Source organism: Alnus glutinosa, chromosome 9, assembly GCF_958979055.1.
Source record: "Alnus glutinosa chromosome 9, dhAlnGlut1.1, whole genome shotgun sequence".
Taxonomy (NCBI): Eukaryota; Viridiplantae; Streptophyta; class Magnoliopsida; order Fagales; family Betulaceae; genus Alnus; species Alnus glutinosa.
Window position 1 is genome coordinate 4,852,131 of NC_084894.1, and position 137,993 is coordinate 4,990,123.

Genomic DNA, 137,993 nt, shown 5'->3' on the forward strand with positions numbered 1-137,993 from the left:
AAAAAAAAAAAAAATCAAGAAGATGGAAGAATAAGAAGAAGAATTATTGGAGACATAACATGTACATGTGTACTGATCTTTTCAGCCGAAGTGTCGAAGCATTCTTAGGTAGAAAACAAACTAATTAACAAAGCTGCAGATTGTTGGGCACCAATGCCCTAAGCAAGATAACTGCCCAAAAGAACAGACATGATCTAGGATGCCCAGGAAAACATGGAAAAAATGTGAAACACCCCTACAATGAGTTACACATTATAGTGGAAGCCTAATGGCTTATTGTCAAAGGGCCCATGTTGTCATATATATATATATATATATATATATATATATATATATATGCTACATAAATTTCTCTTTTACATTTTTCACGTGCTTATTCTTTAATATGTAGTTACAGAAAGAGAGTAAGAAAATAGAATTCAAAAATATCGTAGTGAAAAGCAGGTGCGGCAATTGTTACGTTATAAAGTAAGCACTTGGAAGTATAAAAGAGGAGATTCATGCTGCATATTTTTTTTTAAAATAAATTTCAAGCAAACTGCCAAATTGGTTTATAAGAAATTTGTGAAGTCTCACATCGCCTGAGTATAAGAATGAGGATGCGCTTATATGAATATTCGTATTCTTTTTAAAACAACGCGTTTTAAAGCCATGTGATGACCATGAATCTATCATAATTTCACAGTTAAGCATGCTTATAAGAGAGTAATATCAAAATGAGTGACTTCTTAGGAAACCTGGTTCAGATGAGTCAAAAACGGACAATATTATGTCGTTGAAGGTGAGTACGTAGCTACAAATTTTTTTACAAATCAACCTCTAAAAATGACATGTATGTATCTTTTAACATGTGTGAACCACATATATTTTTTAATAGCATAAATAAGAAGAATATGTTTCTCAATCACATACTTAAACGACACATTATTTTTAGAGATCGATTTATAAAATAATAAAAACTTTGTCTATTTTTTTGCCTTCCAAAAATTCAACCCTCTCGAAGCAAGCGAAGAACCATGTGCATGGGAAAGAACCAAAAAGAGTGATGATTTTATCAATCATCATCAAATCCCATTACAAATTCGGCTGCCAGGAAATCTCCCTCGATCTAGTCGGTGCCGTCCATGCTTGCATATTCACCCTTCTTTTTTTTTTTTTCTTCAGGATATCCAGTTTTACTTATTAGCTAAACAGTACTATATCAGATTAGCCCATAAGAAGTAGTAATACTGAGCATAAAGACTCAGCCAGGATCCACCAGATCACTAACCCTCAGCCACTACCGCAATTCACTTAAAATATTGAGCATTGAATTGCAGACTTCACCCAAGTGACTAGTCTCAATATGAGGTAGCACGGTCAAATTTTGAACCTAGAATCAGTTGGGTAATACACCCTACTGTCTCATGTGTTCTACCATGAGGCCACCCCTTAGGGTTATATTTAGCTTCAGCTTCTTTTTTTATCTTTAGATAGATCATAGATTTGTATATCAGTGGGGTTTTTATTTTTTTATTTTTTTATTTTTTTATTTTTTATTTTTCCATCAAGATTATTAGACTTTTTCATCTACCCCATATATATATATATATATACACTTGAAAATACATGCATATATTGTTGTTAAACTAATATGTGTTTAAAATGTAAGTGATAATCGCACACTCAATTAAAAATACATATAATAATCATATTAAACATGTCAATTTAATAAAATTAAAATGAGATAATTTATTCCAACCAAGATTAAACTTTCACTTACGTCTTTCTCTTGTCTTTTGATTGTTGACCTTTACCGACAATTGAAAATAAATAAATAAATAAGAGATTTATCCACTATTCTGAAATATGAATTAGATATTGGAGGTTGGGGACAGGACCTAACTACAGCCACCCACAACCAATTGGTTACAATTTGACTCGAAAACGCAACTCGTGTCAACTGTGAAATGAATGTATGAATAAGATTATATTCCTTGACCAAGATTAATTAGGGGACAAAACATGATTCAAACATATTTAAGAAGGAGGAATGCTAGAGCATCTCTTTATGTTCTCCTGGAATGTCATAGATGTAATTAAAAAAATTATAACTATACCATAGTAGGAGAACACTAAGAAAACACCCGAAAATGTTCTAGCATTTCTCTTTAAGAAGATGATAGAAATTGAAAAAACAATCCTTAGTTGGTTTCGTGTTGTTGGACCTAATTAAGTAGGTAAACTTAGTTGAACGAATTTAATTATTGAGTTGAAATCCAAATTCAACCCATCAACAATTTGTTGACTCCATTCATCATCCATATTTTAGGCTGCATATTATTATCCTCATAAATATGAATTAAATGACTTTATTATTTATTATTTCATCATTTTTGTTGACTCCATCATTACAAAGACCACATTTTTTTTTCTTTTTTTTTTTTTTTATCTTCAAAAATGTTATGGGTGTTATTTCTTATCAACTTAAGTTTTTAATATAATTGATGATTTAACATAGTATTATAAAAAAAAAAAAAAATCAACTTAAACCACTAAACATTTAATTTGGAGCTAGAATTTTAAGGATATAATTTACATGAGTATTTCTTTATATATTATTAGAGTAGCCCAAGAAGACAACAATCACAAAAATATATTACATTTAAAATTTATGTTTAAAATGGATAATGGATTACAAGCATTTAAAACATTTTAGGAATTAAGCTTCACCCTAACACCCTTCCTTCCTCTTCATTTTCAAATTATTTTGAAAACAAATATAAAAAATTTATTCAGAAATTATATCATATTAAATCACAATTTGTCTCAAAAGATTAAATTAATAAGAGCTGATAAATTTAATTATTTAATTAATATTTTAGCACTCTCCTCACGTGTAGGTTCAAACTCCTTCGATAAGTAAAGTCGAACACGTGTAAAATTCAATTGAAATTATAATTTAATGATAAAAATAAGGTTTGAACTCAACATTTCTGTAATAATACTATGTTAGATGATCACTTATATGAAAAATTAAAGCTCTAGGTTTAGGTAGGATTAACAATTTTGACACGACTCGTGAACCGAACACGAATACGACACGAAATTACAAGATTAAGGTTTATGTTACACCTTTTTTTTTTTGAAAAAAATAAAATAAAAAATGGAAGGGTGGCATGGGGGTGGCGCGCGACCACCCCTAGTGGCCGGGTGTGGCCAGGCCACCCTTCCATTTTTTGTTTCTTTTTTAAAAATAAGTTTATTTATTTAACAGAATTTAACTTCAAGGACAGATTTGTATTTATTATTTATCACAATAACTTTCTATAAACTTTTTAAATTATAAAAAGTAAAAAATAATTATCACATATTATAGAAGCAAACAATACAATTATCTCTTAATAATAATTTGACAAAGTTGAAGTTTGCATCAATCATTCATGACGTTGCCTCAAAAGCCTATATAAAGGCTAGACTAGGTATGACTGCCTTGGAAGTTGGAACCAGATATTGAAAAGAAATAAAACGAAAGCAAAGCAACAGGCACGTGCAAATCACGCGTGTGGACATGCGCCGAACCCCATTGCCATTGGCCAATGGCCATAGCATAAAAAGCTCGCCCTGATTGGTGGATCACCACTCTAGTGTTTAGCAGTTAACACCGTCCAATGCAAAGTCACTCATTTCAGGTCGGCTTTATGTCTCCTCTACGAGCTTTGACTCCAGCTTACCACCCACGCGCTTCACTTGTGAGTTGTGGCTGGGCAGTGTTTTCCACGCGTTATCTCGTTGCGTCATTCGCCTGAATCGGGCTGTGTCCGAGGGGGTTTCGCTCCTGTGTAGTCGGCAGCATTGCAGTCACTGCAACTGTTTTGTGCAGTAAAGAGAATTGGATGCTCTCTCCCTTGCATTAGATCCTCTCCGTTGATTTCCAATTAAGGAGGAGTCGGTCCATTATATACGATAAAATAAAATTAAAAATTTACTTATGGCTTAAATGTTGATTGTTCAGATTTGAAGTTTATATGAGCATTTGCAATTAATGTCATGATCTATATTAATTTAACCTAATATTCGTTTTTAGGCCTTCTATGAAGTTGACTACATAAAAACAATTAATGATGAAGATTGAAAAAATTGGCAACATAATATTTATATGAAAATATTGAAGGATGGATTTATCATATGGGATGGGAATCGATAAAAGAATGGCAAAAATATAGTTATTTTAATTTGTTGAAAGATTCATTAAAAAAAAAAAGAGAGAAAGAATATACCGTAGAGAATAGGAAACCTCTTGAGTAGGTAGAATCTCTCGACAGATAAGGACAACGAGAACATCATGAAGATGCATGCAGTTCTCGCATATAACTTATGTAATGGTTAAAGGTGCATATCATAAAGAATGAAGAAAATGACAATTGCATAGCATACGGAAGGAAGGGTATGAGGGAAGGTATAGGAAGGATGAAGATGTGTGGTAGCAGTCTAGCAGACGAGTCATGAGATGAGTAGTGCAAGAAAGCTATGGTCAAGGAGCAGTCCACCTATGCGTGGGAAATTGATTACAATCGGCTCCAGCTGGAAGAGCTTGAAGATGTGAATGGGTTATGCGTCTTGTTAATTAATATTATGTCGTTTTATGTAAAAATAATATATATATATAAATATAGACGGTTAGCGGTTATAATTGCTAACGTCTTTGTAAAAACCGCTAATCGCCCCAATAAGGCGGTTTGCGGTTAATTGTTTTTAAAGCTATTTTAACAGTTAGCGGACGGTTATTAAATGACGATTATTTCACCCGTAAGTGGTATAATGTTATAGTGAAAGAAAAAATCTAACTCAAATGGAGCGTATATATAATATTCATGTATTTTTACTAAGTGGCTATAAAATTTGCATCCATCCAAATAAAGAATGAATATTTAAGAAGTCACATCTCAAATATTTTAGAATGATATGGAGTTTGACAAAAGATAGGCCACCAGTATTTTTCTCTTGGAGTAAGTAGTTGAGTTTTAGCTTTTGTTCAAAAATAAAAAGAAGGGAAGAAAGCGACAAGATTTTTAGAGATTGAGAGATTGGTAAGAAAGATGCCACGTGGTACTATTTGGTGGTGATTACCCTTTGATTATAAGTAGTTGACAACACAGCAGAACATCTCTCAAAGCAATTATCCACCATTGATATCTCCCGATTCCTTTTGCCATACGTTGTCTACTATGGATTTTCTAGTGAGTTAAAAAATAGTTTTTTTTGATGACCACACAATTATACCCTCCAAAAATATGTTTAACTATTACCGCCCAATCAGTGTCATAAATGTTGGTTTCTTTTTCCCTCTCTCAATCTCGCTTGTCTACCACCTGTTTGGTATTTGGCCTCAGAGAGAGAGAGAGAGAGAGAGAGAGAGAGAGAGATTGAAAGGTCTGTGGGTGGAGGAGGATTTGGTGACCGTGGGGAAGAATCTGTTGGACTGAGGTGGGAGGGACCCAACACCTCACGTCCGTCATCATCTTCTTGATCAATCTCTTTATCTTCTCTTCCTCCTCACCACCATCACCAACCCTTCACAAGGTGCTTTTGTCTTGGTCTTCTGGAGTCTTTTGCATTAGTTTATAGAGATCTTGAGGGGTTGGGTACACCTAATTGTGCTTCAACCCCAACTACCCAGATCTATTCTCTACCTTATTTTTTACAAAAAGATTTGTTTGTTCAGTAGGAATTCAAAGATTTTGGAGATATGGGTCTTTGTATCTAGACTTATCTTGATCATTTTCTTGGGATTCGAAGTTTTCCAGTTGTCAGACAAAAGCCATATCGGATCTGAGTGCCCCACCTTCATTGGCTTCCTGGGTTCATCCAATACAACCCTTCCTTTTTTTTCTTGTTAACTATCTGGTACAAACCCATTTACTCTTCTCCCTCTCTTTGTATGACAGCTGTTGAGCTTGTCTGTACGGTTGGGTTCTTTACTTTGGGGGGGCCATTTTTTTTAAGAAAAAAGAAGAGGGAGAAGAAGCTCTTCTTAGCTTCCTCTGCTTTCTAGATTGGATTGGCTGAGGTGACTTCCCACCAAAGTTCGTTCCTTTGAGGTGTCTATAGTCTCCTCTTTTATTCTGATTAAACTTTGAGGAGGAGGCCCACTGTTTGGTTTGGTGGGCTTTCGTCGAGCCAATAAAAACCCATATTTGAAAGTTGTTTGAAGATCCTCTTTGCTTGTTTATTTTTAGGTGGTTGAGAAAGGAGTGAAACAAAATTCTGTTTCCTCTTTATTTTGCCATTTGCTTGTAACATAATTGTTTCCTCCATTGACATCGCCATATTTCACATAGATGAGCAAGCCTCTTTTGACCCTTAAATAGTAGTCCCCTTTTCTAATGCTACTTTACTTCTTGATCACTTGCTTCTCCTTCATCCTCTTTATAAAGCCTCTCAAACCGCTCCCACCATGGGCTAATGAGATGAGATTGTTGTCCCTCTGGTTCTGGAAAGACTTATCATTCTTTTCCATACCCGAGTTGATAAAGAATTCTCTCTCAAGTAGTTATCTCTCTCTACTTCCGTTCAAAATGTCTTTGATAAAGAAGAGTCTAAGTTCCAAAGTAGAGAACTTTGAGGAGACAGGAGAGATGTCGGTGTTGGACTTGCCTGAGTTGGCCTTGGAATGCATTCTTGAGAGGCTACCCCCGGCTGCACTTTGTAGCACGGCTGGTGTTTGTAGCTCTTTGAGGGAGAGATGTAAGAGCGACCACCTTTGGGAGAAGCACATGAATCAGAAATGGGATAGAATCATCGGTCCTGCTGCTTACAGAGAGTGGCAAAATTATCTTGCTTTGAAAACAGATTCTAACTATGTAAAGCATGGCAAGCAAAAGGGGCTGATGAGGCTTCTAGCTCTTACTTGGCCCTTTTCATGGTTTAAGCCGAAGGTCGATGATACCAGCAGGCGGAGAAATTCTTTACCGGTCGATTCCATCATGTCTTGGTATCTTGCTCTCGAGACTGGCAAAGTCTGGTTCCCTGCTCAGGTCTATAACCGTGAGGTATTGATTGCAGTTATATGTACTCGGCTATGATAAGCTTCTTTCAGCTTCAAGTTTATACTTTGGTCATTAGTTTTTTTAACCGATTGCGGCTTTTTTTTTTTTTTTTTTGGTAGAATGGCCATGTTGGGTTTATGTTGTCATGCTATGATGCTGAAGTTAGCTATGATTCCCGCACTGACACCTTCCAAGCCAGGTAATTGGACAAATAGCCTTCTTCGGACATGATTTTGGGTAATTCTATTGTTTTTATTGATTTTTCAATGTGTAATTCTGGATAGTCTAATTAGTAGCTTTTGCTCCAAAAATAAGGAGATTATTGGATCTGGGTGGTTTAACTTCAGATTATCTTGTCTATTGCAGGTATCCACCTCATGGAAGGAGACCAATTGCTATTGAGAATGGTGTGCCGTGGGAAAGGCTAAGAGCACCACCTGTTGATACTCCTCCACACGATCTTCATATCTCCGACTGTTTAAGTGAGTTACGACCTGGTGATCACATTGAGATTCAGTGGAGAAGAAACAAAGAGTTCCCTTATGGTTTGTTCCTCACAAAAATTTCCTTGCAGTGAATATTTATCTGCTTACTTTCTAACAATTTTATCTAGCTCAGTATTGGGTAGCTACTTGTTTTGATTTTCTAGGTTCTCTTTCTTTGTTCCATTATTTCTATTGTTATATAATTTGGGTTGGTGGGAGATGGATAGAAGCCAAAGAAGTCCTTGTAAGAAACTTAAAAGGAAGATTAAACCTCCTTCCTATAAAAATACTTTTTCAAGCTAAATCCCATTATTAATTTTTTTTTTCCAGAGGCGGTTCACGCCCAATGATCATACAAAATCAAACTTTGTCCGAATAAGAGCCTGAACACTGATAATTAAATATTATATTTAAATTATTAATTACTTTGGAATAGTTCAGTTCTTGATGAGATGTGCCTTATATTGTAGGTTGGTGGTATGGTATCGTAGGTCACATGGAATCATGTGATGGGAATGAAAATTACTGCCGTTGTCATGATAGCGGTGAGTTGGATCTCATCTTTTTTTCTTTCATCGGTATTTCCAAGCTTTCTGTATTTCTGTATGCTAGTTCGACAGAGTATTTTAAGGTATAGTAATTCCCTTCTATTTATGACAGTCTTGAGAGGAAACAAAGTGGAAGAGAGAGAAAGATGGGTAGGGACTAGGGGGTTAAAATGTGTAAAAGATTTTATAGTAGAATTTATTACTCTTGCAAGAAGCCAATGACATCTCTAAAATGTGGATGGCATTAATGTGAAGTATTCTTTCACAGACCACACCAGTTTAGGCAAGGTCCCTTTCTTGAATCCCATTTTTCAATATGTGGACCGCCATTTATGCTATTTGGTTGGTCCACAAGACATATCCCTGTCAGCATGTCATGGTTTCCACCAGCATTATGATAACTTCTGTCTCAGTGGAGTATTTATGACCAACCACACCGCAAGAATTCAATATTTCCTGTGTCTTTTGCCCAGTTAGAAATCTTTTCCCTGCTATGTGGGCTATAATGTCATTGTAAGCCGCCTTTTTTTTTTTTTTTTTTTTGTTAATTAGCTTCCAATCGGTGCTCTCTAATCAAGTTTCACCTCAGAAGTAACTTCCATCTGCCACTCATTTCACAAGAAATTTCTGTTTTTTTTTCCCCTGACCACAACAAATCAATACAGAATTTTTTTTTTTTTTGATAAGTAATTGCAATTTATAAAAATTAGCGCAGAGGGGCGTAACCCTTATACACGAGAAGTATATAAGAAAACAAATCAATACAGAAATATGATCAACAAAATATAAAATAGTAACAAAATTGTTTCTGCTCGCAACTTGCCACTTGAAAAAGTGGTGTAGCTTTTTGTGTTAAAGCAAATAAGTTCACTTCAAGCAGGTGAAACTCTTTTAGGGTGAGTGAGCAAGTAAACATGGATTTTTTTACCATTTTGTACCTGGCTTCTAACGTGAGCTGAATTTTTATAAATAATAGATCTCAAATTCAATTATTGTAACCTTGAAAAAAATATGATTAGGGATGATTTGGTTCCCTGCTTTTACTTTCTGATTTCGTTGCTGTGTTCAAATAGCCATTAAAGTTGTCTGGAAATTGCAGAGTTAGGGAAATTCCATGTGTCCTTGTCTCCTTCACTTCAAAATTTTTGAGTCAAGTGCCTTAGTTTTAGTTTAGGGTGATGTTTTAACGATTTACTGGGAATAAATTAGAGTTTAACAGGGTCAAAGCTTTCTTCATGGCCAAGTGGCATTTCAGCTTGGTGCTTCATGATATTCACAAGAAGAATATGTTATTGTAGTAGTAAATTCAGAATAAATAGTGTATGGAAGGAAATAAAAAAGGCAAAAGAAACAATATCAGCAGTAAAATGCCGTGGGGTTTACTGGATGCTAATTTAAGTTGTAACCTTCAATTTGTGCAAACAGACACTGTGGTGCTGGAGTTCAATCAGTACACCCCCGGTTCACAGTGGAGACGTGCAACCGTCGACCGGAAAGACCACAGGGAAGAGGGAAACGAGGCAGATGGGTTTTATGGAGGAATCAGAAAGCTTAAGGACGAGGTTGAGATTTCCACATGGAAGCGGCTTTGGCCAACAGAAGTCTTGGAATAGTATTACCCTTTGTATTGAAAGAGGGTTATTTACTTACTGCATCACCACGCATTGAACATAGAGGCCCATTCTTCTGTATCAAATGAATTTCAGAAACAAAAAATCAGCTTCTTATTCAGTTGCATGGATGTGGAGGCCATGCTCCCTTTGTTTTCCCTTTTTAGGTGTACATTTCTCTCCTGGGAGATTTCAGGATGCTTCATGAAAATGGCCTCCCGTTCATGCCAAATTGATGTACAATATTTACCCCCACCATATATATATATATATATTGTATTTTTAGTTGATTTTCCCTTCCTTTTTTGTTGGGATAACAACAGAAGAATGATATCTTTGAAATCATATAGCATCCATCTCTCTCTCTCTCTCTCCCCAAATATAAATACTCAGAAATCGATCTAAAAAAGAATCACCCAGAAATCAAGAAGCTTTTTATGCCCTGATTGCTGCAAAACCTCAACTTTTTTGAGTCCATTTTTCTGTTACAAGTTGTGAACAGATGGAGTGGCTAATGGAGGGCGATGAAGATGAAAGAATAGAGGCTGAATAGTATTGAAAATGCCACCGTTATGGCTTCCCCAATTGATGTCGTTGGATTTGTATACTGACTTGGACTGACGAGGACTCCATTTTCATTTTTCCCAGTGTGTCTAGATACTCTGCTTTCTATTGAATCCCAACTTTTTGCCCTATTTCTTTTTAGAGGAAAAGAACAGCCTCTCAACCTTTTGAGCCCTTCCTAAACTTTTCGTAGGCCAATCGGCAAAATGAATCCATACCCTTCCCTGCGTCCTTACGATATCTCTCTTATATTGCTTGGCTATGATCTAATGTTAGTGCATGGATAGGATCTTATATTGTTTATGCTTTCACTTTTATTATATGATGTGGCTAAGATTGAGGATGCAACCAAATTTTCTTTCTTTTTTGAGTTAGAATATTGAGAAATGCTGGGGTGCCACCCCACCCTTATATATGTGTGTTTATCTATTTTATTTATTGTTTTATTTGTTCAAAAAATAAAAACACATGTAAGGGTGGGATAAGAGGCGTAGATGAGTGTCCACCCCAGCATTTCTTTAGAATATTAAATGATTGAAGGTTTTTCAAAAAAATTGGAGGTTTTTAAAAGCAAATCTGAAAAGACAAAACATTCGGAAATAGTAAATAAGGGATATTATTAGAATATAGGATATTTTTATATTGTGTCAATGTCATTTTCCTTGTTAGTATTTACCCCCCTTTTTTGGTAGAACGGCCATGTTGGGTTTATGTTGTCATGCTATGATGCCGAAGTTGAGCCCACACGTGAGGAAGAATTTAAGCTCACACGTGAGTAAGAGTATTAAAATATTAATTAAATTATTAAGGGCTCGTTCAGTACGTGGAATGATCGTTCCATTAAAAAACTGAATAGCTATTACTGGGAATAAAAGTGAAATGGAATAGATGTTCTTAGGTCTCGTTTAGTTCGCAGCATAAATTCTTGAAATGGAATGACTATTCCTATCTATTGCTTGGAATAATTATTCCCTTATAAAGATGAATGCATATTCCTCTAAAAAATGAGAGGAATAGACTACATTTTTCAAAAAAAAACCACTTATAATTTTCTATTTTCTTTTGGGGTGGCCCGGAGACCACTTCAGGGGTGGTTTTGGCTGCCCACTAGTTTTTTTTTTTTAATATATAATTTTTTTAAAAAAAAAATGGGATTTTATATATATATATACATTTTATAGTAATTTTGATTGGATTCTAATTAAAGTATATGAGTTATTACTAAACTAAAGATTAGGAATAGCCATTCCATTGCGCTATCTTTTATTACCGGTAATAATTATTCAATTTCCTAATGGAATACTCATTCCGCAAATCAAATGAGATCTTATTTCTTAGCTCGGTGACAATACATATGTTATTATTGGAATTGCAGCAAATTACTAAAATACCCAAAATATATATGAAGAATAAAATAATAATAATATGGTTCCTTGCAACGACAAAAATAATAATAATAATAATAATAATAATAATAATAATAATAATAATAATACTAAAAACCACATCATATTTGGTTATAATAGTAGTTTATCCCATAGCTAATGGTGATTTTAAAAGCCATATCAATTTTAAGAAGATAAAAAGAAAGACAAACAAATAGTTCCTACCGTTACTCACTAACAAGCATATGCTTCTATTGAAAGCTAACATGGATGAGATTTCAAGGAACTAAAAGCCAGGAAGATGGATCTAAACTGGACAGGGAGCATGAGACAGATATCAACCTAAACTATTCCAAAAAAAAAAAAACATGTAAATAAGAACCAATGATAGCATAGTAGCTAGCCAAATGCATTGAAATGTGTTTTCTTTTCTCTGGATTTCATCCCTCATTGACTAACTGTTTCAGGTAAAGAGTTTCCTCAAAGACAAGCAAAGTGGTTCCTTAGGTAAAACTTTCTGGAATGTGCTTTTTGTTTTTTGGTTGTAATGTGACATAAAGGTGATGATCATTTTGAGTGTTTTGGGTCGTTTATTAATGCTTTCGTTTTTTTTTGCTAAAAAGCAAAAATCTACCCTAAAAAAGGTTATCAAACGAGACCTATTGTGAAAAAACAATAAGGAGACAAGGGGAATGCATATCTTACAGATAAGTTTCTACATTGATGAATTTATCAGATTCTCACTTCTACATGACAAACTGAAAAGAACATGTCAAGATAACTGAAACAGTTAAATGGAACTTGAACACCAGTAATATCCAAGTGTCTGTAGACAGGCAGTGAGCCTGTCGGTAAAGATAAGATAATTCCAAACTCAAACTTTCAGCATAATGATGAGATATCATACCTGATTATGCTTAGTTTGCAGAATAATTAAGTTACAGCAGAGTGGCCTAAGTTAACAGAGGAGCCTGACATTTTTTAAGATGCCAAGAATTTCTTGAAATCCTTGCTTCATTCAACTTAAAGCAAGCTATTCCTTTGATATGAAATGCACACAGGACACGAAAAATTTTGTTCATAAGAAAAACGTATTCTTAAAATCTGAAGAAACCATTCATGTACATCCAAAAAACTACTTGTGCTACTATCAAAGCAGAGATATAAACAAACAGGTATGTGACTCTTTAATGTAAGACGGATTCCTTAACTAATAATGCATCACAAATAGGATTAGTTAACAACTTTTTACACGACCTACAAATTCAGCACAAAATTAGCAGGTTAGGGTTGTGACAATTTTTAACACGACTTGTGAATTCGACAAGTTTAATTTAAAAAATTGGTTTAGGATTGACATTTATAATTATTGGGGTTGTCCCACATCGGTTGTGGAAGGGGTTGGTGGTCAGTTTATAAGTGTGAGGGAAAGCCTCATCTCATAAGCTAGCTTTTGGGGTTGAGAGAGGCCCAAGACCACCTAACACTGGTATCAGAGCCCAAGTTTACCAGCAAGTCTCTGGTCCTATAATATGCGGGAGAAATAGGTTGTCACTGCTCTGACCCAAGGCCCGATGTGTGAGGGGGAGATTGTTGGGGTTGTCCCACATCGATTGTGGAAGGGATTGGTGGTCAGTCCACCTAACAATAATCTTATACACGTGCATCAATAATACCCAAATTTGACACACAAACAAGAATCACTATCTCTAATCAGGAACAAAGCAGAATGTGGCATGTAGGCTCTTTGCTAAATACCAAAACAAAAACAAAACTTGTTACTTGTTAGGAGTGCCAATAACATTACATATATATTTGAGTTTTCCTGCAAAACCATTAAAAATCTACCACTGCATTTTCGTCAAACGCTCTATAGACATTATGCCCACTAATTATTAATTCCTACCATTAGCTAGTAAATATACCCAACCAATGCCTACAACCTCACTATTTATTGTTAGTAACTCACCTTTCATGCAGTCCATTGCTCAATTGTGTGCTGTCCTTCTCCTCTTGATGGGCTCAAACACCGGCAATCTTCTAGAAGAGATGACAAAGCAAAGGTTGCCTGTTACATTATGGCGGAACATCCACACAGTTACAAAATCTTGATGCTTAGACAGATGATGATCATGGGAAAACCTTTTCCACCCAGCAGTGAGAATGTAAATTTTGGACGCCCACTGCTTGAACACCATTGGGTATGCCTTGCCTTGCAAGTCATACACCGTGACAGGAATTCCCACATGAAGATTTTCCTCCCCATCCAACAAAGGCAAGAGAAAGTTCTCGACGTCCTGTTTGTTCATGGACAGCCTGCTTTGATCGTCCCTGACATCACTGTCCGTCAACTGCTTCTCAAAAGGCTTAGAGCACGTTCCAATGAGGTTGCCAAGGCTCTGTACCGGTGGGATTTCCGGCGGGTTGTAGACTTCCACGGAAAGGCTTGATTCCGGCTTGGTTGCTGCATTATACTTTCTTTTCAGAGCCTCCAAAGCTGTGGCAGTTTTCTTGTCCAATGTCGTGTTCCTTATAGTATAGAAAAGCAAAGCTGCTCTACCTAACTCTTTGAGTTCTTCAGGGTAATTTTTGTCAATTAAATCACCGAACTTGCTTGGCTCTGAGCCTTTCCCCATTTTTCGTTTTGCCTCCAGAGTTGTTGCAAAGAAGGAAAAACCTGGAATGGGATGAAGCTCTTTCCTAGGGTTTCTGAAAAAGGAAGTTCCTTGTGGAACACGAAATTTGCTTGATGTTTGAGAGACGGCTGATATGGAAAACATAGGACACTACGCTTGGGCTCAGGAGGGAGTAGCTGTGCTGTTCTTTTTTAATTATTATTGTTTTTTTTTTTTAAATAAAAATAAAAAACATCAATATGGTTTTTTTTTTTAGAAAATTGCACCGTTGGTCCCTGTGGTATGCCATAATTATTTTTCACTCCCTATGGTTTAAAAAGTTCATGAGAGATCCCTGTGGTATGTAATAATTACAAATCGATCTCTGACGTCAAATTCTATTAAAATTTTTAACAGATTTCGTAAAATGCCACGTCAGCACCACGTGTCGTCACCTTATTGGTGACACATGGCGCTGACATGTCCAATCTTAATAAAAAAAAAAGAATTTATTAAAAAATAAATAAAAATACTTATTTTTTAAAAAAAATTCAAATTCAAATTCAAAAACAAAAAAAACAAAAAAAAAAAAAAAAAAAAAAAAAAAAAATGGGAAAGGGGGTGGCCCAGCCAGCCACTTTCCCATTTTTGTTTTTTGTTTTTTGTTTTTAATTTTATTTATTTTTTAATAAATTTTTATTTTTTTTATTAAGATGGACACGTGTCGCCAATAAGATGGCGACACGTGTCACTGACGTGTAGGACTAACAAATTTCGTCAAAATTGTGGACGGAAAATCGACCCAGGGAGTAAAACGTAATTTTTGCATACCACAGGGATCTCTTATGAACTTTTTAAACCATAGGGAGTGAAAAATAATTATGACATACCACAGGGACCAACGGTGCAATTTTCCCTTTCTTTTTTTTTTTTCCTATTGTTTCTTTGTTGATTAAAAGAAAAAGAAAAAGGAAAAAAAAAAAAAAAAAAAAAAATCCAAACTCAAAACTTTGCTCTGTACGTACATTAATCTAGTCATTGGCAGTTGCCCAGAATGTGTGACCGACTCCCTGTTCAAGTAAAGGATATATCAACGCAGAGGCATCATTCTGTTGGCTGGGTTTTATTTAGTAGCAACTGTCTGTATTGTATTGAGATGTCTGTACACCTTTAGGGTGCCTATGTTTCACCCTTGTGGTGTCTGTTGTTGTAATGCTATTTGATCTCAATGAAAGGCTTTCTTTCCCTAAAAAAAAAATGAAAAAAGAAAAAAAATAGAGGTCCATGAGATATGGACTTTTATCTGTTATCAATTTGATGTTTTTGACAACCTTCTGTAAACAAATTTTTACACCCAATCTGAAAATGACATGTGTTTTGTTTAATAGAAATATAAAAATAAACAAACAAATTTTTTTGGAGTAGTCGGACCACCCTAGATTCGATCAATCCCCCTGGCCAATTTGGTGACGGCCTTCGAAAATTTTTTTTTTTTTTTTTTTTTTTTTTGTTTATATATATATATATATATATATATATTAAACCAGACAATTGTCATCTTATGACAACATTGTTAAAAATTTAACAGAAGGTGGATGGAATAATCTGTTTGATAACAATTTTAATTTTAGAGAGTAAATTAGTAACTTTTAACTTAAGAAACGATTTGATAAAAGTATATACCTCAAAAACCATTGGAACATTTTTTCGTGCATGTATTAAGTGATTTCTTTTCATTTTTAATTTTGTATCAAGTGTGTATATTGTTATGGGCTTAATTTCTCAAGTACATAATGATGAGCGCAAAATATTGCATATTTACACCCTTTAATTTACATTAATTAATTCTTTAGCTATATTTTAATATAATGTTTTGTGTTAAATTTGTGTTTTTAGTGTTTTGTACATTGCTAAAAAAAAACAGCAGCTTTAAGGTAAAAAATGCAAACTTTGAAAGAAAACATACTTTGAGAAGACTTAAATAATGTGATTATGTTTAACAAAATCAATGAAAAGATTAAATCGAAATTTTTCTAATTGGAGTCAAAATCGAATTGGATTAAATTTTAAATTCTGCACATGTCATAGTATTTTGGCCATAACTTTCCGCTCAAGTATACGATTAAGGTGAAACCAGTGGTGTTGGAAATCTAATTCAAAATACTACAAATCATTGTGAAATACAATTTTCCTAATTCGGACGTCTGCTATGCCAAAAGTGTCCCGCAATATAAGAGCCCAAATCTGGATGAATCTTTTTTCGATTTGTATTAGGATTGCTTCTAAATTTGACTAGGAGATTGAAATACGATTTTTTTGGGATTTCTAGGGCTTCTAGGGTTTGTTTTCTCCCTATAAATAGATTGCTAAGCCTCAAGAAAATAAGGAGAGGAGGAGATGGAGACCAAAAATATTTTCTCTTTTTAGTTTAGTTTTTCTTTAGGTGTATGTTTTATTTTTTGTAATCACGTGTAGCTAATTTCTCAACTAAGGTTGAGGATTAAGCATCATCGATGAAGAACAACAATACTTCCATGTAAGGCTTAGCAATCTATAAATAGATTGCTAAGCCTCAAGAAAATAAGGAGAGGAGGAGATGGAGATATCTTTTGTGATTCAATGATACATTTGATGATTTAAGATAATTTCACATAATTGATTGCTTGGTTTTTATTTATAAAATAATTGGACATCCCTTGTGATTTATTCTACGAATACAATTGATGTTTTGATTTAAATCGGATATCTTGCTGTGATTTACAGATACACTTGATGATTTGATTTAAATTAGATTTCTTTCTTGATTTGTATAAAGAATTGATACATGAGATGATTTTTAATTAACTGTTTGAAGCATAATAAAACATACATAAGATTTTAATTGTGAGAACTTCGGATTAATATTGATGAACATAGAGTATGTTGTTATAATTTGGTGGGTGTAGATTCAAAAACCTTAATACATTTTCTTTTGTTTTATTTTCCTTTATTTAATTTATGTTTTCTTTTATTCACAAAAACAATCTCGCAAATTTTTTGGAACTAGGTTAGATTTAATTAGTTTAGACATAAATTTTGTTCTAAAAAATACAATTTCCTGTGGGATCGACCTCGCACTTACAATCCATTAATTGCAAATGATTCGCGCATTAGCGAGTACAATTAAAATCCACATCACATAACAGATAGAATAAGGGTAGTTCAAAGAATCCTAACACCTCCCAAATCAATTATAGAGCTGAATAATATTAATCTTTGCTTTCTTTTATTAATGAACTTATAGTGTCTTTAAATAAACATCCACAATGCAAAGTATAAGTAAAAGAATAATTAGAATAAACCACTTCTAATGTTATCAATAATGATAACATATTACCTTTAACATTTAAATCCTAATTTAATTTTAATTCTAATGTTACCAATAAAAATAATTTATTATGTTTAAGTTATTCTAATCTTAAACTCATAATAAAATTATACATTTTAATTCTAAATTAAGAGAGTCGTGCCATATGATGTAAACACGTAACACTCATTTTCCCTTAAAATGACCTTGTCCTCAATGTCCAAATTTATTTATTTATTTTTTCTTGCTTCCTAAACCAATCAAAGAGGGCAAAAGTCTTTTTCTTCCTTTTCATGAACCGTGGCAGTGCTGGCGAGATTTGCATAGGCACGACTGGGGTTGTGCAACTGAGATGCTGGGTGCGGTGGGGTCTTTAAAATCAACTCTAAAATTGAATAATATTAATATTTGCTTTCTTTTATTAATAAACTTATGGTGTCTTTAAATAGACACTTACAATGCAAAGTATAAGTATAATACTAACTAGAATAAACCACTTTTAATGTTATCAATAAATATTTAAATTTCAATCTAATCCTAATTCTAATGTTATCAATAAAAATAACTTATTATCTCTAAGTTATTCTAATCTTAAACTCTTAATGAAATTGTACATTCTTATACTAAATTAAGAGAGTTTTGCCACTACAAGACTTCTTCTGCCATAGGATATAGATCCGTATCATATACCTAGTGCCATATTAACCTATAATTGTAAGCTCAAATTTCGTAGTTTTTTCTTCTTGATTTTAAATTTATCCTATCTTAATTACGAGGAAACACATTTTTCATGTTTGACTTATTACTATACTATTCGGCCAAAAAAATAAAAAATTATGATGTTGAACATCTATCCTCGTCGATGATCAAAGTGTTTGTTTGATTTAACAGTTTCAAAACCCGAGTTTGGAAGAAAAAAAAATAGTAATTTCAAAACGTAATTCATAAATGTGATTTTTAAAGACACGATTAAACAATTGGAAAACTCATGAGTTGGTCTTTAAAATCGTTCATTTTTAAAAATGAACCTTGATAATTGCTTAAATGTGCACAATTTTTTTAATTAAAGTAAGCGTTATCTTATCTTATTTTGTAAAAATTCTTGCATTTTATATTGAATTGTGAAATATTGTTTTAATCACTAGTCTTGAGTTTAAATGATATACTAATGCAATCAATTATCTTTTGTAGAATTAGGGGAAAAAAAAAGAAAAGAAAAAAGGAATACAAAAATCTGCATTGCCACGTGAAGTGAAGGGAAGTGAAAGGCTAGTGTGAAAAACAGAGCAACGTTTTTTAACCTGCGGCAAATAAGGAAGTGAAATAAATAAAGGATTAAATATTATTTAACCCCTTAAACTAACAATCACTTTTTATTATATAGCCTCTTCTTTGTCTTGACCATTATGTTGGATGAAAATTCAAAATTGACCAAAATATTTCGAAATTATCATTATTTTGACTATTGAAAAACAAAAATTATCATTTCTATTTATTAATTAGTCAAAAAAGATAAAGGGTAATTTTGGTTTTCATTAATCAAAATAAAAATATTTTTGGAAAAAGAGAAGACAAAACCCAAACTAGCTGGCCGAAATGCAGCAAAGGGGGAGAAGTTGGACTCTTTAAGCGTTGGTGCCATTGAGAGTGGCTGGACGTGAATGAGGGATTTTTTTTTTTGTGTTTAATGCTAAACACTTTGATCATGAAATTTATTTTAATAACCGTTATGAGTATGTGGCTAATATTTTAGCTAAGGCTAGAGGTGAAGCTTCGTATGTTTATTATGTGTTCTTGAGAGTATTTTGAATGTTCGATCTTCATAGATTAATGATCGATTGAACTGGTGGATCCTAGTTGGACTTCTACGCCGGGCTAGAGGTGAAATTAGAAAACCCTGATAATAATAATAATAAAAAAAAAAAAATTGAATGTTGGGGATTATTTTAAATTTGAGAAAAATTTTATGTTGACAAGTTCATTTTGATTCATTATAATTTTTGTTTATATCAAATGCTTACTTTGTTTGATTGGTTATGATTCCAATTTAAAGTGAATGCTTAATCACTCTTAACATGTCATTCAAATCAAATTTTTAATCAAACTCATGCTCAATCGACTTTATTTTTAATTAGTATTAAATTGTTTTATCTTCTAATTAGAAGAGTTAATTCTCTACCTAGTTGAGTAAAAAATGTCTAAGAGAATACGTAATATAATACTAGGTGGATCCGTAAGGCTCTAGTGCTTTTCCCATCAATTTTTCTTACCTCTATTTTACTTGTTAATTTAATTGCTCCAAGCGGAGCAACAACAATAAACCTTTATTTATTTATTTATTTTTTTTTCCTTGTACGATAATAAAATTTTTACTTGAATGTCTACTATTCTATGTCAATTGACCTCGTTCTTTCCGAGAATTTTATTACTTACGATAGCCTGTATTTAGGTTTTGCAATCTTTTTGACACGGTGCATCCGTGCTTACTGCACGAAAATATGCTTCTTATTTTTTCCTTTTATTGTCAGACTTTTTACAATCTACGACTAAATTGTTTCATATATTTCACATGACACAGTGATACTTATAATTTTATGACCACTTGGATTTTTGGTCAAGTACCTATTGAGGAGTTGGGTAGAGTTGACAAGGATCTTATGCTCAAGTCTTACCAAATAAAAAGAAATTCATGAATATAATTTCCCATGAAAAAGCCCACGTAATTGACACAAGTGCTACCATAAAATCGGAAAAGCACAACATAATATTTGTATGACACAAATGTTCGGAGACTAATTTTTTGAAGGACAAAATTTTCCTTCAAACTGACATGTAAAAATCACATATTTTAATGATACATCAATTTAATAAATTAGATCGGAGAACTTTTTTCCAACCCAATTTAAATAAACACTTTATTCTTCATTCAATTCACATACCTTGCCCCAAAACCCATGCATAGAAGAAGCCTTGGCCGGTAATGAATCATCGCCATTTTGGTCACTTTAGCCACCCTTGTATTCCCATTGTATCGGGCTGATGTCGTAGACTTGAAGCTAAATTTCTTCAGAAAGGTTGCCTTCCAAGACGCTGCATTTTGATCATTTACTTTGTCTCTGTCATTTACTTCTCTCGTCGATGCACTCTTGAATAGAAATTTCTTTATTTTCTGTCTCTTACTTTCCCTTATACAAGGCTCACCACTTTCTCTAGCATTCTCTCTTGCTTCCAAATTGGGCTTGGTGGGCAATTCATGGTCTATTTTCACAAGCCTTACTTGTCTAGCAAATGACAACCCCCTGGGCTCCTCCAACTTCTTTGGGCTTTGGCGTACTTGAGCCGAGCTATTGGGCTCCCTTAGCATAGTTGAGCTCAAACCCACTGAGTCATTGGACACCTGTTTTTGTTTGGTGGTCCGAAATGGCGAAAGCGACCGAGCCCGTCTATGGTTGTTGCCGTCTCGTGTTTTTCCTCTCTTTTCCTCCCTAACATTCTCCAACGCCACCACGAAAGGATCAAAATCATCGTTCCACAAGCTCCGGCGAGAAAACGAGAGCTTAAGAACCGAACTCGGGGACCGAGGGGAAGACGCCGAGGAGCTTCGGTTGCCGCCACTCTTGTTGTTGAGATTCTGAAGACGCGGTGGAAGTTTGAGAGGAGGTGTGAGTGGGAGGACTCTGCCATCACAAAAGAGCTCATCAGCAAATGCCATAGCAGTAGGAAGGGAATCCCCACGCTCTACTTGTTGCTTCTGTTGCTGCTGCTGTTGCTGTCGATGATCAAATGGGTTCTCAAAATTCTGGCTTGTTTCGACATTGAAACGGCGGCTAGTTTCGAACTCAAAGTCATCACCGAAAGAGGAATTTGCATCTTCATATGTTCTTGGTGATGGAGGCTCTGTTTCAAATCCAAACAAAGCACTTAACCCTCTGCCGGTAGGACTAGTTGGCACGCTGTAGAAGTACATGTTGCTCTCTTGGTTCCCCACGTAGGAAAAATCCTTTGGCCTCTCCATTGAGTAGAGAAGAAAATGAAGAAAAAAAAAGTGTGTTTATAATGGGTATACCTTGGAAAAGGGATAGAGTGTAGAGCTTTTTGCTCCGGAAGTAAAGGAAACCTTGTCATATATATGAAGAGCTGGTCTCCATCATCCAAGGTAATCTTCAAAGCATATCATATTATCATGTCCTTTTCTACACTGAAGATATATGGGTGATGATCATTTTTTTATAGCTATCTTACTTTTTTAGGAGTTTATAAAATTATCCCTAATCTTGGTGCTTTTGCCATTCATCCACGACCAAATGTATGTCTTTTTGTGTTTAGCATATATATATCAGTAACTCACTGTTCATGGTGCTTAGCCTTGTAATCTTTTCATTGATTATTCTATTTGTTTTGCCTGTTATGTAATATATATATAGCGTGCAAAACAACAAAGAGAATCAGACATCCAAGCCTTGATTTGCCCAAGATCTTCAGGTGAGCTGATTGAGTCACGGATCGAGCTGCAGGATTGTGGTTGAACCATGAATCCAACCAATCCTATATGTTGGCTCGTGACAGTCCCTCACAAGTCACAGCAAAAGGAACCATGTGATAAAAAAAAAAAAAAAAGAAAGAAAGAAAGAAAGAAAGAAAGAAAAGAAATAGGCAATCAGTCAACATTGAGAGCAACTATTTACACCTCCCATGTGGATATTACAGTCACTAGTTAATTAGTATAATCAAATCTCAAATTACCTTTCTCATCAATAGGTTAACTTTCATATTATATTAAAATTTTAAAATTTGTTTCCTTGGTTAAGTGATATGTAGGTATTCAAATTCTTACCATCACGGAATTGAGATTTTTCATGGAACGACCATAATATGAATGAGAGGTCAAACCTAATTTTTAAGCCTATATATATAAGGGTTAAATACCTTTTTAGTCCCTAAGTTTTAGAAACTTTATTTTTTAGTCCCTGAGTTTCAATTTGCATTACAGTTGATATCTCAGTTTTGTGAAATGACCGAATAAGTACCTCGGTTAACTTCTCCGTCCAAAAACTAACCGGCTGCCACGTGTCAATCTCAGAGTTTGACACGTGGCACTATATAAAAAAATTAAAAATTAAAAATCTTTAAAAATGAATTAAAAAAATAATATTAAAAATTAAATTAAAATTTTTTTTGAAAAAACAAGGGTTGGCTGCCACCCCCCTTGGCAACCATGGGGGTGGCCGGCCACCCCCTTGGCCGGTCTAGGGTGGCCGAACCACCCCACGACAAAACAAAAAAAAAAAAAAAAAAAAAATTGAGATCGGTTTTAATTGGCCCTTGGGGCGGCCACCCCCAATAGGGTGGTTCGGCCACCCCAGACCTGAGCCACCCCTTGTTTTTTTCATGGAAGGACCATAATATGAATGAGAGGTCAAACCTAATTTTTAGGTCTATATATATAAAAGAGAAGGTTTTAAAACTAGCTAGGCAACCGGTGAAAAATAACCCCAATTCTCTATAAAGTTGTACACGTCAATGAAAAATATGTAAAAAATTTCCCAATAAAGTGTGACCCATATGCTAGATGATATTTAGTGTGGGTTTATTAATCACAAATTTAAGACGTTAGGTAATTTATTTCAAATAAGAAATTATTTGTGGAATTGATATCAGAATTAATTTTTATTTAGACTCTTATTCCTGGCCTATAAATAAAGAGCACGTGTTCCATCAATATGGGCTTGAAAGCACAATTAGGCCTAGCCATAGGTTAGAAGATATCTCTCTCTTCTAAAATATTTTCAGATTTATGCTGCCAAGGCTATTGGATCAATTCACTTGAAAGAATATGACTGAAGGTAATTATGAATCCTTGTAACAAAGCAGTAAAGCTCCCAAATCTTCCACAATCCTATGTGGTTTTTTTGGTGGGGGAGGGGTCGCCGGGGGTTCTTTCTCATTCTCTTAGTCTATGTTTTTATTAATAAGGCACTAAACTTCTTCTCGCGTGTGCTAAGTGATTATATTTTCACTTTGCTTAGAACTTTAGAGGATTTTAATCATTAGATTTGTCAATGGAAAACTGTGATCATGTTGTAGAAAATTACAACTTTATGGACTAATAGCAAGCTAAACAATATGAATCTATGAACTTTCAATTTGACTAATTAAAAGGTAAAATGAGAATTTATAAAACTACCAAGCTAGAAAAATAAATTTTGGCAAAATTCAAAATTTAACAAGGCAAGGAAAAACTGTAGATTAGTGTTCTATGACGACAGAAGGGTTTTGGGCCATAAGCAAAAAGGAAGGTTGAAAGCAAATACAATAGAAGATGAAAGAAAACTGACATATATAGTAGAATGCAAAGAGAAGAAAGCTGAGAGAGAAGAGAAGTAGCTAGGGAAGATCGACTGGTGCTGAATGCAGAAAGTTAGAGCATTTGGGAAGAGCTCCACAAGGAAAGCAGTAGTCTGATCCAGTAACTGAACAGATTTCAAGTTCATCAGTCTCTTTTTCCATTCAAGTCTCACCTAACATTATTCTAAAAGAAAGAATTAGCAATCTTCTCTCTCTCTCTCTCTCTCTCTCTCTCTCATTTTCACCTAATTCCCCTACTAGACCTTTGCGGAACAAGTGTGAATTCCCTCTTGCCCATGCTATTATTTTTTTTAAAAAAATAAAATAAAATTGTAAGTACATCAAAGAAGAACAAAAAAAAGAAAGAAAGAAAGAAGAAAGGCCAAACAACTCAATAATAAGCCCCAAAACAACCATAGTAAATAGAAATAATAAAAAAAAAGAACGCATTAAATGAATGACGTGACTCTACAGATTCTTGACACAAACACTAAGAAAAGTAGCCATCATTAGAAGCAATTAGACAAAGCGTGATAGATGCATGACTATCGCAAGACCCTTTAACTATATCCGAACTTAAAGTACAAGAGATGCAGATAGGAGCTTAACCTTCGAAATATCCTTCAATCCTACAAAGCAGATATGGACATGATCCTCAAAATATCCTTCAACCCTACCTTAACACCAGTTAAGTAATAACAATAGCAAAAAAAAAAAAAAAAAAAAAAAAAGCACAAATAAATCATCAAACCCAAAAACCAGCAGCACCAACAACGAAAATGGCAAAGACGAGGATGATGGCTAGGTGAAGGCGCGTGAGGTGGCGATGGGGAGTGGGAGGCAACAGCGGGGACAAAAAGATTTATGTTGTTGTAATAGCGACTAATACTTGTTTTTATAGTTTGGGATATGAGTTGCCTCTTGCCCATTTTGGATCCATCTTACTTTGCATAGTTTTTGTTTTAACGTTTCAATTTTATTTTATTTTATTTTATTTTATTTTTTTGTTTATAATAATTTGCTTTAAAAATCACATTTAAAGAAAAAAAAAATCATATATTTTTTCCTTCGAATGATTTCAAATTCTTGGAGATCCTTTGATAAGATTTAGAGATTTTATTCATTTATTTACATATCCATTCATGTAATTTGCAAAAGGAAATATCTTTTATTTTTTAACATATTTTGGTAAAGTTCACGTACCCCTTTTAAACTACTACTCAATTGACAATGTTCTCTTTAAACTTTTAATTTAGACAATGTTCTTTTCAAACTATTAAAAATTGTCGGTGTTCTCTTAACGATGAAAATACCCTTAATAAATTAAAAAAAATTAAAAAAAATTAAAAAAAATAAAACTATAAAAGATTAGAACAGAAATAACATAAAAATCAAGGATGACCAAATTTACAAATTAAAAGAAAATTTTCAAAAGTTTTTGTATTTTTTTTTTCTTAAATTAAAATTTTTGTTTTTTTTTTTTAAGAAATTAAAAATTTTCATTTAAAAAAAAAATCGTTAAAAAAAAAAAACATGTAAAGTACAATCCTCACTCAACTGACAACTCTGTTATGAAGTCTCTCCCTCTGTCTCTGGGAGTTTTGGGGTTTTTGATGGAATGGAGTCCCTTCAAATCAGAGCACACCAGCAACCAACGCCAGCCTATTTCATGAACTCACTCTCCTCCAAACTCAAACCAACCTTCTACTCCTCCAAACTCAAAGCCTTCTTCTGTACCTCTTCTCTAACTCCACTCACTTCCGACCAACCTCCAATTCTTTCTCCAAGAAAAGCAAAAACTGCTCTTTCACGTAACGGTGTTAGGGACAGGGTTGTTAAGGACACCGCTGCCCAGCTCAAGGAGAACTGGTTGGATTCCCTCACCTGCCCTTGTCCCCATGGGTCCGACCCTTTGAATGGCAATGGGACCAATGCGGCTTTGGATTGGGTTGTGGGCATCGACCCAGATCTTAATGGCGCATTGGCGCTCTTGAAAAGCGTCGAGTCCGGTTCTTCTGCTCAGGTAAGTAAATGGGTTGCCTTCAATTTTCAATTTTTTCTTAAAGGATATTTTTCTTCGAAAAATTTAAGAAATATATTGTTTTGCTCTTCTGGGTGGGTATATATATTGACCAAAGTGTTTAATGTGGGAAGTTGGTGTAGAATAGTTTTGGTCCTTATTGACAATCCATGCTTGCGTTCTAAAAGAGCATTTAGGTAGACCAAGCATGTTGTTATGGCACGCCAAGAGAGTTTACACTTATGATGTCAATTTGGGATTTTGAATTGTGCAGTGCTGAAGATGGATTTTGATGAGAAATGGAGTTGGACATTCTTTTTTTCTTTTCATTCATTTGCGTCTTATGATGGTTATTTTGGTAGCTCTGGAGCTTTCTTATTCATTATGGTTGTTTTTCTCTTGACCCTTGTAGAGGCCTATTATTCCATATCTTTGCTTTGTAGATAATAACTTTGTATTTTGTGAACGATACAGTGTGATTTGGAATACCATTTACTTATGTAGTATATTTTGAATTTTGTGAGAAAGAAATGCTAGACCTTTGAGGGGGTCAAGTTTCATTTATTAAATTAAAGTTTGTTCTTGATATCACTTTTTGGGGCATCGGCGAGATCTAATTGTTATTCTTTCCCTTCTCCTTATAATTATTTTAATCCCTTGAAGATTAGGACTTAGATAGGGTTCCATTGACCCCTTTGTGCTTTTAGAATTGATTTCTCACTTATGAATGAAAAACAAAAGGCGTTTGCTGTGGATTATGATTATAAGGTGGGTTCTCTTACATTATCTGTGTCGGGCTTCCTTGGATTCAAGTTGTAAAGAAGTAGGATTGTATGACTACAGAACTGCTTACCCTTCTTTCGTAAGGTGGTCTTCATGCTACTGATGAAAGTTTGTAAGATAAGTGAGCCAATCTTGAGCAAAGTACTGTTTTGATTTGCTTAGTTATTTGATCTAAATAGTCGTGCTACTCAAAATTAGTTTAGAAAGCTAGCTCAAAGTCAATCATAGATTAGTGACCTGGGCTTGAGCAGCAATCACTACTTGGCTTAACCTGGCTTGTTTACATTCCTGGTAGGGAGTCAGTTCTGGGACTTTTCTGTTTTTACTTTGAATAGAAAGCATAATCGAACAACCATAGAAGTGGTTTTTTAAATCAAGCACCATTGGTTTTTTAATAAAATTCGACTACTTGTATAAAAAAAATTGGGCAACCATAGAAGTAGAAATTAAAAACAGAAACACATTTTAAAATTGAAAGGAATATTGTGTAATCAAGACAGATTGCTTCATCTACTTGTAGGTTTCTTTTTTCTTTATTTCTTTTTTATGTCAGAATCATTAATCTGTATTTCTCAGCATCACTTCTGAAAAAAGCTGTATGTGGAGTGTTTATTATTACTTTTTAAATTAAAGGCATGGTTTTTCTTTTTAGTTCATTTCATCACAAGGGCTTTATGGTCACTAGTACTGTCCCCAATTGGGGAATACTGGGAAATGCCCACAACAATTATAGAGATGGTGGCAACAGTTGCTACAAGATTTGGTGTAAAATACTACCTTGCATCACATGGCCTACGTGGCAAGAGCGCAATCTTTCAATGGTGTGAGCTTAATTTGAATGTTTTTAACTCTTTATTTCTAAAATCATATATGATTGGATGAGTACCTTTAGTAGTATCTCTTATCATTCTTTTTTTAACCTTCTTCCATTTTTACTATGTCACTCCAGTGTACTTGGCTTATTTCTCATTTTCTTCAGTAAAATTTTGATTACTTTCTAAAAATGAAAAGAACATCTAATAAGATCTGGGTGAATGACCTCTCAAATTGTTTTAAATGATAAAAAAGAAAAAAGAAAAACGAAAATCCCATTTTATTAATTTTTCATGCCTTTTATGGCTATAATTTTCTTGTTTGTAGTGGCAGTTCTGCACTTTTCAGTCGTGTTTTTTCATGAGAAGAAATTCAACCTATCATGTTTAGGTGTTTTATTTGCTTTTGGTTTTATTACTTGCTACTTTTTCTGGTGCAATAACACTGTTTACAGGCCCAGTGGACCAGAAGTTTCTCAGGCTCAAATATATACTTCTCTGATTATAATTATTATTATTGGTCTAATGCTACAGGTATTTGACTCTCCACACTTGCAAGTACTGGTTGGGAAAAGAGTTCGACGACGTTTAGATGTCAAGTCTATTGTTCAGTTGCTTCGAAGTCTCGATGCTCCCTTCGGTATCTGTTTTGTTTTTGTTTTTATTTTAGCACTGAGGTTCAGCTCAATGCTTTAGCCTCTTTTCATGTTTCGTGGTGGATCTATATAGCCTTAAAGATTGGAGTATCTGACTGCTCTCTATTCCTGAAATATAGTACTAAATGCAGACTAGTATTAACACGTCAATAATTTATATTGCTTTTCTATCCTTCTTTCTTTTGGTTTTCTGGTTTAATTTACTCTTAGCCAGCTGGCTTAACCAAGAGGAGAGGCATATATTCTCCCTCACTTGCTGTGGGAAGCATTGATTCTTAATTGAGGTGAATGAATCTCACAAGACTTGTTTTGGAAAAATGTTTGTTGTGAGATTGGATAAAATTTCATGTGAGGACGAGGGCTAGAGTGTGATATTTTTTTGTACCCCAATTTGGTGGTCTATCTGCTACTCTCTACTTCTTTGTTCTGAAGGACATTACTAGAGCCTCGTTTTTGTTATATCTGATAAATTCATGAAGATTAGTATCCATGATAACTATGACAATGCTTTAGGATCTTCCTGTGATGTGGAATACCCAGTTGGCAAGATATCTTGTTTTCATTGGTTAGTTATTGAAGCAATCTTCTTAAAATCACGCTTATATGGGTGCTTTATTGCTATAAAAGCTTGAGTATTATTTTTCTAATGAACTGACTGTTTTATTTTCAGGAACTACTGCATATATAGAACAATCAATTCCTTATCCACAGGATGGCAAACAGGTTTCTTTTGGCCCCTCTCAACGGAAGATTATTTTTTTGCTTTACTAGTGCTGTCATATTCTTTTAATCACTTGCTCTTGGTCATTGTTTCTGTTGTTGTTTGTTCTTGAAAGCCTATTAATTTCATGTGTGGTGTTACCTTACTATTCTCTCAAATGATAGTGCTAGAGAATCTTGCTAATCTCCTCCTTTGACCAAAAGAAATGAGCTAATTCCATCATGCTCGCTGGGAGGGGGGAAGACAGAGGGCTCGTTTGGCACCGGTTTTTAGGGTAGCTTTTTGCTTTTTAGCAAAATAGCAAAAGCATTAACAAATAACTCAAAACACAAAACACTCAAAACTTCACCTTTATATCACATCACAACCAAAAAGAAAAAATATCCTCTTAAAAGTTTTGTAAAACGAACCCAGACTCTCTCATTTGATATAATGCACTACTGTGCTAGTGCAATCTAGTTTAAAGATGTTAACTCCACAGCTACTTATCATCCTCTCTTGATACTTTTTGACTTTTCCACTCAAAAAAGTTCCGTTTAGAATTAATTATGTTTAGACTTACCCTAATGCTTAGAAGAGGAATTTGTTAGTGAGTGGAAAGTGTGTCATAGCCATTGTTATTCAAACTGCCTTGTTTTCCAGTCACAACCATTTAAGGTCCAGAAGATTATTTTTTTTCTAGTCACCCATCTCTTCCACCTACTGTTCCATAGGTGATTGGGTTCTTTCTACATGTCTAAACTGCCTTAAGCATAATATTCCTGACTATGTTTCATTATTGCTCTTATATTAACATCTCACTTTTGAAAATGGCAATACTGCTAGACATTTAGTGAGTTTTTCTCATTAAAGTGAATGTTGCTACTCAACCGATATGAAGACTAGAAGTTTGAGATTATTACAAATTTCAAAAGTAATTAATTCAAATACTAAAAAACAAGTCGAGCTGGAGAATCCAATTTCAAATTTGTCTTATTATATTGTATCAAAGTAAATTTAAATGTGCAGTCCTTTTCCTATAAGTAGCTTAACTTATTAGAAATGGCCAAGGCCCACGTACCAAGGACTTGTGCACGTCTGCGCTTTTTCAATGATATGACATTATTTTAAAAAAGAAAAGCATACCAAGGACCTGTACTAGTCAAAGGTGGATAATCTCTCAGTTTTCCATTTTAGAATCAAACTTTTTGAAAAATTTGCATCCAATTGATGGCATCCCTTTTTTTAAATTTTTTTTTTTTTTATAAGTAATTGGCCTCCCATTTTTTGGGAGTAAAAGAAATACATTAGAGGCTTGCCATAGGCCTTACTGATGTGTCCAAGTTGTATACAAGAGAGAGACATTAAGAAAAGGAAACATGATGGGTGTGGCCAGGATTATCCATCCAAGTATACTGTCGGTAGAAGATGTCCTCTTTTTTTTTTTCTTAAATTTTTTTTATAAGTACATCAACAAAGGAATTACAATAAAGAACAACAAAGGGTTGTGCAACCCAACAAAATAACCTCATCAATGCAAAAATAAAAGGGAATGCATCAAATTAATGACGCGATCCTATAAATTCCTGGCACAAATATCAAGAAAATTGGCCGCCAATTAAGGCGATTTGACAAGGCACACCAGGAATGGCACAACCAAGAGGCACAAGAAGGGCCACAGATCTCGAAAGGTCCAATAACCCAAATTGTAACCTAGCAAAGAAACATTTGCAGCAGCACACCCGGAGGCGAACCACCACATCGGAGAAAACACTGATGAAGGTCAAATCGGAGCCAACATAGGGGTACAAAAAAAAAAATACATAATTTTAAGAACAAAAATACGACAACAAAAAAAAAACCCAGAAAAAATAGAAGCAACAAGGCAAGACCGGCATCAAGGCCTTCTTTGATCCCACATGCCAGCACAAGGAGGACGTGCTCCGGCGTGTGGTGGTCACGCTCTGGCATAAAATGGCCGGAAGAGAGAAGACCACTATAGGAGACCCATGGCAATGGCAAAAGACGGCGGCAGGAGGCAACATGTGCAGCGGGGGGCTGTCCACGCGTCGATGCGTGTCTATCATGCGCCAGCGAGTGAGATCTACTCGCTGGCGCGTGCTGGCCAGAAAGAGATGGGGCTAGTGGCGGATGGAAGCGATGAGGCCGGAGAGCAAGGTGGAGTGGCGCGTCTGAGTATGGAACTTTCTGAAGTTGACTGATCTGAGATTGAAAAACCTAAATTCAAAAACTTTAAAGAAGTAGTGGATCTGCGGATGGAAACAGCTGGAAAAGGTGGAGTCTGAGCGGTTGGCAGTGGAAAGGGGGCGGGTAGAGCTGGTGTATTGAGATAAAAATTGCCAAAAGGCGATGGATAAGACCTCAAAAGAGGCAAATAGGGCATCTGAAGAGGCAGTTCGAGCATCAGTAGAGGCGAGAAAGGGAAGGGAGAGGAAGAGGAGGGGAGCAAAGGGAAAAGGGGAGGAGGAGGGAGTGGGTTTCACTTCCTCCTCCTCGACAGCCATGGGGCCATGGGGGACTCTTTAGTTGTCTTTAGGAGAGAGAACATAGCGTTGCTCTCCGTTCCAATAAACTGACATCGGAGAAGATGTCTTTAAGCTCTAAAGAAGATGACCTTAGTTCAATAAAATCTTTAAACAATTGTAAGACTTTGTACAGCTTATAAGTGTACGAAGCAGAAACTGAAATATGCAGAACAATATTCATGTATGATGTAGCTCACATTGGTTGAAATTTCTAAAATATCGAAACTTTGTAACTGATTTTCATTGAGGCCTTGACAGATTACTAGTTGCAAGCAGCTCTTCAAAGTAATACCAATTTTTCATACTTAATGCTTACGATATTTTCCTTTTTTGAGTGAAGGGGTGGTGGAGTGGAGGATTTGGGTACGGACTATGGATTGGGGTCTTAGTTGCCTCGGGATTTTCTGTTGTTCCGGTGCCATCTCGGTCATGGAAAAACGAATTTGAACTCTCTGGAAGGAGTTCTTCAAAGGTTGGTTTGATCCTAGCCTTACACATTAGCATGGGCTTTTCTCATTGTTATCTAATGCAGTTCCATTTATCCTGAAAATGAAGTTGGCTCATTTATCATTGTGTTAATCAGTACAGGCCTCTTGAATCTTCAATTTAACTATTTTGATTTGCTTTCAATATTACTTTCAATCACTTTATGCTGGCTTTGTCTTTTGTTTTAAACTGTTCGGTTATATTTATTTTTACATCAAACGTAACATTATCAGCTTCCTTTTACTCAATATAGATGGTGCATTTTGACTCAACAGGACGATAGCCGGAGAGTTGCATCCACATTATTTCCAACGTTGAGTCCCCTCCTGAAAAGAAAAAAGGACCATGGTAGTCTTACTGTCTCCTTTGTTTAAATGGAAATTTATTCTGTGTATGTTTGAGAGCAGTACCAAAAAGAGGAGATAACACACACAAAAAGCTAATTTGAGCTAGTGCTATAAACTCATCACAGAAAAACAATTTTGATACTGACAGTTCCAGCTGACATGAGTGCATATATATTATTGTCAACAACCCTTTTCTTGAATTCCTTAAAAGGTGTATCCTTCTGCTTAAAAATGTTCTTGTTCCTCCATACATTTTGCAGAACTGTCAAGAACAGTTTGTAAAGATAGTATGATTTTTGCGTCCTTGGAGAACCCAACCAAAAACTACCAAGAAGTGACTCCTTAAGGTATTTAGCATAGCTGAAAGTGACCATTTTGTTCATGATGGCAAAGGGGAACGCTTGCAACTCCTCAGTGACAGCATGTTTAAGAACATAATAAACTCATTCTGCACTTTCATGCATGTCATACTATTGTTTTGTTCAAGGCCTATACAACATGGTTAGGACTTTAACCTACACTTAGTTCACAGAATAAATGTTGCCTTATATGGGACTGGAGAACCAAGTGACTGCACTGTTCTGGAAAGACAAAGTGTTAGAAATTGATTTTCTATTGGTACCTCTTCAAAATACTGAGTAAAAAATGTGTTTTGCTTACTGATCATAGATTGTTTTCCCATATACTTCTGTTTTTGATTGATTTCCTGAAATTTGCAGGTAGGGCTGAGGCTTTACTCATTGCTGCCTATGGCAAGGGCCTGAAGAAGTTAAATTCATCATGTATATTAGAGGAGTTGGTGCCTTAATATTCGCAAATTGCCCAGAAATCTGTCTTTAACTTCATCCATATTTTAATGTCTGAGGTCTCAATTCTCTGAAAGCATGCGGTGGAATTAGTTATTGAATTGGACTGATTAAAAAGCAGCTTAAAAGATTCGTTTTTTTAGAGCTTTGGTGTTTCTCTCAGATTCATGATACCTGGTAAAAGACTGGTATAACCATTTTTTACTAATCATATACTGATTTTGTGGGATTGGGATCCCATCATGTACATCCCATTGTAATTCTGCATATCTGAATCATTAAAGCACTATTAGATATTCCAATGACAAAGTCTTTCCTTTTGAAGTAAGGGCTAACATTCTCGCCATTTAATTGCTCTCTCAATGTCTTTTATGCACTAGATTATGATTTCCAGTTTAGGTAACTAAAACAAAATAATCATAAAGGACATGAGTTTTATTCTAAACTCCAAAATAAGATGAGATTGAATGTGAAAATCTGTTTTCAACTACTTGAATTGACAAACAATTCTTTGATGAGGTGAATGAGATTGCAATAAAAAGCACAAGCCAAATAGAATTGCACTGCAGTGGGTTGCAAGAGGTGAGTATCCTTTTGGACATGATAGCAACTTAGCAAGGGCGGTGTGCCAATCAATGTAAGCTCGAAGATTTTTCTTTTTGCTCTTTCTCTATGATGGTGTTTGAGATATTTATTTTTTCTTTGGATTGCTGCAAATTTTTCTTTGACCTCTCCTTTTTCAACCCAAAACTCTGAATTTTTTATTTTTTTTATTTGTTTCCCCAAAATATGCTTGGTTTTCTGCATTTCATTTTCTGGTTTCTGTCCTCATTTTTCTTTCCTCCTGCTCCTTACATGTGCTTTTTTTCTTTAATTTTTTCATCTCTATTTTCTGAATTGAATTGTTGCAGGAGGAGATCGAGATTACTTTTGGGCATGGTAAGGAAAAGAAGGAAAAGGAGCTTGAATTTGATTTAGTTATTTGTTGATTTATTCACTTCTTCTGAGTTTTCATTGAAGAACCATTGAACTAATGAAGTTGAGGATATGGAGATGAAGAACTTGTTATACAGCTGCTAAAAAGTGAGAGCGATGAAGTTAATTGAAGGGATGATCTGAAGTGGAGTTCATAGTGGACTGAGTGGGAGACTATCATTGGATCTAATCAAGGTGTTGCTGCTGTAAAGCTTTTCTGGGTAATCTGGGAGGAGAGATAAAGCCTGCAGCTTGGGTTAATATTTTCCAAAGCAGTAGTCATAAAGAATTGATATAGGATTGGAATACATATCTTCCTTGGAAGAGAACGAGAAGGGAGTCCTCAATTTCTCAAATAAGCAGGGTAAGAAGTAGGGAAATGGGATAATGCTAAATTGCTAATTGGCTATTTGTTGGACTCCTCACCCCACTTTAAGTTGATGTTCAGTTATGTTGAATCTAGTTGGCAAAGGGTGAATTTGTGTTGTTGGAAGAGAGAAAAGCATCCTTGCTTCTCTACCAATGAAATAATGGTCTGTGGTTGGAACATATCCCTTCCATGGAAAAGAATGGGAAAAGAGTTGTCAATTTTTCAGTGAAAGAGCTTGTGGACGAGGTGAGGGAATTGGATAATGCTAGTTGGCTTTATTGTACTCCTCACCCGCCTTAGTGATGTTTAATCATGTAGAATTCAGTTGAAAAATGTTTGGAACTGCATAAGCGTTTTTGTTGGGATCAAGTGTTTTTTCTTCATAGGTTTGGGGTGCCAACAAGCGAACAAAAGGAGCAACAAAGATTAGGTTAGACAAGAAAGCGAATGAGAGAAGAATGAAGATCAAAATAAAGAGAGAGATAGCATAGTAAGAGGATGAAGGAAGCTGGATTGAATCAGCTGAAGTGGCATGATATGAGGATGAAGGAAGCTGGATCTTGTGAAAAGATTTCAAAACTTTTGGCCAAAAGAAAAACGGCTTTAAAAACTGAAGCAATTACTCAATATAATTTATTCATGAGGATGGTGCAAAAGTATATCATGGAAGTGTTGATATGCTCTCAAATGAGTAATTCTATAAGTTTTTTATGTGTTATTCTTGCGTTTCTCTAAAAATGATGTAGTTTTTAAATTCACAATTTAATCAAAATTCAATAGTGATTAATCATAAGCCTAATAGTGACTTTTAAAAGGCATCTCATTTTTGGAGGGACGCATGAGAGACTTTTAGCATTACTCATCTCAAATAAGGGAAGCTTGTATACTTTTGATAGTTTACATGGCTGTTAAAACGATTGATTAGATTTTGTTGTGTCAAGTTGTTTTACTTTTGAGCTTCCCTTACAAACTAAGAGAGGTTCGTGTTTGTATACTTTCCTGCTGATCATTTAATCAAATTCAATCTACTTAACAAAAAAGAGGAGACGACATGCATCATCAGTTGTGAGGTTTTCAGCTATATGAATCATATGAGATCAACTAGTCACAGCCAGATGATGTGCATCATCGATTGTGGAAGTTTTAGGCTATATGAACCACATGATAAAATGATTCAAAGTTTTCTCCAAATAGGGTAGGAGTAATTTTATCCAACCCAGCCCGTTAAACTGAGAGCAAAATGTATGTGGTTTTCATATGCATCTTTAATAGAACATGTAATTGCATTTTAAACGCATGTCAATTTGGCGGAAATTTTTGAATGCATTGATAAGTTTTGCCGTAATGGCCCTGAGATGTGGTTAGGGAAAAAGGAAAAGACTTCTGGACCTTAATAGAATGCTCCCCAGTGACAGATCTCTTTTCTCTGTCTCTCTAATTATTTGTGTTCTAATTTTCCGGACCCATTGATCAATGGAGCAAAAACAACGGACTTACTAACTGATTTCATAATTAGCTCAAATGGCCATTTAAAGCCAAATTTCATTAAAAATATGAATTCTCTGCTTTTGCCTAGGGTTTACTAATGGCTCATCCAGAATTCCTCTGCCCTCAAAAGCAAGGGTTTCTGTCATTTGCTCCATCTTCACATGGTCACATTGCCTGTGAAAATTGTGTACCAGAATGTTTCTCATGCTCCTCTTGAAGGGTGACCTCAAAGATGACTCCATCATGATTTCTAACAACACATCGAGTCCCAGCTACTTCAGTTATTTGCATCCCAAGCCGAGTACCTTCACTAATAACCAATGAATCCATGCTGCAGACAGAAAAATGAACATGTAAGAAAAAAGAATTTTGAGAAAAGCTTAGCAGGTCAACTTCAAGGGAGAAATCAATAAAAAATAGCTACAGCTGGCAAAAGATTAAATAAATTGATAAAATCGTGAACTTTAAATAGCAACAATGTTTTGATGGCCTTCTACTCTTACACAGGTATCTCTCCCCACCCCCACCCCCCCAACAAAAAAAAGGGGCTCCAATTCAGAAGAACTCATACTTCAATTATTGGGATTAGCATTCAGTAAAGATTACTGAAAGTTCCAACAAATTCACAAGCATGGATGTCGCGGTCCAGAGATACGCTAGTCACATTTGTACGAGACCTAAAAGGACTAGTCACAATTAGAGTTTCCCATAATCGCTTATATGACCTAGTTCGACTTGGACACATACTCAATGCGGGACTCTACACATTCATGCAATGCCTTCATAATCCAATCTGGGTACCACAATTAAACAGTGAACATTCATGGAAGGGCATTTACAATGAGGGATCCCGAGCTTGGATTAAATCCTTGTAAGGGGATGATTAATCAAAGAAAGCGGGTGAGAGGAGTTTCTGTAAATCCTTCTAATGTCCAAAAGTTCTACCACATTCTTATTCCACAGCATTCATAATATAAAAAGGATACCTAATAGGTCAGATCTTCCACGTTTCTGCATAATTTTCGTAATAAAGGTTGGCCAGATTTTAGAAAAGCAGCCAACTAATTTTCATGGGGAGTTTTTCTCAAATTAATCCAGGACCTGCATCAGACCAAAATATGCCTTAGGCCTTGAACTATATAAGTTCTATTCCTAGAGGTTTTCAACAATAACTTATGTCAGTATCATTAGGTGAGTATATAAATGATGGAATCTGCATGGTGCAAGGGGGTTTATAACAAAATATTCAGTGACATTGAAGTCAATATTAGTCTTTCTTCTACAAAATTCGTTGGATGAAGCATCCACAAACCTTGGTTGGACATTGTGAAGAAAATCACAACATGATGAATCACTTACATCTTAAATCGGGATACGTAGGCAAGTATGAATTTGCACTGTCCTTTCCCCCTTATTTGAAGAAGCTGCTTCACTGTGTCAAAAAGCAAAGGAATGCTGGACTGTTGAAAGCTTAAATATTGTCAAGGATTTTTTCACTTTTGTTTTTTCGTTCTCCCTAAACATTTCTTCTCCTAATATTGCCAAAACGGAAATGTAAAGGTGCCAAGGTAAGATGAAATGCAAATGTCTGGTTTCCTAGTCAAGTAACAACACTTAAAGCAGCCAGTACCTTTTAAAGATAACCATCAACGTACACTTAAGGTGGAAAAGTGAGCTAGTATCCTTACGCAATAATAAAGTCATCCGACTTTGATATCCGTTATATGGGCAAGTTATGAAGTTTGGAAAAATTAAAATCACAGTCCTGCTTAAGACAGATATGTAAGTTATGATTGCATGATATAGGTACAGAGATGTTTTACCAGCCAAAGCTTATGATAGTTGGTCAGATATATATTTCTGATATCAAAGGTGCAAAAGCAGAAGCAACAACAAAAGTGATAAGTCTGATAAGAGAGAGAAAAAAAGGACAAATGCAATGAAAGATATAATATTGTTAAGAAGAAAAAGACAGCCTCATACAAGTGCTATGACTAACATAATAGATTAAATTTTACATCCTTTGAGAAGGATATGGATTGCTTTTGTGGTGTTCCAACCAGCCAAGCTCACAGATTTACTTCCATTTTATGTGAACTGCACACCTGACCAATTCCTGGCTTATGTGCACACCTTTTTCAATTTATTTTTTGAAAAAATGAATGAAACAATTAAGGATAAGGATATAAATGTCAGCTCCAAGAACTAAATCAAACCCTCCTGAATGCTTATTTAGAATTTGGTTGATCTGATCAGAATTTCCCCATTCTAGCTTCTCAGCTACTAATCCTGCATACAGGAAATTAGAAACAAAAAAGATATCAGGTAATCTGATCATATATCTTCCATTTTGGGTTTATTTCCCTCACCAGCACAACAATTTGGATTTTCAGGAGATGCATGCAGCTCTATATTTTTCTTCAATATCTGAGACAGGTAGCATAAATAGTCAAGACTAGAGATAACCTACCAAACGTGAAAACACTGAAATTTAACTTCATGATCTTGCCTTTAGCACTTCATCATTATGGTCTGTTAACACAACATCACGACAAAATCTACTGCAAAGTATCCCAGTAATTCCTGTAATTCAATGGCAGAAACCCTGTTATGGCACCAAGGTCTAACTGAACCATAATAAATCTAATTAAAATACCTTACAAGATGTATGGGGAAAGAAATAAATACTGTGTAGACCATAATCCAGTAGACACAAGAAAACAAAGAAAATAAGCCATGAGATCTTAGTTCTGCATACAAATGTCCATGAATCAGACTAGTGCCTTAAGAAAGAATGTCACCCTCGATGTTTTTATGAGAACAACAAGGATGCAAGCGTTTCTACTTTTAACAAAATCAAGTATTTTAGAGATCACATATTTGTTTGAGGATGGGTAATAGATACTCCTGATATTTGCCTAATGTATGTTATTAAACATAACTTACATTTATACATTTCTCTGAAGTAGTGAAATTGAAGTCTTCTCCACTAACACATATCTCATGAAAGAAAATATTTTTCTTTTAAAATAAATAAAAATCAAAGTATGATAGTCAACTAAAACAAAAAACACTCAAATGCATTCCATGAACCAACCCTTCCCCAACACCCCAAAGCAGCAGGTCCTTTTTGCCTCTCTCGTCATCGTCTAACTTTGGTGAATATCATCTAATTAGCTTCTTTTTTCTTTTTCTTTTTCAATATCAAAATGCTCAATCCCTGACCATGAGATGCATTACTAATGGAGTATGTGTCTGATTAAGAACGGACTCCAGACTCTTAAATTACTACTTACCAACACCAGAGCCTAATTCTATAACAGAACATCCTTGTAGCAACTTGGCATTCTTTGAAAGGTAGTCATTCAAAAGCATGGCGCCGGGCCAAACCAACTGTCCGGTCAAATCAAAATCGGCTGTCTCAAGAATAGTTAGTACCATGGCCAAGATTAAACTAAAATAAAATTAAGTAAAGAAAAGAACAGTAGTTAGTTATACAATTCATAATACCATTTGATTTGAAAAATAAGATAATTTTTGAGAAATTTGAAAACATATACTCTGTAAGATAAGCCAGAAGAACCTTAAATCATCACAGAGGAAGTAAGAAAAATTGACTTCAACTCTAGGAGAGCTTGCATCTACAAAAGCTTGACAAAGACACTATGCTGACAATATAAAAGCTTGGAATACTGTGTATTAAGCTATCCACAGGATCAAAGATTAATCAAACTTCCTCCAATAGAGCCAAAAAAATAAAAAAAATTAAGGAACATCACATAAACATGCAAGTGAAATGATTACTCCTTTGGAAAGATCAGTCATCTCATCTTATAATGTGGCAACTCTGGTCAACATTGGTCACATGACAGTTCACAGTAAATTAATTATAAAAATATCATTATCCATCTGTAATCCAATATATCTTTCTCCATTTATCATGGCGTATAATTTATTTTATGCACCTAAATCTTTTTCCTATATGGGAGCTTGAAATTGACGAAGTATTTGTTAATGGAGATCCCTTCTTCTTTCGCAGTCAGTATGCAAAGGGTGATAGATAAACACAACCATTTGATAGTACCTAGAGTTTGACTATGGGCTCATCTAGTTGGGTTGTTTCAAAATCCGCCACCCGCATAATGCAATGTATAAAAGAAAGAAAAATAGGAACAATTAATGCCCTTTGAATAGATATTAGAAAATACAAAATCCCATTCAAAATTGGACTTTATCTCCTCCTATATTGCCCAAAAGATGTATCTTGATGAAGACAACTATGCCATTTACTCTTATAATGAAAACATAACTGCAGGAAAAAAAAACTGTGTTGTTGCTAAATTTTCTGAAAATTGGTTCATTTAACAAAACCCACGACAGTTTCCCAGGTTTTACATAGTAAAAAACTACCTCGCCACATGTTTTTGGAAGTCTTGTGTTTAGTTTCCAGAACAGCAACCATTTTTGCTGCCTATTCTAGATCAACATGCTAAACTTGCCAGTTGAATCATTTGGAAATTAATATGAGAAATGCATCAAACAAAAGGTAAAGAAATAAAATTTATCCAATGGTCACAAGCAAACTAGTCTTCTCTAACGTAATTATGAAGTTGTTCACTTTACCTAAAGCTCAGTTCATTCATTCTTCACTCAAAAAAAAAAAAAAAAAAAAACTTCTAATCGAATTAGATTAAAATTGACATGGGTCTAACTCAAATACGATTGCTGTATGGAATTAAAATACTACAAGAAGAAACTCACTGGAAGCAGAATTGAGACAAAAGAGCTGAATATCTTGAGACCCAAATGTAAATGTAGTCAGCTCGTAACTGCACGTTTGAACACCATATCTACTAAGTATTCTATAGTTTAAAACAATAAAAAAAAAAAAAAAAAGGAGCAACAGAGATTGACTTACTCGTCGTTGATGAAGAAAGATTGATCTAAGCAAACTATCTCTTCTTCGTCTTCTTCTTTTCTTTCCATGTCTTACTACTTTTCTTGTTTCGCTCTGATGCTCTCCCTGTGTTGAACAATTGGTGTGCTTGCTTTCGTTTTGATTTGTGTGTTGAATCAAGGCTTGGGCTTGGGCCTTGGGCTTGGTCTTGGTATTTGGTACCCTATCGAGATTTCTTTGGGCTAATATTGGGGCTTAGGAAGCCCTTTAATGTCAGGAAACGAATCCTCTCCATTTCATTTGAGGAGCCAGTCAGGTTAATAATCAATTAACCACGGGCAAAATTGTTATTTTAAATTTTTAAACAATTTTACCTCTGCTTTTTTCCACTGACCAACTCCTTTTCATTTTGAATGAAATGGAGAGCATCTATTTGCATAATGTCATGTTATAACCTCCTCAGACCAGGATGATGGGTCAGTGTTCATTAATCTAATAAAGTAGATGTAACGACCCACCCCCAATGACACAATATTGTCTGCTTTTGGCTTCTCAAACCAGACTTCTCAGGAGGTCACTCATCCTACGATTGCTCTCGTAGAAGCATGCTTAATTGCGGAGTTCTGATAGGTTCATGACTATCATCGCTTTAAAACGCGTTGTGTCATAAATAGTGCATTTATACATATAAGCACATCCTCATTTCCAAGCGATGTGGAACGTCACAGTAGAAATGCAATATGTATCATGACTCTTTTGCAAAAGATTGAACTTTTGTTTTCGTGTTATCCCCCGCTCCCCGCCTTCCAAGCTACCTCACAGCTTTCCTAGACATTTTCATGCAACCAATTTATTAGACTATTTTAAAAATTGTTATTTTGGGCGACCTCATTTTTGAACAGACACAAAATTCTTACAAATCAATCTTTAAAAGTGACGTGTTTTTTAACGACTACCATATAAGAAACACGTGTTTTTTTTAAAAAAAATAGCATTTATGGTATAAAATATTAATTAAATAATTATATTTTTTTTATTAATTTAAAATTTTGAAATAGTTAATGACTTGATATTTAATAAGTTACATGTTTGGCACATACTTATTTTAATAACTTGTGCACAAGCCACGAGTTCAATACTGTATTACATGTGGTCCGTGTGACTATCATGTTTCATGTATGAACTGATTTGTTTCATCACCTATTTTTTTAATTTTCTGATGATAAATTTGAATTATTAGGTATTTGTTTTCTTTTAGTGGTAACAATTTTGAATTTTTAATCCATTTTATTTTTTTCTTCAATTTTTTTAATTTTATTTTTATATATATATTTTTAGCTTTGTGGCAGTTCGTTCACCTAGCTTTGTGCAAGTGGTAGCTGGAAACACACGTCTTCAACAACAGCGGCCGACGAATCACGCATCTCAGCAAGTCAGCATCTGGAGCGGTTCGCTACATTCTTGGAATCTCCAATATATTGACCTCCATGTCCCAAAAACCACCATTTTGACTATTATTCTTGGTTTGACCAAAAACCAAAAATATTTTCACTTTTTTACTTTTTTATTATATTAAAATTTAATAAAAATTTATTCTAAATTCAATGATAAATTTAAAAATCATGTCATGGTAAAAGTTAGTGTGAAATGATAATATATGCCAGGGTATACATGCAGATGCGATTAACAAAATCTTTACATTAAGTTATTAACCTCATCTGCATACCTTATATATATATATATATATATATATATATATATATATATTTTATAAAAATCATATTTAATAAATTCATCAAAACGATGTCATTTTATATTAGATATAAGATATGTTTACATTGGTTTGGTTAATTATGTTACTTTCTCGTGTGACATTTGGATAAAAATGAAAAAGTAAGGTGAAATCAACATATTTTTGCAAATAGCAAGCAATAACTGCATTCAATAACCGCAATAACTATGCCGATGCAGGTAGTAAAGACATTGCGCGGATACAGATATATAAAAGTCATGATAACCACATCTGCATATACACCACTATATAGTCTATATGTAGCATTACTCATTTTGATTTGGTTATATACTTACTCACTCCTACAATATTTTTGACAAACCCTTAAAGTAAAGCCACGTAAGAGAATTTGTGAAGATTTTTGTAGTGTTACTATTTACATTAATTTATTATACTCATTTTATATCAATGACGTTGAATGTTTTACATGATTTTTCATGTTAGAAAGCAATCCGCTAGCTAAAATGACTTGGTTTCAAGAGGGAGAGCTACATATATCCCTTAACATGATAGAGATTTTCAGTTATTTTGTTGTCTGACAATAAATATGAGAGAGTTCTTATAAAACTCAATTGTCCGAACAAGTCTCCGATAACCTGCTCTCCTATTTGAACATGTAAACTTCTTGGATGTTCTCTCACATTTGTTGCTCAATGAACAACAAATTGCTAGAAATCTCAATACCCAATAACAACCCTCCAAGGGATGACTTCAAATTCAAAATCTTCATTAAGAATCGTATTTACTGACTGCATTAAAACCCTATCCTTCTTCGTCTTCTTCTTTTCTTTCCATGTCTTTACTACTTTTCTTGTTTCGCTCTTATGCTCACCTTGTGTTGAACAAAGGGTTTGCTTGCGTTCGTTTTGATTTGTGTGTTGAATCAAGCCTTGGGCTTGGGCCTTGGGCTTGGTCTTCGGTACCCTATCAAGATTCCTTTGGGCTAATATTGGCGCTTAGGAAGCCTTATAATGTCAAAAAACGGATCCTCTCCATTTCATTTGAGGAGCCGGTCAGTGTAATAATCAATTAACCAAGGGCAAAATTGTTATTTTAAATTTTTGGACAATTTTACTCCTACTTTTTTCCATTGACCAGCTCCTTTTCATTTCAAATGAAATGGAGAGCATCTGTTTGCATAATGTCATGTTATAACCTCCTCAACTTAGGATGATGTGTCAGTGTTCATCAATCTAATAAAATAGAAGTGAATATGTATCTTGACTCTTTTGAGAAAGATTGAACTTTTTGTTTTCGTGTTATCCCCCCCGCCCCTTCCAAGCTCTCTCGCCGTTTTTGGACGGACACAAAATTCTTATAAATCAATCTTTAAAAGTGACGTGTTTTTTAACGACTACCATATAAGAAACACGTTTTTTTTTTTTTTTTTTAAATAGCATCTATGGTATAAAATATTAATTAAATAATTATATATTTTTTTATTAATTTAAAATTTTGAAATAGTTAATGACTTGATATTTAATAAGTTACATGTTTGGCACATACTTATTTTAATAGCTTGTGCACAAGCCACGAGTTCAATACTGTATTACATGTGGTCCGTGTGACTATCATGTTTCATCACCTATTTTTTTAATTTTCTGATGATAAATTTGAATTATTAGGTATTTGTTTTCTTTTAGTGGTAACAATTTTGAATTTTTAATCCATTTTATTTTTTTTCTTGAATTTTTTTATTTTTTATTTTTATATATATATATTTTAGCTTTGTGGCAGTTCGTCGTTCACCTAGCTTTGTGCAAGTGGTAGCTGGAAACACACGTCTTCAACAACAGCGGCCGACAAATCACGCTTCTCAGTTCTCAGCAAGTCAGCATCTGCAGAGGTTCGCGACATTCTTGGAATCTCCAATATATTGACCTCCATGTCCCAAAAACCACCATTTTGACTATTATTCTTGGTTTGACCAAAAACCAAAAATATTTTCAATTTTTTACTTTTTTATTATATTAAAATTTAATAAAACTTTATTATAAATCTAATGATAAATTTAAAAATCATGTCATGGTAAAAGTTAAAGTGTGAAATGATAATATATGCCCGGGTATACAAGTAGATGCGATTAGCAAAATCTTTATATTATTAATTGCATCCGCATACTTTATATATATATATATATATATATATATATATATATATATTTCTTATAAAAATCATATTTAATAAATTCACCAAAACGACGTCATTTTATATTAGATATAAGGTATGTTTACATTAGTTTGGTTAATTATATATGTTGCTTTCTCGTGTGACACTTGGATAAAAATGCAAAAGTAAGGTGAAATTAATATATTTTTGTGGATAGCAAGCAATAACCGCATTCAATAACCACAATAACTACGCGGATGCAGGTAGTAAAAACATTGCGCGGACACAAATATATAAAAGTGATAACTACATCTGCATATACACCACTATATAGTCTATATGTAGCATTATTCATTTTGATTTGGACATGTACTCATTCACTCCTATAATATTTTAGACAAACCCTTAAAGCAAAGCCACATAAGAGAATTTGTGAAGATTTTTGTAGTGATACTATTTACATTCATTTATTATACTCATTTTATATCAATGATGTTGAATGTTTTACGTGATTTTTCATGTTAGAAAGCAATCCGCTAGTTAAAATGACTTGGTTTCAAGAGGGAGAGCTACATATATCCCTTAACATGATAGAGATTCTCAGTTATTTTGTTGTCGAACAGTAAATGTGAGAGAGTTCTTATAAAACTCAATTGTCCGAACAGGTCTCCGATAACCTGCTCTCCTATTTAAACATGTAAACTTCATGGATGTTCTCTCACATTTGTTGCTCAACGAACAACAAATTGCTATAAATCTCAATACCCAATAACAACCCTCCAAGGGATGACTTCAAATTCAAAATCTTCATTAAGAATCGTATTTACTGACTGCATTAAAACCATGTCCTTTTTAGTCTTGAAATATTGCATCAACATGTGCTTCATTTCTTCCAAAAACATTGAAAACTTCGATATTAATACATGGTGCCGGAGGCCTATCAACATCAATTTAGAATGACTAGATTTAGACCTTAACTTGCTGCTTAAGCTTTGTTTGAATGCCATCTACATCTAACTGCTCACTAGACCTTGACTCCTACAACAACAACATCATAAATGGAGGACTACTTCCACCTATAATGAGCTCTTTATAAACACTTGGCATTATCTCGTTGATGCCTTGAGATTTTTGCTTTCAATTCATTCCGATTTTGAAGAGGTTTAGAGGTAGAAGGAAGGTCATGGTTCATGCCTGCCCCTGGACCACATGCAGAATTGACCAGGCACCTTTTTGGAACCACGCGTGTAAAGCTGGCTACCCTTGCTATAGCCTATAACATAAAACAACAAATTTGGATGTACAAAGTCTAAAATTTCAACATTTACAAGGAGGTCGGATTTGATTGGATTGCGTGTTAGGGGTTTGGTGAAAAAAAACATAATATTATAGAAATATAAAATGAGAAGCGGAATAAAGAAAATAAGAACAAAAATTTTACGTAGTTCGGTCTATGGCTTACGTCCGCATGCATGATAAAGCCCAAAAGGTTACATTGTTGTTCTTGTTCATTAATCATTTACAATACAAATGATCTATATTTACAGGGATGAATGTATTTAAATTTGATTTGATTATAATCAATTACAATTAATGAATAAATTAAATCTCATAATATATATCAAATCTCACAATATGAATATTCTAACATTCGGAAGGACTCGAAATAGGAATTGGATCGAGTTATGATGGATCTTGTAATTTGACCCTATTTGAGAAGACCTTGACTAGAAATTGTTAAAATATTAATTTAATATTTTAAGACAACTACTTCCTAGGTAGAATATGTTAACCTTTGATTTTGATCATCCATTTTCACCTTTTTATTTGAAAAAAAAGTAAGATCAAATGTCATGGGACTTTTAAATGGTTATAGCCTACGTGAAAAAGCGTGGCTGATCAAGGATTATGACAACATATTACTTCCTATTAATGGCTAAGGCAAAGCTCATCATAACATAATTAGCATTGATAGTAGACCTGATTATGAAACGAGCTTGGGGCATTTACAATGATTTCATTATGGCTCTAATGCTCTAGAGGAACACTATAGGCCTCGTTTGGTTTGCGGAATGTCTATTCCATTAGGAAAAGGAATAACTATTCCTGGGAATAGATGAAGGTGGAATGGAATAACTATTCCTATTCTTTTGTTTGGTTGTAACGGTGGAATAGAACATTGCATATGTATTTTTTTGTTTGGTACAGTGCAATACATTGGTGAATGGAATCATATTATAATCAAATTTCCTAAAACACCCTTATAATAAAAATATAATTTATATTCTTAAGGACATTTTTTCTTTATTTTAGAAACATAAACAATCATACTATGACCTTTTTTTGTTTTGTTTTGTTTTGTTTTTTTTTTTTTTAATTTCATAGAGTTCATGGCTTTTTTTTTTTTTTTTTTTCATATACAATTACGCTACAAAATGATTTGTAAGGAAAAAAAAAACACACACACACACACACACATAATCATCATATCACCATCATAAAAAAATAAAAAGAAAAAAAAATAGATCATCTGCAAAGCCCTTTTTATTTTATTCTTTTTTATTTGTTTTCCAGCAACAAACATTCATTCTTTGCTTACAAAGTAAAATGATTTATATGAAAAAAAAAAAAAAAAAAAAAAAAAATTCATCTGCAATGCCCTTTTTATTTTATTATTTTTTATTTGTTTTTCAGCAACAAACATTCGATATTAAGAGGTACTCGTTTTGCTACGTTTAAGTGCATTCTGTAGGCTAAATCATAGGAGGAAAAAAAAAAAAAAAAAAAAAAAAAAAAGACTAACCCACAACAAATTAAGTTGGATTGAGAAACAGAGAGAGGGGGATGAGAATATAATTGCAGAGATGGAGAGAGATATTGATGGTGCATTTGAGTAATGAATTTTTGAAATCAGAATTAAATTCTTATTCTGTTTGCGAATTTTGAGATTTGACTTTTTAGAAAAAAAAAAAATAAAAAAAATTGAATAAAATATGATTTGTTTATAAAAAGTTGAATAAAATATGATTTGTTTTTGAAAAAATTGAATAAAATATGATTTATTTTTGAAAAAAGTAGAATTAGAATTATATTTTATTTTCAAAATTTCGTATCGAAATACACCCTGAGTTGAGAAACAGAGAGAGAGAGGGATAAGAGACTTGGATGTTGAGAGAGTTGGAGTTTTTGGGCAAAAGACGAATTTTATTTATTCCCACAGGAAAGGAATAGGTATTCCACTCCTTTTTGAGTGGAATACCTATTCCTCTTCGTAAGGGAATAGCTATTCCGTGGGAATAACTATTCCCTTAAATAATATACAACCAAACAAAGGAATAGCTATTCAGTAGGAATAGTTATTCCTTTCCATGGGTCTAATCCGCAAACCAAACGAGGCCTATATGCATGGCTTTATTTCGTAACATCAATCAAAATGTCAAAATTCTTATGGGTGTATATCAAGAGTAGCATGGGGAAAAAAGCAACTAGGTAACAATAGGTCACATAAGAGTAAACATGTACGGTAAACACATTACACATGTAATTAGATACGAAAGTGGCAATCTGCATTTTAGTGGTTGTCATTGTATGTAACGATCCAGAAAAAACACTAACACATCTACACTATCACCCTAAAATGACTAATCAATTTGGAGTTTTCATACAATCATATATTTATAAAGCTCAGTTTCACTTAATAAGTAAGCAATGTGAGACTTAACGTCCTTGAGTGTTTTTATAAACTATATACTCTTTGTGAGATACTCATCTTCCCAATATGGGATTGGGGTGTTACGGTCACTTCTTTTTAAACTCTTGACGTCCTCGTTATAACTATGTCATGCAGTGCTACAGTACCACATAATGTTACTAAGTGGAGTTGATACCATTTGTAATAACACAGGGAAAGCGCTAGCCATACTTGCAATATCGCTCTAAAATGACTAGTCAATTTAGAACTTCTATAGAATCACTTATAAAAACTCAGTTTCACTTAGTAAGTAAGCAATGTGAAACTACCATTCTGTATGGGCTATTCAACTTCCCAATATAGGACTTATGTATTATATTGTAAATGTCACATGAACTGTCATATCCGTTAATAAAAAAAACTTGTATTAAAAACTATTGTACCCTAAACAACACTTAAATAATGAAAAGTTCGCTTAAAAGAGAGCTTGCTTAAAACTCTCTAATCATTTACGTCTCCAAACTTAATAAACCAAAACTATAACAAATAAATTGATCAAACAAGTTTCTACCATCATGCCATCAAGGACCGAACTCGAATTTCTCATCAAGGCATGCCAAAATTTTTAATAGGGGTCAATCTTAATTTTTAAGCCTAAAACTCTCTCTCTCTCTCTCTCTCTCTCTCTCTCTCTCTATATATATATATATATATATATATAACTTTAAAAGAAAATTTGAAAACTAATTGAGGCCAATATTGGGCCATGGCTTTCCTTGGTCTAGAGATAAAGAAGGTTAAACATACAAATATTTTTTTAAAAAATTTTGTTCCAACCTGAAGTGTCACAATCTCATGAAATCTATCATTTTAAGAAATGTATAACAATGTCAGAGGTTGTAATCAAATTCTTAAAAAAAATGTTGAGATGTTAAACATTTCTCATAGATGCAACTGTCTGAACCACATAAATGGCCCAGCATTAAAAAAATAATAAATGGCCAAGCATGAGGACAATGGCCAACTTCCAACTGAAAACTACCTACCACCTCCTTCCCTCCAAATTCCCCCATGCCCCTTGATGGGGGCGATGCAATTCATGCCAAGAAAATTTTATTCACACGCGAACACAATAAATAACCTAATAAATAAAATAAATAAAATCTTCCATTCCACCAACCAAACGCGGCTTGGGCTTGGGTTTCAAATAACGCCACGTTCGCCTTACCTTCTCTTCAACCCCCACCTAAACCAAATTCTCTAATAGAATATACAAAAAAAGAGAAAAGAATCTCCTAAACTACGAACCCCAAATTTTAATTTTCAAAAATCCAAAATTCTAGGGTCTCTATTCCCCAGCCTTCCCTAGGTTTTTCAGGTCCGTTTATCTGTTCTCTATCTGGGTTTTCTCTGATTCTTGATATGCTCTGTTTGGTTGCCCAGAAAGTGGAGGAAATTAAAGGAAAAAAGGAATCTTGGTTGAGTTGAGGATTTATTTTTCTGTGAAAATTGGGAGTTTTGGGGTTTTCTTTTATTTTGCTCAAACAGAGGGGTTTTGCGTGGTCTTGTTTGAATTTTAATTGAATAGTTTGAATGCCATTGTTTTGGAGCTGAGTTGACGTTTTCCTTTTTGTTGTGAGTTCTTGCTCAGGTTTTCTTCAATGTATTGCTTTCAAAGAGAGAATTTGGTTTCCTTTATTATTATTTTTTTTTGTTCTAATTTTGTAAGTGACAAAATTATAGTAGCCTGAACTGCTCGTATGTTATGTTGTTGAACCCGACGTCACAGAAAGCTAGTTGAATATGTGTTTCTCTGTTCTGATTTCTTTGACATTTTGAAGTTTTGCAAACACCCATTTACAATTTCTGATTTATAACATTTCCCATCATTGACTTAAATCAATATCATATATTTTCAGCCTGTGGCTTCTGCTTACACATTAACCATAGCCTGTGTTACTGAATTTCTTTATGTAGAAATTTTGCTAATGCATTTTCCATAATCAGTAGTTTCGACGCTACTGATTTTCAGTGCTTTTGCTGGTTTGATAATCATCTCCTGGGTTGACATGTCTTCTTGTACTTCTTTCTGCTAAGACATGAGAGTATTGCTTATATTTAGTTTCCACTGTTATTCCGTAGGATGTTTAAATGTTGAATCCTTTTACTTGTGCTTGATGAATCTAAATTGAAATGAATAAATATATGTATTCTTGATAATGTGCTGGAGTTTTCTTAAAGAGGTAGACATGCATTCATGATTGAGTTCATGACTAACAATCATTTTCAATTATTTTTTCTCATACTAGACCAGGATCTTGAATTTTTAGATTAAATTTGAATGATCGTTCGTTAATGTGAGCCAATTGTTCATGGTCTGCTGCTGATCTGTGCTAGCCAGCTGAGGTCTTGTGTCTGTTTTCCTTGCAGAGAACTTGTGTCGTGCATTCATTCCAGTTTTTCTGTTTACTTCTACTTCAATCATGTCGAGTTTGGAGGAACCACTTGGTTTAGACAAGTTGCCAAGCATGAGTACTATTGATAGCATTCAGAGGTTCTCGTCTGGTGCTTGCCGGCCAAGAGTAGATGATATGGGAATGGGGAACTGCTGGATTGATGGAAGGACTTGCAGTTCATCCAACAGTTGCAAGTGAGTAAGATTTCATATATTTTCACTATTTTGTCCTTACAATGGTTAAACCATCTTTGTTGTACAATGTGTGTCATACAATGCCCTTTTCTTATTCATTTCTTTTTTCTTTTTGTTTAAAATTTTGTATGTTTTCTCCTATTCATAGTTGCACGTGTTTGGTGGTATATACCTTTTTTTAAATAATTTTGTTAGCAAAGCCTAGCTAGATCGAGAAATTGTGTTAATCCTCGTGGAATAGGCTTCAGTTTTGTTGGTTTTTATTCAATCTCATCTTTTCTTTAATGTTTTTTGAATTCTTTATCAATGAAAAGATGCAGTTCTTTCTTATAAAATAATTGTAAAGTGAGCCGCTTTCTTTATCATCTACCTTCTGGCTTAAAATAAGTCTTTTATGTAGTTCATGTTCTTCTATTATACACTTCCATATCTAAATGGAAAAGAAGAAGCGCCTGCACTTGCCTTTTTTCTTTTAGTTTTTCTCTTTGGCCGACAACTGAAATGCGCCTTATAAACATTTAAGAAGGAAAAAAGGACAAGATCACAGAACTTTCATTTTCTAGATGTGGATCAAAACAATATTTTTGTGCAATAATTTCTACTAATTGTTTCTTGCCTTTATTGTACCTCCAATACGGAGTCTAATTGTCAGATTCATCAGCTGGCTATTTTATTAATGTAAAAATTACTTTAGTTTAAATTGCCAATTTCAATCTATTAATTTCACACCCTCAATCTCTATCCATTTACAGTGAAGATTATGAAGAGTATTCATGGGAGGCATTCCCATGGAGAAGACATACAAGAGACATATGCCAAGGTGATTCCCTCAAGAGAAGGTCTTTGAGCTTAGGCCGAAGTACCTTGGCCTTTGGAAATGGTTGTGATTCACGGTACATTCCAGACCGTCAATACAGCTCTAAGTGCAATGAACAAGACATATGGGAGGTGACAAATAAGGTGATTTGATTCACGAAATAGAACTTTTTGTGTCTGTAATCTGTCTACAAGTGATTGCTGTAATAATATTTTGTTGGATATGTAGAATTCTCTTTCTTGAAATAATAAATTTGTTATTTTCTCATGGTGTGGTATTTATCCCACGGCTCCATAACTTCAGTTTTTTTTTTTTTTTTTCTCTTCTTGTCGTATTTGTCTTGGTACACAAAAATCCATTTCACAATTTGTTGGCTTGTCTCTAACTCATTTGCACTGTTCTCTCTCTGATATTTAATTGGTTAATGCAGTTTTTAAGAGGTATACCGAAATTTGTAAAGATAGTAGAAGTTGGTCCAAGAGATGGGTTACAGAATGAGAAGAATATTGTACCTACTGCTGTAAAGATTGAATTGATTCATAGATTAGTATCTTCTGGATTGTCCGTTGTTGAGGCTACAAGTTTTGTGTCTCCTAAATGGGTTCCTCAGGTAACATGGCTTACTATTTCAAGTTGACACTGTAACTTTAATTATATTTTATTGTACTAAAGCTTTATAAGTTTGATTTTTGTTGGAACACTAATTGCAACCAATTTCCATAAAATCCCTAATCAATATACCATCACTAGGGATTCTTATAATGATTTTGTTCCCCAAAATATGATTTATGTAAAGCTGCAGAAAATGAAAAGGAAAAACCAACTGGAAATTACATATCATTGGATAATAGCTTTTAGCAGCATTCCCTGAGTACTGATGATGCAAACTACTGGAGATTCAACTTAGAACTATCTTAAAAGAATCATCCCTATTCGATGTGCTGTGTATAATTTTCTACTTGAAACCGTGCTGTATTTTAAGGGTATTTTTTTTGTTCAATTGTTAAAAATATCTTAGGATTCAAACTTTCCAAATTCTAGTGTCTCTAGAGTCGAGTTTTGAGAAGTTCATACCCTGTATTTGTTTATGTAACACTTTCAAGTGATTTATTTATTTATTTTTATGTTTTAGTGAATTTTTCGGCCACTATGCTCTTTAACGTTTTGTGGTGCAGTTCTTCCCCAAGTGTAATGCATATGGGAGACACATGAATCATACTCTGGCTAGATTCTGTATTAATAAGTTAGAAACATCAAAATGAACAAAAGAATAATAATGGATAATTTAGGAGAATCCCCACCACTAATCATGCCAGAACTAAACATGAGAATCATCCCCTACCATCTACTTGAGGAAACCTGAAAATAGATCCCATCCACATCAAATTCCTTTCCACAAGCTCGATCAGTGCAAGCCTCTCTCTAATTTTGTGTTTGAGATTAGCATTTCTTGCTCTGCTCAATAAAACGATTAGCATTTCTTGCTCTGCTCAATAATCTATCTTCTAATGGAAAATTTTCCTATTTCTTTCCCGCTGGAGAATAAGGATGTACAATGAAAGAGTATTGTAAATCCTTTCTAACCAGCTGTATTTTCAAGAATGCCCTGTATTATTTAATTTCAATTGTATGGTCCTGCACTGAATTTTTCTGAAAAACTTTTGGATGCATTCAGTGTTACAAAATAATCAGGATATCCATCTGCTTGGGACTTGATATATGATATCTCGATATATTTGTTTAGATTATATTTCTTGCATCTCAGATTTTTAGTTTGACACAACGGTTGATACTTATGGTTTGCGGACTATTTCTTGTTCTTTTAAGGAATGTTTGTACATGTTCAATGTTTAATTTTTTTGTCAAGCATCTTCCATTTGTAATGAATTTATGACTCTTAGTGACTATTGTTTCTTAAATCTCTCTCTCTCTCTCTCTCTGTGATTCAGTTGATGGCATAGTTATTTTATTATTGAATATAATAAACTTACTCCGGTTGTAATTGAAGGCATCCTATTTTAATATTATTCCATTACCTTTTCAGCTGGCAGATGCAAAGGACGTAATGGAAGCAGTTTGTAATTTGCAGGGTGCTAGATTGCCTGTTCTGACACCTAACTTAAAAGTGGGTAATCTGGTCAAACCACAGGAGTTCCAGTAATGGTATAATATTTTGATGGGGATCCTCTGAACTGCTTCATTTGCTTCTTCCAGGGCTTTGAAGCAGCTGTTGCAGCTGGTACTAAGGAAGTTGCAGTTTTTGCATCAGCTTCTGAGTCATTTTCAAAGTCAAACATCAATTGTAGCATTGAAGAGAGTCTCGCTCGTTATCGTGCTGTTACTCATGCTGCTAAAAAGCTCTCAATTCCTGTGCGAGGGTATGTCTTATTTTCTGTTTCCATTTATCTCTCTGTGTGTGTGCACTCGTGAATATTCTTCACCCGTTGCCTCCCAATCTTTCCATTTATAAGCCACAGCTAGCACGAGTTAGTTATTTATGTTGCCAATGACTGGTACATAGTGCTGAATTACCTTCTGCCAGGATTTGTTTCTGTTCTATGAGAAATCTCCAATTGAGGAGATATTATCATAGAAGCTATTTGTTTATTTCTCTGCAGCTCTTTGATTATCACTACAACTTGTTCCTTTATTAATGTTTTCTTTTCTGTTGTGACTTTCAGTGGTTCTATTACCACATTACAAAATTGTTCTCTTTATACAATTGTTGGGCACATTATTTCACATTCCAGGCCCTTGATGTATATAATGACCTGGAAAAATAAGGCAATGGCTACGATTGCGCAACTAATAGCCCAGAGTGACCTGTTGTGTGTTAACAGGGACCTGTATCAATGGCTCTGATGTGTTCTTTCAACCCATAGGTAGCATCTGATGTACATGGAAACTTGAAAATGTGTAATTTGTGGTGTAACCATGCTGGACACGACATGACAAGAGTGTGTTTGTGATCTGTGTCGAATAAGCCTCTTGGTCAAAGTGCATTGTTCAATGAAAGGAAAAGGATTAATTTCTATTTCAATTTACTGTAGGTTGCTTCATTTACGGTCTTACAATGTTTCCCTTTGAAAGGATCTTTTTATATGATGGATACCCAGTATAACATATATGCATCATTTTGCCTAGGGTAGGGTATGGAAAATTATTGGCTTTAGGAGTTCTCTGTTGGTTTAGTGAATAAAAGAAGACACTACATGGAGGTTTCAAACTATGGTTTCTATATACTATCACAGTTGACATCATTATTCTTTTAGTTGGACTTCACGTGTTAATATGCTTCTATTGAAAATAAACAGTTATGTGGCTCTGAGATGAATGAGTTGGAATTGAACTTTGATAGGTATGTGTCGTGCGTAGTTGGCTGTCCGGTGGAAGGAGCCATTTCTCCTTCAAAAGTCGCATACGTGGCAAAGGAACTGTATGACATGGGTTGCTTTGAAATTTCCCTTGGTGACACAATTGGAGTTGGTACACCAGGTAAATGTTTTGATGGACTTCTCTTCTAAATCAAAAGTGTTTCTACAGAGGTGGTTTGCCCCTGCAGCTTCCTTACATTGGACAGACCTTTTGCATGTCCAGATGTATCAACAATCACTTATCTGATTATAAGAATTTGATAATTTTATTCCCTTGTCAAAATCTTATTTATGCTATATTTTGGGCTTCTTTAACATTTCAAATTTTGTTGCCTATATTTACTTCTTTGAGAAAAGATGGGTTTTTGTCATATCTTGGCCCTTTTTCTTAGGTTGAGTGCCTTTCATTCTGCGGTGCTATGAAGATTTTCAGTTACTTTTAGGCTAATGTTTGGCATGAAGTTTGTCCTATCAGGTTGTTCTTGGTTGATGATAACTGAGATTGTGATGGCAAAATTACCCATAAAATTAATGGCTTTTATCGGCTTGCACATTATGGGTCTGTGTCCATAAGCCGAAACACCATGGTATAATGCTTTTTATCCCACCTAAACATTGAAAACCTTTTTTAATGTTCATCTGACTTGATAATTCTTTTACCAAGAGATTTTTGAAACTTTAACGAATTTTTACAGAAGAGGATTTGTTCTCTAAAGCTAGTGAGTTTCAGTGTGTTCAACATATATTTTCTAAATTTTTTCTAAATTCTGCCTATATTTAGGAAGTCAGTCTGTATGCTTACAGTTATTTGCATTCTTTCGCGATTGTCTACTGTCTGCGGACAATTTAGTTCAATGTAGATTACACAAATTTGGAAGGTCCAACACAAAATCCTGCTTCAAACTCACCCTCCAGGTGGATTTTTGGAGTGGCTGGCCACCACCCCCTCACCTAGGAGGGTGTTAAGGCCACCCACCCTCACCCCACTTAGTTTTTTTTTTTTTTTTTTTTTCCCTTAAAACGTAATAAAAAATTATTTTTTTAACACGTGACGCTTACATGGCCTGGTAAAGTGACAAATTGATTGTGGCATTAACGCGGTTAATACTACATAATCAGTTTTCAACAAGAGTGATTTGAAAAACAGAAAAAACGTAAGTAGTGAATTGTCGGTTTCAAAAATTCAGGGAGTAAATTTAAATCGCACGAAAATCCAGGGAATTCAACCAAAATTTCTCTATTTTTTATCGTGGGATATGTATATGTTCCTAAATTTTGGTCTTGTGGTTATCTGTTGTTAATTCCTCTTTTCTGTTTTCTTTGGTATAGGGACTGTTGTTCCAATGCTGGAAACTGTAATGGCTGTTGTTCCTGTTGAAAGGCTTGCCGTTCACTTCCATGACACTTACGGACAATCTCTTCCAAACATTCTTGTTTCCCTCCAAGTAAGCCATTAAACAAGCAGAACCTAATCATGCTTGATGCATATCTGACAGCGAACCCTTGTTGACAATAACTTGTGCAATGTTACTGACGAAGCAGTTAGAAACCTGTATTAGTCGGATCTTGCATGAGGTTTTGAGCTGAAGAAATGAACCTTTGATCACTTCTTCAGGACAGAATTCCTTTTTTACAACCCTTTTGTAACTATCCCTTGCAGCTGTTCATGTGAGACCAATTGCTGTCAGGGAATGAATTGTCTAAAGTGATTGTGACATAGCATGTTTTAATTGATAAGTAAAAATAAAAAAAGGGGCCTTTTTATGCTCAAAGCCAGGCTCTTATTGTTTCAAATCTGATAATTTATTTAATGAACTTATGATTTGTCTCTCAACAGATGGGGATTAGCACAGTGGATTCATCCGTTGCCGGTTTAGGTGGGTGTCCATATGCTAAAGGAGCTTCAGGGAACGTACCCACTGAGGATGTTGTGTACATGCTTAATGGTCTTGGTGTAAAAACAAATGTGGATTTGGGGAAGCTCATGTTGGCTGGGGATTTCATCAGCAAGCATTTGGGTCGCCCGTCTGGTTCAAAGACTGCGGTCGCATTGGGCCGAGTGACAGCTGATGCCTCTAAGATATAAGAAATTGCTGGTAGATAAATTTAGATATAATATATTTCAAGCAAGGCAAAAAGGAGATCTCAGTCTTGCAGGGCATTACTTCATGTATACTACCCCATATTAGGAATAAACGAAACCCAAATCCATGGATCCAGTAATTATTATTTTGGAAACAAAGAATCTTTATTTTCCAAGATCTGCTAATCTCAAGCAGAAATTACAAACTGTAATGAATAGAAAGTTATATCTATAATCTATACTCTTTTCCCCTCCTTTTCTTGTTGCCACTTAAATCACTTGAAAACAGAGACTATACTACCATAAATTAGGTATTCATATCAGCTTGAGTTATGGTTTGTGTTGAGCATGAGTCTAGCAGGATTTGAATCCCAAGCATTGGGAGAGCATATTTACTAATTTCCTCCTTTTTTGTGTGTTGAATCGTTTGAATTTCTCCATAGAAATGGTATATGAAACCCAAGCCTGAGTCTTGCCTCCTTGTGCTTTTATCCTGCCTTCATAAACTATGTGCTTCTTAGTTACTAAGAGGCCTCAAGGGGTGAGAGAGGGGGGAAAGCAAAATAACTGAGATTAAGGTTGCAGTAGCTGCACTAATCCCCCTTAACCTTTTCAAAGTTTCATCTTAATCTAACCTTTTGTTACATGTGATCGAGGATGTGACCTAGCTAGAAACCAATAATTGAAAAAGCCTGATAAAGCAAATATCAGTAATGCTATTTAGCATACTGTTATACGACTATCATATAACTGGAATAACGTGGCAATGAAAATTTGTCTTTAAATCAGTAAGGGAGTGTAAAAAGAAAAATCAAAGGCTCAAGGTTGCATAGCAGTCGTATAACTTCTACTAAATAGCATTTCTAAAAAAATATATCAAATCAATCCTTGATATCTATTACTTTAAAACCTTGCTCCTAATAATCTATCAAATCAATCCTTGAAATCAATTTTCAAACAATATTAACTCTAATCAAGTGATTTTGAAAACAAGGAACTACAAGTTGAGTAGGATTCAACAAGCCCCATTATTACATGGGGACCAATATGAAGGAAGGTCTTTTAAATGTGTCTCTAATTATATCTAAAACTCACCTAAAAGTTGAAATTAACTCGGTCCTCATGAGTAGGGTAAAAATCTCTCTCAATGGTGTCACAGTTCATGGAAGTAGTTGAGATCCCAATGATGGTAGAGCAGCATGACTTTGACTGGTGAAAAAAGGAAAACAAAAAAGCAAAACAAAAAAGAGAGAGAGAGACTAATTGCTTCTTTTGCTTGCCCACCAATTCATTTTTTCTCAGCCTCAATAATAGCCTTGTGTACTCATAACCACCTTGTCTGAAACTTTTCTTGCTCGTTTTCAGTCAAAGTTAGACATTTTCTCAGAGCTCCATCCTCAAACTTTGAGAGGAGTGGTGGGTGCGCGCAAACACATGATGAAAAGGCAGGCTCCACCCCTTTCATTATGTTATGTAATTGGGTGGCCTTCTTCTCTCACACCCTAAAATCTCTATCATATGCATACGGGCCAAGCAACATGTTCTGTAGGCAGAGAACAGGATTACAACTTACATGCTTATGAGTGCTAAACAACATATTCATGGCCTTTAATTTGAGTAGTCATTATACAAAGAGTTTGTAATCAAAGGAAGATTTCTTTCTGTGCATTGATATTTCCAGTCGGGCAAAGATATATACACATACATGATAATCGAGATCCCATAAGTCATGTGATTACAATGATTACAAATATCTTACATATGGGAATTGTTATTTCCTTTTAAAGGATGTCAAATATGAGCTTCATTCTTTCCTTGTTGATGTGGTCAAATTTGATCTGGATTTTGAGTCTATGTTTGGTGAAGCCTATGGGTTGTACATTTGGATGCGGTTATTTCAAAGCCGGCTCAATAGATTCTGAGGCCTAAAGCGACAAATTTAGGTAGGCCTTTTTCATATTAAAATATTTAATTTTTTCCGTTGCGCTAACGAACAAGCAATGGACGAGCGCGCTAAACTTGCAAAATTCATCTATGTTATGAGACATTTAATTTCAACAGATATCATATTTTGTGTTGAGCTACATATTATTCTTTTTATGTAGAATTTAATTTATTTCATTCTAAAAATTATTTTAATGAACAACTTAGTCTTAGTTTTAAGTTCATGTAAAATTATGAGTTTAGTAATTGTTCTAGGGGTACAATTAATGTAACATTCCATTTTTGTTTCTTTTCCTCCTTAATATTTTGGAATTCAATTCTTTGTATTTATTTTTTTTTACAGTAATTGAAGTCTTAATTGAAGAGCACTGACTAACTTTTTTGTCATAATATTATTTTTTTACTTAAGGACAGAAATTTCCTATAAACCGGTTTGTAAGAAATTTCATACAACTCATATGTAAGATTAACTCACATGTGTCCTTTAGTATGTGAGAAGCACATTCTATTAAATGTGAAAAACACATGTTGGTTTAATAGAATGTGCTTCTCACATACTATTTTAATAGCATTAATAGAAAAAACATGTGCTTCTCACATGTTTAAATGACACATGTTACTCTTATATGTGGATTGTACGAAATTTCCTACAAAGTGGTTTGTAAGAAATTTTTGTCTCTTATTTAATTGGGGGCTAGGCGATTGACTAATTTGCCTAGCCATTCAGCCGTCCTTGGTTATTTGCAATATTCGCGGTCGCATCTGCAAAATAAGGATATCACTTCTAGATATCCACATTCGCATTATGTTTTTACGCGCGGTTATTAAATGTTGTTATTATCCGTTATCCGCATGTTATGTAATGGGTATTTTGGGCCTATTTATTCTTTTAGGCCTTCTTTGAGTCTCTATTAAGGCATATTTTAAACAATTTTAAAAATAATTTAGGCCTACTTTTAGTGTTTTGGGCTTGTTTTAATTTTTTTTAAGTTCTAATTTATTGAAAATATATTGCTTTCTTATTACTTTTGCATTTTTGCTCTAGTGTTACACGAGAAATTAACACAACCAACCAAATCAATGTAAACATAACTTACACTTAATCCAGAATGACAGCGTTTTGGTAAACCTATTAAGTATATATATATATATATTGCTCAAGTGTTACACGAGAAATCAACACAACCTACCAAATCAATGTAAACATAACTTACACTTAATCCAAAATGACAGCGTTTTGGTAAACCTATTAAGTGTGTATATATATATCGATAATAAGCCTCTTCCAAAAGAGAAACATAAGCCTTTTAAGCAAGAGAAACCAATAATCAAGTTTCCAGAACTAAAACAAGAAACTAGTTTAAAGGTTGACAAGAGTAAGCCCTTTGTTGAAAAAATAGAGGAAATACTTAAGGATTTGGTCAAGACCAAACAAGAACAGCTCAGTAATTCCAACACTATGTCTGTTATTAAGATCCCTGAGTCTTCTGAGAATTCATCAGAGACAGAGTCCTCTTCAGAATCTGATTCAGATGAAAACATCAGAAAAGTTAAAAAAGCCCTTTCAGCTCTAGAGCTGAATATGATCCACAAGCCTAAGTTTTCACCAACTAGCTTCACCAAGAATTGGTATCCCAAACCTACCCCTCCGGATATCCAATTTGAGGAAAGAAGTTTCCAAAGTCAATTTGCAGTTTCTGTTGATAAACTATACGAGTGGAATATCGATGATTTAGCAGAGCAGCAAATCCTTGATAAGTTAACGCATATGACCATGGTTTCTAGCAGTTATGTTATGAACCATGATTTAAGCCAACCAGAGGTTGTTGACCTCTTAGTTGCGGGTTTCACAGGAACCCTTCAATCCTGGTGGGAAAAGCATATCACCAATGAGTCAAGAGCTAGCATAAGAAGTGCTGTCAAAACCAATGACGAAGGAATTCTTATATTCAATGAAAAAATTGGATTAGGAGATTCTGATGCTGTCAACACTTTGTTCTATACTATTGTAGAACATTTTATTGGCACGCCAAGTCACCTTGCATCTAGAGTCCATGACCAACTAAGTAACCTTAGATGTCCAACCCTAAGCGACTTTAGATGGTACAAAGATATATTCCTCTCTAGAGTCATGCTAAGAGATGATAGCAACCAACCGTTTTGGAAAGAAAAGTTCATAAACGGTTTGCCGCACCTCTTTGCCCATAAGATCAAAGAAGTTTTAGTTAATGAGAACAATGTGATAGAGTATGATAATCTCACTTACGGGAATATCATAAGTGCTATCCAAAATGAAGGTCTTAAGATGTGTATCGATATGAAAATATCGAACCAAGCCAATAAGGATAAGAAAAAGGCTAAATATGAAATGGGTAATTTCTGTGAGCAGTATGGTCTGCCTTCGGTAGCACCATCTAAGAAACATAAGAAGTCTCGTAAGCATGAAGAATATAGAAAGCATAAAAACGGTTTAAAAGATTCAAGAAAATAAGCTTTGAGCCGAATGATTTCTATAAGAAGGAAAAGAAGAAACCTAAGAAAAGGTTTAAAAGATCTAAGAACAACAAAGATAGTTGTTATAAGTGTGGTAAGCCAAGTTTAGGGTGACTTACTCTTACGGATTATGCCTTTACGTAATAGATCTTCTATTCCGTTTTGGCAAAATTCCGTGACTTCTTGGCTCATCTGAATGAGTCTAGCCTTAGTGGTGATTCTTCCTTCATCAAAGTCTTTGATATAAGGAAGGCTTACGGTGTGCTTCTTCCTATGCCAAAAGGCAGTAGGGACATCAGAACAAACTTCACTTTTGATCCTATCCTCAAAGAGTTGGATTCTTTGTTGAAGGGTCTTTTGACTTAATTGTTCTTCAATTCTTTTAACCTTAATCTCTTCTTGTAAAAACTCTATCTGTTGAGTCTTTGACTTGATTAGGTTAATAGTCTTAGAGATTGAATTGCTTTTGAAAGCATTCAACTGACTTATTCTGGCTTAGCCACAAATTTGAACTTAACCTTTTCATCCATGGGATAGGTAATTAAACCATCTTGGTCTATTGTAAAAGGATACAACAGAGTAATGAAAGGTAGACCTAATATGACTTTGTCAGTCATATTCTTAACCAAGACAAATGATGTTTTGAAGCAAACATTGTCTTGACACACATGGGCTTTACTTATTTCAAAAGTAATTTGCATCTTGCTTCCATTAGCAGAACGCAAAGTTTCTTTTGACTTACTGTAATACTTCGTAGGAACCAGTCTTTCTTGTATAAAGTTCAGATATTCACCTGTATCAATTAATACAACTACAGATAGCTCAAAATCTTGGATCTTAATCCTAACCTTGGAATACCATTTTTTAATATGGATTCGGTTGATTAGACTTAGACTTTTTTCTTCAAATGGAGGCATGTCTTCAAGCTTAGGTTCGGACTCGGCTTCGCTATCATTAGGACTGCTAGCGGCTGACTTAAGCTTGTGCTCGATTTTCAAGAGATTAACATCCTGGTTTAACTCTTGATTTTCTTCCTTAAGTGTTTTAATCTCAGACTTAATTTGATTAACTTCAAGTTGCAAATCTTTTATTGTGATTTGTTCTTTTGGTTTATCAAATCTTTTAAGCGTGTTGCTTAAACTTATCTCAAGATTTTTAGACTTATTTACCTCCCTTTTTGTGAGATGGTGAGCATAGAGGAACATAGTAATGTGCATAATAACTTTCATATCAAAATCTGAATACAAAATAAGAGAGTATTCAAAGATCATGAAGAACTTAAAAGTAATGCTTAGATTCAAAATAACTTGAATGAAAACTTACAAATGAACTTAGGCCAGAATGCAACTAGCGGTTACAAGCTTAGACTTAGAAACACTGGAATGAAACATTACAAGTGTTTGGCTTTTGAGAGGTTCAAGTGAGATTACAAGAGTAATATATATATATATATATAAGGAATGCATATGCGGCTAATAACAGCATACCCTAAAATTGCTATCCACATGCAAATAGCGGATGCAGACGATTAATATTCGCACACATGTATACTCCTATATTGAAACAATCAGCATGGGAGTATGTAGGAGTAGAACAATGTGTAAAATATGAGCTTGATTCTTCTTCCTTTTTCTTTTTCTTTTTCTTTCTTTCTTTCTTCTTCTTCTTTTTTTTTTTTTTTTTTTTTTTTTTTTTTTTTTTTTTTTTTTTTTTTTAAGAGATGTGGTCAAATGTGATATGAATTCTGAGTCTGTGTATGGTGAACAACTAGAAGGGAAATATGAGCTGTTCCTTCTTCCTTCCTCTCCGTCTTTGTGTAAGGAGATCAATGGGATGATGTAGAAATTCTGGTGGGGGCACCAAGACAACATTTTTAAGATTCATTAGATGAGTTGGGAGAGGTTGAGACTATCTAAGAATCAAGGTGGGATAGGTTTTAGAGATTTGGGAGTTTTCAACAAAACTCTTCTATCCAAACAAATTTGGAGACTGTTGACCAACCCAAACTCATTGGTGGTGAGAGTTTACAAAGCTAAATACTACAGGGATTCTGTTATGGAGGCTAGTACAAGGCGAAAGCCTTTGTTTGCATGACGCAGTATGCAGTATGCCAAATAGGTGGTTCATCACGAGCTGGTATGGCGGGTAGGTAATGGGAAAGATATTAAGATATGGGGAAATCGTTGGATGCCAACTCCTTCCACCTACCAAGTCCAATCCACACGAACTTTCCTTCCGAAGGATGCATGTGTTAGTGCTCTTATCGGACCAACTACGAAGCAATGGAACATTTCCTTACTTTTAGAGGATTTTTTGGAGGACGAAGCAAGGACTATTTGCAACATTCTCTTGAGTCCCTTGAGCCAAAGGATCAAATGATATGGAGGTGTACAACAAATGGGATGTTCTCAGTTAGAAGTGCATACTATATGGCAGAAGAGATGTATAATAATGCAAGGGGTGAGAGCTCCATCAAACAAGTTGTCTCAAGTCTATGGAAAACAGTTTGGAATCTCAAGTATCCAACGCAACCAAAATATTCTTGTGGAGAGCTTGCCATAACCTGCTCCCAACAAAAGAGAACCTGTTCTACAAGAAAATAGTGATGGATCCCATATGCCTTATTTGTGCCCAAGAAAAGAATACGGTAGTTCATATTCTTTGGAATTGCATTTCGGCCATAGATGTGTGGGGATGTGGCCCGATTAGTATACAAAAGCTGGTGTTATGAAAAACGATTTCAGTTATTTGTTGGATGTTTTGAAGGGGAGATGCAGCATAGACGAAAATAGAATTGATAGCTGGTGTGGCGCATAATATATGGTTTCGTAGAAATGCGATAGTGTATGGTGGGCAGGGGCGTAGCTAAGTAGAGCTGGGGGGGTCTATGGCCCCCCCAAGCCCCAAGCTTTTTCAAAAAATAATAATAATAATAATAATAAATTTTACCCTTTTTTTTTTTTTTTTTTTTTTTTTTTTTTTTTTTTTTTTTTTTTACAATTTGCCCCCCCAAAGTCTAAATGCTGGCTCCGCCCCTAATGGTGGGGAATTCAAGCACCCCAGTTTAGTCCTACGAGAATCTAAGGTTTCATTAGAGGAGTTTCGAAGGGTCAACACCATAGACGCTGAGGGAATGGAGCCCCATCAGAACAGTCCGACAATCTCTTGGCAAGCACCTCAGTCTGGCACAGTCAAAGTTAATTGGAATGCTGCGATTGATAAAAACCAGGGTTGTATTAGTGATGGGATTATTACTCGGGATAGCAATGGATTTGTTGTGGCTGTGCGAAGTTCCCCTCATTTTCTCTTTGTTGATCCGGTTGTGGCGGAGGCATGGGCAACCCTTCAGGTCGTGTTGTTTTGCAAGGAGATTGGACTTTTTTGATATTGTCTTAGAAGGTGATGCCCTACAAATTGTGAAGGAGATCAATTCCCCCATTCCTTCATTGAGTTGTTTTGGGCACTTCATAGACGGCATAAAGGAAGAACTGTGCTCTCTCCGATCTTACAAGGTGCGTCATGAGAGGTGAGAGGCAAATTCAGCCGCTCATTTTCGAGCAAAAGCAACGGTAACCAATATCATAGATACAATCTGAATGGAAGAAATTCCACCTTGTATTTTTTATATTGTTTGTAAGGAGCAAGATGCTCTTTCTCTTTAAGCACAGGTTTCAACTGAGAATTCTAATAATATTTGAAATTTGTTAAAAAAAAAAAAAAAAGGAGGAGGAGGAAAATATGCGAAAACAGAGCAATCTGTAACATTCATAGGAGATGTATGATCATCAAAGCTAATAGTTATTTAGATAAAGGAAACTAGAAAGAATCTTCTATTAACTTCAAAAGCACATGCTCCTCCCTGGGCACCAAATGCAGCATTAAAGATTTGTGTGGGTATTACTATTAGGAGGACTGCAAATTGATTGGATTTGGCTTAAGTACTGTAAAAAAAAAAATTACTGTAATTTTTTTAATGGTCAAGATTTAACTTTATTTTTTTATCTGTTTTTAATAAAACACTTAAAATTAAATCTTGACCATTTAAAAAGCTACAATGCCTAGCGTCAAATATCAACTAACAGTAGTGATAATACAAAAAGACCATAAGAGTGACCAAATTATTATCATTTTATTATTATTTTGATTTGTTTTAAATATACCAAAAATAAATAAGTAAAAAGAAAGAAAGAAAGAAACATAAGAAGATTACTATGAATTATATATATGTCCTGCCTGCTTCCATGTTTATATGTCCGTGTCGAGAAAAAAACGGAGGCTTCTTTGACTTGCTTGCTTTGTCTTTTCTTAATTTCCACTTTTGGAGCAAACCAAAAATCCCTCTGCCACCATTTTTGCCTTGCTTGCTTCCAAATGGAAATTAAGAAATAATTGTTGGGAAATGACAAAGAATGCCGCATTTTCTATCTTTTATTCATTAAAAAAGAAAAGAAAAAGAAAAAGAAATTCCTCTCCAAGGATTTTTGCCTTGCTTGCTTCCAAATGGAAATTAATAAATAATTGTTGGGAAATGACAAAGAATTCCCCATTTTCTTTTATTCATAAAAAAGAATTGAAAAAAAATTAATAAATAATTGTTGAGAAATGACAAAGGATGCCCCATTTTCTATCTTTTATTCATTAAAAAAAAAAAAAAAAATCCTCTGCCATGATTTTTGCCTTGGTTCCAAATGGAAATTAAGAAATAATTGTTGAGAAAATGATAAAAGAAAGAAAGAATGCCCCGTCACGAAAGTCAATAAAGCATTTCCTCGACACGCGCCCAGAAAACAAGGAAGCAGCCAACACACATTTAATAGTAAAGCTACGCCACCTAAATATATATATATATATAAAGTTACGCCTGTTCGCGTATTTATCAGTCTAACCCAAACTATTTTAGGGCATGTTTGGATAATAATTACTTTTTATTATTTTTTAAAAATATATTTGAATTGTTTTTTAGAATTTAAATTCTAGTAAGATTTAATCTAACTTTTTTAATTTTGTTTTAAGTTTTTTAAATCATCCAAATATAATTTTAAAAAACAAATTATTTCAATATTTACAAATTTGAATATAATATAAAAAAATCGCATACCCAAACGAGCCATTACAGTTGAAATTAAATTTTATAGCATATAATAATAAATAAAGTGTTATATTATTTAAAAATTTAAATGATGTAATAGTATAAGCACCATATACGTTGTTAGATGATCTATTTCACTTGTGATATAGAGAGGATTCTATTCCGAAATGATGAAATAAACATAAAAGTGAATTATGTAGGAAATCAAAATATGGACGATTGTTGAACAAATTAATCTTTTAATTATTAAATTGAGTGGAAAGAAATTATTTTAATTTATTCTATTAAATTGATATTTGTCTTAGAGCATGTAATTCTCTTTTAACGGTTTACTAAAAATACACTTAAAAATTACATATTTTAAAGACATGTTAATTTAATAAATCAAATTCCTTTCGACTTAGAATGTTTGTGTACTGTAAAAAAAAAAACTACAGAAGATCTCGTGTAGTTTTTTCAACGATGGCAAATCATATATGTTTAAGCTTGTGTAATTGGATTCTTAATCATAATTTGCAGCTAAGAGTTGTTGTTAACTTTACAACTGGCAAAAGTTAATCCTGTCTCCATTGATTGTTTTGAGATCTTCATGCCTTTGAAGTTGCAGCTTTGGGAAGATGCTAAACTGTAAAAAAAAAAAAACAAAATCATGATATTTTAAAGGAATACAAAATAATTAAGCAAGAAGCAAGTATTTGAGGTTGGAGGGTCTTTGGGAGGGAGGGGGAGGTGCTAAAACCAATCACCCATGGGTGACTCTCATGTAATCAGCTTTTCCTTGTCATTATAGAAAGTGAATTGAGGACAACATCATTTCCCCCAAGAAAATTAAACACATCACTCCTACCTCTCCATGGCCCACCTGTCAAACTGCAACATGTTTGACCCATTGCACCTTATTTGCTCTTCATTAACATGGAGCTGAATCAATGTCCAAATCTTTCAACCTTTTTGTTTTCTTTCTTTATCTTTTTTAAAAATAAAAATGATATGGGTATCTTGCCGGTTAAAATTACAGGAGGATTTTGAATAGAATATTATATTTTTACGTGTCTTATATCGTGTACAAAAAGGGCTTATTTATAGTTGAATAAGTTAACTTACAAGTAAACCTAAATAGAATTATAAAAAAAAACATAAATTGACCTAGATTAAAAAATATAAAATATATAATTAATGTACAGAATAAATCAAATACGGTAAGTCAGACATACATATATGATAAATGCGAGAGTATATTTAGAATATATTCTAACATTTCCTTTAAACTCACGGTGGTAATGTTGAAAGCAACTTGAGTTTAGAAACAAGATCACATAAACGTTCAGGTGGATGTGCTTTGGTGAACACATATAAGCTAACTGATCAACAGAAGTAATAGGACAAAGGTGGAGAATTCCTTGTAAGAGATGATGACGCATAAAATGACAGTGGATCTCAATATGTTTAGTGCGCTTGTGAAATACATCGTTATGCGCAATTTGAATCGCACTCTAACTGTCACAAAATATAAGAGAATTGGATGTTTGAGGCGCACCCATATCTTGCTTATTGATTAATTTTCATATTGTTTAACGTTAGAAGTAAAAATTGCTTATTGATTTTTTTTTTTTTTATAAAATTTTACTAATTTTTACTGTCACGTCATCATTCTACTAAAATGTTTAATTGTGAATGAGAGACTTTGATGATTTTTTTTTTTTTTTTTAATGAAAAAAATGGGGTCTTGGTGTCATTGGACCAAAGTGTCATCAACATTTAAGAGCTGGATCAATCATGACTGGTTTTACTGGTTCCAGTCTGAATTCCATGACCCCCCGATCACTTGCTGAGTAAGCTCTCTAGTCTCTAGCGCGTGACAGACCTTTTTGATTTTACAAAAGTGATGTAATATATTTAATCCTTTTTTTTTTCAAATAAAAAACAAAAATAAAGAGGTTCTTGGGAAATGGCCACTTTTATATACACTATGATGTTATTTGGTAAATGTAAATAAAGAATAAAGTAGTGTGATGTTAATTTTGAAATTAATAAAAAGTGATGATGTAAAAAGAATTTATATAGAAAAGTGAAAAAGTTTTATATTGTAGTGAATTTTGAACAGTAATAAAAAATGATTGATGTGATATAAAAAGTGAAAATGTTTTGATGTTGATTGTTATTGAAAAATGTAAAAATAAAATTAAAAAAACGTAAACAGTAGCGTCCACTACTATGTTCCATCCTTGACTTTGCCAAACAACACCAATATTTTGGTAAGAATAAAATAATTCCTAAAAGCAAACTTATATAATTTATAGATTTGTCTTTCTTTCTCCTCATCTTCCGTGCGTTTGAAATTGTGATTTTGTAGATAATAAGTGCAATTTTAAGCCAAATTGCATAACATAAATCATTTGACAACTATGTTTTAAAAAATGTTATTTAAAAACGTAAAAAAATTGATTTTTTAAATTGCAGGTAAGATGATGCTTTTTTAAAAATACATAATTTTAAATGTTAAACTGCTATTTTACAAACGCTTAACTGCATTATTAAAAATCATTTTTTTAAATCATACATTTTAAAATAGTTATTTTAAATCGTACTTTTTGAAATCGCAAATCTAAACAATATTTATCGGGCATTTGATTTTTTTACTTTTTTTTTAATTAAAGTTGAAAGCATCACCCCCAATAAAAGGAAAGCGAGATGAGAGTTGTAGACTTGTAGTATATATCATTATTGTTTTTTAACACGGACCAATCCAAATGCCGATAAATCCCACCATATCAATTCTATTAAAATAAAAATAGGATGTGAATGTATTATATATTAGTACTTTGCATAAAACACTACTAATAATTAATAAACGAAGGAAAAATCTAATAAAATGATTTATTATATCACCCTGACCTAAGATTGATTTCAGACACAGACCCAAACCTCTCTGCTCTTTTCTCTCCTCTCTTCTGTCAATGGAACAACCCAAACAAGCATCATTCTAAACACCAATACAAACAACGTAACAGCTCTCACTCTGTCTCTCTCTCTCTCTGTCTATCTGGTACATAGAGGTTTCCCAGGTATTAAAATGGGCTGCGACAATCAGAAAACACTCTCTGCACAAAATTTATTTTCCATGAGGCACCAAAACCGATGCGTTTTGACTCTCACCCTTCATTGACTATCCTCATTTTCAGAGCTCACATTCCAAGGCCACACACCATCCATCGGACGGACCAAACGGTAAACTCCAAAACACACACAAACTAGTTGAAAAAGAAGCAGTCCCTGGCCTCTTTTTCTTTCTTCAGCTTTCGTCCGGGGTTTCTCTTCTTTTGGTGGCCCTTTTCGTTTAGATTCAGGTGGGAAAGTTCTCAGCTCCTTTACTTCCTGGGTTTTTGAGCTGGAAGCTTCCATGCATGATCTGGGTCTTGCGCGTGAAGCAGATGGGTCTGAGAAAAGAGTTTGCTTGCTTCTCAATCCTTCTTCTGCTGCTGTTACTGCTACAAACGTCGACGTCGTCTTCAGCGGCTAATGGGTCTGCTAGATATGGAGCCTTCAAAACTGGGTCTGCCTCCAAGCTGGCTGACGACATTAAATCCAACGGTCACTTTGGAGGAGGAGATCATCATAAAGATGAAGATGGTGATCATGATCATGATCATGCTGTTTTTGGCGATGAAAAGAGGAAAGTCTATACTGGCCCGAATCCTTTACATAATAGATAAGTAGATAATTTTTTTTTTTTAATTTATTATTCTCCTGTTTCAAAAGTTTTGATTATTTTGATTTGAGGATATTTGGGTTGTCGACGTTTCTCCTTTATTGTCCATAGGAATGTAAGCAATGTCATAATTGCGGATACAAGTTTTCATTTTCAGAATTCTCTGCAGTAATTAATTAATTAAATCTGGTTTATGGAAAACACAGAACAAAAAAAAATTATTGTGAAAAGTATTTATGAAATTGATGCCATTAATGGAGCTGTTGGTGCAATGACTAATGGGCATTGTTTGTTGTGGTTGTTGGTGGCTGTAAATTAATTAGTATCATGGATTAGGTTGTTTTTTCTTCTTCTTCTTTGATATCAGTGAGGTGTCCAAAGTTCTTTAAATGCCTGATGATCTTTGCCAAATATAATCGAATAAAAATCTGTGGATGGTCGCAAAAAAAAAAAAAAAAAAAAAATAATAATAATAATAATAATAATGAGGTTATTGGGAAATGGCCCCTTTTACAAACACAATATTTGGTAAAAATGAAATCATTCCTAAAAGCAAACTTATATAATTTATAGATTTGTCTTTATTTCTCCTCATCTTCTCATGCACGGGTTTATTTGAGGGTGCGTTTGAAATTGCGATTTGTAGACAATAAGTGTAATTTTAAGTTAAATCACAAAATATAAATCATTTAAGAATTGCGTTTTAAAAATTGCAGTTTGAAAACACAAAAAATCTGATTTTTCAAATTCCAAGTAAGATAATGATTTTTAAAAATATAAAATTTTAAAGGTTAATTTGTAATTTTAAAGGCTAAACTGTTGTTTTGCCAAATGCTTAACTGCATTATTAAAAATCATTTTGTCAAATCATACATTTTAAAATCATTATTTTAAATCGCGCTTCTTAAAATCACAAATCCAAACGGACCTTAACTTGGCAACCTCTCACAATAAGCTCATTTGGTGCCCTCGTGTCGCATAAAAACACACCTATTTGCATACAAAAAAAAAAAAAAAAGAAGCTATATATTATATACTTATTTCCCTACGTCACACTAAGTTGATGTGACACTGCTTATTAAAAAAATGCTATATGTATTACAAATTTAATTTACAACCTTTATCCTATTACTATATTATTTTGTTGGACTAACATGGTAGTGTCTATCGGGTCTTTGATTTTTTACTCTTTTTGTAATTAAAGTTGAAAGTATCACCCCAATAAAAGGAAAGTGAGATGAGAGTTGTAGAATTGTAGTATATATCATTATCATTTTTTAACACGGACCAATTTAAATGCCGATAAACCAGACCATATCATTTTAATAAAATAAAAATAGGATGCGAATGTATTGTATAGCATTACTTTGCATAAAACGCTACTAATAATTGAGAAACGAAGGAAAAATCCAATAAAATGATTTATTATATCACCTGACCTAAGATTGATTTCAGACACAGACCCAAACCTCTCTCTCTTTTTTCTCTTCTCTCTTCATGTAGTAGATAAATTGAACAACCCAAACAAGCATCATTCTAAACACCAATACAAACAAGTGTTAAATATCTATCGTCCCATGTGGTTTAAAAATTTTATTTTTTGTCCATTTGGTTTTCATTTTTATCATAGGAGGTACTTGTGCTATGAAAAAATATGGAAATGGTACTTCAGTTCATTTTTCTGTCAAAAACTAACGTCCTGCCATGTTATCCCTCGCGTGTCAGCGCACCAGTGCAACACCTATCTCCAAAGTCATGTCAGCGCTGACGTGGCTACTATATATATTATTTTAAGGACTAAAAAAAAAAAAAAAAAAATCTAGGTGTGGCTGAGACCCCCAATGCCAGTTTTGGGGGTGGTTCGGCCACCCCTATAGGCCAAAACCTCTTCTTCTCCTTCTTCTTCTTTTTTTTTTGGACTTTGGCCCATGGGGGTGGCCGAACCACCCTCCAGGGGCAAAAGTGAAAAAAAAATAAAAAAAAAATAAAAATATTGACCCTCGGAGGTGGTCGAACCACCTCGATTTTGGCCCTTGGGGCCCCAAGGAGCCATCCCCAAAACTAGCCTTGAGCCACCCCATTGACCAAAATGGGAGTGGCTCGACCAAAATAGGGGTGGCCCAGAATTTTGTTTTTTTTTTTTTTTTTAAGTCTTTAAAATAATAATAATAAAAAATATAGTAGCCACGTCAACGCTCCCATGGCTCTAGGAAAGGTGTTGCACAGGTACGCCGACACGTATAGGATGACATGAAGAAATGTTAGTTTTGAATAAAAAAATGAACGAAAGTACCATTTTTATTTATTATTTTTTTTTTTTATAACACAAATACCTCATATGATAAAAATAAAAAATAAAATTTTTAAACCAAGGTATTTTAACCCTACAAACAACGTAACAGCTCTCTTTCTCTCCTTCTGTCACTCTTGTCCATAGTGGCTTCCCGGGTATTAAAATGGGCTGCGAAAATCAGAAGACACTCTGCACAAAATTTATTTTCCTTGAGGCACCAAAACCGATGCGTTTTGACTCTCACCCTTCATTGACTACCCTCATTTTCAGAGCTCACACTCCAAGGCCACACACCATCCATGATAAATCGGACGGACCAAACGGTAAAGTCCAAAACACACAAAAACTAGTTTAAAAAACAGCAGTCCCTGGCCTCTTTTTCATTCTTCAGCTTTCGTCCGGGTTTTCTCTTCTTTTGGTGGCCCTTTTCGTTTAGATTCAGGTGGGAAAGTTGTCAGCTCCTTAACTTCCTGGGTTTTTGAGCTGGAAGCTTCCATGCATGATCTGGGTCTTGCGCGTGAAGCAGATGGGTCTGAGAAAAGAGTTTGCTTGCTTCTCAATCCTTCTTCTGCTGCTGTTACTGCTACAAACGACGTCAAAGTCTTCTGCGGCTAATGGGTCTGCTAGATATGGAGCCTTCAAAACTGGGTCTGCCTCCAAGCTGGCTGACGACGTTAAATCCAACGGCAACTTTGGAGGAGGAGATCATAAAGATGAAGATGGTGATCATGATCATGCTGTTTTTGGCGATGAAAAGAGGAAAGTCCATACCGGCCCTAATCCTTTACATAATAGATAAGTAGATTTTTTTTTTTTTTTTTTTTTTTTTTTTTTTTTTTTAAATTTATTATTCTCCTGTTTCAAAAGTTTTGATTATTTTGATTTGAGGATATTTGGGTGGTTGACGTTTCTCCTTTATTGTCCATAGGAATGTAAAAGTTTTGATTTTTAGAATTCTCTGCAGTAATTAATTAAATCTGGTTTATGTAAAACACAGAACAAAAAAAATTATTGTGAAAAGTATTTATGATATTGATGCCATTAATGGAGTTGTTGGTGCAATGACTAATGGGCATTGTTTGTTGTGGTTGGTGGTGGCTGTGAATTAGTATCATGGATTAGGTTGTTTTTTTTTTCTTTTATATCAGTGAGTTACTGTCGAAAGTTCTTTAAATGCGCGCCTGATGATCTCTGCCACATATAATCGAATAAAAATCTCTTTGGATGGTCCCAAAATGTTAATAATATATGGAAAGATTGAAAGGAGAAGAGAGGGACAAGGGTGAGAGCTTGACACATGCATGCTTGTTTTAGGTTACAAGTTCATGTTCAGGCGATCGATATACAGTACTGGTTTAATTTCTACTTCTAATTGGCTGCAAAACTTGATAATCTATATGGAGTTGACCTATATCAATCATACATTATTCTTTTGGGTTAACAATTTTTTACATAGCAGATTAGAATTGAGAAATTTGACCGGTTTAATTAAATGGCTCGAGTTAGAATTGATCTTAATTTTTTTAGTGTTGCATCACAGACAAATAACTGGTTATTTTTTAAAACATGTGTAATTTTTTTAGTGTTGCATCACAGACAAATAACTGGTTATTTTTTAAGGTTCAACTAAAAAAAAAAAAAATTGAATAAAGAAAGAGGTTACATGGAATAATCATTTTCACTACCGATTAAAAAGGAAAAAGAAGTGGACAATCTTTTAAACAAAAAAAAGAGTGTACTCTTCAACAATAGACTAAAAAAATAAAAATAGTGTTAAAATAATTACAAATAGTAAAAAAATAGGTCAAACATGAAAAGAATATGGGCCAGGAGAGTAGTAGTGAGCATTGGATTAGAAGGAGTACGTGCGTAGCTGCATAAGCGGCTGCAGAAGATCTAACACATTGAATGAACATTGGGCTGGGCCTATAAAAGTCTCACAAGTATTTCAAATCCAATTCCAACCGCTGCCCACCTTGTTTCATCTCTAAATACTATTTTTAAATTTTTAAAGAGTAACAATATAGAAACTAAATTTTTATTTCATAATTATCTTACAATATTGAGGTAGCCGTCTTAACAAATTTTGCACTTTTTTTTTTTAATTTTTTTTAACAATGATCGATTCAAAAAGTTTCTTAGAATTGCTACGTTAATATTGTGAGATAGATAAAAATGTAGTTTCTAACTTTACACTTTTTTAGTGGTTTGGCTATCCAAATGATGAACTCTATAAAGATGTATGTTTAAATGGATTAACAGTTTTGTGATAATATTAATTATATGATTAAATCAATTATTTCTTATTAGTTTAAGCTTTTGAGATATGTGGTAATCAGAGTGGAGATTTTCAGTTTAAATATTTTTTGTAATTTCCATTTCGTGAGGGAGAGTGTTAGAATATTAATTAAAGAATAATGCTATGTACTACATTTTTATTCAACAAATATTCCACAATATTGACGTGGTAGTCTCAATCAACCTTTTTTTTTTTTTTTTTTTTTTTTAAACAAGGATTAATCCAATGGTTGGTTAAGATTACCATAACAATATTTTGTGATAAAAATGTAGTTTTTAGCATTACTCATAATAAATAATTAAAAAATCAATAATTTTTTATCAATTTAAACTTTTGAAATAAATGATAAGTAATTTAAGAGACTTTTCATAATATTGGTCTCACGTAAGTATCCAAGGCATATACTGCAATTGCTTATATCTAACATTTTAAAAAGCTTAATTACAAAAAAAAAAAAAAAAAAAAAAAAAAAAAAAGGGGAAAAGAAGAAAAGTTTAAAAAGCTTAGGGTCATATAACGGTATAACTATTATTATTATAACCAAATGACTTGTCCCATTTTTTACCAAAGGACCGTTTGTTCGGAGTAAAATATTTTTATGAAAAATGGATTTTTTTTTTTTTTTTTTATTTTTAGTGTTTGATTTGATGTAAAATATTGGCTAATCTGAAAGTATTTTTGGTTGACAAAAAAAAAAAAAAAAAACTTTCATGAGACGTAAACCATTTACCGACACTTCCCCACAAACCTCGACAGATAATTGTGAGAGAGTCCTTATGGGGCCTACATAATTGAGTAGATCTTGGACTGTCCAAACACTTGTCTGAAAAAAATAGGCCCCACAAAAGCCTATCGCAATTGCATACCTAAATTGCAAGTAATATGATCCCACTTCCTCAAACTTTCTATTTTCACACACTCTTTATTCGTAGCTCATCTTCATCATCTATCTCTTTTTCGTAGCTCCTAAGATTATACGAAGATATAAAAAATATTTTGCGATATTCCATACGAGTCAAACGCCTTTCAAGAGCAACTTTTAACTCGTTCGGTTAATATATTTGAATAAAATGTAAAGAACACGGGCAATGCTCAGTGCAAATATTAATAGGGTCCAGCCCATACCAACAAATATTGACGTTACATTCCTTTATATAGGCCTTCAAAGTTTCAATTCTAAGCAGGCCTAACCAGGCCCATCTTTATTTTGGATGAACTAGGCTTTATAATTATTATTATTATTATTTTTTCTTGTTGGCTATACTCCCTTGGGGATTAAAAGGGCAGGTGGTTGGGCAGTTATATTTTAAAATCACAATGCAAAAAATTAATAAAGAGACAACCCTGCTAAACAAAAGAAAATCAAAATATGCATCAAGCCCCTCCCAGTTTTCTATATACATAAACTCATTATATACTGTCTTTTTTTTTTTTTTTTTTTTTGAAGAGAATGTCAATTAATCCATTCAAGGGGGTAAACAAAGTTACAATCATACTGAGAAAAACTCAGAACATTACAGGACTCAAAACAATACAGAGATCCCAAGCCAAATACCCCATAAAGCTATGACTAATTGCTACAGATAAACCTAGCCAACAGAAAGGTGCCTATGCGTTGACGGAGGACCCAACATTACTTGCACTATGGAATCGGTCACAAACAGTCTGTGCAGAAAAGCTATGACTAGATTAGATTAAGTACAGAGCAATAGCCAAATACAAGCAGAGATCAAGAACAGGTAAAAACACCCAAAACCAGAAGCTGACGTCGGAAGGAGCACCGTCGGCGGCGCGTGGAGCACACGCGCCGTCACCGGCGCCGGCGCGTGAGAAACACGCGCCAAAGACAGGAGAGCCGCAGCAGTGGAAGAAACGCCAGAAGTCCTCGGCTCCAACCAGAACCGGCAAAAGATGCAGCTGTGGCACACACGCGCAGTCGAAGGGAGGAAAACCCCAGGCGAGTGCATACCACGCGCCGGTGACCAGTGAGCGTCTCGGCCGGAGAAAACGGTGAAAGGAACAGAGGACGACGACGGGAGCGACTGGGGGGCGCGTGTCGTCAGCACATAAGCGGAACAGAGCAGATCTGGCACCAAAGAATATTGAAAAGTAAAGCCCCTACCAGATCTACCCACCGGCGGCACCGACGGAGGCACCACCGCTTCAGGGGCCTCAGAAAGGGTGTACCTGCCAAGCAAAGCAAAAACAAGAAAACAGAAAAAGAAAACAACCACCATAGACCAAACGGCTAGGGGACTAAAACCACCACCGGAACAAGTCCGTGGGACAAAACTCCACAACCCTATTGGTTGGGAGACTCTAGCCTCCACTGGACCAACCCAGGGAGGAAACAAAACCTCTAGAGCCCCAAGGGGCTAAGAGGACAAAGCAAAGGCCGGGAGGAGGGGGCGCTATGGCCCCCTCCCCCGGCAAACAGACTGACTCTGGAGAGGTTTTTTGGAGAGCTCTGAGAGAAAGAGAGAGAAACTTCTAACCATCCAGACTCGACCCATTATATACTGTCAAAAATAAATAAACTCATTAATTATATCTTCATTATTCAAAATTGAAAAGATGCAAATTCTACTACACATGGCTAGCCAAAGCATCAGTTAAACAAGTTATTGACGACGTTTTGATAGAAGAAATTTCTATTTCTATTTATAATATTGTTTTGTTAGAGCAACATGCTCTATTTTTAAGATTATGAATAAAGTTAATATTTTGTTCTTTAAAAAAGAAAAAAAACTCATTATACTTTCTCATTTTTCATCAATAAGAAATCCAAAGTATAAAAATCCCATCTTTTAAATTTTTCGCGGTAATATTTTGTAATTTATATATATATAATTTAATAGTTTGTCTATGCATATATGAACCCTACGACTATGAAGGGTGCAAACCGAATGGGAAATTTATATGCTGTTGATGGTATGATTTTGTGCAAGTATTCAATGCTTATACTGCAAGTGCTTATATATATGGCCTTTACACAATTAATCGAATATTTTTCCCCCACATTGCTTGAGAAATATTAATATTTAAAAATCATTTTAAAAAATATTAATAAAATATAATTTTACTAATATCCAGGTATGAGTTTTACAATTCCAAATGCATAGTCAATGACTAATTAAAATGCATAAGAGAATATTTCCCTAAATCCAAAAGATACACTGCAACAGTTGTGTTGTAAAATGAAGTTTAATATGTGTAGTTTGAAATAAGATGAATATGGTTATGAATTAGGAAGCTAGAAATAAGATGAACATAATTAAATTAATTGTCATTGCTAATTCCAAGGGAGAAAATTGCATCGATTGAGAATAGTAAAAAAAAAAAAAAAGGAAAAAGTTTACGGTCTTCATGCAATATTATTCTTCTACTGAGAACCAGACTTAGAACATTATCAGAAAATTAAAGAGAGAGAGAGAGAGAGAGAAACAATCGTTTAATCCAATCGAAGTATACGATGAAATAGATTATACAATTACCAGGTACTCTCTTTCTAACACGGACACAAATGTGCTAGCAAGTACAACTAACTACAAAAAGAAGTTTTTCTAATAAGTGCTAAGAACTTTCTCCTAATTTCCATATACAATTATAGTCCCAATGAATGATGGATTTACATTGTGTACAGTTTAAGGCCATATCTCCCACATAAGTTTCATTGTCCAACATAGGATCTCCCACATAAGTACTAAAAGTGTTTTTACCTTCAAAAGTTTCACCGCAAGCATCACATGGACGAGGGTTCTTAGTTCTCCAGGCAAAATTGAAAGGGTGTTGGTGATCTTCATCAGTAAAATTTATTTCATTCTTAATGTAGGGAGATTGTCCAATTGCGCATTGAGGGTGAGCAGCAAAATTGCATTTTATACGGTAATAGAACCAATGATTTGTATTTCTTTCTTCTTCACAAATTAGACAATAATATTCTTCAGAATCGTTTTCGACCTCATAAGTAAGTGTGAGGGGATGTAGGTGATACTCACACTTAGCTTTGAGTGGGAGTGTTGCACAATCAAAATCCAACGCAAATTCGCATTCATTGCATACAAATACTGCACCATCATGGACCGAACCATCTGACCATATTCTGGTGTCCGAGCTATGATCACAAGCGTTGCACATTTCAGCAGACCTTTTAGCGAAGGATAGGGGGTGTTCGTGACCATCATGTTTAAAGATTTTCGGAATTGAACAACATCGGATGTCCATGCTGTAGCTAGGGGTGTACAAGCGGTTATAACCGGCGGTTATTGGCTAAAACCGCTAACCGCTAACCGCCTAGCGGTTATTTTTTTTTACCAACCGCAACCGCTAACCGCCTAGGCGGAGGCGGTTATTTTTATAACCGCCGGTTAGCGGTTATAACCGGCGGTTTGAAACCGCTTTCAAATTCTGGTTTTGGGCCGGGTTTAGACCGGTTTTGGGCCGGGTTTGGACCGGTTTTGGGCCGGGTTAAAATCAGTTTTGGGCTACTTTTTATACCAGTTTTGGACCGGTTTTGGGCCATTTTGTCTTTCCACCCTAATTTTCTTTAATACATCTTTTGACTGCAAATAATCACCGGATATCCCTGCAAGGCTATTCTTTTAATTAACAATAAAAAAAATTTATATCTTCTCATAGTTTCAACAATTTAATCATCAAAGGTAACTCCTTAAAAGTGATTAAAGCATTTCGTAATAAATATCACTCCCTAAATTGGAACATCCTCCCCATCATCATTGATATTAATTCGTTTTCTCATTTACAAAGCAAAGATATAATCTGAGTAAAAAAAAAAACTTTAGAATCATAGAAGTAGTAGACTATCTTCATCATTGATTTCACCAGTAGCATTTCCATCCTCTCTTCTTCCGCTCTATCCTCCCATGCATTAAACTGGTTCTTTGATCTGAGCTTGATCGTTCATCTTCTTTTCTTCTTCATTTTTTTTTTTTTGAGAGAGAAAATCTTTTCTTCTCTTATTTGCCTATAAATATATATATATAAAAGAAAATAAATAAATAAATAAATAAAAGCACAACAACACCCCCCATATTTTTGAATGATCAGAAAAGGGAACGTGCACAAGTATGGGTCTCAAATTGGGATATGTATTATGTCAAACACGTGGATTTCACAATCAATAGACATATATATATATATACACGAGATCGGCAGAGATGAGAGGGCAGAGACGACTTACGGCTGACTCGGCTGAGACGAGATGGGCACTGGGCAGACGAGGGGGCGGCGACAAAAATGAAAATGGAATGGGGAGACCTAAACCTAAAACATCTGAGATGAGATTGTTTATATATATTATCAAAACGGCGTCGTTTTGGGCATTGCTGAATGCCCAAAACGACGCCCCTTTAGGCTCATGTCAGTTTTTTTTTTTTTTTTTTTAATATATATATATAAAAGCGGTTAGCGGTTATTTATAACCGCTTTTAAAAGCGGTTATAGCAGTTATAAGCGGTTAACGGTTTTAAAGCGGTTATAACCGCTCCGTTTGAACACCCCTAGCTGTAGCCACAGTCGAGGCGGTGGCATACATAAGCGAAGCCATGGCTTAAACGACGACAAGCATAACAAAATGTGAGGCCACCAGTAAACTTTCCGATTGCAGAGAGGGTCAGCTTATGCGGGTGAATTGGGTGTCGCTTCTTTAAGGGTAGTCTAGCGCAGGTACTATGGAGAAAGTAGTGGCATTGCTCACAACTATAAAATGGGGCGGAAATTGATTGCATACAACCTTCACAGATGAGCTTATGATGATCAACCTCGACTTCGTTGCGGCTGAGGACTAACTTATGTTCGTGATAGAAACGTTTGACCTCCTCACGATCTTCATCCTCTTCTAAGTAGATATCCTCGTTGACATCAGATTCTATGCTTGAGTCACTTGAGTATGTGATACCGATTACTATTGGGTCGAATGGATTTTTGACTGCGCATTCCAAATGGGCTACGAAATCACATTTTTGACAATAATAACCCGCATACTTGAGGTTGACCTTTCTACCGCAGAAGTAACAGAATGCATGGTCGTGCTCTTTGAACACTTTACCAAGGGAATAGATGAGAGTGACCACGTGACGATCTTCCATAATGTTAATGCTACGTCGCTTCAAAGCACATAGAGTGTGAGCCAAGTGTCGACAAACGAGACATACCTGGGCGTCGCCGCTCCAATCCTCACCACAGAGTTTACATGTGAACTGGATCTCTTGAAAGATGGGAACGAATTCATGTTGGTAACAGTCGTCACGTTTAGTCGGCCAACTGGCTGAGGCACATTCGATGTCAAGGCCGAAATTGCAACTATTGCAATGGTAGAAGAAGCCATTGACGCAATTCTTACCGCATACATCACATATTCTAAGCCATTTTCGCATCAATTTGAGGACAAGGGTGTGGTTTGGATGCACAGGATGTTGTATCTCAAGGGGTAAGTCGGCGCATGACTGATGAAGGAGGAAGTCGCAGTGAGTGCATTTGTAGGCAGGACCACATGATACTGATTTATCGCACCCGGTGCAAACATCTTCATTTTCTAACTCTTCCACCAACATCAAGGGATGCTCTTCGTGGCTAAAATGTTGGATCTCCAACTCTCTCAACATTTCTCCCGATTATCTGCCTCTCTCTGTACGTTTTTTTCTATCTCTGCAAGCTTTAGAACGAGCTTAATTAATTTAGTCGTGAACAAAAAACAAAAAAGAAGAAAAGAGGAAAATAGAGCAAACAAGCACAGATGGAGTTAAACCCATGAGTTCTTTCTTTGAACAAAATGTAACCGTAGAGTTTTGAGAAGGCTCACCGGAAACTGAACGTAACCGAGATCGGTAGATTGAGCAGACCCCCAATGAAAAAACCCAAAGACAGAAAGTCAGGGTAAGCAGGGAGGAGTTAGGGGGCAGGCGGTCAGCAGTGCCAGTGCGTGATGAATAAAAGTTGGGCCCAAGCATTTTTAAAAAGAAGAATCACTCAATAATGGTGTGGACGCGGACAAAAACCAATCATGATGCCAGCTGGTTGGTCTTCAGGAAGTGACATCAGCTGGTCGGCCTAGCATAGTCTAGCTGTGAAAATGCAGAGTGGATTCCATTATTAATAATATCAATATCCGTAAATAAGGATGTTACTTTTATACATCTGCATTTGCATATTATTTATATTCATGTATGTATTTATTGTGATTATTATTCTTTATCCACTTATGAGATAGTAGACATTTTAGATTACTATTTAAACTTATATATAAAATTAAATAATATAATTATTATTTTATGTAAGTTTAAATAAATTAATATTTAACTTGTAGACAATTCGCGATTATTAATCATAAAAAGTTATTGTCTCATAAAGTAATTGAGATTTAGATTACTAAAAAAAAAAGAAAAAAAAAAAGAGTAAATGTAATGAAGTACGACATTGAGAGGATAATGAAAAAAACCTAACATAACCTAAAAGTCATAAACATAAGAATCTTATAAGGCTCACCTGAAACTGAAGTTATTGAACGTAATCAAGATCGATAGATGAATCGAGAGGGTTTTTTTTTTTTTTTTTTTTTTTTTTTTTTTTTTTTTTATCAATTTAAGCTTTTAAATAAATTGTGGATTAACAGAATACAAAAGTATAGGTTATAAATTTGAATCATATCTCATTTATTTACTTTCAATTTCAATTAAACATTTAAAGTATTAGGCCTCGCGTATTACAAGTGAGTATGAGTCTACACATTTGGAAGATTACTAAAATGTTAATTAAATAATTTATTTATTTATTTATTTATTTTTCAATGGAGTCTTATATTTCTCATTGGCTCGATAAATAAAAGGCCCAATATCCATAAAGTCCAAGCAAAATTTTAGGGTCACAAGGGGCCCGTAAGCCCAACAAGCACCTGACTTAGGCATACATCGTCAAAGAGGCAACAGATCCCCATGAACGCTCACCCCAAAAAAAAAAAAAAAAAAAATACTCTCTTAAAGAAGGAAATGAATGCTCACCAAAAGAAATCACCTAAAATAAGAATACTCCACTAAAGGCAAGAATACTCATAAAGACAATGAATGCTAAAGGAAACTTTCAGCGTGATCAAAGGCCTAGTCAGCCAAATCAATCGCTAATTTAAGATACTTGCGTCACCTAGACATCTAATCAAACTAAGACCACATCTATATAAGTTTGGCTGAAGGCAGATTAGGTATGCTCTTATGTCCTAATCTTTATATATTTCTTTGATTCTCTTATTAGCTTACTTCCACGCCTTTACTTACTTAAGCATTAAAGGTGGCACTCCCACTCTTCTGCCCCTTCTGCGGCGCATTAATTGTAATATTTGGTTGCCTTGCAAAAATTTTGAGTCAAGAGCTAAACATTGATAATTACTGTTAATTTTTTTAGTGTTAACACTTTTTACATACTTAAACTTTTAAAATAAGCGGTTCAACAGACTCTTTATAATGAAAGATGATCAAAGTTGGAAAAGAAAAAATCCCCAAACGTTTCAAGGATCAAATGGGGGATGCTCAATCCTGTGGAGCAACTCCAATTTCAGAATTGTGGACCATTGTCTGTCCAATAATCAATAATAGTCCTCTTCAAAAACATATCAATAATGGTCTGCCAGCAGTTTGGTCTTCGACTCTTCACAAGGAATATTACGAAATTTATTTTAATTTTGTCAAATTCATGGAAAAAGAATTGCGTGATATGCATTTATAATACTTTTCCGTACTGATCTTATACTTTTTATAATCTCTTTCATGAAAAAAATTTGAAATGTGGTGTAGTAAACGAAATTCAAAAGACAATTAAATTAATCCTAAGATATGAATGAGGATAAGTTGTAATGGAGCTTAATTAAGAATTTAAGACAACATTGGTTTAATTATTTGGAAGACCGAAATTAACAAATATGTAATGAAATAATTTTCTAACATCAATAACTAGCTTCTAGCTAGAGCATTAACACAACCCAAGAGTAGTTTTTGTTCAAGGAAAACTTTAGTAAAGCGAAATTCTAAAATAACTTAACACTCATGACATAGTCTTCAAAATTACTCCAAGTTTATACAAGACTAGCTCATAATTCACGCTATGTGCAAAATTCTTTATTATAATTTAATTTTAGAATTTAAACACATTTTCATTGTACTTTTAATCATAGGTTAAAAAATAAGTGTAAACAAAACTATCATACTTCTTTCAATAAAAAGACATTAAAGGTTAAGACCCTTAATTTTATTTTAATCCATAAAAAATAATTTTTTTTTTTAAATCTTTATTCCCATAGGTGTATTTTATAACGAAAAGAAGTATATAAAAAAAAAATAGCAAGAAGAAAATCTAAATTCTGATTATTAAAGCATTAATAGAAAATTAGCATAAATTTTATGATAATGTTTGTGTGATACCTATTAAATTTTAGGGTTAAGCACATTTTTAGTCCATGAGTTTTGAAAACTTTATTTTTTAATCCATAAGTTTCAATTTGCATCATAAATGATACATTAATTTTGGAAAATGATCAAATTAGTACATCGGTTAACTTCTCCGTCCAAAAATTAATGGTCCGCCACATGTCAACCTCTAAGGTTGACACGTGGACTATATAAAAAATTAAAATTAATTAAAAAAAAATGGGTGACTCAGCCACCCCCTTGGCTACCATGGGGGTGCCTGGCCACCCCCATTTTGGCCAAGGGGGTGGCTGGCTGGTCTGGGGCGGCCACACCACCCTGGATAGAAAATAAAAAAGAATAAAAAAAAATGGCAAGATTTGTTTTGGCTTTGACCACCCCCAAGGGCCATGGGGGTGGTTCGGCCACCCCCAGTTCGGCCGGTTTGGGGGTAGCCGAACCACCCTCATGGCCTATAGGGGTAGTTCGGCCACCCCAAGGGTAAAACGAGAAAAAAAAAAAATTGAAGGGTCAAACCGATCTTGAATTTTTTTTTTTTTTGTCATAGGGTGGCCGAACTATCCCATGGGGGGTGGTTCGGCCATCCCAGACCTGCCAAGTGAGCCGCCCCCTTGTTTTTTTGTTTCTTTTTTAATTTTATTATATTTTTAATTAATTTTTAAAGATTTTTTAATTTTTAATTTTTTATATAGTGCCACGTGTCAATCTTTGAGGTTGACACGTGGCGGACCGTTAGTTTTTGTCGAAAAAGTTAACTGAGGTATCATTTGTGATGCAAATTGAAACTCAGGGACTAAAAAATAAAGTTTTCAAAACTCAGGGACCAGATGAGTATTTAATCCTAAATTTTAATACAAATAAAACTAATAAAATTATGAACATTAAAAAAAATAACACAGAGCAAAATAAACAAAACTTTATTTTTCTTTTAATAAATTCAAAATAAAACAAAATCTTTCACTCAACATTTAATGCAATCAAATAAACCCTTTCACTGTGCGGGATTTGGTTACATTGTGCGGGATTCCAATGATATGGTGGTGGCCGCAGCATGTCATTCGGTGAGGTTTTTGACTGATCCTATTATTGCGGAGTCATTGATGGCTTTAAGGGCTGTTGAATTTTGTAAAAATAGAGGTTTTTCTCACAATATTTTGGAGAGAGATTCTCTAATTGTGGTAATGGCTCTTAATAATAGGGATGATAATTAGCGCAAGTATGAGCAAATTATGCATGATATTGATGTGGTCCTCCAGTGTTTTAATAGTTGGCATTGTTATCATACAAAGCAGGGGGCCAACAAGGCAGTTTATAGGTTGGCGAAGGAGGGTGTCTTGCATGGCATTGATCGAGTTTGGTTTAATGTTATCCTTGATTTTCTTTTTTCTGTACTGAACCGGCCAGAGCAACAGTCTCTGGTTATTTAAGGCTTTTTAGGCTCTATTTTGCATGTTTGTTTATTCAATGAAATATCAGTGACATTTTCTTCTTCTTCAAAAAAAAAAAAAACCCTTTCACATCACGTTCAATGCTTAATCAAATAAATTTTTGTTTGATTTTGCTTTCAAAAGTAGAGAAAACACTTCAAAAAAAAAAAAAAAAAAAAAAACCTGAGTGAATCATACAAAAAAAGAAAAAAAAACTATTAAGCATTCAAAAGAATTAAAAAAAATAAGACCCTTAATTTTATTTCAATCTTTATAAATTAAAATATATTAAAATCTTTGTTCCCGTATGAATAGTTTAAAATTAAATGAAGAATAAAGAAAAAAACAGTAAGAAGAAAATCTGTAGGTTATGATTATCAAAGCAATAATAAAAACTTAGCAGGAGTCTCTAATATTATTGATGTGATACATATTATATTTAGATACAAATAAAACCGATATAATTATGGACATTCTAAAAAAATACATAGCAAACCAAACAAAATAATTTTTTTTTTATGAATACAAAATAAAACAAATTTGTTTACTAAACATTGAAAGTAATCAAATAAACCTTATAGTAGTGAGTAGGCTCAATGCTTAATATCTCTTTAGTGTTTCGAAAGTATTTATGTTCATTTTATACACAACAAACAAATAAATTCTTGCATTGTTTTGCTTTCAAAAGCAAAAAAAAAATACTTAAAAAAAAAGGTAAAAATCAATTAAATCATACAAACAAAACAAAAATATTCCATAAAACATTCAAATGAATTTAAAAAATTTCACAATTTAAACACATCTTCATCGTATTTTTCATTATTGGTTAAAAAATGTATGTAAAAAAAATTATCACACATCTTTCAATAAAAAGACATTAAAGGTGTAGACCCTTTAATTTTATTTTAATCTACAAAAAGTAAAATCTTTTAAGATATTTGTTCCCATAAGTGTAGTTTATAATGAAAAGAAATATATAAAAAAAAAAAAATTGGTTAAATACAATTGCCCCCCCCCCCCCCCCCCCCCACCCCCCTAAGTTGTCACTCATTTTCAATTTGCCTACCAAAGTTTGAAAAATTGCAATGTCCTATGCCCTCTCGAAGTTTCAAAGATTTGTAATTCAGGCATTCCGTCACCCTCAGCAGTTAGATCCGACGGAAAAGTTAACACATGTGTGTCACGTGTCATGTTCGAAGATAACGTCCCATTTATACCATTGTTTTAACTAGTTAAATTACATTAACGCCCTTGAAAAACAACACACACATTTCAAAATTGATGTGAATAGTAATTTATCACACATTTAATGATAATTTAAAAAGCATTAATTTTGGGAGGAATCAAGGAGTGAAAGAAGACATAATCCTAAAAAAAAAAATTAAAGACAAAATGCCGAATAATAAAATGAAAACAAGAGATTTTATGTGATTTGGTTTATGACCTACATCCATCCACAGTATAAAACCCAAAGGGTTAAAGGCTACATTATAATCCTATTTCTCTTGATTTAACTTACAATACAAATAATCCATATTTATAAAGATGGAGAAAGAATACAAAAGGTATGGGAAAAGATAAAATCAAATCAGATTTAATTATAATAATTACAATCACACTATACAATATTACAATCTCATATATTCTTCTAAGTATCCAATCAAACTAAGACTACATCTATATAAGGACTAAACTTGCAAGGATTCAAAATCGAGGACTAAACTTGCATAATTACTGTTGATTATTTTGGGCATTAACACTTTTTATGGGCCTAATCTTTTTTGAAATAAACAAGTGAGGATTGAACAGATTCTTTACAATGAATGATGAATAAAGTTGGGAAAGAAAAAAGCCCCAAACTTTTCAAGGACCAATATTGGTGGATGCTCAATCTTGTGGAGCAACTCCATTTTCAGAGTTGTGGACCATTGTCTGTCCAATAATCAATAATGGTGTGGACGCGGACAAAAACCAGTCACGAGGGTAATAGTCTGCCTGTTGGTTGGTCTTTGACTCTTCACTAGGAATATTACGAAATTTATTTTAATTTTGTCAAATTCATGGAAAAAGAATCGCGTGACATACATTTATAATACTTTTCCGTACAGATCTTATTTTATTTTATTTTTATTTTTTATCTATTTCATGAAAAATTTGAAATGCGGACGATTTTATAAACGAAAAAAAATAGTGAACTCTCTAATAATAGGTCCAGAAAAATCAATGTTGAAATAATTACAAAAAAAAAAAAAAAAAAAAATAGCCAAACATGAAAAGAATATGGGCAAGGGGAGTAGCAGAGTGTTAAAATATTAATTAAAGAGTAATGCTGTGTATCACATTTTTATTCGATAAATATTCCGCAATTTTGACATAGTAGTCTCAATCAACCCTTAGCCTTTATTTATTTATTTTATATATTTATTTATTTATTTTTTAGCATTACTCATAATCCAAAGGTTGATTAAAATTGTCAAAACAACATTTTGTGATAAAAATATAATTTTTAGCATTACTCATATAATAAATGATTAAATCATTTTTTTTATTACTTTAAGCTTTTAAAATAAGTGATAAGTAATTTAAGTGGCTTTTCATGATATTGGTTTCATGTAATAATCGGAGTCATATACTGCACTTGCTTATATCTAACATTTAAAAAAGATTAAGGTCATACAACCAAATGACTTGTCCCCCTGTTGGTTTCACCACCTTACCTGGGAATCCTTAAGATTCATTTTGCACTAAAGGCCCGTTTGTTCGGTGTAAAATATTTTACGGAAACTGTTTTATTTTTTATATTTTAGTATTTGACACGACTTAAAATATTAGCTAATCTGAAAATGTTATTCGTTAAATAAAAAAAAAAAAAAAAACTTTAATGAGACTAAACCATTTATTGACACTCTCTCATGCCCCTCGGTAGGTAATTGTAAGAAGGTCCTTATAAGATTTACTTGCCTGAGCACTCTCGACAGTTGTTTATTTTCACACTCTTCATTCGCAGCTCTTCTTCATCATCTCTCTTTAATGCTAGACAAAAAATATTTTTCGGATCATTTTTCAGAATGGCAAACAAACAACAAAATTTAGCCACTTTCTTTGAAAAATATTTTCAGCTGAAACAAATGGATCTTCAGATTATAATTTATAATTATGTGATCGATGTTGGCTTATAATATTTTTATTTATTTGTTTATTTATTGTTATTTTTCATAGAACTGTCCGTAGCTATACAATTACTCAAAAGGATGGCTCAAATTTTCCCCTTTTCAAATACAAAAGTGCATTTGTACGATTAGTTATTTTTTCAAGAGCAACTTTTAACTCTTTCGATTAATATATTTGAATAAAATGAGCCCGTATCAACATATTGACGTTACATTCCTTTATGTATATAGGCCTTCAAAGTTTCAATTCTAAGTATTCAAAGCTTATACTGCAAGTGCACGTATGGCCTTTATACAGTTGAATATTTTCCCCCACACTGCTTGAGAAATATTAATATTTAAAAATCATTTTAAAAATATTATTTTACTAATCCAGGTATGAGTTTTAAAATTCCAAATGCATAGTCAATGACTAAAATGCATAAAAAAATATTTCCCTAAATCCAAAAAAATACACTGCAACAGCTGTGTTGTAAAATGAAGTTTATTATGTGTAGGTTGAGATAAGATGAATATGGTTATGAATTAGGAGGCTAGAAATAAGATGAACATAATTAAATTAATTGTGTCGTTGCTAATTCGAAGCTAGAAAATTGCATCGATTGAGAATAGTAATTGCACCCAGTAGCTTTGGGTTGGCAAATAAAGGCATCGATCTTCAATTCAATATTTTACAAGGATTTTATGGAATGAAAAAATGTGTGGTTTGTGTGAAAAAATTGGTGCTAATGGTGGTGGCCGGGGGTTCAATTTTGCAGCTTGGGCTATATATGTGGTTTGATATATGATAGAATTTACTCATTCATATAATAATAATAATAATAATGACAGTCTTCGATACTATTTATTTACTGAGAACCAAACTTATAACATTATCAGAAAATTGAAAAATGAGAGAGAGAGAGAGAGAGAGAGAGAGAGAGAAACAATCGTTTAATATTCCAATTGAAGTATACGATGAAATAAATTATACAATTACCATGTACTCTCTTTCTAACTCAAGACACAAATATGCTAGCTAGTACAACTAGGGGTGTAAATCCGGAGCGGGTTCCCGGGTATTGGGTGAAACTCGGGAACCGGCTCCGGGTCCCTGGATTTTAAGATTTTTACACCCGGGCCCGGACCCGGGTATCCGGGGTGTCCGGATACCCGGGTAAAACCGGGTATCCGATCCGGATTATATATTAAAAAAAAATTTGACGGTATAAATCCTCAGATTTCCATGGGATGCAAACAGCTAAGTAAGCAATAGAAGATGGAAATCAAAACAAACGCACCAGATATTCATCAATAGATTGGAGTCAAAATATGCAGCCCTCAAAAAAAGGAAGACTGATCGACTCTACCTAAAGCTAAAAAATAAAATTCAAATTTTACTAACCCAATTCGAATTCGACAAAACGAATGCAAAGTTGGGACATTAAGAGCCTTCAAAATCACAGAATCTACGAAATACTGCAAAAGATAACTCAAATGATGCTTCTACAGGTTATCTGATGAATCATTCAACAACTACAGAACAGAGAAGACTTTTTTATCAAAGGTAAGAGTAGCAGAACAGAGAAGACATTTATAGCAGAGGAAATTAAGAGCAACCTAGATATAGTTCTGCAAAAGCATCAACAGAAATGCAAGAAGGACCACAATTTTCTATTCCAGAATAGGGAATACTTACATATGTATTGAGCTGGCGAATGAAGCTGGAGAAGTTACTGTGCTTGAAGTGGCGGGGAAGAAGGATGTTGGAGAACTTGTTAGGGTCCCAAACGATGAAGCTGTTGCGAGCTCCGCTCCACGACACAATCGAGTCCGTCGACGAGTCTTCCACCATTTCAAAGGTCTTGGTAAGAAACGGAGGCGGACCCACCTCGTGTAGCCCCGCCATCGGCTGCGGCGAGAAGGTCGAAGACGAAGAGGACGATAATCCCGCAGCGCATGTCACAGAGTCTTCCTCTTTAACTCTCACTCCCTTCATGTGCACCCCCTTCTCAATAGCGTAGTGATGCCGTGAGCAGGAGAGGGGTTTTGATTCTTTTGATACCGTAGTGATGCCGTGATGCCGTGAACAATGTGATGCCGTGTCGCCGTGAGCAGGAGATGGGTTCTGAAGGTGAAGAGAAATGGAGCGGCGGCAGTGAGCAGGAGATGAGTTTTGAATCTTTTGATACTTGATTCACTTGATTTGGATGATAGCCTAGGGCAACAGTGAGTCAACAGAGAATGACCAAATGCTCCTCCAGTCCTCCCCCTCTTCCTATGCATGTAGTTTTAGGATAAAAGGGCAGGGGAGTAATTTTTTATTTTTTAATTAAATAACCTACCCGGAGCCGGGTACCCGGGTATATCCGGGATTTTTTGAAATAAATACCCGGCTCCGGCTCCGGGTACCCGGATCCGGGTACCCGGGTTCCAACCGGATTTCCCGGTTTCCCGGTTTTCCGGAGCCGGTTAATGCCCGGATCCGGATTCCCGGCCGGTTATATCCGGTCCGGATTTACACCCCTAAGTACAACTAACTACAAAAAGATATTTTTCTAATAAGTGCTAAGAAGTTTTTCTTCTAATTTCCGTATACATTTATAGTCCCAATGGATAATGGATTTGCATTGTGTACAGTTTAGGCCCATAGCTCCCACAGAAGTTTCACCCTCCAAAGTTTCATTTTCAAAAGTTTTACCACAAGCATCACATGGATGAGAGTTCTTAGTTCTCCAGGATAAATTGAAAGGGTGTTGATGACCATCTTCTTGAGTAAAATTCGTTTCATACTTAATGTAGGGATACGGTCCAATTGCGCATCGAGGGTGAGCGGCAAAGTTGCATTCTACACAGTAATAGAACCAATGATTTGTATTTCTTTCTTCTTCACAAATTAGACAATAATATTCTTCAGAATCATTTTCAATTGTATAAGTAAGTGAGAGGTGATGTGGGTCATACTCACACTTAACTTTGAGGGGGAGTGTTGCACATTCAAAATCCATCGCAAATACACATTCATTGCATACAAATACTGCACCATTTGTCCCTAATCTTCTCTCCGAGCTATCACAAGCATTGCACATTTCAGCAGAACTTTTAGCAAAGGAGAGGGGGTGTCGGTGACCTTCATGTCTAAAGATTTTCGGAATTGAACAACATCGGATGTCCATGTTGTAGTCACAGTTGAGGTGGTGGCATACATAAGCGAAGCCATGGCTTAAACGACGACAAGCATTACAAGAACTGAGGCCACCAGTAAAATCCCAGGTTGCAGAGAGGGTAAGCTTATGTCGGTGAATTGGGTGTCGCTTCTTTAAGGGTAGTCTAGCGCAGGTACTATGGAGAAAGTAGTCGCATTGCTCACAACTATAAAATGGGGCGGAAATTGATTGCATACAACCTTCACAGATGAGCTTACGATGATCAAACTCGACTTCGTTGCGGCTGAGGATTAACTTATGTTCGTGATAGAAACGTTTGACCTCCTCACGGTCTTCATCCTCTTCTAAGTAGATATCCTCGTTGACATCAGATTCTATGCTTGAGTCACTTGAGTATGTGGTATCAATTGGTTCAATCGAATTTTTGCGGGCGCATTCCAAGTGGGCTACGAAATCACATTGGTGACAATAATAACCCGCACGCTTGAGGTTGAGCTTTGTAAAACAGAGGTTACATAATACGTCGTCGTGCCCCTTCATGATCACTTGACCAAGTGAATAGATGAGAGTGAGAAAGTGGCGATCTGCCATAATTTTGCTGGTGTCACTTGGTGCAATCGAATTGTCGTGGGCGCATTTCAAGTGGGCTACGAAATCACATTTTTTACAATAATAACCCGCATACTTGAGGTTGACCTTTCTACCGCACAGATTACAGCTACAGAATTCATGGTCGTGCTCTTTGAACACTTTACCAAGGGAATAGATGAGAGTGACCAAGTGACGATTTGCCCGAAGCTTAATGCTACGTGGCTTCAAAGCACATAGAGTGTGAGCCAAGTGTCGACAAACGAGACATACCTGGGCGTCGCCGCTCCAATCCTCACCACAGAGTTTACAAGTGAACTGGATCTCTTGAAAGATGGGAACAAATTCATGTTGGTGACAGTCGTCACGTTTAGTTGGCCAACTGGCTGAGGCACATTCTATGTCAAGGTCAAAATCGCAACTATGGCACTGGTAGGCAAAGCATCTGTTGCAAAGCCTAAGGCAGGCATCACAAGTCCTGTCCTCTTCTTCTGGCGCGACGAGAACAAGGTTGTGGTTTGGATGTACAGGGTGTTGTATCTCAAGGGGTAACTCTGCGCATGACTTGTGGAGGAAGAAGGTGCAGGACTGAGAGCATCTGTAGGCGGGACCGCTTACCGATTTATCGCACCCAGTGCAAACAACTTCATTCTCGCCATCATTTTCCAACTCTTCCACAAAGATCAGGGGATGCTCTTCGTGGCTAAAATGTTGGACCTCCATCTCTCGAGACTTCTCCCGATTCGATCTCCGCCTTTCTCTCTCTTACACAGTCCGGCACACGACAGAAAGGTGATTAATTAACAAAAAAAGTAACGCTGCAAGCACAAGTCAAGCTTTATTAATTTAGTCGTGAACAAAAAACAAAAAAGAAGAAAAGAGCAAAAGAGAGCAAACAAGCACAGAAGGAGCTAAACCCATTAGTTTTTTCTTTGAACTAAATGTTACCGTAAAATCTTGAGAAGGCTCACCGAAAATTGAACGTAACCGAGATCGGTAGATTGAGCAGACCCCCAATGAAAAAACCCAAAAGAAAGAAAGTGAGAGTAAGCAGAGAGGAGTGTGAGGGGCAGGCGGGCAGTAGCCACTCAGACTCGATCTGGTGGAGCAAGTCCTTTTTCTTTTTTCAGAGTTATGGGACCATTGTGAGAAAAACCAATCAAAGGGGTGGTTTTACAATTCCAAATGGATAGTCAATATATGGCTAAACTGCATAAGAGAATATTCCCTAAATTCATTGAATACCACACATTTCCGATCCTCTTCAATTCTCAATTGTAAGTGTTGCTAATTCCAAGCTAGAAAATTGCAAAGATTGAGAATAGTAATTGCAAACCATGCTTACACAATAAGTAGTTTTGGCTTGGCTAATAAAAAGGCACATTTCTGAACCAAAATAGACTATACTGATCCAAAATTCGTGCCACATGGCTCACAATCGGTATAATTTTGACCTCACTAAACTAAAATCTTGGCTCCATCACTATTAGGACTTACTTGAATGCTACATTGAACACTGCATTCTGCAAGTCTTAAACATTCCTGATTTGAACTAAGTTGGAACACCAAATGGAACAATGGAAGACTTCAGACACTTCAAGATAAGGAGCGTTTGAATCAGCTTGGGATGACACTTAGGACGGCCAGTTATGACACTTTTACAACTTAGAGTTTGAACCAATTTCGAACAACACTTGGAATGACAAGCAATGGATAAGCTTCAGTATTCTTGAAATAGAATTTGTTCGAACTCACTAGGGCTTAGCTTGGAACGACTTGTTTTGTTCGACTTCAAACTACTTTTTCAAATAGCTCGTTTCTTTTCTGTACACAGCAGAGATAAAAAAAAAAAAAAAAAAAGAGCAAGAACTGACCGAATATTTAAAAAACATGAAAGTAGAAAGTAAAGATTAAAGTATTTGGTTTAGAATAAAGGCACTCTCAAGATCAAAAAGTTGATCTTTGTGGTCCAATGGAGTATGCCGTGAGCCCGTAAAAGCAGGAAAAAAATTCCACACTGACGACCACCGACACTTTGAGAAAACAGTGATAACATAACACAGGCTGTAAACCAGTTGTGAAAAGTAGAACTCCTCGTCGTTGATGTCAAGCTGTCACTCTCACCCCTCGCCAATACAAGCATGGTCCCGAAATGACTCCTCAGTACTCATTCATGACTGACAGCATTTACAATAGCTTTTTAATCATTTTTTATTTTTACATGTAGGAAACAAAATTAATTGAACTGGCCCCAAGACAAGCTACTTTTTTTTTATTTTCAAATAGCTTTTTCACTTCCTCATTTTTGCATTTAATTGAACTTTTTCACCAAGTCAATAATAGCTATTACTTCCTCATCCTTTGCATTTTTAGTTCACCAACCAACACCCTTTTCAAAGCGGATCAGATCCTTACAATTTCTTTAAAATTGTAAATTTTTAAATTATATAAATTTAGATCATTTCATTTATTGAACTGCATAAAAAAATGTTATTTATTAAAAATATGATATGTTAACGATGAGAATTAAATATATTTTTATTAGGTTCTTACACTTTATGTCGTAAAAAAGCTTATTATCTAAATCTAAATGCAAGATTAAATAATATGCATGGTTATTACTATATGCAATGTTAAATAAATTAAGATTTCACTTGTTACACATGTAATTCGCGATTATCAACCATAAAAGGTCATACTCTTATAGAGTAATCGGGATTTGAATTACTAAAAGAAAAAATATATATATATATAATGAGGTATTACTTTGAAATGATAGTGAAAAAAAAAAACCTAACATAACCTAAAGGTCTTAAACTTACTAAATTCAAAACGACATCGTTTTAATGAATTTAATTTAATGTATATATAATATATAAAGGAAATGCAGATGCGGATAATAGATGCGGATGGTTATTATCATGTGTTCTTCTCATGTGATTTATCATTTTGAGAAATGTGCTACAATCTCATGGGATTGTGATACATCATTTGGAAATCAATTTTTAGAAAAAAAAAAATTGAAATGTTTAGCATTTCTCTAATGCTGATAGATGATCTAGCTTACCAATCCTTGTGTTTTCTAAACCTCAAAAATTCAGTCTACAGAAACAAGAGAAATGTTCCTTGGCCCTAAACTAATGGAGCCGAAGGTAATATGAATTTTATTTATTTTTTTAAAAAAATATGATTGCATTGTAACAATTATATAAAAAGCGAAGTAAAAATACTTCTGCATCAAAAGCAATGAATAATAAAAAAAATTTAGAAAAAAATAGAAAAGAAAGAGAAGAAAATTTGAAATATCTTCAAGTAATTGCATCTTATCCAATACAAGTTCATGCGTATCATTTTTAGCTTTCTACTTAGAAACTAATCAGTGGTCCTTGACAGCAATGGTCTTCCCATATATATATATATAAAATACACCCTTGTCATTATCGCCTACTTATCCTTTAGTTTTTATGTCAAGTCTGGCGTCTCAACACAATCAACACTATATCTTGAAATGTGTGTTCAAGCTCAGCTCATTTAAAATTCGGATGAGCTCGAGTTCGTTGAAAATGTCATTCGAGCCGAGCCTAGTTACTCGACAAGTTCGGCTCAACTAGAACTCAAACTAGGCTATTAAATTTTTCAATGTGTAATCGAATCGGAGTTCAAGCTCGAGTTCGTGAACAACCTCTATACAAACATTTATTAATAACATAAATATATAACACGTAAATATATAAGACATACTATAAAATATAGTATATTACACTACAAAAAAAATGGGATTTCTGGACGGTTTTAAACCGTCCAGAAATCGGCAAAAACCATCTGGAAAAAGTTCCAGACGGTTTTTTCTAGACGGTTTAAAACCGTCCAGGATAATTGGTCGGTAAAAAAGATTGCAGACGGTTTTTCTAAAACCGTCTGCAATTACAGACGGTTTTAGTAAAACCGTCCGCAATCTTTTTCGGACGGTTCGGGTAAAACCGTCCGAAATATTTTGCGGACGGTTCGGGTAAAATCGTCCGTATATATTTACGGACGGTTCGGGCCCAAACCGTCTGTAATTTACAGACGGTTTGAGCCCAAACCGTCTGGGATTTATATAGGCAAAATACCGAATAATTCTGGACGGTTTGGGCCCAAACCGTCCAGAATTATTATTTTTTTTAAAAAATTAATATTTAAAAAAAAAAAAACCCTAATACAACATTTCCAATCCATTTCCAAAATCCCAAATTCAAATCTAAATTCAAATACAAATACAAATTCAAATCCAAATCTATTTCCAAATTCAAACAACTCACAACATAACAATAGTCCAATAGCTTACATATTTAAAACATAATTAAACAACTCACAACGTAACCTATTACAGAATTCAAATATAAATACATAACTAAAAATCCAAAAATATTAAAACAAGTTGTTTCCATACACAATTATAATCATCAATGCATGCAAGCCGGCCCATAGGAGAATTAATCTGATTTACGACTTGTGTGCATTGCTTGCTTCAACCATCTTGTTCATTTCTACTTTCAGTGTTTGCTGCAATAGGTATACAAATATCAAATTGTTAGGTAAGAATCATCTTAATGAAGTTATGATTAACATGTTTTTTTTTTTCTTGAAAAGATGATTAACATGCCATTAGGTGAAAACTAAACACAAGTAATGAGAAGGTGTTTAAAAGTTTTGTACAAACAAGACTATCTCATCATTTGAATATAAAGCAACCGCATAAATCAAACAAGTAGCATCAGCAGTTCACTCTTGTGTAATACTTTGCATACCAATTCATCTTTTATCACTATGATTTTACCCATTTCCATGCACTGTAAGCCTAATATCTGTTTCTTAATAGTACATATTTGAAAACAAATTACATATACTCATCATGAACCATAAAGCACTCCAATCTGTATCATTTTTAACTTGAAAAAAAAAAATACATATATATATATATATATATATATATATATATATATATATATATATATATCATTTTTAATGCACTCCAATCTATAACACCCCCACATTAGCTTCACCACTGCCATACAACATTGTCACTATAAAAACCACTATAAAAACATAATTTGGAGGATCCCATCAGAAACGCTAGTCTGAACCCATAAAAGTTTTGGTCCAACAATATTGGCCACCCTGTATGCAACAAAAGTACACACATGACTCACCCACTTGATGAATGTCCCAAAATAACAATTAAAAGTTGATGATGACATTAGTCTAAAACCTACCACACAATAAAAATAAAAATGAATTAATTAATTAAAAAAAAAAACAAAACATATAATTGTTTGACGACGTTTTCCCCCAATAACTAAAAAGACATGTTGACGAGAATTCCAATATTCAACCTAAGCATATAATAGTTAACACAAACTCTTAACTATTAGCATTCATCTTTAACCATAAATTATTCTAGTGAAATTTGAAATAAAAATATAACAATCCCAATGAACAGTAAGAGGGGACAATTAGTGACTGAAGATGGCAAAGTTAAGTGTAAACCAAAACATCACCTTCTTCGTTGTTTCCCATTGATGATTGTTTCTCTGCCATAATCAAGGCTACCATACGTTTGACAGCTGCAAGCTCTTCCTGGTGTGCTTCGTACAAAGTCTTCAAACGTTCCATCTCAGCAGCCATTTCTTGTTCTTTGGGAGTAGGCCCACTAGAGATCGATCCTTGTCCGGAGGTATAAGAGGTGGATTTACCGGGAGTCGGCCCTAGCCCTACCCCGCGTACACGACCGGGATGTTCTCGTCCTAGCACTTGTGCACACGCATCGTTATGCGACCAATAGATTGACCCCTGTGAACACACTCGTTCTGCAGGCGACTGATTCATAATAATTTCACTTATCTTCTCCTGCACAAAACATCCAAGGGTGAGAATTTGAACCTAGAACTAATATTTTGTATTTACCACTTACGATAGTTTCTCCAGCTGCCGCATTCACAGGGTTCCCATCTTTCTTCGTGTGCGAGACAATGAACATATCATCTCGGTTCGGTGTTTCTCCTATGTCTTCCTCCTGCAATATCATTAACATTATCAGTTATAAGCATATTATATTACCGCAGTGCGTACAAGCAGTGAACGTTTATCTATAGTCTATAATTATTTTATATATATATATATATATATATATATATATATATATATATATATATATATATATATATATATATATATAATTTAATGGTTTGTCTATGCATATATGAACCCTAAGACTATGAAGGTGCAAACCGAATGGGAAATATGCTGTTGATGGTATGATTTTGTGTAAGTATTCAAAGCTTATACTGCAAGTGCACATATGGCCTTTATACAGTTGAATATTTTCCCCCACACTGCTTGAGAAATATTAATATTTAAAAATCATTTTAAAAATATTATTTTACTAATATCCAGGTATGAGTTTTACAATTCCAAATGCATAGTCAATGACTAAAATGCATAAGAGAATATTTCCCTAAATCCAAAAAAATACACTGCAACAACTGTGTTGTAAAATGAGGTTTATTATGTGTAGGTTGAGATAAGATGAATATGGTTATGAATTAGGAAGCTAGAAATAAGATGAACATAATTAAATTAATTGTGTCGTAATTGCTAATTCCAAGCTAGAAAATTGCATTGGAGAATAGTAATTGCACCCAGTAGCTTTGGGTTGGCAAATAAAGGCATCGATCTTCAATTCAATATTTTACAAGGATTTTATGCAACGAAAAAATGTGTGGTTTGTGTGAAAAAATTGGTGCTAATGGTGGTGGCCGGGGGTTCAATTTTGCAGCTTGGGCTATATATGTGGTTTGATATATGATAGAATTTACTCATTCATATAATAATAATAATAATAATAATAATAATAATAATAATAATAATAATGACAGTCTTCGATACTATTTCTCTACTGAGAACCAAACTTATAACATTATCAGAAAATTGAAGAATGAGAGAGAGAGAGAGAGAGAGAAACAATGGTTTAATATTCCAATTGAAGTATACGATGAAATAAATTATACAATTACCATGTACTCTCTTTCTAACTCAAGACACAAATATGCTAGCTAGTACAACTAACTACAAAAAGATATTTTTCTAATAAGTGCTAAGAAGTTTTTCTTCTAATTTCCGTATACATTTATAGTCCCAATGGATAATGGATTTGCATTGTGTACAGTTTAGGCCCATAGCTCCCACAGAAGTTTCACCCTCCAAAGTTTCATTTTCAAAAGTTTTACCACAAGCATCACATGGATGAGAGTTCTTAGTTCTCCAGGAAAAATTGAAAGCTAGGGTGTTGATGACCATCTTCTTGAGCAAAATTCGTTTCATACTTAATGTAGGGATACGGTCCAATTGCGCATCGAGGGTGAGCGGCAAAGTTGCATTCTACACAGTAATAGAACCAATGATTTGTATTTCTTTCTTCTTCACAAATTAGACAATAATATTCTTCAGAATCATTTTCAATTGTATAAGTAAGTGAGAGGTGATGTGGGTCATACTCACACTTAACTTTGAGGGGGAGTGTTGCACATTCAAAATCCATCGCAAATACACATTCATTGCATACAAATACTGCACCATTTGTCCCTAATCTTCTCTCCGAGCTATCACAAGCATTGCACATTTCAGCAGAACTTTTAGCAAAGGAGAGGGGGTGTCGGTGACCTTCATGTCTAAAGATTTTCGGAATTGAACAACATCGGATGTCCATGTTGTAGCCACAGTTGAGGTGGTGGCATACATATTCGAAGCCATGGCTTAAACGACGACAAGCATTACAAGAACTGAGGCCACCAGTAAAATCCCCGGTTGCAGAGAGGGTAAGCTTATGTCGGTGAATTGGGTGTCGCTTCTTTAAGGGTAGTCTAGCGCAGGTACTATGGAGAAAGTAGTCGCATTGCTCACAACTATAAAATGGGGCGGAAATTGATTGCATACAACCTTCACAGATGAGCTTACGATGATCAAACTCGACTTCGTTGCGGCTGAGGATTAACTTATGTTCGTGATAGAAACGTTTGACCTCCTCACGGTCTTCATCCTCTTCTAAGTAGATATCCTCGTTGACATCAGATTCTATGCTTGAGTCACTTGAGTATGTGGTATCAATTGGTTCAATCGAATTTTTGCGGGCGCATCCCAAGTGGGCTACGAAATCACATTGGTGACAATAATAACCCGCACGCTTGGGGTTGAGCTTTGTAAAACAGAGGTTACATAATGTGTCGTCGTGCTCCTTCAGGATCACTTGACCAAGTGAATAGATGAGAGTGAGAAAGTGGCGATCTGCCATAATTTTGATGGTGTCACTTGGTGCAATCGAATTGTCGTGGGCGCATTTCAAGTGGGCTACGAAATCACATTTTTTACAATAATAACCCGCATACTTGAGGTTGACCTTTCTACCGCACAGATTACAGCTACAGAATTCATGGTCGTGCTCTTTGAACACTTTACCAAGGGAATAGATGAGAGTGACCAAGTGACGATCTGCCCGAAGCTTAATGCTACGTGGCTTCAAAGCACATAGAGTGTGAGCCAAGTGTCGACAAACGAGACATACCTGGGCGTCGCCGCTCCAATCCTCACCACAGAGTTTACAAGTGAACTGGATCTCTTGAAAGATGGGAACGAATTCATGTTGGTGACAGTCGTCACGTTTAGTTGGCCAACTGGCTGAGGCACATTCTATGTCAAGGTCGAAATCGCAACTATGGCACTGGTAGGCAAAGCATCTGTTGCAAAGCCTAAGGCAGGCATCACAAGTCCTGTCCTCTTCTTCTGGCGCGACGAGAACAAGGTTGTGGTTTGGATGTACGGGGTGTTGTATCTCAAGGGGTAACTCTGCGCATGACTTGTGGAGGAAGAAGGTGCAGGACTGAGAGCATCTGTAGGCGGGACCGCTTACCGATTTATCGCACCCAGAGCAAACAACTTCATTCTCGCCATCATTTTCCAACTCTTCCACAAAGATCAAGGGATGCTCTTCGTGGCTAAAATGTTGGACCTCCATCTCTCGAGACTTCTCCCGATTCGATCTCCGCCTTTCTCTCTCTTACACAGTCCGGCACACGACAGAAAGGTGATTAATTAACAAAAAAAGTAACGCTGCAAGTACAGGTCAAGCTTTAGAACAAGCTTTATCAATTTAGTCGTGAACAAAAAACAAAAAAGAAGAAAAGAGCAAAAGAGAGCAAACAAGCACAGAAGGAGCTAAACCCATTAGTTTTTTCTTTGAACTAAATGTTACCGTAAAATCTTGAGAAGGCTCACCGAAAATTGAACGTAACCGAGATCGGTAGATTGAGCAGACCCCCAATGAAAAAACCCAAAAGAAAGAAAGTGAGAGTAAGCAGAGAGGAGTGTGAGGGGCAGGCGGGAAGCAGTCACTCAGACTCGATCTGGTGGAGCAAGTCCTTTTTCTTTTTTCAGAGTTATGGGACCATTGTGACAAAAACCAATCAAAGGGGTGGTTTTACAATTCCAAATGGATAGTCAATATATGGCTAAACTGCATAAGAGAATATTCCCTAAATTCATTGAATACCACACATTTCCGATCCTCTTCAATTCTCAATTGTAAGTGTTGCTAATTCCAAGCTAGAAAATTGCAAAGATTGGGAACAACCATGCTTACACAATAAGTAGTTTTGGCTTGGCTAATAAAAAGGCACATTTCTGAACCAAAATAGACTCTACTGAACCAAAATTCGTGCCACATGGCTCACAATCGGTATAATTTTGACCTCACTAAACTAAAATCTTGGCTCCATCACTATTAGGACTTAATTATTTGGATGCTACATTGAACACTGCATTCTGCAAGTCTTAAACATTCTTTATTTGAACTAAGTTGGAACACCAAATGGAACGATGGAAGACATCAGACACTTCAAGATAAGGAGCGTTTGAATCAGCTTGGGATGACACTTAGGACGGCCAGTTATGACACTTTTACAACTTAGAGTTTGAACCAATTTCGAACAACACTTGGAATGACAAGCAATGGATAAGCTTCAGTATTCCTGAAATAGAATTTGTTCGAACTCACTAGGGCTTAGCTTGGAACGACTTGTTTTGCTCGACTTCAAACTACTTTTTCAAATAGCTCGTTTGAACTGGCCGTAAAACCTCAGTTCGAACTGAGTACATGAAATTGCTCAAAATAATAAGTCCGAAGTACATTTTTGTCTAATTAAAATTGAATTCCACCAACTTGTTTTTAACACCGAATTAGCAAAGTTCAAAACTAACGTCAGTCTTGTTTCTACTGCTAATTGGCTGCAAAAGTTGATAATTCGACTTGATATAAGTTAATTTGCCAAAGTTGAGTAACTTGATATAAGTTATTGGCCAGCTGAAAAGCCATTTACTAAAATAAAATAAAATAAAAGTTAATGACTGAAGTTGTTGCGGAAGAAATTAATTCGAGAGGAACATAAAAAATTTGCTGGTGTGGGGTTAACGTCTATTGTTAGAAAGATCTGTAGCAGTTAAAAAGCCACGGCTGAAGACTTCTTGATTTTCATGAAATTAGGGTTTTTGAATATGGTTATTTTCCATCAATTTCTGCAACAAATTTGTTAATTACTCACTTTCAAATGGGATTTAACATCTATTGGTTAATTTGTTAATTAACCTTTACACTTCCACCACATTAATTACTACCTTGCCATCTTTTTTTCCCACACAAGATATTCTGTCCTTCACCATTTGATTTCACCAAGTGAATCCTAGCTATCAATTGAACTTTTTCCCCAAGTCAATAATAGCTATTACTTCCTCATCCTTTGCATTTTTAGTTCACCAACCAACACCCTTTTCAAAGCCGATCAGGATCCTTACAATTTCTTTAAAATTGAAAAATTTTAAATTATATAAATTTAGATCATTTCATTTATTGAACTGCATAAAAAATGTTATTTATTAAAAATATGACATGTTAACGATGAGAATTAAATATATTTTTATTAGGTTCTTACACTTTATGTCGTAAAAAAGCTTATTATCTAAATCTAAATGCAAGATTAAATAATATGGTTATTACTATATGCAATGTTAAATAAATTAAGATTTCACTTGTTACACATGTAATTCACGATTATCAAATAAAAGGTCGTAATCTTATAGAGTAATCGGGATTTGAATTACTAAAAGAAAAGAAAAGAAAAGAAAAGTAAATATAATGAGGTATTACTTTGAAATGATAGTGAAAAAAAAAACCTAACATAACCTAAAGGTCTTAAACTTACTAAATTCAAAACGACTTCGTTTTAGTGAATTTAATTTAATGTATATATAATATATAAAGGAAATGCAGATGCGGATAATGGATGCGGATGGTTATTATCATGTGTTCTTTTCACGTGATTTATCATTTTGAGAAATGTGCTACAATCTCATGGAATTGTGATACATCATTTGGAAACCAATTTTTAGAAGAAAAAAAATTGAAATGTTTAGCATTTCTCTAATGCTGATAGATGATCTAGCTTACCAATCCTTGTGTTTTCTAAACCTCAAAAATTCAGTCTACAGAAACAAGAGAAATGTTCCTTGGCCCTAAACTAATGGAGCCGAAGGTAATATGAATTTTATTTATTTTTTTAAAAAAATATGATTGCATTGTAACAATTATATAAAAAGCGAAGTAAAAATACTTCTGCATCAAAAGCAATGAATAATAAAAAAAATTTAGAAAAAAATAGAAAAGAAAGAGAAGAAAATTTGAAATATCTTCAAGTAATTGCATCTTATCCAATACAAGTTCATGCGTATCATTTTTAGCTTTCTACTTAGAAACTTATCGGTGGTCCTTGACAGCAATGGTCTTCCCATATATACATATAAAATACACCCTTGTCATTATCGCCTACTTATCCTTTAGTTTTTATGTCAAGTCTGGCGTCTCAACACAATCAACACTATATTTTGAAATGTGTGTTCAAGCTCAACTCATTTAAAATTCGGATGAGCTCGAGTTCGTTGAGAATGTCATTCGAGCCGAGCCTAGTTACTCGACAAGTTCGGCTCAACTAGAACTCAAACTAGGCTATTAAATTTTTCAATGTGTAATCGAATCGGAGTTCAAGCTCGAGTTCGTGAACAACCTCTATACAAACATTTATTAATAACATAAATATATAACACGTAAATATATAAGACATACTATAAAATATAGTACATTACTATAGTCTATAATTATTATATATATATATAATTTAATGGTTTGTCTATGCATATATGAACCCTAAGACTATGAAGGTGCAAACCGAATGGGAAATATGCTGTTGATGGTATGATTATGTGTAAGTATTCAAAGCTTATACTGCAAGTGCACATATGGCCTTTATACAGTTGAATATTTTCCCCCACACTGCTTGAGAAATATTAATATTTAAAAATCATTTTAAAAATATTATTTTACTAATATCCAGGTATGAGTTTTAAAATTCCAAATGCATAGTCAATGACTAAAATACAGAAGAGAATATTTCCCTAAATCCAAAAAAATACGCTGCAACAGCTGTGTTGTAAAATGAAGTTTATTATGTGTAGGTTGAGATAAGATGAATATGGTTATGAATTCGGAAGCTAGAAATAAGATGAACATAATTAAATTAATTGTGTCGTTGCTAATTCGAAGCTAGAAAATTGCATCGATTGAGAATAGTAATTGCACCCAGTAGCCTTGGGTTGGCAAATAAAGGCATCGATCTTCAATTCAATATTTTACAAGGATTTTATGGAACGAAAAAATGTGTGGTTTGTGTGAAAAAATTGGTGCTAATGGTGGTGGCCGGGGGTTCAATTTTGCAGCTTGGGCTATATATGTGGTTTGATATATGATAGAATTTACTCATTCATATAATAATAATAATAATAATAATAATAATAATAATAATATATAATAATGACAGTCTTCGATACTATTTCTCTACTGAGAACCAAACTTATAACATTATCAGAAAATTGAAGAATGAGAGAGAGAGAGAGAAACAATCGTTTAATATTCCAATTGAAGTATACGATGAAATAAATTATACAATTACCATGTACTCTCTTTCTAACTCAAGACACAAACATGCTAGCTAGTACAACTAACTACAAAAAGATATTTTTCTAATAAGTGCTAAGAAGTTTTTCTTCTAATTTCCGTATACATTTATAGTCCCAATGGATAATGGATTTGCATTGTGTACAGTTTAGGCCCATAGCTCCCACAGAAGTTTCACCCTCCAAAGTTTCATTTTCAAAAGTTTTACCACAAGCATCACATGGATGAGAGTTCTTAGTTCTCCAGGAAAAATTGAAAGGGTGTTGATGACCATCTTCTTGAGTAAAATTCGTTTCATACTTAATGTAGGGATACGGTCCAATTGCGCATTGAGGGTGAGCGGCAAAGTTGCATTCTACACAGTAATAGAACCAATGGTTTGTATTTCTTTCTTCTTCACAAATTAGACAATAATATTCTTCATAATCATTTTCAACTGTATAAGTAAGTGAGAGGTGATGTGAGTCATACTCACACTTAACTTTGAGGGGGAGTGTTGCACATTCAAAATCCATGGCAAATTCACATTCATTGCATACAAATACTGCACCATAATAGATTGCACCATTTGTCCCTAATCCGCTCTCCGAGCTATCACAAGCATTAAACATTTCAGCAGAACTTTTAGCAAAGGAGAGGGGGTGTCGGTGACCTTCATGTTTAAAGATTTTCGGAATTGAACAACATCGGATGTCCATGTTGTAGCCACAGTTGAGGTGGTGGCATACATAAGCGAAGCCATGGCTTAAACGACGACAAGCATTACAAGAACTGAGGCCACCAGTAAAATCCCCGGTTGCAGAGAGGGTAAGCTTATGTCGGTGAATTGGGTGTCGCTTCTTTAAGGGTAGTCTAGCCCAGGTACTATGGAGAAAGTAGTCGCATTGCTCACAACTATAAAATGGGGCGGAAATTGATTGCATACAACCTTCACAGATGAGCTTACGATGATCAAACTCGACTTCGTTGCGGCTGAGGATTAACTTATGTTCGTGATAGAAACGTTTGACCTCCTCACGCTCTTCATCCTCTTCTAAGTAGATATCCTCATTGACATCAGATTCTATGCTTGAGTCACTTGAGTATGTGGTATCAATTGGTTCAATCGAATTTTTGCGGGCGCATCCCAAGTGGGCTACGAAATCACATTGGTGACAATAATAACCCGCACGCTTGGGGTTGAGCTTTGTAAAACAGAGGTTACATAATGTGTCGTCGTGCTCCTTCAGGATCACTTGACCAAGTGAATAGATGAGAGTGAGAAAGTGGCGATCTGCCATAATTTTGATGGTGTCACTTGGTGCAATCGAATTGTCGTGGGCGCATTTCAAGTGGGCTACGAAATCACATTTTTTACAATAATAACCCGCATACTTGAGGTTGACCTTTCTACCGCAAAAGTAACAGAATGCATGGTCGTGCTCTTTGAACACTTTACCAAGGGAATAGATGAGAGTGACCGAGTGACTATCTGCCTGAAGTTTAATGCTACGTGGCTTCAAAGCACATAGAGTGTGAGCCAAGTGTCGACAAACGAGACATACCTGGGCGTCGCCGCTCCAATCCTCACCACAGAGTATACAAGTGAACTGGATCTCTTGAAAGATGGGAACGAATTCATGTTGGTGACAGTCGTCACGTTTAGTTGGCCAACTGGCTGAGGCACATTCTATGTCAAGGTCGAAATTGCAACTATGGCACTGGTAGGTGAAGCATCAGTCGCAACGCCTAAGGCAGGCATCACAGGTCCTGTAGTACTCTTCTTCTGGCGCGACGAGAACGAGGTTGTGGTTTGGATGTACAGGGTGTTGTATCTCAAGGGGTAACTCTGCGCATGACTTGTGGAGGAAGAAGGTGCAGTACTCTGAGCATTTGTAGGCGGGACCGCTAACCGATTTATCGCACCCAGAGCAAACAACTTCATTCTCGCCATCATTTTCCAACTCTTCCACAAAGATCAAGGGATGCTCTTCGTGGCTAAAATGTTGGACCTCCATCTCTCGAGACTTCTCCCGATTCGATCTCCGCCTTTCTCTCTCTTACACAGTCCAGCACACGGCAGAAAGGTGATTAATTAACAAAAAAAGTAACGCTGCAAGTACAGGTCAAGCTTTAGAACAAGCTTTATTAATTTAGTCGTGAACAAAAAACAAAAAAGAAGAAAAGAGGAAAAGAGAGCAAACAAGCACAGATGGAGCTAAACCCATTAGTTTTTTCTTTGAACTAAATGTTACCGTAAAATCTTGAGAAGGCTCACCGAAAATTGAACGTAACCGAGATCGGTAGATTGAGCAGACCCCCAATGAAAAAACCCAAAAGAAAGAAAGTGAGAGTAAGCAGAGAGGATGATATGATCATTATTATTTGGTCTTGACTTGTGTTAGAGTTCCATAAGGGAAGTTATATCTTCCAGTTTAAGATTGAGTCAGATTCTTAATAGAGTCCTAGTCTAAAATTAATAGAGTCCATCTTAATCCTAGTGGGTCAGTTAGATAGTTTAAGAGTCCTATTTTGATTAATAGATATCTTTGTAACCGATAAGTATTGCTCCTCTATTTAAAGAGGATTATTAATGACTAAGAGGTATGTTGATTATTGTTATGTGAAATACAGTTTACTGTGTTTTTTTGGGAGATCAGGCTTTCTCGAATTAGCTATTGGAGGTTACGGTTCCCTCGAACGAGCCAATCTATCATTTCCTGTGTTTTGTATTAATTGGTTCGCATCAGAGGAGTGTGAGGGGCAGGCGGGCAGCAGTCACTCAGACTCGATCTGGTGGAGCAAGTCCTTTTTCTTTTTTCGGAGTTATGGGACCATTGTGACAAAAACCAATCAAAGGGGTGGTTTTACAATTCCAAATGGATAGTCAATATATGGCTAAATTGCATAAGAACATTCCTAGCAGCTTCCATTCCCTTTCTCTTCATTTTTTTCTAAATGTAAGGAATAAAACTACTTTTTGCTTCCCTATCAAAAAACACCCCACAGCAACTTCCCTTCATTTTTCCCTATATCATTAAAATATTATTTTGTTACTTTTACTTTAATTAAAAGTAAGAAAAGAAAGAGATAAAGTAAGAGAGAGATTATATTTTTAGCATAAACAATTGAATGTGAGGTGAACAGTACTGCTTCCCAATGCATTGGGAAGCACTGTTCACTTCCTAGGAAACAGATAATTGTAGGGAAGCTGCTGTGGGATGGTTTTTTTGACTTTCTTAAAATTTTTCCTAAAATTTAGGGAACAGATCATTTGTAGGAAAGCTGCCAGTAATGCTCTTAATATTCCCTAAATTCATTGAATACCACACATTTCCGATCCTCTTCAATTCTCAATTGTAAGTGTTGCTCATTCCAAGCTAGAAAATTGCAAAGATTGAGAATAGTAATTGCAAACCATGCTTACAAAATAAGTAGTTTTGGCTTGGCTAATAAAAAGGCACATTTCTGAACCAAAATAGACTCTACTGAACCAAAATTCGTGCCACATGGTTCACAATCGGTATAATTTTGACCTCACTAAACTAAAATCTTGACTCCATCACTATGAGGACTTACTTGGATGCTACATTGAACACTGCATTCTGCAAGTCTTAAACATTCCTGATTTGAACTAAGTTGGAACACCAAATAGAACGATGGAAGACTTCAGACACTTCAAGATAAGGAGCGTTTGAATCAGCTTGGGATGACACTTAGGACGGCCAGTTATGACACTTTTACAACTTAGAGTTTGAACCAATTTCGAACAACACTTGGAATGACAAGCAATGGATAAGCTTCAGTATTCCTGAAATAGAATTTGTTCGAACTCACTAGGGCTTAGCTTGGAACGACTTGTTTTGCTTGACTTCAAACTACTTTTTCAAATAGCACGTTTGAACTGGCCGTAAAACCTCAGTTCGAACTGAGTACATGAAATTGCTCAAAATAATAAGTCCGAAGTACATTTTTGTCTAATTAAAATTGAATTCCACCAAATTGTTTTAAACACCGAATTAGCGAAGTTCAAAACTAACAACGTGAGTCTTGTTTCTACTGCTAATTGGCTGCAAAGGTTGATAATTCTAAAAAAAAAAAGAGAAAAAATTAACCAATAAAGGGAGATAACATATAATGGTTTTACAGTTTTCTTTTCTGAAAATATTAATATAACTTGTTATATCAATCACACAATCCTATATATTGATCATCGAAATTGACTAGCTAGCTCATTCATGATTTACTGATCAATTAAAACACGTGTAATTTTTTTAGTATTCCAATCAACCCGCTATTGTCATGGGCGTCTCAGGGTAAATAGAGAAAAAAATAAAAACTTTGTTACTTGCTTTCAAATGGGTTTTTACTTCTATGTATTTTTGTGCTTGTTAATTTGCCAAAGTTGAGTAACTTGATATAAGTTATTGGCCAGCTGAAAAGCCATTTACTAAAATAAAATAAAATAAAAGTTGATGACTGAAGTTGTTGCGGAAGAAATTAATTCGAGAGGAACATAAAAAATTTTGCAGGTGTGGGGTTAACTTCTGTTGTTAGAAAGATCTGTAGTAGTTAAAAAGCCACGGCTGAAGAGTTCTTGATTTTCATGAAATTAGGGTTTTTGAATATGGTTATTTTCCATCAATTTCTGCAACAAATTTGTTAATTACTCACTTTCAAATGGGATTTAACATCTATTGGTTAATTTGTTAATTAACCTTTACACTTCCACCACATTAATTACTACCTTGCCATCTTTTTTTCCCACACAAGTTATTCTGTCCTTCACCATTTGATTTCACCAAGTGAATCCTAGCTATCAATTGAACTTTTTCCCCAAGTCAATAATAGCTATTACTTCCTCATCCTTTGCATTTTTAGTTCACTAACCAACACCCTTTTCAAAGCGGATCATGATCCTTACAATTTCTTTAAAATTGTAATTTTTTAAATTATGTAAATTTAGATCATTTCATTTATTGAACTGCTTAAAAAATGTTATTTATTAAAAATATGACATATTAACGATGAGAATTAAATATATTTTTATTAAGTTCTTACACTTTATGTCGTAAAAAAGCTATCTAAATCTAAATGTAGGATTAAATAATATAGTTATTACTATATGCAATGTTAAATAAATTAAGATTTCACTTGTTACACATGTAATTCGCGATTATCAACCATAAAAGGCCATAATCTTATACAGTAATTGGGATTTGAATTACTAAAAGAAAAAAAAAAGTAAATATAATGAGGTATTACTTTGAAATGATAGTAAAAAAAAAAAAAAACTAACATAACTTAAAGGTTTTAAATTTACTAAATTCAAAACGACATCGTTTTAGTGAATTTAATTTAATGTATATATAATATATAAAGGAAATGCAGATGCAGATAACGGATGCGGATGGTTATTATCATGTGTTCTTCTCATGTGATTTATCATTTTGAAAAATGTGCTACAATCTCATGAAATTGTGATACATCATTTAGAAACCAAGTTTTAGAAGAAAAAAAATTGAGATGTTTAGCATTTCTCTAATGCTAATAGATGATCTAGCTTACCCATCCTTGTGTTTTCTAAACCTCAAAAATTCAGTCGAAAGAAACAAGAGAAATGTTCCTTGGCCCTAAACTAATGGAGCCGAAGGTAGTATGAATTTTATTTATTTCTTTTTTAAAAATATGATTGCATTGTACCAACATAAATTCATGCATATCATTTTTAGCTTTCTACTTAGAAACTTATCGGTGATCCTTGACAACAATGGTCCTCCCATATATATATATATATATATATATATATAAAATACACCCTTGTCATTATCGCCTACTTATGCTTTAGTTTTTATGTCAAGTCCGGCGTCTCAACACAATCAACACTCAACTTTGATGATAATTTTTCTAAATAACTTGGATGGAAATTTCTTAGTCTTGTACCCTGAAACTTCTTGGTCGTCCCATCCATTACTTATCGTCGGTCTTGTGGTCCTCCTTCACCTCAAACGTGGATCAGTCCAAAGAAAAATGTTAAAGAAAAATGTTAAATTATTGGCCAAGGGAATATGGAAACAAAAACCCTTTTTCTTTTCTGAGCATGACAAGTGACAAAAACCAGTCACGACTCACGAGAGTCACGAGGGTAATAGTCTGCCAGCAGCTGGTTGGTCTTCGACTCTTCACTAGGAATATTACGAAATTTATTTTAATTTTGTCAAATTCAAGGAAAAAGACTCCAGAATGATGGTAACAGATCGACGATCTAGCATTTCTTTAAAAAAAAAATAAAAAATAAAAATAAAAAATTATTGAGATGGGAGATGGTGGGTGCCAGTCTTTTGGTCTGCAAGGGGCAAGTCAACTTAAATGCCTCAAAATACAATAATTTTAAAACATTTCCAAGTGAGATGGCAATGTCAGATTCTGTCACCTGCACGAACCCTTTACAACGATGACTGAAGATGCATGCCAATGTGATCTCTGCCAAACATAATCGAATAAAAAAACTCTTTGGATATGATGGTCCCAGAATGGTCATTGTATGTGGAAGGATTGAAAGGAGAAGAGAGGTACAAGGTTGATCAGAGCTTGACACATGCATGCATGCTTGAGATTAATTACAAGTTCATGTTCTTGAGATCGATATACACCGGTTTCTACTGCTAATTGGCTGTAAAAATTGATAATTCTCAAAAAAGAAAAAATGAACATACACTGTTTTTACAGTTTTCTTTTTTTCGAAAATAATAATATAGCTGGTTATATCAATCACTCATTAATTTTTTGCACGAACTCAACGTAAAATTAACGGATTAGAGTTGATGAGTTTGACTGATTTAATTAAATCGGTCGAGTTAAGAGTTGATTAATATAGTTTTATAATCATGTCTCGACACAATTCAAATTTAACATACGAACACGAATTATCACCCTTAAAATCCTATACACCGAAGAAATTGACTAGCTTATCCATGAATTACGTACTGAACAATTAAAAACACGTGTAGATTTTTTAGTGTTCCTTCTCCAACAAATAAAAAATAACTGGTTAATTTTTTTGTTTGCAACTTAATTTTTTTTGAGAATGAAAAGATGAATATGAATATGACCTATTTCGCACGTATCTGCATATGCGCCTGTACGTAGAAGATCCAACCCATGCCAACACAATGAATCAAAGTTGCAATTCCAACCGTGGCTCCCACCTTGTTTCATCTATTTTCTATAATACTATCTTTAAATTTTTGACAAGGAATACTAAGTAGTGATCTAATCGAGTCGAACTTTAAAATTTTAAGATTGATTTGTTTATAAGTCTAGCTTAAATAGTTGAACTCAAATTTGAGCTGAGTCTTGAAATGTGTGTTCAAGCTCAACTCGTTTAAAATTCGGATAAGCTCGAGCTTGTTGAGAATGTCATTCGAACCAAATCTGGTTATTCGATAAGTTCGGCTTAACTAGAGCTCAAACTAAGCTATTAAATTTTTCAATGTGTGATCAAATCAGAGTTCAAGCTCGAGTTCGTGAACAACCTCTATACAAACATTTATTAATAACATAAATATATAACACGTAAATATATAAGACATACTATAAAATATAGTACATTACTATAGTCTATAATATTTTGTAATATATATATAAAATTTAATGGTTTGTCTATGCATATATGAACCCTAAGACTATGAAGGTGCAAACCGAATGGGAAATATGCTGTTGATGGTATGATTTTGTGTAAGTATTCAAAGCTTATACTGCAAGTGCACATATGGCCTTTATACAGTTGAATATTTTCCCCCACACTGCTTGAGAAATATTAATATTTAAAAATCATTTTAAAAATATTATTTTACTAATATCCAGGTATGAGTTTTACAATTCCAAATGCATAGTCAATGACTAAAATGCATAAGAGAATATTTCCCTAAATCCAAAAAAATACACTGCAACAGCTGTGTTGTAAAATGAGGTTTATTATGTGTAGGTTGAGATAAGATGAATATGGTTATGAATTAGGAAGCTAGAAATAAGATGAACATAATTAAATTAATTGTGTCGTAATTGCTAATTCCAAGCTAGAAAATTGCATCGATTGAGAATAGTAATTGCACCCAGTAGCTTTGGGTTGGCAAATAAAGGCATCGATCTTCAATTCAATATTTTACAAGGATTTTATGGAACGAAAAAATGTGTGGTTTGTGTGAAAAAATTGGTGCTAATGGTGGTGGCCGGGGGTTCAATTTTGCAGCTTGGGCTATATATGTGGTTTGATATATGATAGAATTTACTCATTCATATAATAATAATAATAATAATAATAATAATAATAATAATAATAATGACAGTCTTCGATACTATTTCTCTACTGAGAACCAAACTTATAACATTATCAGAAAATTGAAGAATGAGAGAGAGAGAGAGAAACAATCGTTTAATATTCCAATTGAAGTATACGATGAAATAAATTATACAATTACCATGTACTCTCTTTCTAACTCAAGACACAAACATGCTAGCTAGTACAACTAACTACAAAAAGATATTTTTCTAATAAGTGCTAAGAAGTTTTTCTTCTAATTTCCGTATACATTTATAGTCCCAATGGATAATGGATTTGCATTGTGTACAGTTTAGGCCCATAGCTCCCACAGAAGTTTCACCCTCCAAAGTTTCATTTTCAAAAGTTTTACCACAAGCATCACATGGATGAGAGTTCTTAGTTCTCCAGGAAAAATTGAAAGGGTGTTGATGACCATCTTCTTGAGTAAAATTCGTTTCATACTTAATGTAGGGATATGGTCCAATTGCGCATTGAGGGTGAGCGGCAAAGTTGAAATCTACACAGTAATAGAACCAATGGTTTGTATTTCTTTCTTCTTCACAAATTAGACAATAATATTCTTCAGAATCATTTTCAACTGTATAAGTAAGTGAGAGGTGATGTGAGTCATACTCACACTTAACTTTGAGGGGGAGTGTTGCACATTCAAAATCCATCGCAAATACACATTCATTGCATACAAATACTGCACCATAATAGTTTGCACCATTTGTCCCTAATCTTCTCTCCGAGCTATCACAAGCATTGCACATTTCAGCAGAACTTTTAGCAAAGGAGAGGGGGTGTCGGTGACCTTCATGTCTAAAGATTTTCGGAATTGAACAACATCGGATGTCCATGTTGTAGCCACAGTTGAGGTGGTGGCATACATAAGCGAAGCCATGGCTTAAACGACGACAAGCATTACAAGAACTGAGGCCACCAGTAAAATCCCCGGTTGCAGATGTTAGAGAATATATTGATACCGTATATTACGGTACTTTCCATATATTGTAGGATTTGATTTAATCCTCATTAATTGTAATTGATTATAATTAAATTAGATTTGAATACATTCAATTCTGATTTGATTATATTCTCTTTACATACCATTTTGTATTCTCTCTATATCCCTATAAATAGGGATGATTTGTATTGTAAATCATTCAAGCAATAAGAGCATAATGTAGTCTTAGGGCTTTACTTTGTGGATGTAGGTCATAGACCGAACCACGTAAAATTCCTTTGTCTATTTTATTACTCCGCAATCTTTATTTGTCATTTGTTTATGTTTTCTATCATGGTATCAGAGCTTCAGGGCCTTGGACAATGTTGGGCCTTTCCTCCCGTTGTACACGTGCTTGGACAATAGTGCCACACGTGAGGGGGCGTGTTAAGAGTCCCACATTGCCAAGGTATACTTGGGTTGTGGGCTTTATAAGCCTTGAGCAAACCTCTTCTCTCAAGATGCCTTTTGTGGAAGAGTAAGGCTCAATGGACTTTATCATGGTATCAAAGCTATAGGCTAACGCTAGTGTTTGATCCAATGGTCCTGTGATTTATTTCTCTTGTTTATTTTATTTTTTTTTCCAATTTCTTGTATTTCAGTTTTCTCATCATTCCTCTGTTCGATCAATGTTCTCTGTTTCTTTTCATTCTCTGTTTCTCTTTCTTTTCTTTCTTTTGTTTTGTCAAACAGTGGTGTGAGTGAGTTTGAGATAAACTTTCCTCCAACCCATGTCACTTGTGTCTTCTATGTTGCTGTTCAATCAAAAATTCTCCTTTCCAGCAGATGTCTTTTCTTTTTGTATTGTTGTTCTTTTTTATTCAAAAAAAAAAATAAAATAATCCAGTGCTTGCCTGTGTCTCCTTTGGAAACAAAACAAACCATTTTTCAAATGGTTTTCTCTTGCATTTTCACGCACGAAAAAAAAAAAAAATTGTTTTTTTTTTTTTTTTTGATATCTGTGGGTGCAATATTGTGCCTTCTTGTGCAAATCTGTGCGATTCTTGCCGTATATGCATGTGCGATTTTGTCCTTGTGGGTAACTGTGACGGAGTGTGGTTGCTGGATATGCGGCAGCCAATCGGCGTTTCTCCGGTGGAATTTGTTTCAGATCGTTTGTGGCTTTGTTGCGTGGCCTATATTCTGGTTAGAATTTTGAAGGAGTCTGTCGGCATCCTCTGGTGGTTCCGGCAGTTCTGATCCTAGAGAGAGACGTGATCTCTCAGTGCTCCAGTCTAACAAGCCCTCGGTAGAAGCTCTCAGTAAAGATTTTGGTGCGGGTCTGGAGATTCTGGTTCTTGTTTGGTATTTTGTATCCGGTTCGGGTATTTTTTCTGTTCAGTGCCTTATTGGTCCGGTTTACCAGTTTTCAAACCGGTTCATTGCCTTTTAGGTTCGGGTCAGTGCATTCTAGGACCGATTCAGTGTGATTTCTGACCGGTTCGGTGGTTTTCTCCTTCAAAAGAAAGAAAAAGGAAAAAAAAAAGGAGAGAGAGAAGAAAAGAAAAAAAAAAAAGAAAAAAAAAGAGAGATTTTCTCGAGAAAAGGAAGAGAAAGAAGAAAAAAAAAAAAAAGGAAAGAGAAGGAAGAAAAAAAAAAAAGGGGGGGAGGGGAGAGAGAGAGAGAAAGAAGAAAAAAAAATCATTAAAAGAGGCCAAAGTTGCCCAAATTGTTTTCGGCCCTTTGTTGGCCCATTATTTGTATTTGGCCTTTGCGGTTTTGTTTCAAACCAAGGTCTATTTCAGCCCATAGTTGGCTCTGGCCCATAGTTGGCCTATATTATTTGACATGTGGTATTGTTTTAACCCATATTCATTTCAGCCCATAGTTGGCCCTACATATTTTTAGCTCCTGTGGTATTGATTCAAACCCAGGCCCATTTCAGCCCATCGTTGGCTTTCATATTTGGCCCATAGTTGGCCCATTATTTGTATTTTGGCATTTGTGGTCTTATTTTAATCCCATGCCCATTTAGCCCCCAGTTGGCTCGAAGAAGAAGAAGAACGAGGAAGACGAAGAAGAAGGAAGATGAAGAAGAAGAAGAAGAAGAAGAAGAAGAAAGATGTTCTCCAAACTGGGTTATATCTGACCCAACATAAAAATAAAAATAAAAAATAAAAAATAAAATAAAATAAAAAAATTCAAACTCAAGATTTCAGAATCTTCCACCTTGAGTTTGTAGGGGGATGTTAGAGAATATATTGATACCGTATATTACGGTACTTTTCATATATTGTAGGATTTGATTTAATCCTCATTAATTGTAATTGGTTATAATCAAATCAGATTTGAATACATTCAATTCTGATTTGATTATATTCTCTTTACATACTATTTTGTATTCTCTCTATATCCCTATAAATAGGGATGATTTGTATTGTAAATCATTCAAGCAATAAGAGCATAATGTAGCCTTAGGGCTTTACTCTGTGAATGTAGGTCATAGACCGAACCACGTAAAATTCCTTTGTCTATTTTATTACTCCGCAATCTTTATTTGTCATTTGTTTATGTTTTCTATCAGCAGAGAGGGTAAGCTTATGTCGGTGAATTGGGTGTCACTTCTTTAAGGGTAGTCTAGCGCAGGTACTATGGAGAAAGTAGTCGCATTGCTCACAACTATAAAATGGGGCGGAAATTGATTGCATACAACCTTCACAGATGAGCTTACGATGATCAAACTCGACTTCGTTGCGGCTGAGGATTAACTTATGTTCGTGATAGAAACGTTTGACCTCCTCACGGTCTTCATCCTCTTCTAAGTAGATATACTCGTTGACATCAGATTCTATGCTTGAGTCACTTGAGTATGTGGTATCAATTGGTTCAATCGAATTTTTGCGGGCGCATCCCAAGTGGGCTACGAAATCACATTGGTGACAATAATAGCCCGCACGCTTGAGGTTGAGCTTTGTAAAACAGAGGTTACATAATGTGTCGTCGTGCTCCTTCAGGATCACTTGACCAAGTGAATAGATGAGAGTGAGAAAGTGGCGATCTTCCATAATTTTGATGGTGTCACTTGGTTCAATCGAATTTTTGTGTGGGCGCATTTCAAGTGGCTTACGAAATCACATTGTTGGCAATAATAACCCGCATACTTGAGGTTGACCTTTCTACCGCAGAAGGAACAGAATGCATGGTCGTGCTCTTTGAACACTTTACCAAGGGAATAGATGAGAGTGACCGAGTGACTATCTGCCTGAAGTTTAATGCTACGTGGCTTCAAAGCACATAGAGTGTGAGCCAAGTGTCGACAAACGAGACATACCTGGGCGTCGCCGCTCCAATCCTCACCACAGAGTTTACAAGTGAACTGGATCTCTTGAAAGATGGGAACGAATTCATGTTGGTGACAGTCGTCACGTTTAGTTGGCCAACTGGCTGAGGCACATTCTATGTCAAGGTCGAAATTGCAACTATGGCACTGGTAGGCGAAGCATCTGTTCCAAAGCCTAAGGCAGGCATCACAAGTCCTGTCCTCTTCTTCTGGCGCGACGAGAACAAGGTTGTGGTTTGGATGTACAGGGTGTTGTATCTCAAGGGGTAACTCTGCGCATGATTTGTGGAGGAAGAAGGTGCAGGACTGAGAGCATCTGTAGGCGGGACCGCTTACCGATTTATCGCACCCAGAGCAAACAACTTCATTCTCGCCATCATTTTCCAACTCTTCCACAAATTAAGATCAAGGGATGCTCTTCGTGGCTAAAATGTTGGACCACCATCTCTCGAGACTTCTCCCGATTCGATCTCCGCCTTTCTCTCTCTTACACAGTCCGGCACACGACAGAAAGGTGATTAATTAACAAAAAAAGTAACGCTGCAAGTACAGGTCAAGCTTTAGAACAAGATTTATTAATTTAGTCGTGAACAAAATACAAAAAAGAAGAAAAGAGGAAAAGAGAGCAAACAAGCACAGATGGAGCTAAACCCACTAGTTTTTTCTTTGAACTAAATGTTACCGTAAAATCTTGAGAAGGCTTACCGAAAATTGAACGTAACCGAGATCGGTAGATTGAGCAGACCCCCAATGAAAAAACCCAAAAGAAAGAAAGTGAGAGTAAGCAGAGAGGAGTGTGAGGGGCAGGCGGGCAGTAGCCACTCAGACTCGATCTGGTGGAGCAAGTCCTTTTTCTTTTTTCAGAGTTATGGGACCATTGTGACAAAAACCAATCAATGGGGTGGTTTTACAATTCCAAATGGATAGTCAATATATGGCTAAACTGCACAAGAGAATATTCCCTAAATTCATTGAATACCACACATTTCCGATCCTCTTCAATTCTCAATTGTAAGTGTTGCTAATTCCAAGCTAGAAAATTGCAAAGATTGAGAATAGTAATTGCAAACCATGCTTACACAATAAGTAGTTTTGGGTTGGCTAATAAAAAGGCACATTTCTGAACCAAAATAGACTCTACTGAACCAAAATTCGTGCCACATGGTTCACAATCGGTATAATTTTGACCTCACTAAACTGAAATCTTGGCTCCATCACTATTAGGACTTACTTGGATGCTACATTGAACACTGCATTCTGCAAGTCTTAAACATTCCTGATTTGAACTAAGTTGGAACACCAAATGGAACGATGGAAGACTTCAGACACTTCAAGATAAGGAGCGTTTGAATCAGTTTGGGATGACACTTAGGACGGCCAGTTATGACGCTTTTACAACTTAGAGTTTGAACCAATTTCGAACAACACTTAGAATGACAAGCAATGGATAAGCTTCAGTATTCCTGAAATAGTATTTAAAATACACGTCTCCAATCGTAGTAGTTTTTTAATATAAAAAAATATATTATATATATATATATATATATAATTTATTCACGTAAATACAAATACAAACCCATGCAATCCTAAGTGTATGTACTGTACACATTGCTAAACCCTAAGCCCTAAAACTAAACCGTAAACTATAAATTAAAACTAAATCCTAACCCTAAATTTAAAACCTAACACTAAGTATATATATATATATACACTACAAAAATTTTGTCAAATTGCCACGTGCCGTACACGTGTCAAAATGTTTGCCACGAGTATCAGATGTGCAAGACTCTAATTGCACATTTTGACACGTGTATTGAAATACACGTGTCAAACCGTTTTGACACGTGTATTGCAAATACACGTGTCAAACCGTTTGACACGTGTATTTGCAATATTCGTGTCAAAACGGTTTGACACGTGTATTTAAATACACGTGTCAAAACGTTTTTTTTTAAAAAAAAAAAAATCCAAATTGAATTTTTAAAACTTAAATTTGGAATTTTTTTTCAATTTAATTTTGTTATTGTTTATTTAAATTGGTTAATAAATTTTTGTTTTTTTTTTTCCAAATTTTATTATTTTCGACGACAAAAATACAAAAAAAACAAACGGTACATTATTAGAGAGAGAGAGAGACGTAGAGATCCAGAGAGAGAGGGAGGCAGAGAGAGATAGGGAGAGAGAGAGAGAGAGAGAGAGAGAGTAGAGAGAGAGACATAGAGATACTGAGAGAGAGGCAGAGAGAGATAGGGAGAGATACACAGAGAGAGAGAGAGAGAGAGAGAGAGAGGTAGAGAGAGAGAGAGAAAGAGAGAGAGAGAGGAAGAGAGAGAGAAAGAGATAGAGAGGAAGAGAGAGATAGAGAGAGAGAGACCGAGAACCGAGCAGAGAGAGCTGGAGAGAGGGCGGCTCACCGGCGGGAAGGGCGGATGCGCGGTGGCCGGAAGCTGGCTGCTGCGGCTGTGACGGAGAGGGAGAGAGAGAGAGGTAGAGAGAGAGAGACCGAGAACCGAGAACCGAGCAGAGAAAGGTGGAGAGAGGGCGTCTCACCGGCGGGAAGGGCTGATGCGCAGTGACCGGAAGCTGGCCGGCGCGGCTGTGACGGAGAGGGAGAGAGAGAGAGAGAGAGAGAGAGAGGGAGAGAGAGAGAATTTCAGATCGGAAATGGGTTTCTGCTACCCATTTCCGATCTATATATATATATATATATATATATATATATATATATATATATATTTAATCTATTATTATATTATTATATTATTTGAATTTTAAAAATTATATATATATACACATATATAAGCGGGAAAGCTTTCGAAAAAAAATATAAGCGGGAAAAAACACATATAACCGGGAGAAAACACATATACACGTTCTGGCCAAACAATTGGGCACGTGTACTTAGTACACGTGCCCAATCCGGGACGTGTATTTAAATACACGTCCCTAATTGTTAAAATTCTATTTAATTTTAAAAAAATTATATTTGGAAAAAAATAACAGTTTGACACGTGTATTTAATACACGTGTCCAATTGGACACGCGTATTTAATACACGCGTCTAATTGGACACGTGTATTAAATATGCGTGTCCAATTGTTGAAATTCTATTTAATTAAAAAAAAATTATATTTGGGAAAAAATGACAGTTTGACACGTGTATTTAATACACGTGTCCAATTGGACACGCGTATTAAATACACGCGTCCAATTGGACACGCGTATTAAATACGCGTGTCCAATTGTTGAAATTCTATTTAATTAAAAAAAATTATATTTGGAAAAAAAATAACAGTTTGACACGCGTATTAAATACGCGTGTCCATTTGACGCGTGTCTACAGTAATCGGTACTGTAGACACGCGTCCAATTGTTGTGATTTTTGTAGTGATACTATACTAAACCCTAAATTAAAACTAAACCATAACCATAAAATTAAACCCTAAAACCCCTAACCTCTTCGTGTATATACTATATATGGCCATAAACCATAACATTAACCCTAATTTTAAGTGTATGTACTATATATAGCTATAAACGACACTCCTAAATGTATATATATATACCCTAACCCTATACACTATATATAGCCATAAACCCTAACTCTAAGTGTATGCACTATATATAGCCATAAACCCTAACTCTAAGTGTATGTACTATATATAGTTATAAACCATAAACCTAAGTGTATATACTATATACTATATATAGCCATAAACCCTAACTCTAAGTGTATGTACTATATATAGCCATAAACCTAACTGTATATACTATATATAGCCATAAACCATAACCCTAAGTGTATGTACTTTGTTATGTTGCATTTTTTTTGGTTCCTAAACATATAATTATGGATATCTACATATATATAGCACAAATTTGGTTTAATTATGCATATAGTACAATATGTCAATTTAGTTAGGGTTTACGTACTTATAAATATACCATAAACCCTAACCCTAAGTGTATATACTATATATAGCTATATAAGTATATTATATATATATATATATATATATATATATATATATATATATATATAGCCAGAAACATTTCTCTTTAAAGAATGAGAAAAATCAACATTTAGTTTTTTAATTTTTAATTTTTTAATTATTTGAGGAGATTCTCTCTTTAACTTGATTGAATAAAATTCGACTGAAATGCCGTAAAAAAACTATAAGATATACGCTATAGTTTTTTTTTTCATTTTTCCAACTGTTTAGATTTAGTATCACAATCTTTCTCATACAAAATTAGAGTAAATATACTGTAGTTTTTTGTAACAGCACATAAGCCAAATTCAATCGAATTTCTATAATATCGGAACAATCTAATTATAATCAATCTAGGATTTAATGTTATATTTAAAAGTGTACAATAATGACACGTGAATAATATATTGACATTATTATTCATAAAATGTAAAATCAATTAAATTATAACCCATAACCCTAAGTGTATATATTATATATACCTATAAACCCTAAAACCCCTAACCCTAAGTGTATATACTTTATATAGCGATAAATCCTAACCTTAAGTATATATACTATATATAGCTATAAACCCTAACCCTAAGTGTATATACAATATATATCGATAAACCTTAACCCTAAGTATATATACTATATATAGCTATAAATCATAACCCTAAGTGTATGTACTATATATAGCCATTGACATAAGTGTATATACTATATATAGCTATAAACCTTAAGTGTAAATACTATATATAGCTATAAACCCTAATCCTAAGTGTATATACTATATATATCGATAAACACTAACCCTAAGTATATATACTATATATAGCTATAAACCCTAGCCTTAAGTATATATACTATATATAGCTATAAACCATAACCCTAAGTGTATGTACTATATATAACCATAAACCCTAACCTTAAGTATATATACTATATATAGTTATAAATCCTAACCCTAAGTGTATGTATTATATATAGCTATAAACCATAACCCTAAGTGTATGTACTATATTTAGCCATAAACCATAACCTTAAGTGTATGTACTATATATAGCCATTGACCTAAGTGTATATAATATATAAAACTATAAACCACCTAAGTGTATATACTATATATAGTTATAAACCCTAAGTGTAAATACTATATATAGCTATAAAACCTAATCCTAAGTGTATATACTATATATATCGATAAACACTAACACTAAGTATATATACTATATATAGCTATAAACCCTAGCCCTAAGTATATATACTATATATAGCTATAAACCATAACCCTAAGTGTATGTACTATATAAGGGACAAAACCATCAGTATTTAATTTATTATGTAGCACGGAACCCTCAAAATAATTGCATTTACTATATATAGCCATAAATAGCAAGGTTATGGTATATATATACAAGTCATTATAAATGTATATAGTTTCTAAACCGTTTACATGTATGCATATCTATATATATGTAGTATTAATTATAGGTTTTTTAACTTTGTTATGTTTTTATTTTTTATTTTTTATTTTTTTTTTCTAAACGTTGATGGTGTATAAAACTAAACCCTAATTTGAACTATTTGGTTTAATTATGCATATAGTACAATATGTAAATTAGGTTAGGGTTTACGTACTTATCAGTATACCATATATATATAAATACAGAACTCAACATGTAAACTCCAAGTATATGCGATGTACACTGTAATTATATATATATATAGCACAAATTTAAGATTATGATATATAGTTAATAAAATAAGGAGTTTTTTTTTTTTTTTTTTTTTTAATATATATTTGGAGAAAAAAAAAAATAACAGTTGGCCACGTGTATTTAGTACACATGGCAAAATATGGACATGTGTATTTTTACACGTGTCTATCTAAAATACACGTGTCCAGATAGACGCGTGTATAAAATACACGTGTCCAATTAGACATGTACGTGTATTTTTACACGCATCCAATTGGACGCGTGGATTAATACACACGTCTAGATGGACGCTTGTATTTAATACACGTGTCCAATTGGCCGCGTGGATTAATTACACGCGGCCAATTGGGTTATTTATACCACTAGCCACGTTGTCTTAAGGACATGTGGCTAGTTAGACGCGTGTCTACAGTAACTGGTACTGTAGACACGTGGCCAATTATTGTTTTTTTACTAGTGAGACATGTTAAACAAAAGAAAATCAAATATGCTTCCAGCCTCTCCCAGTCTTCCATATAAATAAACTCATTATCTAATGTCAAAAAATAATTATATCTTCATTATTCGAAATAGAAGAGATGCAAACTCTGTTGCTAGTTAAACAAGTCATGCATTGAAGACGTTTGGATGGAAGAAATTCCTATTTGTATTTATGATGAGATTGTATTGTTAGAGCAACATGCTATATTTTCAAGATTATGAATGAAGTTAATATTTTGTTTATTAAAAAAAAAAAAAAACTCATTATACTTCCTCATTTTTCATCAACAAGCAATCCAAAGTATAAAAATCCCATCTTTTAAATATTTCTCCATAATATTTTATAATTTATATATATAATTAATGTTTTTTTTTGTTTATTTATTTATTTATTTTTTATCCAATATGGGAGAGGGGAAAAGGAAATATAATTTAATGGCTTGACTATTCATATATGAACCCTCCTCCGACTATGAAGGTGCAAACCGAATGGGAAATATACTGCAAGTGCTTATATAAATGGTCTTTATACAGTTGAATATTTTCCACCACATTGCTTGAGAAATATTATTACTTAAAATCATTTTTAAAAATAGAAATAAAATATAATTTTAGTTAATTACCTCATATCCTGGATTAGGTATGAGTTTTACAATTCCAAATGGATAGTCAATATATGACTAAAATACATAAGAGAATATTCCCTAAATTCATTGAATACCACACATTTCCTCTTCAATTCTCTATTGTACGTGTTGCTAATTCCAAGCTAGAAAATTGCAAAGATTGAGAATAATAATTTTGGGTTGGCAAATAAAGGCATCCTTTTTTCAATTCAATTTACAATGATTTTATGCAACGAGAAAATGTGTTGTTTACCTCGATCACCTAGATATATGTCAAGGATGACGAGAGTAGTATGACAAATGCCTATTTTTATTTATTTTATTTATTTTTTAAAAAAACAGATAGAGAAGCAGGAGTTTAATCCAATAAATGTATATAATCAAATAAATTATACGACTATGAGGTACTCTCTCACTAACACAAACACAAATGTCATAATTCTCACCAAAAAAAAAAAAAAAAATCTCTAATCAGCACTAAGAGATAATGATTTTATCTCTTAATTTATTTATACAATCAATGGTCCAATAATGGACGTTGACATCGCATTGTGCCATTGTGTATAGTGTACAGCCAAATCTCCATCAAAAGTTTCATTGCAGCCATCACATGGACCGCAGTCCTTTGTTTCCAGCCAATATTGAGAAGGTGTGGGTGAACTTTCGGAATCGGCATAAAATTACTTCCATACTTAATGTAGGGATGCCTTTCTATACTGCATCGAGGATGAGCAACAAAGTTACATTGTAAGTAGTAGTAGAAACAATGGTTTGGATTTCTTTCTTCTTCACAAATTAGATAATAATATTTTTCAGAATCGTTGCTTTCGGCAGTAATAATGTGAGTGAGTGAGAGAGGATGTGGGTGATATTCATACCTAGCTTTATGTGGGAGTGCTGCACATTCAAAAACCAAGGCAAAATTGCATTTAGTGCAGACAAATACACCAATACTATGGGTCTTTGGCCAATCACAAGCATTGCACCTTTCAATTGAAGTTGGAGCATGGTAGAGGGAATATTGGTGAACTTCGTGTTTAAAGGTTTTTGGAATCGAACAACGTATGTCAACACTGTAGTAAAAACATTTGTGACATTTATAAACGAAGCCATGACTATAACGACCACAAGACTGACAATATTCGATGCCTTCGGCATCAATGTAGTAGTTCTTTCCCCGGGAGAGGGTGAGTGGATGTGAATGACTTGGGTGTCGCTTCTTTAAGGGTAGTCAAGCACATGTGATGTGGAGAAAGTAATTGCATTGCTCACAACTATAAAATGGGACGGAAATTGATTGCATACAACCTTCACAAAGCTTATGATCATGAACTTCGACTTGGTTGCGGCTGATGATTAATGCTCCGTTTGTTTCAGTGTAAAATGATTTCTGAAAAATGATTTTGGCATTTTATGGTGTTTGGCAGGGGCGAAAATAATGGTCAACGAAAATCATTTTCCATTTGACCGTAAAAACTTCTATAATTTTTGGAAACGATTTACGGTTTTTAAAACCGTAAATCGTTTTCCAAAATTAAACTCTTCTTCCTTACACGCACGTTTGATATTCGATTGCCGGAATGGGGCGACATCCGACCACCATTGCCGGATGCCGGCGGACTAGATTCCGGTCGAAACTGGCCGGAATCCGGCCATGGCCAGAATCCGACCGAATCTAACCAGATCCGGCCATTGATTTGGTTGGATCTGACCGGATCCGGTCAGATTTGGTCAAAATGGACGGAATCTTGTCGGATCTGACCGGAATCCGGTCAGATCTGATCGGATCTGACCGGAATCCGGTCAGATCTGATCGGATCTGGCCATTGATCTGGTCAAATCTGGCCAAAATGGCGGGGATCTGGCCGGATCTGACTGGATCCAGAGGAGTTTGGCCGGAATCCGGCAACGGCGACCGGGCGTTGCTGAATTTTGGCGACAGTTGTATTTTCACATTTTGTAATTTTTTCGTGCGAACCAAACGCCGAAAAATATTTTCGAGAAAATTATTTTTTTAAAAATGATTTCGTCGAAAATATTTTACGACGGAAACCATTTTATGACGAAATAAACAGAGCATAAGTTATGTTCATAATTGAAATGTTTGAGCACATCACCTTCTTCAACCCCTTCAAAGTCGATATCCCCCATGAGATCTATGCTGGAGTCGAAGGTGCCACTTGGTTCAACCGAATTAGGAAAAATTGCACAATTGGTCTCTGTGGTTGGCTTTAATTACAAATCACTCCCTGTGGTAACAAAATTAAATGGGGGATCCCTCTAGTAAACCATAATAACAAATAGGTTCCTGAATGTGTTTTCCGTCAGCCATTTTAACAGTTGCTGTTACCCAGCCAAGTCAGAACCAATTAGAGGCCGACACATGTAATTTTTTTTTATTATTTAAAAAAAAATATTAACACAACTTTTTTTGATTTACACAAAAAATATTAACACAAAAATGACACACGTGTCATTATTTCCCACGTCACCTACAATACTTTCTAGGGTTTCCCCCCCCCCCCCCCCCAAACTTAACCCCTCTTCTTCCGCCTTCCATCCTCACGTGTCGATGGCCACAACGTCTCTGCTCTGCACCTTCTCCTTCCCCAGCGCCTCAATCATCTTTGTGCCCAAGTTGTACACTATCTCCATTTCCGTGGACTTCAAAGTCAGCTTACCGGTCTTAGAGGCTGCTTCGGCGATGGCATGGAGGTCAATCTGGATCTCTATGACCTCTCCCTCGATGACCTCGGTCTCTTCCTTGATGCACACACTGATGGCCTTGCGGAAGGCCTGGGTTAGGGCTTCAGTCTTCGACATCTCCAACGAGAAGAGCTTGCTGCTGGCGAGCATGGCGAACAGGGTCTCCTGGCCAAGCAACTTGGCCAGGCCCATGGCGATGGCGGTCTTGCCGGTTCTAGGCTGACCCGCCAGGAGGATGACACCGGTAGGCTTGCGAGCTTCGGTCTGGCCCACCATGCCTGATGCAGGAGGATCCGAGTTTGACGATGCTAAGTTGTCATATTGCACATTGATGGCGCTGAATTATCTAGAGGAGGCGGATCAGCGTAAAATTGGCAAGAAATCGTGATCTGGCTTAATTGAGGCAATTTCTGAGTTCTTGACAGTATTTTGGCCATAACTTTGGCTACGAGTATCCGATTCGCGCATATGACCCAAATTCGGAAAGCTCTCTTCGGCGCGCATGTCATGGCCACCCAGCTATGCTTGGTGCGCCTTGTTTCAAGCCCAAAATCCTCTGTTTTCCTTTCCAAAACCTTAATTTTAGATTTTTTTTTTCTTTTATGGTAACTTTTCGTTTATCGTTTAGGAAGTGATTCTGAACTTGATTTGCGCTAGATTTTTGGCAACCGACTTATTTTCTTCTATATTTCTTTTTATTAAGGTTATTAGGGTTTTGCTATTTTTGGTAATTTTCAGCTATAATAACCTGGTTTGTGGGCGTTTCTTGACATTCTTGATTATTGATATTTTCAGTAAAATTCAAAGATTGTCTTTGTGTTTGGGATTATTTTCTATTTTCTTCCTTACAAATTGCCTATTGAATAGCCTACAGAATAATCGCTATTCTGTCTGGCGTCATGATCTCTGCCAAACATAATCAAATAAAAATCTCTTTGGATGGTCCCAAAATGTTAATAATATATGAAAATATTGAAAGGAGAAGAGAGGTGCAAGGGTGAGAGTGAGAGCTTGACACATGCATGCTTGTTTTGGTGGCTGTAAATTAGTATCATGGATTAAGTTGTCTTTTTTCTTTGACATCAATGAGGTGTTGTCGAAAGTTCTTTAAATGCATGATGATCTCTGCCAAATATAATCGTATAAAAATCTCTTTGGATGGTCCCAAAATGTTAATAATATATGGAAATATAATGGGGATTATTATCATTAATCACAAAGAGTCTAGAAGGTAAAAATAGTTTGAAGAGTGTTTTACCAGGGAGTTGAGGCTCAATCCTGCCTGTGGCTCCATCTCCTCATTTCATTAGGATATGATGCGGATCTTCCAATATGATTAGACTTTTACTGTATTTTTTTAAGGGTTTAGATTTAATGTTAAGTTTTTTTTTTTAATGAAAAAAAGAGAAAAGGTCTAATTAGATCTAGATACCCTTAAAAAAACTACAACATAGATATTGTAATTTTCTTTTACAACACCTAAACCAAATTCTCAAAATAAACTCAGTATACCAATATCTTATACATATTGTCATATATATCAAAACAAGTGGAGTATGTAATGAAAGTCTTTAATCAAACTGTCCATAAAATTAATTGCAGATCTAATATTTGCCTTTCTCTCGATCGATCCAGCCACTTCTCTCTCTCTCTCTTCTCTCCTCCTGCCGGCTACACCGACTAGCTCCCTCCGACTCTGCTTCCAGCCAGTGACACCGACACCCTCCACAACACACACACACACACACACACACACACACACACACACACACACACACACACACACACACACACACACTCTCTCTCTCTCTCTCTCTCTCTCTCTCCAGCCGGTGACACCGGCCCCCTCCAACACTGCTCCGGCCGGCGACACTAACTCCTTCCGACGACACCATAGCACCGCCGCTGTGACGTCCCACATCGCTTGGGAATGAGGATGTGCTTATATGTATAAATGCACCATTTATGACACAATGCGTTTTAAAGCCGTGATGGCCATGAATCTATCAGAACTCCGCAGTTAAGCGTGCTTGTGCGAGAGCAATCTCAGGATGAGTGACCTCCTGGGAAGTCTGGTTTGGGGAGCCAAAAGCGGACAATATTGTGTCATTGGGGTTGAGTCGTTACAAATGGTATCAAAGCCATTGCTCAGCCTGAGATGGTGGGAGCATGCACAAGCCCAATGAGGGACGCCAGCGGGGACGCTGGGTCAAAAGAGGGGGTGATTGTGACGTCCCACATCGCTTGGGAATGAGGATGTGCTTATATGTATAAATGCACCCTTTATAACACAACGCGTTTTAAAGTCGTGATGGCCATGAACCTATCAGAACTCCGCAGTTAAGCGTGCTTCTGCGAGAGCAATCTCAAGATGGGTGACCTCCTGGGAAGTCTTGTTTGGGGAGCCAAAAGCGGACAATATTGTGTCATTGGGGGGTGAGTCGTTACAGCTGCCCTCATCACCGGTATCTTAATTTTTATTTTTTATTTTATATATTTTTTATTCATCTTCTTTGAGATTGATTACACTAGAAGAAATTTGCATTGCTGAAGGAGAGCTTTAGAAACAAGATTGTTATCTGTCATTTTGGCATGTTTGGGGGTTTAGAAATTGATTGCATTGTTTGGAGCTTTAGAAATTGATTATGTTCATCAGAACAAAGTGATTTATTTTCCATTACGATTATATACTCTTATTTGTGACTTTGTTATTGGTCTTTTTGGCTGCCAGATTTATTTTTTTTTTTATTTTTTATTTTTTTTTTCCCTCAGTACGAAATGAAACACAATTGCTCTAGTACGAAAGTGCAACCTGTTAAAAGATATAAAGGGCTAGAATATATAGACTCTCTTCCTCTCTATCTCTCTTATGAAAAATTCTATTGACTCTTTTCTATTATTTGTGCTATTTTCTCTTTTAGCTTTCATTCCAATATAAATATTTTTTCATGGTATCAGAGCCATTCCATAGGCTAACGCCAGTGTTCGATCCAATAGTCTTGTGAATTTTTCTTTCCTCTTATCTTTGTTGCTTCTTTTATCTCTATGTTTTTCTTATGCTTCTCTTGCTTTTTGTCTATGATTCCACCTTGTTTTTCTTTCTATGGCTCCAGTGTTCGATTTATGGGTCCTGTGAATTCTTTTGTTGGCTCACTTTCATGCCTTATTCAGCCCATAGTTGGCTATTATTTTGGCCCATAGTTGGCCCACTTTTTGGCATTTGAGGTATTGTTTAAACCAATGCCGTGTTTTAGGCCCATAGTTGGCCCATTGATATTCAAGGCGCATCTTCACTGTTGCCAACTTTCCCATTCACAGTTGACCTATTGATTTGATTTTGGCTCACAGTTAACCTATTGATATTTAAGGCGCATCTTCACCGTCGCGAACTTCCTCCACTCATGTCATAAACTGTATCGTTGTCATCTCCAAAAGAAGAAGAAGAAGAATTTATTGCAAACTCAAGCTTCCAGAATCTTCCACCTTGAGTTTGAAGGGGGATGTTAGAAGATATGAAGGGCTAGAATATATGAAAAGTATAATATACTTTCCATATATTTCATATTTGATTGATATTGTAATATTTCATATTTATGATGTGTCGTAATCAAATCATGGGGATTTAATTACCATATTTGATGAGGATTTGACTACCAAATTTGTATTCACTTTACACCCTATAAATAGGGACATTTGTATTGTAAACAATAATGCAATGAAAGCACAATGTAGTCCATTATATGCTTCTGCTTTCTCTCTTCCTCTCTATCTCTCTTATGAAAAATTCTATTGCTTCTTTTCTATTATTTGTGCTATTTTCTAGAATATATAGAAAGTATAATATACTTTCCATATATTCCATATTTGATTGGTATTGTAATATTTCATATTTATGGTGTGTCGTAATCAAATCATGGGGATCTAATTACCATATTTGATGAGGATTTGATTACCATATTTGTATTCATTTTAAACCCTATAAATAGAGACTTTTGTATTGTAAAAGATTAAGCAAGAAAATGCAATGAAATAAAGAAGCACAATGTAGTCTATTATAAGCTTCCGCTTTCTCTCTTCCTCTCTCTCTTTCTTACGTAAAATTCTCTTGTCTCTATTCTATTATTCTACTTTTGTCTTTAAGTTTTCTATCCTGTTATATTTTTTGTCATGGTATCAGAGCCTGAAAATCGACCAACGTCGTTCTTCCCTTCCTGAAGTTCTTAGTGTACTTCTGTCAAACACCTTAGCCTCAAGATCCTCTCTTCTATCCCTTTTCTGTCTTAAATTTTTTTTCTAATATGGCCCACTCCATTTCAGTTCCTCCACTCAAATTCTGCAGAAAGAGTTCCCCACCGTTTTCCGGCAATTCTCTCCAACAGCAACCCATCTCGCCTCCGCCGCCGCCACCAACGCCCTCGACAGCGTCAGTCCCCCGTCCAGAAGCACCGGTGCCGTTTCCTAGTTCAGCAAGAAAGGAAGTGTGTGCTGCCTAACCTGCGTTTCTAAACAATTTGTGTGATGCAGATGCAAGGTATGAAAAAAAAAAAAAAGAAAAAAAAAAAGAAAGAAAAAGGATGTAGTTTTGGTAGTGAATGCCCAATGGGTAGTCTCATGAAGATGAAAAAAAAAAAAGGAGAAAAAGAAGAAAATAGAAGAAAAAAAAAAAGAAAAAAAAGAAAAAAAAAAAGAAAAAAAAGAAAAAAAATCAAAATCAAAAGAGGCCAAGTTGCCCATATTATTCTTGCCCTTTGTTAGCTCATTATTGTAATATCCTTTGTTGGCTCATTATTTTTGGTTATTGACTCCATCTTTCTCTTTCTTTTGACATTTGAGGTATTCTCTAAAACTCATGCTCTCTTCAGCTCATAGTTGGCTCATTTTCTTTTGGCCCATAGTTGGCCCCATCTCTCTTTTCTTTTGGCATTTGAGGTATTCTCTAAAACCCATGTCCATTTCAGCCCATAGTTGGCTCACTTTCTTTTGGCCCAAAGTTGGCCCCATCTTTCTTTTCTTTTCACTTTCTTTGGCCCATAGTTGGCCCATTCTATTTTGGCATTTGAAAAGTGATATCATGCCTTATTTAGCCCATAGTTGGCTCACTTTCTTTTTTGGCCCATAGTTGGCCCCATCTTTCTTCTCTTTTCCCTTTCTTTGGCCCATAGTTGGCCCATTCTATTTTGGCATTTGAAAAGTGATATCATGCCTTATTTAGCCCATAGTTGGCTCACTTTCTTTTTGGCCCATAGTTGGGCCCAATCTTTCTTTTCTTTTCACTTTCTTTGGCCCATAGTTGGCCCATTGATATTTAAGGCGCATCTTCACCGTCGCCGACTTCCTCCATTCATCGTCGTTGACTATCATTGATCGTTGTCATCTCCAAAAGAAGAAGAATAAGCATTTATTGCAAACTCAAGATTCCAGAATCTTCCACCTTGAGTTTGAAGGGGGATGTTAGAAGATATGAATGGCTAGAATATATAGAAAGTATAATATACTTTCCATATATTCCATATTTGATTGGTATTGTAATATTTCATATTTATGGTGTGTCGTAATCAAATCATGGGGATCTAATTACCATATTTGATGAGGATTTGATTACCATATTTGTATTCATTTTAAACCCTATAAATACTTGACTTGTCCTAAATCTTCATTTATATTCAAGCTCCATGGAAATGTATAGTAAAATGGGTATCATGATCTGGAAAACAATAACTGACATGAGGAATGTGAAATGTAATTTTGGATCTTCAAGCTCATTAGTATTTTCCTTGTTTAAAGATATGGTTAATTTGGATCTTCAAGTAGATCATTTTGTCATATTTTGCTTTTCATTTTTTGTATTAGCATTGATCCAACTTGAGTTATACATCGTGTTAGTTATGTTATCCTTAATGTAATTTATGTTGCTTCCTTGATGGCAATGTGACTTCTACTTAGGGCCGGCAATTTTGACACGACACGAAATTAGCGGGTTTGGGTCATAAACGAGTCTACCCATTTATCTTAGTTTGGCGGGTCGGGTCGCGAGTCACCCCCAGACACGATTTGCTTTTTTGTTTTTTTTGTAATTATATATATATATTATTAAAAAAAAAAAGGAAATGGGATTAGATTTACTGGTTTATAGATTTAGAATTTTAGGATTATTAGGTATTTAGGTAATTTAGGACCAGTTGCCCTAACTTCTTCACTTCTTCAGTTTTCTTTTCTTTCTCCTTCACACCGCGCCGCCCCACCCCCTCTTCTTCCATTTTCTTCTTCTTCTTCAGCGCCGCGCCACCACCCCCTCTTCTTCTTCCATTTTCTTCTTCTTCTTGCTAGACCCACTCGATGCAGCGACGTTCTCTCTCTTTGGTCTTCTTCAACGCTGCCCCTTCTTCTTTAGTTCCCGATGAATGGCAGCGGGGGCGTGGGAGAGTTTGGACTGGGATTGGGGTTGGGAAGCGCCGAGCGCGCAGTTCAGGGACATTAGTGGTGCGAATCGGGACGTTTCAGGGACTAATCCAATGAGTTTGGACCTGAGAGTGAATCACGGCAGTGGAGTTGAGTTTGAAGGTGAACAAGTGTGCTTGATTGATGAGAAAGTATAGGAAATTGAAGGAATTTAAATCTTGGTTGCTAATAATTTGTGTTTTTAAATGTGATTCTGAGCTGTATTATTTATGGGCTTTTGACTTATGGGAATACTCTACCTGCAATTTTTCTGAGTAATTGGATGACATGGTCCTTTAACTTTCAATGATAAACTTATATAGCTGATTTTCATTCTGACTGTATTTGATTGTTGTATTGATTTTGCATTTATTTTCTTGATTTTGGAAGAGGCTGAGATTAAGTAGGGTGATTTTTTTTTTTTTTTTTTTCTTTTCCATAATATATTATATATGTTGACCCGATTCGACCCATTATGTTAAACGGGTTTCACGGGTCATGTCGGGTGACCCGTGAAATTACCGTGTTCGTGTCGTGTTTGGAGCCCCGGCCTATTAACATAAACGGGTCGTGTCTGGGTCTAGGCTAAACGGGTCGCGGGTCTTAACGGTTTGTAAACAGGTCGTGTCGGGTGATCCGTTTTGCCAGCCCTTCTTCTACTTACATATATTGGTTATGGATAATTGTATATGTTCCCTACTTTTTGTTGGTGTTGTTCTTAATTCTTTTATTTTCTTATTTAGGTAGATGCTAACATGCAATGGATTGGACAAAATTTGATGGAAGAAAGAATCATTTTGATATTTATTTTTGATGTTCTGTTCAAGCCTTCAAGGGTGGAGACTATATGTACTCTAAAGGATTTTGCATCATTTTGACCAATTGTTCTTAATGTTGGATTATAATTATTTGACAATTAAAATATTTCTGTTATTGTCTTAATTAAGGTACTTTTCATAATGTATTGCTTTGCTTTTGAACAATATATCTTTGCTTGTTTGTGGCTAACAAATGCTTTAAGTAATCATCTATATGAAAAAACACAATACAAGTGATCAAACCTTTTAAATGGAAATACCAAATTATGGTTGGCATTTTTAACAAAATTAACGTCATTTTTTTTCGCGACGCATAACAAGCGTCACTAATTAGCGACGCTTATAAGTTATACAAGTGCCACTAGATGAGCGACGCTTCACCCAAAAGCGTCGCAAATTGATTTTCTCGACTACAGTATCATGGCGTAACACAAATGTCGCGAATTAATTGTTGTGAATTAGTTAGCGATGCTTATAGACCATTAAATGGTGCTAATTGAACACCGCTAATTAACATTTTTTTTGTGGTGAGTGCTTGTTGGCTATGAGTATGTACGTTTTCTAACAATCGCATCTATGCTCATTATGTTCCATTGTTTTAGGACCCATGAATATTATAAAAAAATCCATATATAAATTAATGTTTTAGGTTAAGGTGGTGACTAAAACATATGTGTCATGGTCTTATTTAAAGACGTCCCTAATGCATGTATTTTGTTTCCTAATAGTGTCATTCCAATAAAAAATCACATTTATGTGCCAACTTCAAAGAGCAAGTATGTTATGGATCCGACTCTACCTTTGGTTTCAAAGAAGCCCTTGCTTTGGTGATTTAACCTGTGAATAGTCAAGAAAATTATTTAAACAATGAGAATTTCTGTTTTCTAATTTTCTATGATGCTCAAAAAATCAAATGGTTAAAATTGAAGTATACTTGTGTCATACTTGATTTAATAAATATTAAAGAGATTAAAGGAGGATGTACACCATTCATACTTTTGTTCATTCGTTTTATTTTAACCAAATTGGTTGGTTTTTGTGTATCAATGGGAAAACCATTGCACAAGTGCTACAATAATGGCTTCGATTTGAATGATGAAAGTTTCTATTCATTGTTTATGTCATTGACAAAGAATACAAAAAAATTATGCTTTGACTTGGTAAGACTTAGGTTCAAGTCTTACCCAACCCTATCCAATATCTTGCCACTTGAGCCAAATCCAAGTGACTTTTTACCTACATTAGCAAATGATTGAGAATTGCTCACTAGAATTTTGTTTAATAGAATAAATTCTAGACGGTTTCAGGTTTGGACCAAATGATTGGCGTTGCTTCAGGTTTTGATGGGTGGCGTGGCATGTGGGCAGTAACACTTCTTCTTGGAACTAAAACATATTTCATGTATGTAAGAATTGTTGTATCCAAAATCTTTTGGTTTACTAGAGATACATTGTTTTTTTTTATTGAATGCGACTATTTTGACACGTGTTTGGATCAATTGTGAAATGTGTTGGGATTTTAATTATATATTTGGATTTGAATTATGTAATAGGTATGCATTTGAATTTTGTAATAGGTAAGCTAATAGGTATGCATTTTAGATCTTTGATTCGGATTGTGCAGGTTAATATAAAAATTTTGTATTTAAGGATTTTCTTGTGCTAATGAGGTTAATATTAAAAAAAAAAAAAAAATTATTTATTCTAGACGGTTTTCCCAAACCGTCTAGAATAAATTCTGAGCGGTTTGGGCTAAACTGTCCATAATTAATTTCAGATGGGCCAAATTGTCTAGAATTCGAGACGGTTTGGCTCAAACAGTCCAGAATCTGAATTCCCGACCAAAAATTCTGGACAGTTTAAAACTATCCAGAATAAACTATCTGGACTTTATTTTAGATGGTTTTTTTACCATTTTTGGATGGTTTGAAACAGTCCAGAAATGGTGAATTTCTTTTAGTGGCATGGGCGTCACAAGGTAAATAAAGAAAAAAAAAAAAAAAAAAAAACTTTGTTACTCGCTTTCAAATGGGATTTTACTTCTTTGTATTTTTATGGTTGTCAATTTGGCAAAGTTGAGTAACTTGATATAAGTTATTGGCTGAAAAGCCATTTACTAAAATAAAAGTTAAGAAATGAGATGGACTGAAGTTGTTGCAGAAGAAATTAATTCGAGAGGAACAAAAAATATTGCTGGTGTAGGGTTACCTTCAGTTGTTAGAAAGATCGATCTGTAGCAGTTAAAAAGCCATGGTTGAGGAGTTCTTGATTTTCATGAAATTAGAGTTTTTGGAACTGTTCTCAGATTTGGTTTTTCTCGTGTTTTTCTTTTCACCCATTTTTTTTTTTTTTTTTTTTTTTGTTTTAAAACAAGTACCCAAACGCAAGGCTACACTGACAAAAACGACTTTGCTGTTTTGGAAACAAATCTTCTGTTTCCAAAACAACAACCAAACATCCCCTTATTTTCATACAATGGATAGTACGTCAGAGCTGTCTAAAGAAACAGTTTTCACCCCTATATACACCATTTGAAATTCATTGAGATTTGTATTACAAATTTACAAAGCCACCCAGCATAGTCAACAAACAGGAAACATGGTCTCATCCAGCAGAAATGTAACGTTGCTACT

General features: G+C 34.7%; 11 protein-coding genes across 16 annotated transcripts; 3 read left to right on the forward strand and 8 right to left on the reverse strand.

Annotated features, from left to right (window-relative positions):
• Positions 1–5,339: 5,339 nt before the first annotated feature.
• LOC133877290 (F-box protein At2g32560-like) lies at positions 5,340–9,961 on the forward strand. The gene is made up of 5 exons (XM_062315533.1): positions 5,340–7,031; positions 7,148–7,227; positions 7,395–7,573; positions 7,984–8,058; positions 9,487–9,961. The coding sequence occupies exons 1-5, from the start codon at positions 6,366–6,368 to the stop codon at positions 9,672–9,674; spliced, it is 1,188 nt and encodes a 395-aa protein (XP_062171517.1). The 5' UTR covers positions 5,340–6,365; the 3' UTR covers positions 9,675–9,961.
• Positions 9,962–20,341: 10,380 nt separating this feature from the next.
• LOC133878394 (uncharacterized) lies at positions 20,342–21,712 on the reverse strand. Its single transcript, XM_062316945.1, has one exon. The coding sequence runs from the start codon at positions 21,594–21,596 to the stop codon at positions 20,508–20,510; it is 1,089 nt and encodes a 362-aa protein (XP_062172929.1). The 5' UTR covers positions 21,597–21,712; the 3' UTR covers positions 20,342–20,507.
• A 3,767-nt stretch (positions 21,713–25,479) lies between these two features.
• Positions 25,480–33,410, forward strand: LOC133877803 (Holliday junction resolvase MOC1, chloroplastic-like). Of its 6 annotated transcripts, none has more exons than XR_009901777.1 (7): positions 25,480–25,949; positions 28,076–28,181; positions 28,711–28,762; positions 28,868–28,920; positions 31,784–31,915; positions 32,205–32,277; positions 32,996–33,060. XR_009901777.1 is itself a non-coding variant. In XM_062316217.1 (7 exons), exons 1-6 carry the CDS (start codon positions 25,545–25,547, stop codon positions 32,620–32,622), a joined length of 855 nt encoding a protein of 284 aa, XP_062172201.1. In that variant the 5' UTR covers positions 25,480–25,544; the 3' UTR covers position 32,623; positions 32,996–33,410. The 6 variants fall into 6 exon arrangements, 3 of the variants coding, with proteins under 3 accessions (XP_062172201.1, XP_062172203.1, XP_062172200.1); XR_009901778.1 differs by lacking the exon at positions 32,996–33,060 and adding an exon at positions 32,537–32,601; XM_062316217.1 differs by lacking the exon at positions 28,711–28,762 and adding an exon at positions 32,537–32,623 and having other exon boundaries at positions 32,996–33,410.
• A 2,529-nt stretch (positions 33,411–35,939) lies between these two features.
• On the reverse strand, positions 35,940–40,945 carry LOC133877804 (uncharacterized). Its single transcript, XM_062316220.1, has 8 exons — positions 40,834–40,945; positions 40,677–40,744; positions 39,212–39,331; positions 38,425–38,498; positions 38,285–38,342; positions 38,103–38,204; positions 37,275–37,386; positions 35,940–36,246 (listed from the first exon to the last, which is right to left on the reverse strand). Exons 1-8 carry the CDS (start codon positions 40,899–40,901, stop codon positions 36,081–36,083), a joined length of 768 nt encoding a protein of 255 aa, XP_062172204.1. The 5' UTR covers positions 40,902–40,945; the 3' UTR covers positions 35,940–36,080.
• Positions 40,946–49,592: 8,647 nt separating this feature from the next.
• On the forward strand, positions 49,593–57,583 carry LOC133878089 (hydroxymethylglutaryl-CoA lyase, mitochondrial). Its single transcript, XM_062316585.1, has 9 exons — positions 49,593–49,782; positions 50,835–51,054; positions 51,807–52,014; positions 52,302–52,481; positions 53,916–53,996; positions 54,086–54,249; positions 55,230–55,366; positions 56,575–56,690; positions 57,083–57,583. Exons 2-9 carry the CDS (start codon positions 50,888–50,890, stop codon positions 57,329–57,331), a joined length of 1,302 nt encoding a protein of 433 aa, XP_062172569.1. The 5' UTR covers positions 49,593–49,782; positions 50,835–50,887; the 3' UTR covers positions 57,332–57,583.
• Positions 57,584–80,674: 23,091 nt separating this feature from the next.
• LOC133877741 (uncharacterized) lies at positions 80,675–82,082 on the reverse strand. The gene has a single exon (XM_062316134.1). The coding sequence runs from the start codon at positions 81,776–81,778 to the stop codon at positions 80,675–80,677; it is 1,104 nt and encodes a 367-aa protein (XP_062172118.1). The 5' UTR covers positions 81,779–82,082.
• Positions 82,083–90,608: 8,526 nt separating this feature from the next.
• On the reverse strand, positions 90,609–91,237 carry LOC133876655 (heat stress transcription factor A-2-like). The gene has a single exon (XM_062314906.1). The coding sequence runs from the start codon at positions 91,159–91,161 to the stop codon at positions 90,772–90,774; it is 390 nt and encodes a 129-aa protein (XP_062170890.1). The 5' UTR covers positions 91,162–91,237; the 3' UTR covers positions 90,609–90,771.
• A 483-nt stretch (positions 91,238–91,720) lies between these two features.
• LOC133877742 (uncharacterized) lies at positions 91,721–94,043 on the reverse strand. Its single transcript, XM_062316135.1, has 2 exons — positions 93,866–94,043; positions 91,721–93,735 (listed from the first exon to the last, which is right to left on the reverse strand). Exon 2 carries the CDS (start codon positions 93,638–93,640, stop codon positions 91,721–91,723), a length of 1,920 nt encoding a protein of 639 aa, XP_062172119.1. The 5' UTR covers positions 93,641–93,735; positions 93,866–94,043.
• Positions 94,044–106,075: 12,032 nt separating this feature from the next.
• LOC133877743 (uncharacterized) lies at positions 106,076–107,480 on the reverse strand. The gene has a single exon (XM_062316137.1). The coding sequence runs from the start codon at positions 107,288–107,290 to the stop codon at positions 106,076–106,078; it is 1,215 nt and encodes a 404-aa protein (XP_062172121.1). The 5' UTR covers positions 107,291–107,480.
• A 7,059-nt stretch (positions 107,481–114,539) lies between these two features.
• On the reverse strand, positions 114,540–118,975 carry LOC133877744 (uncharacterized). Its single transcript, XM_062316138.1, has 5 exons — positions 118,948–118,975; positions 118,590–118,870; positions 118,386–118,520; positions 117,881–118,266; positions 114,540–115,065 (listed from the first exon to the last, which is right to left on the reverse strand). The coding sequence occupies exons 1-5, from the start codon at positions 118,973–118,975 to the stop codon at positions 114,540–114,542; spliced, it is 1,356 nt and encodes a 451-aa protein (XP_062172122.1).
• An 8,986-nt stretch (positions 118,976–127,961) lies between these two features.
• Positions 127,962–128,381, reverse strand: LOC133877745 (uncharacterized). Its single transcript, XM_062316139.1, has one exon. It carries the CDS (start codon positions 128,379–128,381, stop codon positions 127,962–127,964), a length of 420 nt encoding a protein of 139 aa, XP_062172123.1.
• Positions 128,382–137,993: the final 9,612 nt, after the last annotated feature.

Excerpts from the sequence above, each read along its gene's own strand:
- LOC133877741 (XM_062316134.1), bottom strand. The coding sequence starts at position 81,778 with ATGTTGAGAGAGTTGGAGATCCAACATTTTAGCCACGAAGAGCATCCC.
- LOC133877290 (XM_062315533.1), top strand. The coding sequence starts at position 6,366 with ATGCTACTTTACTTCTTGATCACTTGCTTCTCCTTCATCCTCTTTATA. Across the intron at positions 7,228-7,394 it reads ACTGACACCTTCCAAGCCAG|GTATCCACCTCATGGAAGGA; the intron begins GTAATTGGACAA and ends TGTCTATTGCAG. Across the intron at positions 7,574-7,983 it reads AAACAAAGAGTTCCCTTATG|GTTGGTGGTATGGTATCGTA; the intron begins GTTTGTTCCTCA and ends CTTATATTGTAG.
- LOC133878394 (XM_062316945.1), bottom strand. The coding sequence starts at position 21,596 with ATGGAGAGGCCAAAGGATTTTTCCTACGTGGGGAACCAAGAGAGCAAC.
- LOC133878089 (XM_062316585.1), top strand. The coding sequence starts at position 50,888 with ATGTCGAGTTTGGAGGAACCACTTGGTTTAGACAAGTTGCCAAGCATG. Across the intron at positions 54,250-55,229 it reads CTCTCAATTCCTGTGCGAGG|GTATGTGTCGTGCGTAGTTG; the intron begins GTATGTCTTATT and ends GAACTTTGATAG. Across the intron at positions 55,367-56,574 it reads AATTGGAGTTGGTACACCAG|GGACTGTTGTTCCAATGCTG; the intron begins GTAAATGTTTTG and ends TCTTTGGTATAG.
- LOC133877743 (XM_062316137.1), bottom strand. The coding sequence starts at position 107,290 with ATGGCAGATCGCCACTTTCTCACTCTCATCTATTCACTTGGTCAAGTG.
- LOC133877744 (XM_062316138.1), bottom strand. The coding sequence starts at position 118,975 with ATGGCGAGAATGAAGTTGTTTGCTCTGG. Across the intron at positions 118,871-118,947 it reads AATGAAGTTGTTTGCTCTGG|AGTTACCCCTTGAGATACAA; the intron begins GTGCGATAAATC and ends AATCATGCGCAG. Across the intron at positions 115,066-117,880 it reads GCTAGACTACCCTTAAAGAA|CTCGGAGAGAAGATTAGGGA; the intron begins GTGACACCCAAT and ends TGCTTGTGATAG.
- LOC133877804 (XM_062316220.1), bottom strand. The coding sequence starts at position 40,901 with ATGGAAAGAAAAGAAGAAGACGAAGAAGAGATAGTTTGCTTAGATCAA. Across the intron at positions 38,205-38,284 it reads AAATCCAAATTGTTGTGCTG|GATTAGTAGCTGAGAAGCTA; the intron begins GTGAGGGAAATA and ends TCCTGTATGCAG. Across the intron at positions 37,387-38,102 it reads AGTTCTTGGAGCTGACATTT|GCTTTCAACAGTCCAGCATT; the intron begins ATATCCTTATCC and ends GACAATATTTAA.
- LOC133877803 (XM_062316216.1), top strand. The coding sequence starts at position 25,545 with ATGGAGTCCCTTCAAATCAGAGCACACCAGCAACCAACGCCAGCCTAT. Across the intron at positions 28,921-31,783 it reads ATCCACAGGATGGCAAACAG|GGGTGGTGGAGTGGAGGATT; the intron begins GTTTCTTTTGGC and ends TTTTGAGTGAAG. Across the intron at positions 32,278-32,995 it reads GAAAAGAAAAAAGGACCATG|GTAGGGCTGAGGCTTTACTC; the intron begins GTAGTCTTACTG and ends TGAAATTTGCAG.
- LOC133877742 (XM_062316135.1), bottom strand. The coding sequence starts at position 93,640 with ATGGAGGTCCAACATTTTAGCCACGAAGAGCATCCCCTGATCTTTGTG.
- LOC133876655 (XM_062314906.1), bottom strand. The coding sequence starts at position 91,161 with ATGAAGGGAGTGAGAGTTAAAGAGGAAGACTCTGTGACATGCGCTGCG.
- LOC133877745 (XM_062316139.1), bottom strand. The coding sequence starts at position 128,381 with ATGGTGGGCCAGACCGAAGCTCGCAAGCCTACCGGTGTCATCCTCCTG.